This window comes from Erythrolamprus reginae, chromosome 3, assembly GCF_031021105.1.
Source record: "Erythrolamprus reginae isolate rEryReg1 chromosome 3, rEryReg1.hap1, whole genome shotgun sequence".
NCBI classification, from domain to species: domain Eukaryota; kingdom Metazoa; phylum Chordata; class Lepidosauria; order Squamata; family Dipsadidae; genus Erythrolamprus; species Erythrolamprus reginae.
In genome coordinates, this window is record NC_091952.1 from 54,792,318 (window position 1) to 54,936,496 (window position 144,179).

General features: G+C 40.4%; 2 protein-coding genes, 1 non-coding gene and 1 pseudogene across 3 annotated transcripts; all 4 read right to left on the reverse strand.

The window, feature by feature from the left end:
* Nucleotides 1-15,681: 15,681 nt before the first annotated feature.
* On the reverse strand, nt 15,682-89,236 carry TFEB (transcription factor EB). The gene is made up of 10 exons (XM_070745340.1): nt 88,884-89,236; nt 49,700-49,815; nt 27,240-27,483; nt 26,399-26,647; nt 25,845-25,922; nt 25,337-25,457; nt 25,089-25,145; nt 22,076-22,151; nt 19,018-19,165; nt 15,682-16,619 (listed from the first exon to the last, which is right to left on the reverse strand). The coding sequence occupies exons 3-10, from the start codon at nt 27,435-27,437 to the stop codon at nt 16,161-16,163; spliced, it is 1,386 nt and encodes a 461-aa protein (XP_070601441.1). The 5' UTR covers nt 27,438-27,483; nt 49,700-49,815; nt 88,884-89,236; the 3' UTR covers nt 15,682-16,160.
* A 15,592-nt stretch (nt 89,237-104,828) lies between these two features.
* LOC139165666 (pepsin B-like) lies at nt 104,829-116,795 on the reverse strand. Its single transcript, XM_070748883.1, has 10 exons — nt 116,740-116,795; nt 116,345-116,498; nt 115,277-115,394; nt 114,448-114,569; nt 112,763-112,953; nt 109,622-109,744; nt 106,175-106,316; nt 106,125-106,130; nt 105,447-105,545; nt 104,829-104,981 (listed from the first exon to the last, which is right to left on the reverse strand). Exons 1-10 carry the CDS (start codon nt 116,793-116,795, stop codon nt 104,829-104,831), a joined length of 1,164 nt encoding a protein of 387 aa, XP_070604984.1.
* Nucleotides 116,796-118,539: 1,744 nt separating this feature from the next.
* On the reverse strand, nt 118,540-118,654 carry LOC139166074 (U5 spliceosomal RNA). Its single transcript, XR_011558882.1, has one exon. It is a non-coding gene; the product is annotated as a U5 spliceosomal RNA (small nuclear RNA).
* Nucleotides 118,655-122,836: 4,182 nt separating this feature from the next.
* Nucleotides 122,837-137,605, reverse strand: LOC139165665 (gastricsin-like; annotated as a pseudogene).
* Between the last annotated feature and the right edge of the window lie 6,574 nt (nt 137,606-144,179).

Consider the following 144,179-nt stretch of genomic DNA (forward strand, 5'->3'; position numbering starts at 1 on the left):
ACCCAGTTCTTATCTAAAAAAGTTCGTAACTAAAGGCGTTTGTAAGTAGAGGTACCACTAAAGCTTAAAATATATAGCACAAGGAAACAGTTTTATTTTTCTTACCAAAAATTAGAATTCTATTTTACCATTATCTTTAGAGAAGGAACTAACTCCTTCTTAGAGTTAGCCTTTGACAGTTTGCATGTGATGAGCCTGCCATAAGAATTTGCTCATTTGTGTGAGTCTAGTGGGAAGAAATGGCTCGTTGAAACTCAAAATGATGCATTTAACATTTCTTGAGCTGGGTAAGTAGTGGAAATGTTTCAGATCATTTTTTTCTGCTTTTGTGGTTTGGGAGCTAAGATAGAGAGGTCACAATAAGTTTGCAGTTGTTCCATCTATGGACATTCTGATGGATTTCTAGGAGTAATTATTTCTATAGCACAAAAGTAATTGGCTGTCCAGGTGCCTTATTAACATCATGGGGCAGGCTACCAGAATTCTAACATGGCTGGCTTCTACTGTCATTTTACACACACACACACCATTGACACGGAGGTGCGTGTTGCAGATCAAGGGCTTTTCAAAAGCTGGCAGGGACTGTAATGTGTCTTATCTACATATAAAGACCAGAGTTTTGCAGAAAAAGACAGTCCCCATGAAAATATTGAACGAGTATTTGGGAGAGGGGAGGTTAGGAGATTCATTCCAGGATGACTTGGGCTAAGTCAGGGAGGAGGTCTGTCTTGTTACCAGGTTCTTTGTGTCATAACTTTTGAAACGAAAGTGTCCTGAAGCTGTAAATATGTTGCTTACATTCTTTCTGGAAGGAAGATAGGAAACAATCCTCATTTGTTTGTCTGTTTTGTTGGATTTATAGATCCCAAACCACAATATCATTACTGAGCTGGCCTGGATTCTTTTCTAGCCTCTGTGTGGAATTTTGGGGCCATAGGATTAAACCAGAAGAATTAAGACCTGTCACAAGATGAGAGCTTATTTCAGAAGTTGCTACTTTTTTACCACCTTTGTCTCCCATCTCCACAACCACTTCTTTGTTTGGCATCTTGCCTTGCCTTTTTGGGATTTCCAGATTTTCGTATTTATTACTTAATATTTATCTTTTCTTTCCATGCTTGCCTCTATCTCTGCTGTTAACAACTGCTTTACACAATTAGCTAAGTCAGCAGCTGTGATCTTTGTCCACTGCCAAGCAGTTCACTAAATTGCATCCTTATTTTCAACCAGGTTCAGAGATTATGAACATAATCAATGGCTACTGGTTTGGAAAGTTATATATTACAAGTATCCAAGGTATTATTTTTCTGGATGTAAAGTACCAGGGAACAGAACAAGAATGATACTAAAGTAATTAAAGTGATACCTCTACTTACGAACTTAACTCGTTCCATGACCAGGTTCCTAAGTAGAAACGTTTGTAAGAAGAAGCAATTTTTCCCATAGGAATCAATGTAAAAGCAAATAATGTGTGCGATTGGGGAAACCACAGGGAGGGTGGGGACCCTGTTTCCTCTTAGGAGATTCCTAGAGAGGCCCCATGTAGGCTTCTCACCGCCTTTTCCAGCTCTGTTTCCTCCTAGGAGATTTTTAGAGAGGTCCCATAAAGGCTTCTCACTGCCTTTTCCAGCCCTGTTTCCTCCCAGGAGATTCTAGAGAGGCCCCACAGAGGCTTCTCACATCCTTTTCCAGCCCTGTTTCCTCCCATGAGATTCCTAGAGAGGCCCCATGGAGGCTGCTCACAGCCTTTTCTGGTTACAGTTTCAGAAGCTTGGGTTTGTAAGTGGAAAATTGTTCTTGAGAAGAAGGCAAAAAAATCTTGAACTTCGGTTCTTATCTAGAAAAGTTCATAAGTAGAAGCGTTTGTAAGTAGAGGTACCATTGTACACCCTTGTGAACTTCTTTACAAGTGTTTGGAACACAATAAGAGGAATACTAATGTACTGTATGAGTATGAGGCACACTTTTGTACTCCTCAAAAGGGGGTGAAAACTTGGGTGTGTCTTATACACCGAATGTACAAGCCACTCCCACCCTTTGGCTTCTGCCTCCCAGCAATTTACATCCTTGCAGCAAACAGGAACGAGCCTATTAAACCAAGCAACTCATTATCACCCTCAGCTGACCCTCAGCTGATTTGCCATGTGCTAAACTGAAACTGAAACTAGCTTCAAGGAGGCAAATTGCTGGGAGAGACATGCAGCTTTTTATTTTCTGCTGAACTGGATGCAAGGAGGTAAGTAAATAACTATAAATGTCTGGGGTGCGGTTGACTGTAGACAGTTTAAGGTTAAACTTTTGGGGTTTTGGGGAAAAAACCACAGTCAGGTAGTGCATTCCATGCATTGATCACTGTGTTCCTGAAGTCGTATTTTCTGCAGTTGAGTTTCGAGCAGTTTACATTGAGTTTGAAACTATATTGTGCATGTATGCTGTTTCAGTTGAAGCTGAAGTATTCATTGACCAGTAGGACATTGTGATAGATGTCACACATTTATTGTCTTGCAGTTCCTGCTATTCTAATGTGACAGGCTGAACGCACCGTTGAACAAAAGCAATGAGCTACAGAAGCTTAACACTAGGAGCAGACAGAAAAATGTTTGAAATGTAGTTTCTTTTAGCATTCTTTGAGGAGGGAGATTTGCATAACAATAGAACCTTGTTGGGCACAGCGATGCATCCTAGTCTTTCATCAATTCCTGAGCAATAAATAGCTCAGCCATTTCTGGGCTAATTTGTTGACAAATAATTGGAAATTATGATTGGCTATCAGTTTTTGACCTGTACTGCAGACTTGAAGAATGAAGCAGGCCGATTTCATTTCAATTGGGGGATCACAAGACTTTATTCCATTTGTCTGGAATGCCCCAGAGTTTCTATTATATTCAAGAATTTTCTTTATTTGTTCTGCTCTCTAGTCTTTGATTGTAATAATCTTGATTTGATTTTGAATTCATCCTTAAACTAGTATACTGTGCTACTTAACATTGACATGATGCTTTCAAAAACTCCTCACAATCAATCATGTCAATAAGTGCTTACAAATTAGTATTTTCTGGTCTAAATTTTAGATTATACTCAACTGAAAAGCTCTAGACAAAAACATGGTAATCAACTTTTATAAGGCAATTGGCTGAGGTGGGGCAGCTTATAAAATAATTAGTCAATCAATCAATATAATATTGCAAAAGACCAAAGTCTGGCTTCAAACCTATATATTTTTTCCTGGAAACAATCTAATTAAATGCAATGTTTACTTTTGAGTAAACATAAAGTATATGGAACTATTCACCTAAATCACCCTTCAGCTATTTTTCTTAAGGTTGTATTTGGTTAATAGCTGTCTCTCCATTCCATTAACTTCTGCTGGATTTCGATTTATCTTTTAAAATGTTAAAAGCAGAGATATAGAAACTCTTGTTCTAAATAACCAACCTGTAATCAAACAGTTTCAATACTTGTTTGCACGTCTTTCTTTTTGAAAGTGCAAAGAATGGCAGGTACTAGTATGTCAATTTGATATGCTGTGCAGAAGATTCAGTACAGCAAAATTATACTGAAATGTGGATAAAGGAAAATTCTGAGCTTGAAGCCAGATGGCAATTAAAAACTCCTGGATGCCATGCCAACAGCACCATCTGGTGCTCTTAGTCCATAAGCACAATTTGCTTGAAGCATATAAACCCATGCTAATTTCAAGATTTCCCAAGAAAAATATTTAGTTATGGCATCAACAAAGACAGCAACTTCCCAAATTATTTCACATTGCGGATCTACTTGTCTCTCTTCCCATATTATCACAGGCTGGGATTCCCCACCACCAATCTCATTTGATGAAGTAACAGGAAAGGATTTTTAAATGTCTACTTGTTTATCCACACACTTGCTTATTAGCTATTTGTAAACAAATACTGTACATGCAGTATGGAGGATTAATGAAACTAAATCATGGGCATAAAGGAAAATTTGCTACTAATTAAGAGACCACAAACAAGTTCCAAAAACAGGCATTTGTTTTTTGTTTGGTTGGTTTGTGAAAAACAAACATACGCCAACTGGATTAGCACCATAAATAAATTGAGAATTTTGAAAAGGATTGTGTGTGTAAAGAGGCCCTCTCAAAGGCACTACCTTCTTAAGTGGTACCTGATGTAACTTTCAAAACGTGGCATTTGCCAAATTTTTGTTATGCAATAACCCTAGAAAGCATATTCACAAAGCACAGGTTCTGATTGTGGAATTCCCTTCCTATCCATTTATAATGGGTGCCACACCAAGTTTAAGCATTTTTAGTGTCTACGCAAATATGTCTGGGTTTTTTTTATTTTTGGCTCAGCTTATATTATTGTTTCATTTTATGTAGTTCTTTTATGATTATAACAATCCTGTTTTAGCATTCTACTTTATTGATTTTATTACTTTGTTTTATAGTTTTACAGCTTTATCTTTCAGCAAAACTAAACTAAAATGTTATCAATCAACAAAGTGGTAAAAGTGCTGATAAAGTTCTAGAGATTGGAAGAGGACTTAACGTTCATCTTGATGCTTGATGAACAACACTGTTAACAAAGCAATCCCACATAATTATGGAATATATTTCTATAGTTCTATATTGGCTGTTGATTTGTAATTCCTTTTCTATTGATTTCAAACACAGAATTTGATATTTTCATTAAGCTATTTGCAATGACCATCAGCTTACTTTTCTAATGATCACTACCAGTTCCGATTCCATTAAGGTAGTGAAGGCAAATCTATGGCACACGTGCCACAGGTGACACATGGAGCCATATCTGTAGGCATAAAAGCTGTTGCCCTTGCTCAGCTCCAGCGTGCATGTGCTGTTGTCCTTGCTCAGCTCCAGCGTGCATGTGCTTGTCAGCCTGCTGATTTTCAGCTGGCCCCGCCCATCTGCCTCTCCCCTCTCAGGAGTCATCATGTGGCCTGTTTTGGATGCCAGGTAAGTACAGGGCTTGCATGGGGACTCTGGGAGGGCATTTTCAGCCTCCAGGGGGCCTCCAGGGGCCTCCAGGGGGCAGGGAAGGCCACTTTTGTCCTCCCCCCAGGCTGTATGAAAGCCCATGGAGATTAGGGAGGGGAAAAAACAGCCCTATGAGGCCCAAGTTGAGAAATGGACCATTTCTGGCCTCCAGAGAGCTTCCGGGGGGCAGGGGAGACCATTTTCACCCTCCCCAGGCTCCAGGAAAACCTTTGGAGATCGGGGAGGGCAAATAACAGGCCATTTCTGGCTTCCGGAGGCATCAGAGAGCTCTGCTGGGCCCAAAATGGGGCACAGGGGTCATGCGCACATACACGGGGCAGCACGGGGGTTCATGTGCAAATGTGCATGGGGGCAGAGTGCAAGGAAGCATTGAATTATGGGTGTGGGCATGCACACATGCACTTTCAGCACTCAAGGGAAAAAAGGTTCGCCATCACTGCATTAAGGTATATATACGCCTAGAATTTTGTGTCTGCACGCACAAGTAACCATTTGTTCACTCAATTTAAAGAAGAACCATCAGGAGTGTCTAATCACAGAGTTAAATAAGATTTTTAGTTCAGAAATACAAGTGTGACAGAGGGAAGCTGGACACATCTGTCCCTATTCATGTACTGCACAGTCAGATACCCTTCCCTCTTCTTTTCCCTCCTCTTCCTTATTTGTCAATTGTTGGCTTCCTACTAATCCATCGATTATAAGCCAAACATCGGGAGGGAAACAAGCATTTTGCTCAATATTGTAGGCTAGACCGAAAGAAGAATATCTGGAGGTTCCTTTTTCTCCCTGAATGCTCGTTGCAGTTTATTGGTTTCCAGCTGCTATTAACAGTGAGCTGAGTCAGTCTGGTCAGTTGGTCATCCCAGCACAGGTACCATTTGGTAGATGACTCAAGGTAGATTTACCAAGGTTTCTTTTCCCATTTGTTAGATTTGAAGTGAGGATTTTTATTTATTTCTGTAGTATCCACCCTGTGAGATTGGGCTAAGAGAGTAATTAGGTCAAAGTCATCTACTTTCCATGATTATGGTGGCAGGATCCGGATGGGTATTAGCAGGCTGACTCAACACCGACAAGACGGAGTGCCTGTGGGTTCTGCCTCCCAAGGACACTTCCATCTGTCCGTTCATTACTCGGGGGGGGGGGGGGGGGCAGAACTTTTGACCCCCTCAGGGAAGGTCTGCAACTTGGGTGTCCTCCTCGATCCACAGCTGACTTTGGACCATCATCTTTCGGGTGTGGCAAGGGGGGTGTTTGCTCAGGTTTGCCTGGTACACCAGTTGCAACCCTATTTGGACAGGGAGTCTCTATTCACAGTCACTCATGCACTTATCACCTCAAGATTCGACTACTGCAATTCTCTCTACATGGGGCTACCTTTGAAGACTGTTCGGAAACTTCAAATTGTGCAAACTGTGCAAAATGCATGCACGGAGTGTTGGAGAAACATGGGCATGTCTAGGAAGGCCCATGCCTTCCTAGACATGCCCATGTTTCTCCAACACTCCGTGCATGCAACAAACCGCACTGAAACACGGGTGCACCTGCGGCTCCAACCGCAATTTTGCTACCTGCACAGGTGCAGTAGCATAATTGCACTGGACTCCGCTAGCACTCAGAGCAACAGAGATGAGCACATGTCACCGTTCCACCTTACAAGCCCACCTCTGTATGTATGGCTGAGGTCTGAATGTGTACGATTGATTTTTTAAATATTGGGGATTTTAGGTTAGTTATCTAGTTTAATTAATTGGATTTGCCATTGTATTTTATTGTTTTTTTATTATAGGTTGTAAACCACCGGAGTCTTCAGAGAGGGGCGGCATATGAATCAATCAAACAGACAGACAGACAGACAGACAGACAGACAGACAGACAGACAGACAGACAAACAAACAGATTTGAATTTGAATCAGGGTTCCCCTAAGCCAGGAGTGTCAAACTGGATTTCTTTGAGGGACGGATCAGCATTGCAGTTGTCCTCCATAGGCCAGCTGGAGGTGGGGTGGGGAGATGGGACAGATTGCCTCCTACAGCATTCTGCCAGCCAAAACGGGGTATGGGGGGTTGACCGGTAGAGGCACTGTGAGCCATTTTGCTATTTCCAGGCCAATCACTCAGGCTAGATCTAAGCACCCTGTAGGCCAGATCCGGCCTGTGAGCCTTGAGTTTGACACTCCTACCTTAAACAAAGTTCAATTTAACCACTATAACAGTTACAGGTTTAAAGGATGTTTCCCCCTTGCTTTAGTTTTTTAAATGATTCTCACTTCACCACTTAATGTAAGACAACCATCTTAATTACTGTCTCCTTGACTTTGACTTTGAGGAGACAAGGAGATGCGCATACATTTATCCTAAATCTTTGAACCACAATCTAATCTACCCTTCCCCTTAGGGTTTATATAATATTGAAATATTTTGCACTTGAAAAATATTGACAGTTGATCAGGATATTTGTACAGCCTTTTTCATTAGGCAAAATATGTTCCTTTTTTTCCAATTAGGCAAAGAATGCAGTTTGATAAATATAAAAAAAAAAATCAGAAGTACAATAGTTTAAAGCAAAAGATGCTTGCTGTAATTGGAACATTCTTTACTCAGTTTTCAAATAATAGAGTGGTTCACATATCTTTTCTCTGATCAAAATGAGCTCATTGTTCAAGTATTGCTGTTTCCTAAAATAGCAGCATTTAGTGATAACAACATAGTTCTTTTCAGGGTTTATTACAAATAATACCATTTTTATCTTCCACGTTATTTTTGTGACAAGTAAATAAATCTTTGGAAATATATGTTTACAAAAGGTACCATTTTCCTCACACCACATGGGGTATTATCTTTCAGTTGTAAGAAGCAAATTTATAACAGAAGTGGCATTAATGCATTAATGAACTCCTCCAGCTCCAAAACAGGCAAATAATATATCAACTGATATTAAATAAATAAATTTAATGATTGTTTCCCCTCTGTTCCAGTCCATTACTTTAAACATTTATTTATAAAACAGTAGTAACATTTCAGAATCAGAGCACAGTGCATTTTTCTTTTCATTTTTCTTAAAGTAATTTTTTTAACAACAACAAAAAGTATGATTCATTCTCATATAAGGATTCCCCTCTCCCAGTTCTCAAAGTGAAAAAAAATTCTCTCCACTCCAGTTAGGATCTACACACAATATGCATGTCGTCCATTAATATTAAACCCTTGAGATTTCTAACATAACAACAGTATATATTCAAAGTACAGTATATGCTTCCTATGGTGCATGCTAGCCTAGTGCTAAGAGAAGAGAACATACAAATCTTTGACCTGGGTTTTAATGTTTTGTTTCACAAATTATATCATTCTTATGAGTTGTACAAGGAGGAGTTACAAACAGTTTTTAATCCTGAGGAAAAGAAGTGTTTTAAGGCTTTCTCAGCAACGAATCTTGACAATTAGTGATACATACTGCACAAGACATGTCTACATAAGTACATAATGTATCTGAAAGAAGCACCTCATCACATCTATGTACTACACAAATGCTTGAGTCTGTTTGTACGTCACTTGCAATTGCGCAAAATTAGGAGATATAGGGCAACAATTACTGAACCAATTTAACTTGCAGAATGCCAGGACTCATGACTACTGTTGGAATGAAATTTGTGGCTTATTCAGTGCCACTATACTAACCACATTTAGCAGAAATGTATAAGTTGTATGGCACTAGGGAAAATAAGAGGGCTGGATCCCCACCCTCTTTCCCACCCACCCCTCTAGTCCCCTGCACCCAGTTAGCTAGTAGCAAGGGCCAACAGGGAAATGGCAATTGGCTGCTTTGGAAACCAGGCTAAACTTTGATATTTCTTAATAGGAGTTTGCAGCAAGGGAAGGAGGAGGGAGTAGCAAGGCAGGGCTGACTGGGAGGCACTGGCGATCAAGCCTCTTCCTCCTTGGAGGGAGGGGACCAGTATTGGGTTGCTACCCATACGGATAAGGATGCCGCACCGGTAGCAAAAGCTGCACTGCATCCCAGTATGTTTTTGCTTCTGGGCATGTACAGGAAGCAAAATTTTGTGAAGGGATGTGCACATGTGTGAGATTTCAGCGATTTTTTGCTTCTGCAAAATGATTTTGTTTCCTGCACAGAAGCAAAAAATTACTGGGACATGTACGTGAGAAGCTGTCACCTTGGGAGGGTGAAAAATGGGCCTGCCAGGGCCACTGGAAGTCAGGAAATGGGCCGTTTCCAGCCTCAGGAGGGCAGGGGAGGATATTTTCATCCTCTTCAAGCACCAAGAAAGCCGCTGGGGCCTGGGGAGGGAGAAAAACGGACCTACCAGGCCCAACCTAAGTTGGGAAAATGGGAGCGGGCACAGTGGGCATGGCAACAGGGGGTTCACGTGTGCATGTGCAGGGTGGCAGGGGCATTATGGGTGTGGGCACACGTGCATGCGCAATAGAACTTGCGCTGGTACCCGAGGAAAAAAGTTTCACCAACTCTGTCCTAAACTGTACATAAGCGCTAAACAAATCCATCCAATTTGCCATACTTATTTTTATAAAAATGGCGCTATTTGTCCATTTCCTCCCTAGCTCAAGGTTACACAAACCCAGCCTCACAGAGGATCTACAGTGAATTTATAGAATGGCCATAATTCTTCCATGGGCACTTCATATAAAAGTATAGCAGAATTTCCATGATATATACTTTTAAATACCTGATTCTGTTAGCACACAATGGAAAATAGGAGATTCTGGTACTAAAATCTTAGAATGCTATCTAGTTATCCTTTTTAAATGATTCCGTGAATGATAAAATACATATATAAATATAACACGGTGGTACCTCTACCTACAAACACCTTTAGTTATGAACTTTTCTAGATAAGAACCGGGTGTTCAAGATTTTTTTGCCTCTTCTCAAGAACCATTTTCCACTTCCGAGTCTCCGAAACTATAACAGGAAAAGGCAGGAGGAATCCTCCATGGGGACTCCCTAGGAATCTCTCCAGGGAGGAAATAGGGCTGGAAAAGGCAGGGAGAAGCCTCTGTGGGGCCTGCCTAGGAATCTCCTGGGAGGAAACAGGGCTGGAAAAGGCAGGGAGAAGCCTCCATGGGGCCTCTCTAGGAATCTCCTGGGAGGAAACAGGGCCTCCACCACCCTCCCTGTGGTTTCCCCAATCACACGCATTATTCGCTTTTACATTGATTCCTATGGGAAGAATTGCTTCTTCTTACAAACTTTTCTACTTAAGAACCTGGTCACAGAATGAATTAAGTTCGTAAGTAGAGGTACCACTGTACTCTTATCACTGGAAGTTTTCAAGAAGAGACTGAGTCTCCTGCTTGAAGAGTAGGCTGAGCTCAGTGGTGGGCTACTTGCCCGGACAGAGGGAATGCAGTGGAGTAGTGAAAATGGAGCTCCACCCCAGAGAACCCAATTTGCATTGAAAGATGTTGAAAGAAAATGCAGGGCATCCTACATAAGCCACGCCCACAGTGTGGTAGTAAGAATTTTGGTTGCCCTTCACTGGCTGGGTTAGAAAATATCAACGGTTCCTTCCAACTCTGTTATTCCGATTCTGATATTTCCTTATACAGTAATGAACTTCTAATCGTGCCACCACTGATATCATGGCGCAAAACAATATAAAATTAAATTGGATTTGGTGCCACATGACTGAGTAAGTGTATATGACTAAAATCATTACTCCTTCCTAAAGTCTTCCTTATTAGAAAGGGGAAGTAGTAGTCCTCTGGAATCCTTGGTGCTATACAGTAAGAAACAGTCCTACTGTGTAGTTATTGAAATGTTTTCTAGAAGACGGAGTGGTTGCAAATAGACATGGAATAGATAAGGAAGAAAAATATACTAAAATGGGAAATAACAATGAGGTATAGAGAGGAAGAGGATTTGATATGATGGCAAGAGATGGCTATAATACATATGCAGGCTTCTCCAAACTGCTTGCTGTAGTCATACTGGATGAGAATTGAGGGATTTGTTAACTTAGCATAACCTGAAGACATCACGTTGAGGAAGATTGAGTGACTGACATAATATACCAAAGAAAAATTCTTCCACAGAGTAAAGTTGCACATTATCGAAAATCTGTTGATCAAAGTACCAGAAGTATTAAGTTTATCCCATTCATTGCTTTCTCAGTTACCAAATATTCCAAAACATCACATGAAGGCATATTTCATATATGGCCACATAGAAACATGGGCTTCCTTAAGTATTCTGGGTTAAAACTAAAGTACACTAGGGAAAAAAAACAGAGGAAATGACAATCTTGCATAGCTTTATAGAAAATGCTTTGGCATAAAAGGCTTAAATATTCTCACAACACAGATATTTTAATGCAAAATTATCACTGATGTTATCCAAAGGCACAGAACTGAAAATATTCCAGTCATATGGGTAATCAACCCTCTCTTAAATTATGTTATTGGCAAAATTTAGTTGGTATTCCTCAGTTAAAATGATAGGCTCTCTTCTCTAATCTCTCCAACCTGCATGTAATATGGTAAAAACATAGAAAACTGGTGTCAAAGAAAGACCTAGTGCTCCATTGAGTCTGCCTTTTTTATTATTATTTTTGTCAAATAATGGACATGTGTTTATCCCAACCATATTTACCGGTATACTCCCCTAGTCATAACTGACACACTATCTCTATTGGGAGTTGGTTCCAAGCTTCCACTACTCTTTCTGTGATTAATTTCTAACATTACATTTGCACTTCCATCCTGTCAATTTGTGACTGCTACATGAAACCTGTTTCCAACCACCAAGAATTAATACATTAGATTTTTTCTGCTGCACTTATGCTGCACTTATGTACTCGTCTAAATATCTAGCTCTCCATCCGTCCCTAAAAGACTAGAGATATAAATTTAGATGAGAATGCACATGTTGGAAATAAGAGTGGGGAGTATACAAATTCCAACGTATAAAATAATAATAAACTGAATACAGTGATACCTCGTCTTACAAACCCCTCAACATACAAACTTTTTGAGATACAAACCCGGGATTTAAGATTTTTTTGCCTCATCTTCCAAACTATTTTCACCTTACAAACCCAAGCCGCCGCCACTGGGATGCCCTGCCTCCAGACTTCTGTTGCCAGCGAAGCACCCGTTTTTGCGCTGCTGGGATTTCCCTGAGGCTCCCCTCCATGGGAAACACCACCTCCGGACTTCCGTGTTTTTGCGATGCTGCAGGGGAATCCCAGCAGCACAAAAACGGGTGCGTTGCTGGCAACGGAAGTCCAGAGGTGGGGTTTCCCAGCGAGGGGAGCCTCAGGGAAATCCCAGCATAACAAAAACACAGAAGCCCAGAGGTGGGGTTTCGAGAACTTCAGTGTTTTTGTGATGCTGCAATTTCACTGAGGCTCCCCTTGCTGGAAACCCCACAAAAACATGGAAGTCTGGAGGTGGGGTTTCCCATGGAGGGGAGCCTCAAGGGAATCCCAGCAGCACAAAAACGGGCGCTTCGGCTGGCAAAAGGGGTGAGTTTTGGGCTGGCACGCATTAATCGCTTTCCTATTGATTCCTATGGGAAACATTGTTTTGTCTTACAAACTTTTCACCTTACAAACCTCGTCCCAGAACCAATTAAGTTCGTAAGATGAGGTATCACTGTATTTAGAAAAAAATGCCAAATCCAGTATAAATATCTGGCTGTGTGACCAACCATAATAATAATAATATAAAAAAATCTTCCCCTCCGCCCCAAACCCCCCTTGGTTTTCCTATCACATTGATCTTTCTTGAATCAAAGTATACCTCTATTAAATGCAGATCAACATATCCTTCCTATTAAGAAACAAAAGATTGCAACAATTGCAATAATGACTAAAAAAATGTCAGTGAGAAAGTTTTAACTGTGCAAAAAGTATACTAAAAAGCTACAAATACCATATTCTCAGACAGTTGTTCTCAACCTGGGGGTCAGAACCCCTTTGGGGGTTGAACGATCATTTCACAGGGGTCGCCTAAGACCATGGTGAAAATTCCCCATGTTGTTCGGAACTAAAGCTTCTATTCTGGCCTCTTGGATCATATTTTTACAATCCGACCAATCAGATGTTTACAGTGGGGGTGTCCCTCTGACCTTCCTGCAAATCAGCTTAAAGCTCTGTTGGAAGAAATGATGCTAGGCTTATGGTTGGGGGTCATCACCGAGTCTTCGGAGAGGGGCGGCATACAAATCTAATAAATTCAATTATTCAGAGTATAAGACACCTTCCCCCACCTAAAAGAGGCTGAAAATTTGGGTGTGTCTTATACTCTGAATGTAGCTTTTTCAAAGCTTTTTTTTTCAGCCCTAACAAGGTGCTAACAATCTTCCTGGCTTGCAAGATTTTTCATTCCTACTCCCTCCAAATAAGGTTCTTTTCCCCCAGTCCTAAGTGTTTGCAGGCTTGTTTTCATTGCTACTCCCTCTGAAAAAGTTTTTTTCAGTCCTAACCAGGAGATAAAATAATGTGCTAAAACTGACCAGGTTAAGGACACTAGCCAGATGAATACCTGATAGGTAGTTTTTCCCCCCTATCTTCCTCCCCCAAAATTAAGGTATGTCTTATACTCTGGTGGAATTTATACTCTGAAAAATATGGTAAATCTTGCAAGTCTGGAGGTATTTCCTCTCCCTCACTTTATCTTCAGGTGAACTAATGAGGGTCGTCTAAAATACTTTCTCAGGTTATTTTCTTGGCCCAAACTCAAGCTGCTCTTATCTTTGTAGCAGTTCTTCCTTCCTCCTTTCCTTCAACACTACTCCCTATCGCCTCTACAGATAGCTCACTAATTATTCCAACGATGCTAGCTTAAGGGTATATAGTGCCCCAAGATCGCATTGATGGGTGGTATCTCCTGCTTTAGGTTTGCATTTTCAGGGTAACTGGGAAGGGGGGATAATATTGGTATTGCCAAAGCTTTGGCATCCTTGGCCAGGGTCTTCTTGGCCTTTGGCTAAAGCCATTCCTGTTCCCATAGAACATGTCCATATGTCCATATATCTGGAGCTTCTTGTCCACCTGAGGGTGAGGCAACTTGAAAATGACTTTCGCTACTCTATTTTAATAAGGATGTTCTCCATTCTATTCTGCTTCTGAATACTATGTGAAAATTACTGTATATAAGATACATGATATACAAGATATCTCAGAAGTGCAACCGAAATGGTTCTCCACTTGTATTTCTATAGCCTGCCTAGGAAGGAATTCTGTTTCCAGTGAGTTTTGGTCTTGGGAGACCTGGCTTCTAACATCCTGTTTGAGAAAGGTATTTTGTTATAGGGATTGGTATAGCAGCTCCTATACCAATCCCTATAACAAAATACCTTTCTCAAACTTTGTTTCAACAGCATTGGCCCAACCGTTGCGCAACCACTCGATGGCAGCCAAGCAATACAAAAATTCATTATTATTGCCATCTAGTGGTTGATAGTTGAACCATCCATCCATAATTTCAAGAAATGCAGAAATGTTCATTCAGTCAAGAGTGTGATAAAAAAAGAAAAAAGGAGGGTGGCGAATCAGCACATGGAGCAATCAGGATAGTGTGCATGCCAAGTGGAGGAGATTTCTCATTTGATGAAAATGCACAGAGCCATCAATCACAGTCTTTAGAACAAACTGATGTTTTTTCAGCACTGCAACACAGAACTGTTCTGCATGCAGTATAAGAGTATGCTGTGGGGACAGCAAGAATTAAGGCAACAAGATTTACTGCTGGTTCTACTACAAATGAAAGGGCAAAGCAGCTGTGTGGATGTGGCCTAGGTCTACCTGCTTTGATTTATTGACTGGATCTCCAGGCCCACTATCTGTTACAAGATCAATTTATTTGGAAATAGTGATAATGAAACCTCGACTCCTGTGCAGGTATCCTTTGTGTTTTACTACTGAGCTATGACTGCTCTATTTTAAACCCTTCAATGATCATATAAAAGTGGACTTTAGACTTAAAGTATACATTCATCTATGTTTCTCCACAGCCCTAACTTCAGAAACAAAGTAATAGGACTTTAAATCATACAAAGTGGAAGTTTAAGAGGAACCGAATAGACTAACAAGCTTAATATAAATCAAATAATATCATTTGATACTTCTCAAATGCAAAAACACTACCAACTATCAGACCACCCACTTCTTCCACTGAAAAGCAAAAACCAACAAAAGGAGAAGTAAAATCTAATTCAAATTAGCAAAACAATTTGCCCAGTCTCCTGGATGACTGGTGGCAGTAAAAGCTGTTTGAATGCCTCCAGATGCTCATACATTTCTATTCCTGTATGGCCATTAAGCTGTCAAGGATTGATAACCAAAAAAGATTCAGAAAAAGCAAAGGAGAGGCCGAAGCCAAAATTTAGGTTAAAAACTATCAAGGTCTAACGAAGTGCAAGTCATTAATTAAAGCTGTTGTATCCCAGCCTTAATTGAAACTGAAAGCATTAAAAAGGTTCTGTGAATGTTATTACAGTCTCTTCCTTTCCCAAAGGATTAAAAATCACCATCCATCATTACTCAGAGTTAACTAGTGACATCCCCCACCCCATTAAAGAGCATACTGAGTGTTCCTGTTCAATACAAAAAATATCTCCAGTATGAAAGCACACCTGAAGAAGACACTCCCAATGGCCTGTTGACAATAGATAAAAAGGTGGGAGCAATCACAGCGGATCTTAACTTATTTATTGCACATTCAAATGCCAAATTTCAATTAAAGCTCTTGTCAAAAAGGGCACACAGCTAGCTACCCGGATGTCCAGGGTGGTTCATAATCATATTGTTGTGAAATTATTCTAACTGGCTTTGTGGGGCTGGAGTATGAAGAGCACAGGGCACAGGAGAGTTCTGCAGGAATCAGACTGACCATATTTATTGTGCAGTCATGGAAGATGAGGACCGATTGTTCACTTTTGGCAAATCAAGGCAGAGGAGAAAGTGAGAGATTAACGTTTCAAGAACTACGGACAAACCTTTGTGTTAAAGGGTTCTCCCATTCCCACCAGAACACAAACCATCTCTGATTCGGGATCCATTTCTTACAAGCCACATAAGTCTTTGAGGAATTCTAAAACAGAGAAGTCAAATGAAGAATTTTCACTTTGCAAATAAACAATATTGAATTCCTAATCTGCCAGGAGGGCTTCTGTTCACAGCATGTCAGTGTCTTCCATGCTGAAGCTGCTTCTCCGACTGCTAGCCTTCGAAGCTTCTGGGGACACCGTGGAAAACAGGGGGTCAGGAGCCACAGGGAGCATAGTATCCTCCATTAGCATCAAGTCTAACTCCTTCTTGGACAAGGAGGGGAAAGAGACATTTTGGCTCGGGTCCAGCGGGTCGTGGAAACCTCTACAACTGTCGTCAAAGCTCAGGCTATGGGTAAAGTCCAGTTGATGATAAGGAGACTGAGGAGGAGGAGGAGGAGGAGCAAAGTGAGGCAAGTGCTGAGCATCCTGTTCTGCTTGGAGTTGTGGTTGCTGCAAGAGCTCCGCTGTCCCCTCCTCTCCAGAAGATTCTTGCTTCACCGTCTGCTGAGCAACGTCAGCCATGTTCGTGCCAGAAGGTGAAGTGGTTGGTAACCCATGGACTCGAGCTTGCATCTCCAGTTCCTTGAAGACAAAGCACCAAAACAAAGAATTCTTAGAAAAGAAAAAGCATAGGACAGTGATGGCGAACCTTTTTTCCCTTGGGTGCTGAAAGAGCGGGCACGCACACTATCGTGGATGTGTGAGTGCCCCTACCCTTAATTCAATGCCTAGGGTGGCCAGAAACAGCTCCCTGCTGCCCGGAGGCCCTCTAGAGGCCAGAAACACCCTGTTTCCCAACTTCTAGTGGGCCCAATAGGCTTGTTTCTCCCTCCCCAAGTTCCAAAGGCCTCCCTGGATATGGGGGAAGGTAAAAACGCCCTCCCCCATCCCTCTGGAGGCTCTGTGGAAGGCAAAAATACCCTCTCAGAGCCTCTGTACAAGCCAAAAATCATCTGGCCAGCACACACTTGCATGTTGGAGCTGAGCCTAGGCAATGGTTCGCGTGCCAGCAGATATGGCTCTGCGTGCCACCTGTGGCACCCATGCCATAGGGTCACCATCACTGGCATAGGATACATAATCACAGCCAGCACCACACCTCTGCTCTGTTCTACTGTGAATACACAAGTATGCACTAAATAATAACACTATGATTCATGCTTGGGCCCCTTTCGTACTGAATAAATATAATATGATAAATACACAACAGTCTTTACCTCCATATGGCAAATGCAAAAATTTACAATATATACAGCTGCATTATTTTTTCCAATTTTTTTTATTTTTCCTATGTAACAAACAATTGAAAATATTTTATGTAAATGGTACAAGACTCAGTTTGTCAGCAGGAAAACTCTCCAAAACCATAACGGAACAAGATCAAATTCAGTAGAGAGACAGAGAAGCTGAAAGAAGACTAATTTCAAAACATCAAGATCTAGGGGGAGGGGGAGGGAATCCAGAGGAAAAACCTCAGTGCTTCCCTATGGAAGAAACAGTTGGGCACTAATCAAGAATGTTGCCAACTTTTCATTTTTAAGTCTCCCTCTCTATCACATGCTGTTAAAGGAGCTGGAGAGAAAACTTAGAAGCCATGCTCTGTATCTCTTCCCTACTGGTTTCATTTTGCATCTGGATTTATAGATGCTCTAAGTCAGTGATGGCAAACCTATGGCACAGGTGCCACAGGTGGCACACAGAGCCATGTCTGCTGGCTTGCAAGCCTTCGCCAATTTCAGCTCCGATGTGCATGTATGTGCCAGCCAGCTGATTTTTAGCTCAGAGGCTCTGCGAGGGTGTTTTTGGCCTCCAGAGAACCATCGGGGGGATGGGGGAGGTGTTTTTACCCTCCCCCGGCTCCAAAGCCTGGGGAGGGCGAAACATGAGCCTACTGGGCCCACCAGAAGTTGGGAAACAGGCCATACCTGGCCTCCAGATGGCCTCCGGGGGGCGGGGGAAGCTATTTTCACCCTACATAGGCATTGAATTATGGGTGCGGGCATTCGCGCATGTGCAATAGCATGCACACACACTCTTTTGGCACCCGAGAGAAAAAAGCTTTTCTATCACTCCTATAAGTAATCATTTTAAATGTGTTCCAGCCCCAAGTGGAGTAAAGCATGGATAGGTAACTTTCTAAATTCAGAAGTCATAACTACCTTGCCAACAGGTGAAAGCACCAGAAGAGGAATAGCTGATATACTTATGAGCCATTTTTTTGGTGCTTTCCCTAATTTTTAATAGAAACTCTGAGTCCATTTCCAGTCTTCCACCTAAAATCCACCCCATTTGATGATCAAACAGGCACAGTTTAACAGTGCAATTTCAAACTATTTGGAGTGGGTATGTTGAAAGTAACTCTAATGAGGACCTGGATTGTGGGGGCAATATGCCGGCTCTGTTAAAAAGTGGTATTGCTAACATGTAGTAAGCCGCCCTGAGTCTAAGGAGAAGGGCGGCATAAAAATTGAATAAATAAATAAATAAATAAATATTTCCACTTTTATTTTTGAAAACAAAACTAAAGCAGTCATAACGTTTTAGCAGCAAAATCAGAACTGAAAATAAGACACTTGGAACCACATGTAGCCTAGAAGCTGCCCACCCCTGAAGTTCAGGATAGAAAAAGAAAATGAAAATGATGCATTTCCATAAACAATTTTTCAGCAAAAATATTTTGGATGCCACATCAGAGTGAGAGTAATGCTGGATTGAAAAAGAACACATGGCATGACTTTCACACAATCACCGAATTCCAACAGTGAGCACACAGAAAAGGACTATTAAGGTAAGAATTGGACTTGAAGCCCATGTTTTGAATCTCTTCTATGTTTTTCTCTAGCATGGCAACATGAAGCTAATAGTAGAATTAAGCTAATCTATTTTCATTGAGCTAATTAAAGAAAGCAGTTTCTACTAAAGCAGTTTATAGCACATAAAAATACCGCAGCCAGTAAAAAGTACAAGACATGGGGTTTACCTGTATACGAAGCCAAAGCTGCTTGTTAGCCATTTCCAGACGCCGAGAATGATTCTCAAGATCTCGTGATCTCTGCAAATCTTTCTGCATCCTTCTGATATAATCAACAGAGGCTTTCAGGATTGTCCCTTTGTTCCAGCGCACATCACTGGAATAAAGCATAAGAATAAAGCATAGGGAAAAAACACTGTTGCCATTCCAAAAGATTATTTCCAGAGTTAGAAAAACTCTTGCTCGTAATCTGTTTAATTTTTTGTTTCAGATTTTCAAACGAATGAATAAAGCAGCCAGTAATTCAAAACACCATATAAAATTTATTACACATTCTATGGCCAAATGACTTCTCTAGATCAGATGTGCCATCTGGACTTTGCTGGTGGCACAAAGTTTGCTGGACTTTGCTGGTGGCACAAAGTTTGCTGGACTTTTAACCTGCTTTATCAGCTTGGATGGATGAAACAATCTTTCAGAAAACAAAGCAAGAATCATAACAAAAATGTATCCAATTGTAATCCAGTTGGTATATGGAACTCCTAGGAACCAATAAACAATCTCACAGTACTAACATTCCTAGAAGAAATTAAGTTGTGCCAATAACCAACCAAATTGTAGGTTTATGCGAATCACAAAACATTTTTTTCTCCATCAGAACACTAAAGGGATAAAGCATCTATATCTCACATGATATGCACAAAGCAACTAGACAGCACTCATAGAAGCCAAAATTAATACATATATATTTTTAAAATTGCCTGTTGTAGCTGGATGTTTTGTAAAATATGGCAATCTTGCAAGATGTTAGCATTTTTTAAATTCATCCATTCACTCACAATCAGTGGTGTGTATCACCTGCAAGTTTTGCCATAGCATTCTTGTCTATTTCTACTTGGCTTTCTTTTTCTAAAGTGCCAGATAATTTTTAAATGTCTTTCCCAACGTTACCAATTAGTAACTCTTTTCTGGCTATCAGGTCCTTGCCCATGAACACTCTTTCCTCACCTAGCCTCTCCAGATATACTGGGATTACAACTCCAGCAGAGGTGGGTTCCTCCTGGTTCAGTCGGTTTGCCTGTACTAGTAGTGACCTGCTGGTGATGTCACAATGACATCATGGAACTGGTTCGGTCGATGCCAGTCCGTGAGCACCGCCATCTTTTTTTTTAATTGTTTTTTTGTTATTAGATTTCTATGGCGCCTTTTCTGCAGACTCAAGGCAGCTCACAACAAGGATAGGTGCAACAATAGAATGTATAAGAAATCTAAACTTAAAAATATGATCTAAACCCCCAGTCCATTAAAAACAATGATCCAAAGTCATCCCATATATATTCTAATCATCCACCGGAGCTAGATGGAACACTCAATGGCCCCAAACCTGCTGGCAAAGGTGAGTTTTTAAAGCCTTGCAGAAAGCCAGGAGGGTGGGGGCAGTACGAATCCCTGGAGGGAGTTGATTCCAAAGGGTTGGAGACAACACAGAGAAGGCTCTTCCCCTAGGTCCCACCAGACGGTATTGTCTGGCTGATGGGACCTGGAGAAGGCCAACTCTGTGGGACCTAAATGGCTTCTGGGATACATGAGGCAGAGATACATTTTTTAAAAAAATTAATTATTTTTTTCTTCTGAACAGAAAAACAGAGCAGAGTTTCAGGCACTGTGCATGCATGACTATCTTGTTTTTGGCTTTGGGGAGGAGTTGGATTTTTCAGCACTGTGCAAGCGTGTGCACACTTTGTTCACATGTGGGGCAGAAGGAAGTGAACTGGCATCGAGGTAAGTTAGAACCCACTCTTGAACTCCAGGATTCCCATCCAATGTGCATTTTCACAATCACAGTTCCTCATTCTGGCTACAAACACTAGGGGTTGGCAAATGGCAGCCACAACCCATTCAGACCAAAGCAGGGTCATGGCACACAAATTGCAAAGTTAGATGGTTTATTTCACTGCAGCAATCAGTGCTTTCATTTTATACATATTTAAAATCTAAAAATTGCCATTGCAACTGCCTACTAAAGCTTGAAGGTCTGTTTTCAAAAGTCAGCCCTGACAGAAAAATGAATCCCATTCAGAAGAGCACATAAATGTCAAAGATTAAAAGGCTAATCTAAATTTTGAGTGTATTATTACACTGAAGAAATTAAACAAAAGTTGTTTCATACAGCTGCTACTACATGTGGAGGACTAATGTTCCTTTTATCTAAAATTCATATGAGGTGTCATCTTGGTCACATGCTATCTTTAACCAAACCCTCTTGTTGAAATCTGAATGTAGCCTGTTGTGTTAGTTTGTTTATAAGCTTTCCATAGCAAAGAGCTCTGGTGTGTGAAATATGAAGGAGCAGCTTTCAACCCTCACTCAGCCAATGGCTATTTAAGGGAGCACAACACTGGAGCTCCTTTCTGATGCTATTCTTATACAGCCTTGCTCCCTTGGTGCTATTTTGGCATTTTACAGCATTGTTACTCAGAACTCGTTTTATCTATACTCAGTGCAAATGCAGGCTGTACCTCACAAGAAAAAAAAATCAAATCAAATCACAGGGTGTGCAGCATGAGGGAAAAACAGATTAGCCATATCTATTGTTTCTTTCAAAATGGCTTTTCTTTTGCGTTTAGTTTCTCTCCAACTGCAGCTATTCGGGACAGAGCCTACTAGAGTAAAATAGCTTTAGAAACAGGGTGCTGCAGGTATTTTTTTTTCTGGAAGAAAGAGTAGATGAAGGGTAGAAGGTCAACATTCCTACTTATATTATGCCCAAGAGATATTGACAGGGACAATAAAAAAAATTAAGATGGTGGCCAACACAACTGGATTAAAGCATGCAACACGCATTTTAAAAGGCAGGGATTTGATTTGGGAAATTTTTCATTTGAAATTTAAAAGTGTTTGGTGTGTGTTTTTAAAAGGCAGAAATGAAATATAGTTTTCAACACAGCAGGCATGGGAAAATAATTTCCCATACAACTTTTACTCTGGTTGCCTGTATTTCTCAATTTAGACTCTTGTCTCTCTTTAAGAGGCAATGGGAAAATATGAACCATTGACTAGAACTTACAGATCACTAGCTTTTGGAATCAGCATCCCTAATTCCTTAATACGATCATTAATGTTGAATCTTCGTCTTCTTTCAACTTAGAACAGAAAGAGAGAGAAAAAAATCCTGTATGAGATAATAAACATTATAAAAAAATTCAACTTTGTTAATCAAAAAACAAGTATAAAGAAGGTAAAGTAAATAATGAGATGTTGCTTATTTTAAGGAAGATATAAAATATTTGATCAATGACCAATGACAGAAGTATAATAACTCTGGTTTGAAGGGCCAGGACTATACTGATGAATATCCTTAGAAAATGCTTTGTTCCTTCTTTTGCATTACCCCAATTAAATTCCTCCTTTTGCATTAACCCAATACAGGAACAACAGTCAATCCATCTGGATGCTTACAGAACAAAGCAGTTCCAATACAACCTATCATTTCTGCCTTTGTTGAACAGATCTTATCTGACTATTATACTCCAATTCCTATAGATTACCCCATTGAGCTTCCTATGAGAATGCAAGGCAACACAGAAATTGCAATGGGTTCAAACCATGATGGCTAGGCTTATATCAAATACTTCCTGATGGAACCATGAAACACATATTTTGGATAAATAGCACTAATTTCCATCAAACTTCCTATTAAAATCACATTGTTTGTTATAGATACTGTACATTTCTTTAATTCATCTTTTTTCTTTTAATCTCTTGTAAAATCACCTATATTTTCTTTTGTTTCTTTTTTCCCAATTCATACTTGAATTGTATAAGTCTGTAATAATGGCTCTTCTTGTACCCCAAATTGTTCTTAAATCTGTGCCTTTGTTTATGTTTTTCTTAAAAAAAACCCTCTGTTATTTTCTTTTTGCAATCTTTTGCTGTCCAGTCCTTCTGTAACAATATTTCTGTTCTATTTCTATACCCTCTTTTCTATTATTTCTTAGATATATTTTACAATGAGTATCTCCTCTATAACCTTCATCATATATTTTACTATGTGTATATAGATATACAGTGTTCCCTCGATTTTCACGGGTTCGAACTTCGCAAAAAGTCTATACCACGGTTTTTCAAAAATATTAATTAAAAAATACTTTGCGGGTTTTTTCCCTATACCACGGTTTTTCTCGCCGCCGAGTCTGCGGAGAGGGGCGGCATACAAATCTAAATAAACATAAACAAACATAAACATAAACAATGACGTCATACATCATCGCCAAACTTTCATCTGCCTTTAATAAATATTTTTAAAAATAAACTTGAATAAATAAACATGGTGAGTAATAATCTAAATAGTTGCTAAGGGAATGGGAAATTGCAATTCATGGGTTTAAAGTGTTAAGGGAAGGTTTGTGATACTGTTCATAGCCAAAAATAGTGTATTTACTTCCGCATCTCTACTTCGCGGAAATTCAACTTTCGCGGGAGGTCTCGGAACGCATCCCCCGCGAAAATCGAGGGAACACTGTATACCCACTAAAACCCTCATTGTGTATTGGACAAAATAAATAAATAATAAATAAATAAATATTTCTTTTAATCTCCATCTAAAAGTTGTATATTTCCTTTTGAGAATAGTATTCATTGTGTTGTGATTAGAAAAAGTCTTTAATAAAATCCTTTAGAGGTCCTGGTGGCCAGATTTTTCAAAATCCATATCATATCTATTCTTGAAAACAAGAATAGTGGTACCTTGTTGAACAATAAGTGTAATTGCTTTTTTTTTCTCTCCATATGTCAGCCAAATAAAATTTCCATCAAACTGAAAGTCTTTGGTAATTTTGAGTATTTGTCTTTGTTTGTAATGTGGATTTCTTATAAGCGAACTATGGCTATTTTAACTTTTTTCAAGTAATTAAATTTTAACTTGGGGAATTTGCCCCATTTATATTCCATGTTAAACATCTATATTCCATAATTAATCAAATGCACACTTCCTTTCTGTTGTCCACCTCTATTTTCAGTCTCTTTCCTGGGTTTTAAGATACATTGATACATTGAGGGGGTTTTAAATAAGCCATTGTGTTTAATGATTTCATTCATTTTCCTTTGTATTTCAGTTATCAGATTAGATTGAACTTCTAAGTAGGTACCAGAATACATACATACCGTACATATACATATACATATACATATACTTATACATATACATATGCATATACATATGCATATATGCATATGCATATATACATATACATATATACATATACTCCAGTACCTACTCAGAAGTTCAGTCTAATCTGATAACTGAAATACAAAGGAAAATGCATGAAATCATTGAACACAATGGCTTATTAAAAAAAACCTCAATGTATCAATGTATCTTAAAACCCAGGAAAGAGACTGAAAATAGAGGTGGACAACAGAAAGGAAGTGTGCATTTGATTAATTATGGAATATAGATGTTTAACATGGAATGTAAATGGGGCAAATTCCCCAAGTTAAAATTTAATTACTTGAAAAAAGTTAAAATAGCCAGGTCACTTCTACTCACATACCCATAAAAGAAAGGAAGGGTTCATCATTTAATCCATGGGCAGCTATATACTACAGGGTTGGGTTTTTTTTACTATTTTCAACAATTTATAATCATATTGTCCTCAAACAAGAGGATGGTTTTTAAATTTTAATTTAATACAATTATATGTGACTGCATTTTTCCTGGCCAAGGCAGCACTGTTACATGAATTTACATATACATATTCTCCCCTGAAAAAAAATAAAACCAAAAAGGACATTTTAAGGGGTGGGTGAGGAAATCTATGAATCAATCAGATAGTGAAGCAAATCAAATGATAAAATTAGTTGTACGAAAACATGGTTTTGCAGAGGGTAGTAAATCAGCTCCACGGGGATTCAATGATCTCTTTACATTCTCTGCACCAGAATAATAAATGGAGCGTACTCCTGCTTGTGAATAAAAATACTGTTTCTAAATCATTGACCACAAATTAGATCTACAAAAGGGCTAATGAGATAGAGCAGAATGCATTTCAACCACATGGTTGTAACCAGCCTCTGCTTACTTAGATTATGATTATCCTTCTTCTGGCGTTCCTTAGCCAAGGCACGGCTCTCGGCATCTAAAGATAACACAACAAGCTGTTATGAAAAGCAGTGGGCCAACCAGAACAAGTTTCATTTTATAAACACATGCATGCCTGTGTATAAATAGATTCACTGCTGACCTACAGTCTAAGGTAAAGCAAGCACTAAAAATTGCCCTAACCATTTGGGCATACATACACACTGGCCACTCAACCTGCCATGTTACCTGTAAGCTCTATCTTTTGTGTGAGATCAGCAGGGCAGGAGCTGCTGGTAATGCCCACCACGGAAGGAGTCATCTGGAGGTCACTGTTATAGACGTTCATATGGCTGCTGGACAGAGGCAACTGGATACCAAAGGAAGAGAGACAAATGCACAATTAGTTTAACACAGAAAAAAGAAGATAAGAAAGTATTGGCCAATAGAGGACAGGAATAACCTGTGGCTTTTAGCACTTCCCCACTCTTCCCAACCATGTATCTCCCATTCATTACATGCAAATGGTTTACATATTTACACCGTATGTGTGTCATCTAACAATGTTACGAAAATAGGTTTTACTATTTTAAAATGTTTCCATTCATAAATATTATTATTGGTCTCCTGCAAAACAGTGACTCAAAATTAATTACTTGGAAAGAAAGGAAGGATAGATGCAGCTACTTTATTTCAGTTGTTTTATTCTCATGACGCCTAGAAACAATAAGCTATTTTTTTTTAAAGACATACTCACAGTATTGGGCATATGAATTTCCGGATTAAGACACCCCACTGTTGTCAGCTGCATGATATCTTCAATGACATCATCTATCTAAAACAAGGACAAAAAAGCCATCAAATACAGATTTATTTAATGCATTTTGAGGGGGGTTTCAAAAATGTTTATAAATTAACAGACATGGAAAATGTAAGATTAATTGACTGATTGAATGATTGATTTTAATAGCTGACACTTGGTTTCAACTGACTCAGGGCTGCTCACCCATGAGAACAGAGTAGATAATTTGTTGTTGTCTGAGCAACTTTATCTGATTAAGGCTTCAGCTGATTCACTCAAACTCCAAGTTCTCTCTGATAGTTTTCTGTAACAGAAGTGTGACGCAAAACACCACCTTTCATTGTGTACCCCCTCCCACATTTACATAATCAGAGAATCATTTGCTTGAATTACAACTGGACTTTTCCACTTCAGATTACAGGATGAGTGTAAAGAAGTTGAGTGTTTCCTAACCAGAGATTTAACCCAGCCTCTTCAACAATTCCTGTGTCCCCAAAGAACTTACAAACCTCTCTCTCTGGATTGGAGCTGATATTAAGCATTGCCATTGGACTGTTTGGAGTGCTGTTGCCTGCAGAAGAGGGCAAGGCATGACACGTTCTCACCCCAGGGGAGACTGAAGGAGGCGGCTTGGGAGAAGGAGCACCAAGTAGCGGTGCAAACTTGTTCCCGTAAGTTTCAGACAGATAGTCTTGGACCTTCTTGTCTCGTGACCTTTGGATATGGTATGTGGTAGGATTCTCTAAGAAGGACTGAACCTAAAAAGTATTGGAGAAAATAGAAGAGCTATCACATAAAGATAAACATAATTTTCAAATATATACATCTTCAGAAATAGGCTGTGTCCATAAAATGTAATATGTAATATCAAAGCCCTGACACTGATGGCAGTGTCAGTTTTTCATTTCTTCAAAAGTTTGATTTCTGGAGTGGAGGTTCCAGAGCAGGTACTATGGCACAAAAGGTTACTCTCTCATAGGAGACCCAGAACACGCCTCTGCTGTTGGAGCTAATAGACACCATTGGGAAGAGGTGGCCCCATAAACAGCCATGAAGAGCTTTTAAGGTAACCATCATCAATTGAATTGTACCTGGAAGCATTTAAACATGCATACATGCTTAATTCAAATGAAAGGATTTGCTTATTTTTCAATGTAATTTTCCAGTTGATATGTCAGATATATTGGTAAGCTGTTAAGACTCACTCAATAGTGAGATGGGAGGCATTTAATAAATTAATAAGCAGGCAAGCAAGGCAGCCATTCATTTCTTGCAACGTAACAGTTTTAACAGATATTCTATTTGCCTTCCTTATTCTCTATTACCAAAGTTTTATTCACGCGACTGTACCTTTAAGACTTCTCCAGGCACAGGTGGTGGTGATTGGAAATGAACTGGTGTGTTGATGGCTGGGGTTGGAGCCATTGGCATTTGTTGTTGCTGCTGCATGTAATGCATCACTGTCTGCTGCTGCATACGCTCCCGTTGTTCCTCCTGTTGTACTTGCTCTCGCATAAGCTGCATCCGTAAACCAATGCGAGATGCCATGATTGGTATTTGGTAGCGTCAAAGTTTGCTAGGGATACCGAAAGTCCTAAGAAGAAAATAGAAGAGTTGAGGCTCATGGATTTAACATTAAATGCTAGCTTTCACTTGCACAAGGGATTAAAACTGGTGAAACACCAGCAAATCTCTCAACATTAAGAACCTTCTATAATTCAGTGTAGTACAATAAGTGCCTTACAACTTGCTGTTTTGCATATCCCACTGTAGCAACATTGCCAAAAAAGCATTAAGAGTTGTTAATCTAATCTTACATAGCTTCTTCTCCAAAAACACTGAACTTCTAACCAGATCTTACAAAACAATTCTAGAATACACCTTTCCTGTATGGAACTCGCATTGCATATCAGACATAAATTACGCCAGACTTGAAATACTGCGATTAGACAATTTACAACTATGTCATCTCCGATCCTATCTAACAGGAGTTCATAAAATCATGTACCAAAATGTCTTTCCTGTTAGTGACTACTTCACCTTCAACTGCAACAAAAAACAAGCACATAATAGATTCAAACTTAACATAAACCGCTCCAAACTAGATTGCAGAAAATACAACTTCAGCAATAGAGTGATCAATGCCTGGAATGCATTACCTGACTCTGTGGTTTCTTCCCCAACCCCCAAAACCTTTAACCTTAGATTGTCTACAGTTGATTTCTCCCCTTTTCTAAGAGGTTTGTAAGGGGCATGCATAAGCACACCATAGAGCCTACCCTCCCTGTCCTACTGCACTATTTTCTTCTTTTACCATTACTTTCTACTTATGTTATGCTTACACAAACTACAATCCTATACTTGTTCGACAAATAAATAGATAGATAGATAGATAGATAGATAGATAGATAGATAGATAGATAAAATAAATAATAAAATAAGTAAGTAAGTGAGTGAGTGAGTGAGTGAGTGAGTGAGTGAGTGAGTGAGTGAGTGAGTGAATGAATGAATGAATGAATGAATGAATGAATGAATGAATAAATGAATGGGTTTTTTTTAAACAGCAAGTTCAGACTTCCCAGCTCTGGATATGTTACATCTCGAATTCCCAGAACTCTCAATTAGCAAGCTGAAGAACGCTATTGTTTTTGAAATTGATACAAACTACCCACAGCAAATTATAATTTGTTTTCACCAATATTTCCCAAATGTTAAAAAAAAATAAAAAAAATTGTGTTCCTTTTCTCACTTTCCTGAGCCTTTGTTGCATCGGTTTTCAAATTAAGGAGAAAAAGACAAAACAGAAATATGTACAAAAATATGTACATATGCTTGATCATATGGTTTTTGCATTTGTTTGCAAGCTTGTTCTGTGTCATAATCATTAATTCATTATTCATTATTCATTAATGTTAATGGGATGTTTTGTGCATAAATAGCATGCATTTCTGTATGCACATTTCAAGTTACAAGCAGCATCATAAAAATCTAAAAAGTGCAAAGTCTACGGAGAGGGGCGGCATACAAATCTAATAGATAATAATAATAAAATCCTGGGGTAAAAATTTCTACACAAACAGCTTTGAAAGGGCACATTTATGTAAATAATGTACGGTATATAAATTTCTCTTCCAAAAACTGGTCCTATTTTATGATAGCATAACTTTCTTTAAAAAATTGCTTTTTAAATTACTCACACTTTTCATTTACTATTAAATTTGTTCCTTTTGTAAGAAATTATATTTATTTGTATATATTTATTTTGTCAAAGAATTCAGGACATGCATAGCAATTCCTGCATGCTGTTTCAGAGCCTTGGTGGCGCAGTGGTTAGAATGCAGTACCACAAGGTACTTCTGCTGATCACCAGCTGCCAGCAGTTTGGCAGATCGAATCTCAGTAGGCTCAAGGTGAACTCAACCTTCCATCTTCCAAGGTCTGTAAAATGAGGACCCAGATTGTTGGGGGCAATATGCTTACTCTCTATAAACCACTTAGAGAGGGCTGTAAAGCACTGTGAAGTGGTATATAAATCTAAATGCTAATGTTATTCCTCCTTCCATCCCCCCCCCCCATCCCACAACATTATCTTGTGAGGTTGGCTGGGCTCAAAGAGAGTAAGTGACCCAGCCACTCAAGGACTTTCTATGACTGAGAGTGAATTTGAATCTTCAGTTCTCTGGGGCTAATCCAAAATCCCAAAACTATAACCCTGCTTAATCACTAACTTTGATTTTAAAAGGGAGGGGGGAGAATTTCAGAGTAAAGTCAAGTAACAATCTTACTTCCCTCTATAGTAATATCTGTCATTTAGGGAATTTTTTTAAAAAAAACCTATTCCTTTCTTGTTTCTGTATCATTTCTGGGCAAAGGTTCTGGCATGTGACTTAAGTAGAATTCAAGAAGCCCATGATAAAAGAATAAGATGATATATTTGGAAAGTCTTTTTTAAAAGTTCACAAAGAGAGATGACACAGAACAAGTTGCCCATTGTCTCCTTCCTAATAATTTGCTTCATACTGCAGTCAATGTTTTGCCTATCGCTGGATACTTCCGAGTTAAATTTAACATTTAAAAAGTCTAGATTACTAGGCTCATGTGAGAAATGAGTGATAGAGGATGAGACTCAGTGGCTTAGCAAGTTCACAGAAGAGATGGGTGTTTGAGATAGAAACCGTTCTTTCTCAGGCTTTTTCTACGCATATAATGTCTATACATATAATTCAAACATTCATTTCTAACATTTTGGGTAAGCAGTTGGATTTCTTGACATTCAGGATGCATCCCATGAGTTTTCTATTTAGATTAAATCATACACCTTCCACCTAGCTTTCCTGCACCAATGCTGACTAATGTAATACAGTGATACCTCATCTTACAAACTTAATTGGTTCCAGGAGTAGGTTTGTAAGGTGAAAAGTTTGTAAAACGAAACAATGTTTCCCATAGGAATCAATGGAAAATTTGTATGCCACCCCGAGTCTGCGGAGAGGGGCGGCATACAAATCTAAATAAATAAATAAGTAAAAGTGATTAATGCGTGCAAGCCCAAAACTCACCCCTTTTGCCAGCCGAAGCGCCCATTTTTGCACTGCTGGGATTCTCCTGAGGCTCCCCTCCATGGGAAACCCCACCTCCGGACTTCCAGGTTTTTGTGATGCTGCAGGGGAATCCCAGCAGCGCAAAAACGGGTGCTTCGCTGGCAACGGAAGTCCGGAGGTGGGGTTTCCCAGTGAGGGGAGCCTCAGCGAAATTGCAGCATCGCAAAAACATGGAAATCCTCAAAACCCCACCTCCAGGCTTCCATGTTTTTGTGATGCTGCGATTTCGCTGAGGCTCCCGTCGCTGGGAAACCCCACCTCTGGACCTCCGTTGTCAGCGAAGCGCCCGTTTTTGCACTGCTGGGATTCCCCTGCAGCACCACAAAAACACGTAAGTCCGGAGGTGGTGTTTCCCAGCGACGGGAGCCTCAGGGGAATCCCAGCAGCACAAAAACGGGCACTTCGCTGGCAACAGAAGTCCAGAGGAGGGGCATCCCAGTGGCGCCGGCTTGGGTTTGTAAGGTGAAAATAGTTTGGAAGAAGAGACAAAAAAATCTTAAACCCCGGGTTTGTATCTTGAAAAGTTTGTATGACGAGGGGTTTGTAAGATGAGGTATCACTGTAGTTTATAAGTCCCCCTTACTCACAAACTCCACAGCCTTTTGTTGTACTGACCTGAGAAAATGTTTGGAGAATGTCAAGTCGGGGAAGTCTGATTTAAGATTTAGGGGTGGCAATCATATTTTGTAGTAAGAAAATTCCTACAATGAATAAGCTCATTCCTCATGGATTTTTCAGATCTGTTCAACACTTCTAAGAATGAATGCAGCTGCTTACTTGGCTTCCTAAATATGCATCCAAGATTTTACACCCTGCTGGTGAAGCTGATGTCCTTAAAGTGCCTCAGCTCTTTCACGAGCTGCCTTCTTCAGTCATGGAGTGTGAAGAGTTTACAAACCCTATCGCAGGGCAGATTAAGCTGTCATATTTCTTGCTGTCATAACACAGGCAATACATAGCAACTACCATGCAAAAGAATAAAGGGTTTATTAACAGACCGAACACCCTTGTTCAGAAATTGCAAGAAAAAGAAAACGTGCTTTACTGCATAATAAAACTCTCTAGAAAACTATCTCACATCACTTATATAATACCTTTCGGTATTTTCCATTAACTTCTTTCTACAACCCAATGTCTCTCAAAATAAATAAGACATGTAAAAGACTGGAATAAACACTGCCTTAACTGGAGCATCTCAAGATTCTAAACCAGTGCCCAACCTTTTCTGTTGACAAATTTCAAAGGGTATCAAACAACCAATGTATAATTTATTATACTCTTATAGTATAATCACTCTTTGAATTCTACACTGTATACAGTATTAATCATTATCCTTTAAAATGGTGCCATATAGATAATTGGAAAAGATGGAGAAAAGGGGCTATAATCAAAGCAAGAGTTATAATCAAAGCAAGGGTACCACCCCTTGAGGAAAGGCTTACAAAAAGAATTTTCATCTTAAAAACAATTAAGATGAGAGATGTGATAGAATGCATAATGTTTTGTGCGGTGTAGAAAAAAAAAGCTTTTATATATTCATTTGATTTAGAATGATTTTTATCTGCTATTAACAATTAAGTCTTTATTATGAATTTAAGTTATTATTACTACTAATATAAGAAATAGAGCTAAATTGTAAAAGCATGTATGATACTGATATGAAAATCTGCAAACAACTTAGAAATGTATAAGTGATAACACGTAAGGAAAGAGAGAGCAAGGTTATCTCTCTTATTTTTAAAGTTGTGTGTATATTTCTGTTTGTTACTTACTTACTTACTTACTTACTTACTTATTTATTTGACTTCTATGCCGCCCAATCCCAAAGGACTCAAGACTTATATTTGTATATAAAATTACTTTTTTCTAATTAAAAAAAGCTTTTTGTTCCTTCTCACTCATGATAACTTAATCCAGGAATCACTCCAATTGGTAAGAGATTCAGAATACTTTTATTAGTATGTATTTCTTTATTTTTATTTCAATTGATTTGGAATCCATCTAATGCCTTAACAACTCTGGGTAGCTTACAATTAAAAAGGAGGGGAGCGGAAATAGAAGAAACAACAACCAACTAGGAAGTTAGCTCAATACCACAAAGAAGATGGGGTCAACTTATTTTTTAAAGCACCGGAAGATAAGAAGAGACACAATGGATGGAAACTAATCAAGGAGAGAAGCAACCTGGGATTAAGGAGAAACCTCCTGATATTGAGAACAATTAGCAAGTGGAACATCTTGCCTTCAGAAGTTGTGTGTGCTTCATCACTGGAGGCCTTTAAGAAGACACTGGGCAGCCACTTATCTCAAACTCTTGAGCAGGGGGTTGGATTAGAAGACCTCTAAGGTCTCTTCCAGGTCTATTCTAATTGAGCTAAATGACTCTTCCCATGTTATTTATTATAAAAACTACACTCGACACCAATATTACAGGTCAACCATTTACTAGGTTTTCCCCCTTTAGGAAACTCCTTTATATCACAAGATCTTGATCAGACTGCTTAAAGACAAGGAGAACTGCAAAACCAAGATAAGTTTTAAATAGCTCTTCTGGCTCTGCTTGGCTTCACCCTATGTAATATTCACCAACTTCTGCTTTCACTCTGACTCACAGGATGGACAGGGAGGTGGGGGGGGAGAGAAGATAGGATAGGAGGTCTGAAAACCACTGTGGTGCAGTGTGGTGCAGCCATGGAGGTATGACCCAAGTCTCCTCTTAACCAAGGACGTCACAGGGTGACTTTGGGTCAGTCACCCCAATCTATCATACAGGGCTGCTATTGTGTGAACAAAATGAAGAGTCTTGGATTTCTTTTGCAAGACAGGCAAGAAATAAACAAAATAAATGAATGAATGAACTAGTAGAAAAACAAAAAAACAGAAGAAGTCTGTGCATGATTACTCAGAAATGTTTTCAGTATTATCAAATCTATGGTGCAGAAATAAACAAAAGAAGGAATTTTAAGACTCATCCAAAATGTAGATGGATAGATTTAAAAAGCTAGAAATTGTCATTGAAATTGGCCTTTAAGAAGTTGTACACATTGTTTCGCATAATGTTAACTAACATTCTGAATCGGAATATTGTATGCCGCTCCGAGTCTCCGGAGAGGGACGGCATACAAATCTAATAAATAAATTTCTCTTTGTTCGATTGTGAAGTCCTGTGAGATTCTGACATCAGTGGGAAAGAATACACTGGGAATGTAATGGGAAATTTTGGCAGCTTTTTACAAGTATTTTCTTGACTCTTAAAATAAAAAACATGGATTTTTAAAACAAAAATTGAGAAAACCAGAGCAAGTGAATTATGCTTTCAGGCACTGCAACTTTTTGCATTCTAACCCTGGGAAGTTTATGTAGCATATATAAACTATTCCTCAAAGCAATTACAAGTAATCCTTGTTTAACAACTGCCTCATTTAATAATTTTTATCAGACATAACAGAGATAAAAAAGTAATTTTGCTCCTCCGATTTACAACCTTCACTGTTGGGTAAAGCTAAAGAAAGCTGAAGTAAAATCATAAAAACTGTTGCAATTTTACTTAGTGACCATTTTGCTTTAAACCAAGTTGCCAATCCCAATAGTGGTTGCTAAACAAGGACAACCCTCCTCAGCTGTAGCATAATCCCAGGAAAGGATGAGTTGTTGACAGAAGCTGCATGCACACGGCCTCTCTCTCCAGAGTATATTTTTCCTTTGGAATCCAAAGTGTTGCACATCCCTCAAGCAATTCTTATCCAAACACATAAATCAAGAGAATCTCTACATCAGAATTCTAGCTAAATTTTAGAATAGAATTCCTATTAGTTGGTGAACTAAGCTGACCTATTACCAGCTCAGCTTCACAATATTTGAAACTACTACAAAATTAGCTTTCATTTTTGAAACATGATGCTCTTTCTCCATTGGAGGAAACTATTTCCCCCACCCTTTGTCCTGGCTCTTAAGCTTCAGGTCCTATAGAGCATTCCTATAAAATGCTGCTCGACAACTTTGCAGCTCCAACCCAGTAGCAGACATTTTATCAGGAGGGATGACACTGACAAGACTGTTATCAGTTCCCCTTTCTCTTCTGCATAGGGTGCAGGCTACTGGTTCTTTCTTTCCTTTTGTTTAGAATGTGACCGTGGGGATTTTTGTGGATGCCAGACAAAAAAAATGTTCTTGTTTTTAGCATTTCTAACTAATAAATGTGAAAATAATCACAATTACTTTCAGATTGCTTCTGACTTTTTGGGAGGGAAAATGGTGGCAGTGTGAAAGTCTCAAAATTGGTACTTTGGGTCTTAATCTATTACTTCCTGACTTTAAAAAAAAACTCTGTTTAGAGCTTCACTTTTGACATGTGCCTTGAAAAAGTAAACTGAATTATCAGAGAGGGAGGTGGGGAACACAAAATAAAGGGTAACCCAAAATATATCAATGCAGGAGGTGGGCTAAAGATTGCCAGAAAAATGTAGTGGTAAAAATTCACATTCTTTGAAGCAGGAATATTTGCAAAGAGAGGTTTAAAATTAAGCATGATGGCCACTACCATGTACCATGTACCTTCTTATTTTTACATACAAATGAATGAAATGTATCTGGGAACTAAACCTTCTAACTTCTAACATGCATTTAAGAATGTACTAAGAACAGTAAAGTACAATTTGAAATTCATCAAATAGTCCTGTTAGCACTATTGCAGAGCAGAACACATTGTTAAAAGAGGATGGAAAGATATTCATTCAAGAAATAGAACATGAAATTTATTGGCAAAATACAAAATTCTTCAATATCATCAACAATTACTGTCCCTTTCCCACTAGAGTTGTAAATATGATAAATATTGTATCATTCATGAGGTAAGATGGATCATGAGGTTCAGGACTAGCAAGGCTTGTTTCTCTAACTTCAGGTTCTTGCAGGCAAATTCTTCTCATTTTTTTGGCTCGTGCTCCAACTATTAGTTGGTGATTTTTACCTTTTACTTAGCTCTAACAGGCGTCCCTGTTTTTATCTGTTGTTCAATAGCAGAATATAGTTGCTTCATCTTCTAGTACTGATCTCTACACAATGGGCGGAACAGGCATTTTTCTTGGTAAAGTGTTTCTTTAAAATTAGTAACTATTTCTGAATGTGTATTTATACATATAAATTTGCATGTGCAAGTTGCATGAAAATATTTCCTTGCTTAGCAAATGCAATTCCTCTTTTTTGACACTGTATAAAAAGATCCCCCTCAAGAACATCACTTTGAGCACAATATCAAAGTTGGCAATTGTAATCTTGAATGGAAGATCTATGTTGTTTAAAGAAATGCCCCATCTGTTACATGTGAATTCAGACAAAATGGTCAGTACACAGCCCTGTCCCTCCTCAAATACCCTCCAGATATGTTGTGACAGCAACTGTCATATTTTCCAAACATTACAGTATGGGTGAAAACTGTCACAACTGCCAGGCTTGTTGGGAAGACTTTGATTATCTCCTTCCTCTTCTTCCCCCACCCTCAAAAAATAAACAGAGTAGAGTTAAACCTGAATAGCACTTGATGGGAAATTACCCAGGAAATTCCAAGGTTTAAGACTAGACTGGGAAGAGAAAAAGAAATCTCAGAAGTAGGCAATGGCGTGTAATCTCCAGAATTGTATTCAACTAAATATTTATTTTATGAGTGAAGGCAGGTGGCTGGAAATTATAAGAGACACTTTCCTTACTTTTTTGCAGGTTGGAGGAGGGTAACGTAGAACTGTTTTAAGAGTGGAAGCTGAAGTTTATATTTTCACTACTTTTCCAGATTTCCTGATTTACAGTAAAAAAATCTACCCCAAAAATGATGGCAAATGCTAGAAATGACTGATTTAAAAAAAAACCTTCCTTTTTCATACTGATTGCAAAGTTATCACTTGACCTAATATTCATCATGTATGCATTAACTGTTATTCTTAGCCAGTGATGTAGATTGAAATTAAAGAAATTATTCTAAATATTGAGTTGTCTTAGTCTTTTATATGTAACAAGAAATGAGTTAACTAGAGACTTTATGTTGAGTTCCAAATAGTACAAGAAAACCCATCTGCTCTTATTCTATAGTAAATTCCATTGGATTCAGAGGATCTTATTCCTTAAGAGCATTGGTGGTGCAGTGGAGAGAATAGGCGTTGATTGCTTACCTGAACGCCTCTTCTCGTACGGTGAGCGGGTACAGCAGTCACATGGGTTGCTCATGTCCAATCCGGTGGAACTGAGCCTAGTGTTAAAAAAGCTTGCTGGATCCGCCCCTTCCCCAGAATTCGCGAATCCATAGACTAGGCTCAGCTGTGAAGCTCTGTAGTGTTCAACTCTCATTGTTAGAGGAAGAAAGGTTATAGGAAGGTAAAGAAGACACATACAAGGGCGGGAAGTGACTGCTGTACCCGCTCACCGTACGAGAAGAGGCGTTCAGGTAAGCAATCAACGCCTATTCTCCGTACTGAAGGAGCGGGTCCAGCAGTCACATGGGACATACCCAAGAGATAGGTCCCTAGGGTGGGAGTACATTGCTATCGTGAGAGATAACGGATTGGAGTACTCTTCTGCCGAAGGCAGCGTCCGCTGATGCGTACGAATCGATTTTGTAGTGCCTTATGAAGTAATTTGGCGAGGCCCAAGTGGCTGCATTGCAGACTTCTTCCAACGGAGCCTGAGTCGCCCAAGCGGCAGATGTGGCAGCACTTCTGGTGGAATGCGCTGTAATATTCCTTGGAATGGAGAGGGAAGCTGTCTCGTAGGCCTTAGAGATGGTCCCTCTGATCCAACGACCTATTACTGTAGAAGACACTCTGGATCCCAAGGATCTGGGATGGTAGGCTATGAAGAGTGCTTCAGACCTCCGGATGGATCTTGTGCGTTGGATATAAACCTTTAGCGCTCTAGTGAGATCCAGAGTGTGCCATCTAGTTGCCAGGGGATGCTCTCGTTGGAGGCAGAAGGAAGGTAATATGATATCCTGAGATCTGTGAAACATGGAACTAACCTTTGGTAGAAAGGTGGGGTCCAGTCGCAGAACCACTTTGTCCTGGTGAAACTGGTAAAGGTCCTGTCTGATAGAAAGGGCTGCCAACTCAGATATGCGTCGGGCGGATGTAATCGCCACCAGGAATGCTACCTTAAAGGATAGGTACCTGAGGGACGCAGAATTCGGGGGTTCGTAAGGTGCCTGAGTAGGAGAGTGGAGAACCCGTGGCAAGACCCAGGTAGGATATCTGTGGATTTTAGAAGGCCTGAGGTTGGCCACTCCTCTTAGAAATTCTTGGATTTCTGGAAAGGAGCGGAGGAGCTGCCTGCGAGGCCCCGCCAAGACGGAAGAAATGGCGGCCAGGTGTCGGCGGATGGTGCTGGTAGCGAGGCCCTGGTGGAAAACCTTTCATGAGGAAGGTGATTATCCTGTGGATGGGAAGACACAGGGGAGAAAAGCCCTCCTGCGAGCACCACTGATGGAATTTGGACCAAGTATGGTCGTAGATCCGGTTGGTAGACCCTCTTCTAGACTTCAGGAAGATTTCCACTGAGTCCGGGTCATACCCTCGCAGGTCTAAGTCCCTCCGGATAATGGCCAGGCGGTGAGGTGGAACCACTCTGGGTCCGGATGGAAGGAGGCCCCCTGTCGCAACATATCCTCCGAAACGGGGAGTCGCCAGGGGTCCTGGACGGACAGTTGTTGGAGGTCCGTGAACCAGGGCCTGCGAGGCCAGTGAGGGGCAATCAGAATTACTCGGGCCTTCTCCAGGAGGATTTTGTTGATCACGTCTGGCAGAATTGGAATTGGAGGGAAGGCATACAATAGACCTGGAGGCCAAGGGCTCCTGAGAGCATTGATTGCCTCTGCTCCCGGAGACGGGAACCTGGAGATGAAGCGAGGGAGCTGGGCATTGGCTTTGGTCGCAAATAGATCCAACACTGGATGGCCGAACCTGAGGCAGATTTGGTGGAACAGTGACTGATGGAGGTTCCACTCGCCTGGATCTAAGGTCGCTCGCGAGAGCCAGTCCGCTTGGACATTGAGGCTCCCCGAGATGAGGTCGGCTAGAAGCGACTGGAGATTTTTCTCTGCCCAAAGGCCTAACTTCAGGGCCTCCCTCATGAGGGCCTTGGATCCTGTGCCTCCCTGTCTGCAAATATGGCTTTTGGTGGCTATATTGTCGGTGAGAATCAGCACATGTTGGTTGGAGATGTGAGACTGGAATTGTTTTAGAGCTAGAGACACGGCTCTTAAATCTAGCCAATTGAAGGGCCTGGAAGCCTCCTCCAGTGACCATGTGCCCTGAGCTAAAAAACCCTGGGCGTGGGCTCCCCAGCCCGAGAGGCTGGCCTCTGTGGTGACTACAAACTGGTCGGGACACCGGAAGGGAGATCCCTTGTCTAGGGCTGGAGAAGTCCACCACTTGAGGGATCTGCGAACCGTCGGTGGGATGGTGATGCGACGGTTCGAGTTGCTGTGGCCCGATCTCTGGAATGGTAATAAAAACCACTGTAGTTCCCTGGCGTGAAGACGGGTCCAGGGGGCAATACCAATACATGACACCATTTTACCCAAAAGGGAAGATAGGGTGGCAATGGAGGCAGATTGCTGGGGCAGGAAGCGAGCAATGAGATCCAAAATGCTGCGTTTTCTCTCAGTGGAGAGGAAAACCTGGGATATCTCAGAATTAATGATAGTTCCCAGATGCAGAATGGAAGTGGATGGATCAAGGTGGCTCTTTTTAAGATTTATGGTAAAAGAGAGGTCTGCAGCCACACCAGTTCTGGAATTCCCATGAATTAAAATGTCATCTAAATAACATAAAATATGAATGGGAGAGGCCCGGATATGAGCTGCCAAGGATCCCAAGAGTTTAGAGAAGACTCTGGGAGCTGAGGAGAGCCCAAATGGCATAGCCCTATACTGAAAATGCCTGCCTTGAAGGCAAAGCGCAGAAATTTCCTATGGACCTTGGCAATGGGAATATGGAGGAAGGCCTCCGTGAGATCCAGAGACACCATAAAGTCTCCCTGATGTAGAGCTGCTAAAATGGAAGATAAGGAATGCATTTTGAATTTCCTATATTTTATGAACCGGTTCAATTTCTTTAGATCTAAGATGGCTCTCCAGCCTCCAGAGGTCTTAGGGACCATGAAGAGGATGGAAAGGAGCCTAAACCTCTCTGGAGAGAGGGGACCGGTTGAAATGCTCTAATAGTCAACAAATGAGAAATAGCCTCCTCCATTCGGATACGAGATGGAGTGGAACTGGGAGAGGAACAAGAAATAAAACGGTTAGGGGGAGGTGAAATGAACTCTAACCTTAGGCCCCTTTCCACAGTGTCAATGACCCAGGGGTCCTTACAAGAACGGTGCCAGGCGGAAGAGAACCAGGCTAGGCGACCGCCTATGGGAAAGGAGGAAAACTTACCATCTGGCTCTTTTGGAAGACCTGGTAGAAGAGGATCCTCTCTGATAACGGGAACCTCTGCCCCTGGTGGTTCTAGATTGGGATCGAAACCGAGGGGAATACTGACCTGGACTCCTTTGAGATGCGAAGCCCTGATCCTGTTGACGTCCTGTGCGCCGAAAGGGCTGCGGTTTAGGGGCCTTCTTGGTGGTAGGTCCCAAGACCTTCTTCTTGTCTGTGGTCTCCGTAAGGAGAGGGTCCAGAAGGTCTCCGAAGAGTAGGTTACGTTTCAGCGGACCCATGGCTAACTGCCACTTCTGTCTTACTCCCGCCTGCCAAGGGCGGAGCCATAGAAGTCTTCTGGCCGTTGTGGAGGCTGCTACTGACCTGGCTGCAAATCTGGAAGATTGGAGGGTAGCATCTGCTACATATTGGGGAGCTGCGAAGATTTTGTTGAAATCCTGTTGGCCCCGTAAGTCATCTGGAGTCAGGTGTAGTTGGAGCTGACGAAGCCACAAGAGCATAGCTCTGGAAAAGAAGGATGCCGCTGCAGCACTCTTAATGGCCCATGAGTCTGCAAGGAGACTCCTTTTGAGCATTTGCTCAAGTCGTTTGTCCTCTGGCCGGAGGACCTCCTCTGCTTCGCCCGGCATGGCAGCAGTCGAGTGGAGTGTCTTCACTGGTTCATCTGGCTTGGGACATGTTAGGAGTTCCTCATAGGAAGAGGGGAGCTTGTAGAGCTTCTTGTCCTTGGGAGTGGGAGTAAGCCAGCGGTTGGGTGGTCCCACTGTTTAAGCAAGGCATCCTTAAACAACTTGGGCATAGGAATTGCCTCATTGTCTTCCTGTTCTTCCATGAAATAAGGAAGATTTTCCTCCGGAGGGTCTGATTTAAGAAGTAGCCTGTTTTACTTGCCCGGCTAGCCCCGTGGATACTCTAGCTTTAAGCAGGAGAGATTTGAAAAGCTGCGAAGGAAAGATAGCAGCTGGGGCTGGAATCTTAATCTGAGATTCCTCATCTTCCGACAGACGCTGAAATGGGTCATCATCCTCTTCTGCATCCACATCCTCATCCTCTTCCTGAGAGGAGTCAGAGACCTCCATGGCTGGGGCTCTGTAGGAAGGAGAAGAACTCACGGGACGGGAGGAGCGTGGAGGGGGATGAGACAGAGAAGGCACATTGAAAGATGAGAGTTTAGCGTCAATGGTGTTAGACAGAATAGTCAAGATAGACTGAAAACTCCGGTGGCAAGGAAGAAATATCAGCCGGAAAAGCAGGAGGATCCCTGAGGGCCTGAGCAGGTTCTGGCTGGGAGGAATCCTCGGTAATATCTGGCTCCTCTGGACCTAAACCCCATAGGTTAGGTTGGGGTGGATTTAGGTTTGGCTCATCCAGGGATAGCACAGGAACCCCAGAAAGAGGCAAGTTAGAGGCCTCCGGGGGGGTTGGATAGATATGCACTTGGGCCTGCACTTACAAACGTTTTGCTGATTTGTCATGGATTTTTTGTAGGGCTAGGTCCCTTCTCTTCTCGGCCCTGGTGACCTTGGTCGAGGGGCGGGCCCCTGGAGAAGAGGAGGAAGAGGCCTGGGGGATACTAGTAATCTCATCGCCTGTAGGCCTGGCCTCTCTGGGACCTTTAGTTGTGCCTCTCTTGGGAAAAGTAGCCATAGTCTGACAATTAACAGAAGACAAGGCTGAGCCAAAAACTGAATACTAAGGAGAAGAATTTCAAGGACTTCCCAAGAGGAATGGATCCTGCTTCGAGGCCTCGAAGCTGCTGAAACTTGAGGACAATCTGGGCAAACCCAGAGTTCGTGCCCCCAAACCCAGCGGGGCCAGCCTCCCTAAACTTTATAATTAAGTAAACCAAGGCACTCTGGTTGGAGGCTTAGCCGGTGGAGAATTTAGCCTGGGACCCCCAAGGCCCGCTCCGGGATCCACGCGGTGGACTGAGGCCTACACGGCTGGCAGGGGGCCAACACGAGAGGCCTAGATTTAAAAAGGGCGCGAAGGCCTTCGCGCCGAAAAAAATCGCTCCGTAAGATTTCTTAAAGGGGAAGCGATCGACTAAGTCCAGGAGACTAGAAGGCGTCTCACTCCGCAGGAGGTATTTCTTAAGCCCTTAAATATTTTTATATACAATAAATTCAATAGGTAAATACTTGCACCAGGACCTCCAGGCCTAAGGATTAGAAGAATCCACAAGCGGCCGCAGGAATCGTAACCGGCAAAACCGCCGGGGGAAAACGAAACCACAACTTCTCCCAAGGAAAAAAGCCTAGCCGCTTTTTTTCTTTTTTCCTTTTAAACGGCTGGCGCAATTAGTGCAAGTAAATAATTAAAGACAATAAATCTTACTACTTTTTGAAGGAAAAGATCGAAGGGAAGGTGTTAGAATGTTGAACGAGCTATCACAATACAACCGCAGGATATGCGAACTGAGCGAATTCTGGGGAAGGGGCGGATCCAGCAAGCTTTTTTAACACTAGGCTCAGTTCCACCGGATTGGACATGAGCAACCCATGTGACTGCTGGACCCGCTCCTTCAGTACGGAGAATGCAGTTTTGCAGGTTAACTCATTGTTCACTGTCAGCAGTTCGATCCTGACCAGCTCAAGGCTGACAGCCTTCCATCCTAAATTGAGGAACCAGATTGTTGGGGACAATATGCTGACTCTGTAAACTGCCTAGAGAGGGCTGTAAAGCACGGTGAAGCAGTATATAAATCTAAGTATTATTGCTATTGCTAAATAAGTATGCTTAGGATATCTAGTCTTTTTGTCTCCTTTCTTGATACCGCTCATGCAAGGAAGTGAAGTATCTCTGATGGAGGCTCTCTTTAACCAAGGACCTTCCATGCCCAGAATTTCAAAGTCCTTTTAAATAAATATATGCACTACAGACAATCAGAAGTTTAGTTTAGTTTAGTTTATTAGATTTGTATGCCGCCCCTCTCCGAAGACTTGGGGCGGCTCACAACAGTCGTTTGGCGGGACCCATGGGAAGAGCCTTCTCTGTGGCGGCCCCAACCCTCTGGAACCAGCTCCCTCCGGAACTGCCCCCACCCTCCTTGCCTTTCGTAAACGTCTTAAGACCCACCTCTGCCGTCAGGCATGGGGGAACTGAGACATCTCCCCCGGGCCTATACAGTTTATACATGGTATGTTTGTGTGTATGTTTGCTTTTAATAATGGGGTTTTAGTGTTTTTTAAATTATTAGATTTGTTTTTACATTGTCTTTGTTATTGCTGTGAGCCGCCCCGAGTCTACGGAGAGGGGCGGCATACAAATCTAAATAATAATAATAATAATAATAATAATAATAATAATAATAAGAAGAAGAAGAAGAAGAAGAAGAAGAAGAAATAGTGTAACAATGGGACAAATCTAATAATAAAAAATATATAAAAACCATACAGCACATACATACCAAACATGAAATATAAAAAGCCTGATGGCAAATGCTAGAAATGACTGATTTCCTACAGGAAAGCATCTCTGAGTCTCTTGCTTATATTAATTTTACCTTCTACTGATACATTCATTTCTAGCAGCATTTACTTTTGTCTATACTTTGTAAAAGTAAAGACAATTTCAGTGCTTCCAGGCAACATTTATTTAGCAACATTACAGACATGATTTGCCACTGCCTTCTTCTGGTTTTTTTCCAACTTGCCAAGGTAACCCTTAGCCCTGGAACTCACAAGCTGTACCCATCCAAGTGCTAAACAGATCCCACTTGACTTCCTAGGTCAGTGATGGCGAACCTTTTTTGGCTTGGGTGCCCAAAAGGGCACACAGGCATGCAATAGTGTGCGCATGCGTGCCCAAATGCATAATGTAATGCCCTCCCCCTGCACGCATGCGCACATACCTCACTGAAGTCTCTGGACTCTGGTAGGCCCGTTGGGCTGTTTTTCACCATCCCCGGGGTTCAGGAGGCTTTCCTGAAGCCTGTGGAGAGCGAAAATGGTAAAAAAAGAAGGCTGAAACTCGTATGCATGCTGGAGCTGACATAGGACAACACCTCGCATGTCTTCAGATATGGCTCAGCGTGCCATCACTGTCCTAAATCATACAATTAGGGTAAATGCTTTTTACCTGATGAAGCCACCATTATTTATGTCAAGTTTACACACTCACTTTCGAAAGCATCTTGTTCTGTTCTTCACTGAATGGGAAACAACCCCTTCCATTCACAAGTAATTATTGTGGAAGCATTCATCCTTTTCCTTTAAACTGTAAATGTAAATTTTATTTTAGGTGAACCAAGAAATGAACTCATTAAGAAAAAATATGTCCACAAGGCTAGTGTGTGCTGCCATGGGCTGTACAGAAAATATAGCTGTACATAACTAGCTAATCATGAGTTCAGGCTAGGAATCTTAATAGTACTGTATAATGCTCTTCCTCGGATCATAGCTATGCCAATATACGGATGAGATTGCATTATCCTGTTTTTTGTCATTCAGAATTCTAAACAGCTAACAGAGTAGCTGCTATAAATAGCTACCTAAAAATTACATCAACCTATGTTCAGAAATATTGCTATGCCTATATACCACAGTTATCTACAAAGTCTTTGCTTTGGACTTTCCCTTCACTAGTTGGGAAGGAAAAATGAACCAGCTCTGTTCCATATGCCTCATTGAGTGGATTCCATAATATTACCACCGGTGAAGTGCCTGTTGAAACCTTTTAAAATGAAAGCTGAACATTAGATTTAAAGTGATCTTGACCAAACTGAAAACCATAAAAATATAGCAATAACACTTAGACTTATATACTGCTTTACAGAGCTTTACAGTCCTCTCTAAGCTGTTTACAGAGTCAGCATAATGCCCCTAGGAATTTGGTCCTCATTTTATCCACCTCGGAAGGATGGAAGGCTGAGTCAACCTTGAGCCTGATGAGATTCGAACTGCCAAATTGCAGTCAGCCGGCAGTCAGCAGAAGTAGCCTGCAGTACTGCACTCTAACCAGTGTGCCACCGTAGCTCATATAATAATGATTTATCTGGTAATAGAATGATTAATTATTTCCTCAATTTATCTTTAAAGAACCAAGAGACTTATTTACAGGGCATAGGAAAGACATTGCAGAGTGCTCATATCATGTTGCAAAGATACTGGCTTTTGGCTCTCCATGTGTTCTTCCTGTAGTTGGGATTCCAAACCAAAATCTCATGTTGGACACAGTGTGCAAGATAGCAGTAAGAGAGGAGATAGTAGTTTATAAAGTGTCCATAGTCACCATTTAGAGCACTGTTTTTCAAGCATACAACTATAGAATGGAAGGGAATAGAATGGAATGGAATAGAATAGCCATTGTCTTACCTCAATGGTCTTCTCTGTGCTGCATAGAAAGTCTAAACAATGGGTTAAATCTCAGTCAGGTGATATGGGACTGAGCTTATTGACATAATTGAAACATGCCCTCTGTGCACCGTTGGAGAAGTCCAAAAGTTATAATAAGAATAATAATGATAACAATAATAATAATAATAATAATAATTTTATTATTATTATTATTATTATTATTGGTATTAGTATTAGTATTATTAGTATTATTAGTATTAGTATTATTTATTAGATTTGTAAGCCGCCCCTCTCCAAGGACTCGGAGTGGGTCAACCTGGACTCAAGAAGATCAAGGAGGACCTGTGAGAAAATTCAATCCAGCCCTAGACTGTAACAGCCCAGGCAGGTTTGGACTCTCTATGCAGCACACAGAGAAGACCGTTCAGGTAAGACAATGGCAGTTCTCCTGTGCACTACTGCAAGAATCCAAGCAATGGGATATACCCAAGTCATAGGCGGGAGAAGGCTGGTCCAGGGATGACACATAGAACAAACCCTCTGGAGCACTCGCCTCCCAAAGGCCGCCTCAGCAGATGTGTAAGAGTCCATTCTGTAGTTCTTGATAAATAACAATGGAGATATCCATATGGCCACCCTGCAGATGTCCTCAATGGAGGCCTGTGTGGCCCAGGCCACCGACATGGCCATGCTGCAGGTGGAGTGCACAGTGTCTCTGGCCGGAACCGGTCTTACCTGAGATTCATAAGCTTGAGCAATGCAGGCCTTGATCCACCAACTGATCATCTGGGATGATACTTTGAGATCCATGGAAGTAAGTTGGAAAGCCATGAAGAATGCTTCCAACTTCTGGAAAGAAGATGTGCATTTGATGTAGATCTTGAGGACCCGTCTGACAAGAGAATACCATCGATGTTCTAGAGCAGTGTTTCCCAACCTTGGCAACTTGAAGATATTTGGACTTCAACTCCCAGAATTCCCCAGGCAGCATTCGCTGGCTGGGGGATTCTGGGAGTTGAAGTCCAAATCTCTTCAAGTTGCCAAGGTTGGGAAACACTGTTCTAGAGGATGGCGTGAATTAGAGCAAAGGTCCGGGAGAACAATTTCTTGTGCACAGTGAAGGACTACCCAGTCCAGGTGGAAAAGACATAGGTCCTCTCTTAGTGAGAGTGCCGCTATTTCGGAAACCCGTCTGGACGAGATGATGGCCACCAGGAAGGCCATCGTGATGGATTGAAGGGAAGCTGTCCATAGGGGTTCGAATGGTGAAGAGGTAAGTGAGTTTAAGACAAGTGACAAGTCCCATGAAGGGTACCTGTGAACTGCTCAAATTTGTGTCATATCATGTTGCAAAGATACTGGCTTTTGGCTCTCCATGTGTTCTTCCTGTAGTTGGGATTCCAAACCAAAATCTGTGAAAAATATGCCAGTTTCTCAAAGGCAGCACCAAATTGGTGTTGCCTTTGAGAAACCGGTGTATTTTTCACAGCACTCTTTTTGATTCATGCAGCATACAGGTCCTCAATGGAAGGATTGGCAGTAGTTGTTGTTGGGTTTTTTTGTAATTATTTTAGGACATGAGCATTTCAACTCCTAGAATTCTCTAGCCAGCATGCTCACATCTTAAAGTTGCCAAGTCTGAAAAAACGTTGATTTATGCCTTTCAAGATAGCAATAATTTGAATTAAATATCAAGCAAATGATGATCAGTGCAATCTATGAACTCTACATACCTTATATCTCAAAGCAGCTAACAAAATAAAGATTTTTTAAAACCTTATAAATAAAAACTATATGTTAACGTATCTTTTAAAAAGGGATATAGATTCATAGTCATAATATAGACTACTTATGAAGTGTTACAGGTAGTCATCAACTTATGACCATAATTGAGCCCAAAATGTATGTTGCTAAGTGAGAAATGTGTTACGTTTTGCCTCATTTTATGACTTTTCCTGTCACATTTATTAATTGAATCATTGCAGCTGTTGAGTAACATAGTTGTTAAGTGAATCTGGTTTCCCCATTGATTTTGCTTGTCAGAAGGTCACAAAAGAGGATTTATTTATTTATTTGTTTATTTTGTCCAATACACAATGAGAGTTTTAGTGGGTATATATCTATATACACATAGTAAAATACATGATGAAGGCTATAGAGGAGATACTCATAGTAAAATATATCTAAGAAATAATAGAAAAGATATAGTAATAGAACATATCAATAAAAGAATAGAAGAAGAGATATAGGAATAGAAGAAAGGCATAGGAGATATAGGAGAGCAATGGGACAGGGGACAGAAAGCACTCTAGTGCACTTGTACTCGCCCCTTACTGACCTCTTAGGAATCTGGAGAGGTCAACTGTAGATAATCTAAGGGTAAAGTGTTAGGGGTTTGGGGATGACACTATGGAGTCCGGTAATGAGTTCCACGCTTCGACAACTCGGTTAGTGAAGTCATATTTTTTACAGTCAAGTTTGGAGCGATTAATATTAAGTTTAAATCTGTTGTGTGCTCTTGTGTTGTTGTGGTTGAAGCTGAAGTAGTCACCGACAGGCAGGACGTTGCAGCATATGATCTTGTGGGCAAGATCTTGTTTAAGGCGTCTTAGTTCTAAACTTTCTAGGCCCAGGATTGAAAGTCTAGTCTCGTAAGGTATTCTATTTCGAGTGGAGGAGTGAAGGGCTCTTCTGGTGAAGCATCTTTGGACATTTTCAAGGGTGTTAATGTCTGAGATGCGATATGGGTTCCAAACAGATGGGCTGTATTCGACGATGGGTCTGGCAAAAGTTTTGTAAGCTCTGGTAAGTAGTGTGAGATTGCCAGAGCAGAAGCCATGTAGGATTAGGTTTACAACTCTTGAAGCCTTCTTGGCTATATTGTTGCAGTGGGATGACATGACTCTGCAACACTGCAACTATCATAAATGTAAATCAGTTTGTCAAGAATCTGAATGCAAATCGCATGACCATAGAAATGCTGCAACGGTCACAAGTGTGAAAAATGATCATGTCACTTTTTTCAGCGCTGTTGCAACTTCAAAAAGTTACTAAATGAATGTAAGGAGAAGCCTATCTATAACTGAATTCATTGTTTCTCCTTTCCTTCTGATTTTTTTCTCCCATTCAGTTTTATTTCTTTTTATTATGTTCTGTTTCACCAGGTCCATTTAAGTCATTCTGAAAGTCTTTCTGGATGAAAAAAGACAAACTGCTTTTGATAAATGACTAAATATGCATTTAAAAGCAATGAAATATTATTGAGAACTTCATAACCTTCTTCGAGGGCTGTAAACACACTAACCTAGATACCAGTGCAGAAGGAAATTCCACAATTTGGTGCCATACTACAAATATCTTCTCCGCTTACTTGCCTAAGGCTAGGAATGGAACAGATATCTGACTAAGATATTATTTAATAAGCAGGTTTGTTTGAAAAAAAGACAGTCATTCAATGTCCAGATCTGTCTACCTATCCATAGCCTTAAAAGGCAAATCTCATGCTTTTAAATTAACCACAGAAATGAATCAATAACCAGCGTGACTCTTTTATAACTAGCATGCTCACAACAGTCATTTACAGATTACTAACTTTTATAGCAGCCGTGATTCCTGAAAATTTTTCAGGAGGCCGTATCTCTTATAGTACATTACAATTTATCAATGTTTTGCAGCTGTGAAATTTGTCATTTATGTCCTTTCAAAGTAAATCACAAGCAGAAATTTATAAAGGAACAAAAATGGCCTTGGAAAAGTTTTATTTAGGAAAAACACTACTTTTTTCCCATTTTAAAAAAATTTTCTCCACTTTCTCATATACAAATCAACACTTCTTTTAACACTCTGACAATGTTAGTAGAGGACTAATGAAAGCTTATTTACTTTTAGTAGTAAATTTAAAACGTTCCGGAGATCGCAATGGCTGTTGCCTCTTCATTTACAAATCAACATGTATGTACCTTCCTATATTACAAACAGCATACATAATTGCACATTTTTATCCATTGTTCGGAGATCCATATCTTATTCTGCCCTTTTCTTAACCAATACCAGTCTGTCCAGGAAAGAGATTACATTAATGTGTGTGTGTGTGTGTGTGTGTGTGTGCTGTGATATTAAATTTCACAAAATTTTGATGTTTTCACCTGACATCTGAGGTCAGATTATTAAATAATGCCAGAGTTTGGCAATCCCTTTGAGATTTCTGCCACTTTTATGCTTAGATAAAAATGGGACCAAATAAATTAGGTTAAGAATCTGTCAATACACGGCAACTTACCAATTCTTGCCACAAAGTAACATATAATGGTAACATGGAAATTATAGTAACACATAAATAGCAAGTTTTATCATTCTTTATCAAGTCCTTGAAAATTATTATTCTCTTTCATAGGACTATCAAGTTTGGGTTCCCCCAATCTGGACAACCACTAGTTCCAACAATCAAAGGTTTCACTGTAGACAAAGACACTAGAATTAGTAGTTACTCACCAATTTCAGTTGGAAGGGGCACCTGTAACAGGGCCTCTTCTGACGTTCTCAAGGATTGGGGAGGTACATATGGGATGATGTTATCTTTCCTTTGAATCTCTCTTCAATATGGCTTCCTACATTTATATAGGGAGAAAATTGAAATCACTCATCTGACCAAACCGAAGCATGTTTTTAAAGACAGAAGTCTTGTATGGAAACCTACACATTATATTGTTATGTATTAATATATTATAGGGAAATTATAGTATAAAACCCATATACCGGGAGATTCATTGTTCTTATTACAAAAGCATGATCATCATGTAAGGTCAGGAGCATTTGACCCAAGCATTTTTTTAAAAGTTAAAATCAATGAATACTACAATACAGTATTGAATATTAAGAAGCAATAAACTTTACAAGAAGGCAATGAAAATGAATTTATGGGAAAGATAGGACATGTTAGATGAGATGGGAAAGGATTTTTGTGGTTAAAGAAATCCACTGAGAAAATTCTATCCATGCTACATATTAAAAGTCTATGTCAGAATAACAATGGTAATTCCAGGATAAATGAATCTGTAATATCTGACTTGGAAGTAAGTTTTTCGGAGCCATTGGATGTTTGTTCACCTGTTTTTATTTTCTGGAGGTTTTATTTACATACATTTCAAAACTTCAGTTCCTGAGTTTAACAAAACAAAAAGTAAAAATTCCTTCAAGATGAACTTAATTCTTACTGACAGCATAGAAACATCCATGCAATACTGTATATCACTTTCGTTTTTGTTTTTGTTTCTACTTCTTATCTAATACAAATAGCTCAAATGTATTGATTTGTTTTATACACCATTTCAAAACAATCCAGTTCAAACAAAGAGAAGCAGATCTTCAAAGTAAAATTGAAGAAAATAAGGAATTTACCCATATACTGTATAGAACATTTATGTCTAAAAAGGAAAGAATGTACTACTAACTTATTTTCATAACTAGCTGGACTATTATTATTATTATTATTATTATTACTATTATTATTATTATTATTAATTAGATTTGTATGCTGCCCTTCTCCGATGACTTGGAGCGGCTCACAAGATACAATATAAAACAATGCGTACAAACAAATCTAATTAAAAACTACAAGCTAAAACCCCAATATATTAAAATCAGTCAACCAATTCAATCAGTCAACCAATTCAATGGATGTGATCTTAAGACAAAGTTCATTTAAGCAGTCTTTCAAATAGCCAGTATTTTAAATTGAACCTGAACCCAAATGGTAATTATCTATTCAGTTGGGATGTATCATGAATCATCAATATGGCTTCAACAAGGAGTTGACTAATTTCCTTCTCAAATATATAGAATGCCAGGGCCATTTTAAAATAAATTCTATCATCACACATATACACACAGAGAGAGACAGACAGACAGACAGAGAGACAGACAGACAGAGAGACAGAGAGACAGACAGACAGACAGACAGACAGACAGACAGAGAAAGAGAGAGAGAGAGAGAGAGAGAACAATATTGACTTTGTTTCCTAAATTCAACCCACAGAGGCCTCTACAAAATGTCATGGCAAATGATATCAGAAGTCAGTATAAGAAAGTTGAATTTGCCAATATAGTCATCCCCAAGGTGGCATCCACAAACCAGGTCTAAAACAGGATAGAACAGAGTAAAATCCAACAACAATGCTAGAATTGAGTATGTTGGTACTGCCTCAAGCACCTTGCTTTCATTTGGCAGCCATTATCATATCTCGAGTAGTATTTTTTTTTAAAGGCTTAACTCTTGCATTTTTAATTCCCTTTTTGTTAGTTTAACAAAAAAAAGCCCTTTTTATTTTTTCCAACTTTTGCTTCATTTGTCATGGCCAGGAAATCAGTAAAGTTTCCATTATAAGCTCTGTTTTGGCACTCTATATATGTTGGATAGTGTGAAATTTTTGGTCCCACAATCACAATTCGGTAATATTATTTTGCTCCACTGATGGTAGTTAGCACATCTTCCATGGCCAGTGTGAATTTGGTTCAGTGTTCTCCATTTCGCACAGGGCTGTTTTTTTCAAGTTGCAAAGGAAACTTTGACATTGTATGGGGCAGTGATAGTTTTCAAAAAAAGAAATTACTACCGGTTCTGTAGGCATGGCTTGATGGATGTGGTGTGCTTGGTGGGCATGGCAAGGGAAGGGTACTGCAAAATCTCCATTTCCTTGCAGGGGAAGGTTACTGCAAAATCCCCATTTTCCAACATATGCTTGGATAATTTATTTTTTTATGACCCTGTATTTCCTTCCTTCAGGTTATGATCGGCTGATTAATGGAGTTGAGAGTTTATTGGCTGGATGCCTTTCCTAATGCCTTCACCATATACTTCACAGCAGATATGTTCTCTTTGCACCGTGATAGAGATTAAGAGTTCTAGGTGAGAATTTCAAATTAGAGTTTACTTGTTGAAGAAATAAATAAGCAAAACCTCCTTGACTTTAACTCTGTCACATCTTCTTCTTATGTGTCTGATTAATAAGATAAATGAGTGTTGAATACACATGATAGCTGAGTTTGAGATTAGTTTGAGATTAGTTTGTGCTTTTGCTTCTTATTGATGAACTTGAGAAGATAGCCGTGTGACTTGCTCTCAAGACTCATTAAATTCTTAAGGAACAGTTTTCTTCATTTTAGAAAGTAGCAGACAGGAATAAGCTACTGTTACTGCAAGTGGGTTGCATTTGACTATATCAGAGGTCTTCAAACTTGGCAACTTTAAAACTTGTGGATTTCAACTCCCAGAATTCTCCAGCTATCTATGCTGGCTGGAGAATTCTGGGAGTTGACGTCCACAAATCTTAAAGTTGCCAAGTTTGGGAACTATTTGACTAAATGAATATCTTTTCCAAAAACCTCATATCAAACTTAGAGGTTAATTTAATTTGGTCAATGCTGACATTCAAATTTGCAGTCTTCTGTAACTTGTATGGGTCAGGAACTTCAAACCAATTAAAGTCTTCGATTTTGCTATCACAAATTTGAATTAGTCAATAATCTGTACATCACTAATTCATACTCCTGTGATTGTATGAAGTAATAATATATAGAGAACAATATTTTCAATGAAACAAAAACTTTGTCTTGTTTTTCAATTGTTGAGAAATTATTTAATGTGGAATATTATCTGACTGGTGTTAAAAGCATGAACTCTGTTTAAGGCAATGTTGTCTGGTAGCTACTTTCTTTTTGTCCTGAATTAGAGAATTAGAATTCGAAAACTCATAATTATTCACAATATTCCTACTGCAAAGCTTTAGGCTCTTTTGCTGTGCTTAGAAGCAAAAATGTAAGTAATCCATTGCTAAACAAACCTCTTTGCTATTGTTTCCTAGATAAATGATTCAAAGTTGAGTGGTAACCTGATGAGTTTAACTATTAGGAATTCATATTTGAAGTTAATAGAATTTTAAAAGGATCATCAAAGCTAGAAATTGTGCTTCCCCCCCTCTTGGCTTCTAAAAATGAATGATTTAATATCATAACAAGCCATGTTGCCTTCTTGAGTAGTGAAAGCTCTGTAACTTAACCCATCCCTAGGCATTTTGAATGTGCTATATATAGTTGCAGTCTTCTTAGAAGTTTATTTTTGTCTCTCTTCATAAATATATTTTTATTGTCATTACTCACTTCTTTTCCCCCTCCTCACATCAAATGTTTGGAGAATGGAAAGTTCAAAATTGATTTAATTTGAAACTGGTTAAGTTAATTCTTTTTGCTGTATTGAAAAGAGTAATATGCACATTTGTTGTTCTGTATAAGTAAGCTGCATATATTATGTGATATTGAGCAAAGATGCTTCTTGAAGTCAATAATAATTAATTCTTTAACAAGCACAATAGTTCATACCAACAAATTAGCCTTACAATAAAGCATATTGCTAAACTGCAACTTTATCATGCAGTCAACTTAAAGCAATAGCAGATAACACTTATTGCAAGAGTTAACTTATTATCTTAACTCTTATTGTAAGAATAAAGAGTAGTAGATCCTTGGAACAAACTTCCAGCAGATGTGGTAGATAAATCCACAGTAACTGAATTTAAACATGCCTGGGATAAACATATATCCATCCTAAGATAAAATGCAGACTAGATGGACCATGAGGTCTTTTTCTGCCGTCAGACTTCTATGTTTCTATGTTTCTAATAAGAATAAAAATAAGAATGTTCTGCAAATGGTGGTGTCACCTCCATCTTTGTGATATACCATTATTTTTCTTGCATAAGAATACAGGCAAAGGGAAACATTAAAGATTGTATACAACAGAGAACCAAGCCAAGTAGAAGATTTATTTTCAGATTTGTTTCTGCACACTCTAACAAAGTCAGCTTGCAGCAGTTTACAACGTTGTAAAATGATGCCCCGCGGAGCTTATTTCAGAATTTTCAGGGAAGAGAAACATATTAATAATGGGGGTTTAAACTATTCAGACAGATGAGCAGCATGGTGGCCTACAGCTGAAAATGCTCTCTTCCCACTCAGAAAGTTGGGTGTTCAGTCCTAGGCAGTGACAGATGTATTTCCTCATTTTAGGAGCTTTTTAAAAATAATTGTTTAGCAACCATAGAGACAGGAAGTTGCAACACAGCATGGCTACTTAGCTCATTATCTTGCTGTGACTTAAATTTACCAACGAGCTATAAAACCACCATCTAGGAATTATGTTAGAAGTCACCAGCAAGTCTCCATATCTCCTCTTCCAAAACATCTAGCTATTCAGTTAAAAGATACCATTTTCTACTTGTCAAATTGTCACTGCATTCGATACTTCTGTAGGAAATAAAGAAATAAAGCCAAAATGCTACCTTCATTGTCAAATGTTGCCTTTACAGAAGTAGAAATAAACATTTATATTTCCCTAATGAAGATAGCAACCTTGCAGTTGCTCTTTTTTCAGCAAGTCAGTGCAAAAAAAATACCCAAACAATTTTTATCTCCGCAGTTCCCCACATACTTTCATAGCTGCAGTTGCATTGCATTCAGCATATTGAAATCAGATTTTCAAGTTTGCCTCTATGGAATGTGAGAAACTTTCCATTTTAGAGTGCAAACAGATTCTCACAATTCTATTAAAATCCTTTCTCCTACTCACGTTTTGCCAAAGAAACATAACTCAGGTATTCAATTATATCTATTTAATATTTTCTGTTTTAACAATTAGAGCAACCTCACTAAATGCAACCTCATTTTACTCCTGAGAAACAATGTCCTACCCATTAGCATTGTTATACATCCCCACAGGTGAGCAAAGTTCCTCTAACCACGTAAAGTACAAGGATTTAAATCTAATATAAAGCAAGTTTGTGAATGCTCCAACACTGAAAGGTTTTAAGATGATGTTGGATAACCATTTGTCTGAAGTGATGTTAGACTAGTCACTAGAAGACTTCCAAGGTCCCTTCCAATTCTGTTGTTGTTGTTGTTGTTGTTGTTGTTGTAGATGCTTGGAACAAACTTCCAACAGATGTGGTTGGTAAATCCACAGTAACTGAATTTAAACATGCCTGGGATAAACATATCTCCATCCTAAGATAAAATACAGGAAATAGTATAAGGGCAGACTAGATGGAACATGAGGTCTTTTTCTGCCGTCAATCTTCTATGTGTTGTTGTGTTGTTGTTGTTGTTGTTGTTATTATTATTATTACAAAATCCTAGAAAGGTTTGGCAACATATTAGTATCAATCTGAGACAACTATTGAAAAGATGTAGATTGAGTTAACGAATACTGAATTACGAGATTTTTTTTTAGTTCATTTGTGCAAAATAAGTTATTCTTTGAGACTAAACTAAAAAACATTGATTTAATTAGAGGGCTGAGTTTAAATAAGAGCATAATTTAATTTCTTTAAGTCCTTGCTTAAATTGGCACCATTTTAAAATACATGTACATACAAGTCAGAGTCCACTTATTTCCCAATGACAGCTCAAATGCCTACAATAAGTGGACAGTTACTTAGAAATAATCCTGAAACTTCCTCAACAACAGAAGAAATTGTCACTCTGGGAATGTTTGGCTTTTGAGAATGAATTAAGACCTTTATTCCTTCCCATTTTTTCTTCATAGAATTCCACCTCCCTTGTTCACATCCCCTCCTCCAAACATGAATATCTTCTGATGTTGAAAAACAGGCTTCTTATATTTTTAGAATCTCTACTGAATATTACTAAAGTCTACCTTCACCTGGATGGAATTATTTTCATTTCAGATTTTCAAAATAAATCTGGACACCTGGAAAAGGAACCTCAGTTTAATATAGATAGAATTCCTCTTAGCCCAATAACGGTACAAATTTTATATATAAATTTCATATAAAGGCAAATTAGCAAAAGTAGTCAAGCACTTGGTACCACTGATGTCCTCAACCTATGTCTGGAATTGAGCCTGGAATTATGCTCATATGTCATGGCAGTTGTTAAGCAGTTTGCCATGTGACTGTGCCCTACTTTACTCCCTTTTTTGTGACAATCATTAACCAAATGTGGTGGTTAACTGAAGGCCAGAGTAGTTATACAAACCAATTTTCTTCAATGGATAAAATCATCTCTGCTACACAAACCCATTTTCACTATTTACTTCTACTTACTACTATTTATGCTGTGTCTGCTTAGCAACAGCCAGCCGGTTAGAGCCGTGCGATAGGCGTCCCTATGCAAGGTGCTGATAGGGCGCGTATCCCCAGTTACATTGTAAGCGGGAAAGTTACGGGTTACGGATTGGTTCCTGCCTCAGCCTGTTTGTGCTATATAAGACTGTATGTGATATTATTGCTCTAAGCCTGTACCTGCCTGCCTGGCACGAGTTCTGCATTAAACATTATGGTTAACTAAGGCCTCACTTGTTATAATTTACTTCACTGTTTATTCAATCATCCATTTTCACTATTTTCCGTCCCTTATCCTATTGCTCTCCTATATTTCCTATACCTTTCTTCTATTCCTATATCTCTTCTATTCTTTCATTGATATGTTCTATTCCTATACCTTCTTTTCTATTATTTCTTAGATATATTTTACTATGAGTATCTCCTCTATAACCTTCATCATATATTTTTCTGTGTGTATACCCACTAAAACCATCATTGTGTATTGGATGAAATCAATCAATAAATAAAAAAATAAAAAATAAATAAAAATAAATAATTCCAGTCATAGGTTTGACAAAATGCCCCCCACGAATCAGAGTCACAGGCCCATGGAGTCCTACAAATAACCTTAAATGTGAACTGGTTGCCAAGAGCCTGAAATGAAATTACCTGAATGAAGGAGGGAGCCATTGTTGGAGCTCTGGAACTAGATGATAAATAACTGGGAAGGTTTGTCCTAACTTTGAACGGTCACTAAGCAAATACAATCTGAATTCTGATTCTTACTATCTGAAGCTCCACTGAGTTCAATGAGTCATACTGCCAGGTAAATATGTATGCAATCTAAATATGAATGGCTTGGTGTTAAATGGTATTTCTACGTAAGTACTTATGTTGGAATTTGACCATTTCCTGACATATTTCCGTGTGATCTTTAGTAGCTGACGAGCATTTGGGACCTTGACTGAAAAGGTCATCTCCATTTACAAACAGGCCCCTGAAAATTCAACAACTGAATTCTACTTCAAAAGGTTGCATATATTTTTTTTTTATCTAGAGGAGAAAGCAGAGTTAAGTTTAACAAGCTCAGTGGTAATGTTTGCCAATCGCATGACTTTGAATGATATAAAAGTGATCTCTCCTATAAATGAACAAGTAGATAAATCTCTTACATTGAACACAATAAATAAATCTGTACAGCAATACCTTGTCCTGCCTACATTTTCAGCACCCTCCTATTACAGTGATGGCGAACCTATGGCACAGGTGCCACAGGTGGCACGTGGACCCATATCTGTTGGCACCCAAGCTGTTGCCCTAGTTCAGTGCCAATGTGCATGTGTGTGCCGGCCAGCTGATTTTTGCCTCACAGAGGCTCTGGGAGGGCATTTTTTGCTTCCAGAGAGCCTCCAGGGGGCTGGAGGAGAACGTTTTTTACCCTTCCCCAGTTCCAGGGAAGCCTTTGGAGCCTGGGGAGAGCAAAGCACTATCCTACTAGGCCCACCAGAAGTTGGAAAACAGGCCATTTCCAGCCTCCAGAGGGCCTCCAGAGAACCTCCAGGGGGCTGGGGAAACTGTTTTCGCCTTCCCCGTACATTGAATTATGGATATGGGCATTCGTGCATGCGTGATAGCACTCACCCACATTCTTTCGGCACTTGAGGGAAAAAAGGTTCGCCATCAGTGTCCTATTAAATTCCGACAGTGTTAAAGCAAAAGAATACTAGATGGTTAGGACATGATAGCATGACATGATGGTTAGGACATGATAGCATCCTGCAAACTGTATATTGTTATATTAATTTAGTCAAACAAACACAGATCTCTCTTTCTCTGTCTTCCTAGACCTAGGAAGACGTTGGTTATTATCATATGTGATAATCATGACTTTTATTTTGCAGGATTCTTCTTATATACAGAATGAATATGTCTTTTTTATATCCCTTGTTGAAAGGTATTATTATTATTATTATTATTATTATTATTATTATTATTATTATTTATTTATTAATTAATTAAATTTATATGCCGCCCCTCTCTGAAGACTCGGGTGGGCTCACAACAACATAAACAGAGTACAAATCCAATTTTTAAAAATACAATTTAAAACCCTTATTATAAAATAATCACACAATCCAATCAAACCATATACCAACCTTGACAATTGGGGGTGGTGTTAATTTCCCCATGCTTGGCGGCAAAGATGAGTTTTTAATAACTTATGAAAGGCGAGGAGGGTGGGGACAGTCCTAATCTCTGGGGGGAGTTAGTTTCAGAGGGCCAAGGCTCTTCCCCTGGGTCCCGCCAGACGACATTGTTTAGTAAACGGGACCCAGAGAAGGCCAACTCTGTGGGACCTAATCGGCCGCTGGAATTCGTGCAGCAGAAGGCAGTCTCGGGGGTATGTGCTTAACCCTAATGCCAACTTCAGCCAAAGAATGCTCATGATTGCAAATAATCACTTGGTTTGGAAAATGGGTGAGCAGTGTGGTCGGGCAGTAGGAAAGGCAAGTAGGATGCTTGGCTGCATAGCTAGAGGTATAACAAGCAGGAAGAGGGAGATTGTGATCCCCTTATATAGAGCGCTGGTGAGACCACATTTGGAGTACTGTGTTCAGTTCTGGAGACCTCACCTACAAAAAGATATTGACAAAATTGAACGGGTCCAAAGACGGGCTACAAGAATGGTGGAAGGTCTGAAGTATAAAACGTATCAGGAAAGACTTAATGAACTCAATCTGTATAGTCTGGAAGACAGAAGGAAAAGGGGGGACATGATCGAAACATTTAAATATGTTAAAGGGTTAAATAGGGTTCAGGAGGGAAGTGTTTTTAACAGGAAAGTGAACACAAGAACAAGGGGACACAATCTGAAGTTAGTTGGGGGAAAGATCAAAGGCAACATGAGAAAGTATTATTTTACTGAAAGAGTAGTAGATCCTTGGAACAAACTTCCAGCAGACGTGGTTGGTAAATCCACAGTAACCGAATTTAAACATGCCTGGGATAAACATATATCCATTGTAAGATAAAATACAGGAAATAGTAAAAGGGCAGACTAGATGGACCATGGGGTCTTTTTCTGCCGTCAGTCTTCTATGTTTCTATGTTTCTATATAATTCACTCAGATGGGGGTTGTCGCTACAGGTGCTACCGGTACACTGTATGCGCAGCTTCGGATCTCTGGCCTGCCTATGCATGGGTCCCAGTGAGATTTTGCTTCTGAGCATGTGCAGGAAGTAAAATCTTGTGAGGGGATGCACACATGTGTGAGATTTCAGTGATTTTTTTTTTTGCTTCTGCACGTGCTTCCTGGAGTGGGGAGGGAATGGAGATGTTGTGGTATTATTTATTTATTTTATATTATATATTTTTATTTTATTATTATTTTATTTTATTTTATTTTATTTTATTTTATTTTATTTTATTTTGTTTTGTTTTGTTTTGTTTTGTTTTGTTTTGTTTTATTTTATTTTATTTTATTTCATTTCATTTCAGATTAGATTAGATTAGATTTATTGGATTTATATGCCGCCCCCTCCGCAAACTCGGGGCGGCTCACAACATAATAAAAAACAGTACATAATAAAAATCCAATGCCCACCAATTTTATTTTATTTTATTTTATTTTATTTTATTTTATTTTATTTTATTTTATTTTATTTTATTTTATTTTTGATTTGATTTGATTTGATTGATTTGATTTGATTTGATTTGATTTGATTTGATTTGATTTGATTTGATTTGATTTGATTTGATTTGATTTGATTTGATTTGATTTGATTTGATTTGATTTGATTTGATTTGATTTGATTTGATTTGATTTGATTTGATTTGATTTGATTTGATTTGATTTGATTTGATTTGATTTGATTTGATTTGATTTTATTTTATTTTATTTTATTTATTTTATTTTATTTTATTTTATTTTATTTTATTTTATTTTATTTTATTTTATTTTATTTTATTTTATTTTATTTTATTTTATTTTATTTTATTTTATTTTATTTTATTTTATTTTATTTTATTTTATTTTATTTTATTTTATTTTATTTTATTTTATTTTATTTTATTTTATTTTATTTTATTTTATTTTATTTTATTTTATTTTATTTTATTTTATTTTATTTTATTTTATTTTATTTTATTTTATTTTATTTTATTTTATTTTATTTTATTTTATTTTATTTTATTTTATTTTATTTTATTTTATTTTATTTTATTTTATTTTATTTTATTTTATTTTATTTTATTTTATTTTATTTTATTTTATTTTATTTTATTTTATTTTATTTTATTTTATTTTATTTTATTTTATTTTATTTTATTTTATTTTATTTTATTTTATTTTATTTTATTTTATTTTATTTTATTTTATTTTATTTTATTTTATTTTATTTTATTTTATTTTATTTTATTTTATTTTATTTTATTTTATTTTATTTTATTTTATTTTATTTTATTTTATTTTATTTTATTTTATTTTATTTTATTTTATTTTATTTTATTTTATTTTATTTTATTTTATTTTATTTTATTTTATTTTATTTTATTTTATTTTATTTTATTTTATTTTATTTTATTTTATTTTATTTTATTTTATTTTATTTTATTTTATTTTATTTTATTTTATTTTATTTTATTTTATTTTATTTTATTTTATTTTATTTTATTTTATTTTATTTTATTTTATTTTATTTTATTTTATTTTATTTTATTTTATTTTATTTTATTTTATTTTATTTTATTTTATTTTATTTTATTTTATTTTATTTTATTTTATTTTATTTTATTTTATTTTATTTTATTTTATTTTATTTTATTTTATTTTATTTTATTTTATTTTATTTTATTTTATTTTATTTTATTTTATTTTATTTTATTTTATTTTATTTTATTTTATTTTATTTTATTTTATTTTATTTTATTTTATTTTATTTTATTTTATTTTATTTTATTTTATTTTATTTTATTTTATTTTATTTTATTTTATTTTATTTTATTTTATTTTATTTTATTTTATTTTATTTTATTTTATTGGATCTGTATGCCGTTCTTGTCCAAGGACTCGGGGCGGCTCACAGCATATACCAAAAGCATAACAATGCAGTTTATCCAATTAATACAAATATTCTTTAAAATTCTAGCTTTAAAATATTCATTTGCATTCATTCAATAATCACACTAAGGACATTCATTGGTCAGGGGGGAGATCTAATGTCCCCAGGCCTGGTGGCAATGTTGTGTTTTTAAAGTCTTTCGGAAGGCAAAGAGGGTGGGGGCAGTATGGATCTCCAGGGGGAGCTGATTCCAGAGGGCCGGGGCCCCCTCAGAGAAGGCTCTACACCTAGGCCCTGCCAGCCGACATTGTTTGGTCAATGGGACCCTAAGGAGACCAACTATGTGGGACCTCACCGGACGCTGGGATTGGTGCGGCAGAAGGTGGTCTCGAAGATAATCTGGTCCTATTATTCCCCTGAAGTGGGAAGGAAATGGAAATTTTACAGTATCCTTCTCCTGCCATGCCCATCAAGCCATGTCCATCAAGCCATGCCCATCAAGCCACCCCACCCCACCAAGTTACACCCACAGAGCAGGTAGTAAAAAAAAAATGGATTTCACCACTGAGATATATGTACAAAGAAACACACAATTCCATTTAGCCACATGATTAATCACCCACAACCATGTTCATAAGAAGTAAGTATAGGCTACAATGGAGGCTCATCTTTTTTCCAAGAACTTTATTATTTTTGTTTTAAATAGTGTTTTAAGTCATATATAAGGACAATGGGGTGTGTCTTTAAAGCTTGAAATAATTCTCCTGCTGCTTGAAATTATGTACTAAACAAATACAGACCACAATCATCTTTGTGGGGGAAAAACATTGCTATATGGCTGGTGTATATGATTCACAAATATACTGAATCACCAATAGCAAATATTTTGGCATGCCAAGTATGTAGGAGATGAGATAAGACTGTCTTGGCACTAGCCAGAAGCCTCCTGCTCATAACTAAAAATGCAAGAAATTTGTAAAATAGTCAGGTTAGTTTTACAAAAACTGGTGCCAAAGAGTAGTACATTTAAAATTAGTGCCAAAGAGAAGTACATTTTACTAGTTATCAGATACATCTCACATTTTCTCCTTTGAGTATGAGATTCAGAGGGCACTCAAGGCATGCCACTCACTGTACATATTCCAAGGACCAGCTGAAGGGACTATTTTTAGCTCTTCCCTTATTGGAAGCTTTAAATAACTGTGGAAAATACATAAGGTTTCAGTTACTAAACTCAGAGAGCTCAGTCCTAATCAAGAAGGCATCCCCTGAAATGCCAAATTTTTTTTTTATAAAATTTATTTATTTTTTCAAATACAACAAAAAAGACATAAACAAAACATACAAACAACCAGTATTCCCTCTAATTTTTTTTTGGGGTGGGCGGAAAAGTACAGTGTCTGAGCGGCAGTCCCTTAGGGAGTGGGCGGCACAGAAATAATAAATAAATAAATAAACAAACAAACAAACAAACAAACAAACAAACAAAAACCCACCCTGTTTTGCCTCAGAGAATTTCAAAATAAAATACTGTACTGTGTGTCTATAACAGTGAGCTCATAATAGGGCAACTCTATCAATATCAAAAGGCCACTTAAATAGTTGAGCTAGTTTCAAACTAGATTTTGACTTTCTTTCTCTCTTCCTTACTCCCATTCTTTTTCTTTCTCTTTTCCTTCCTCTCTTTTTTTCTATCTGTTTCTCTCTCTTCCTCTCTTCCTCTCTCTCTCCTTCCCTCTCACTCTTTCCCTCTCGGCTTCTGGGCAGGTTTGGAAAACTCTGAGTTGATGATGATTTTTAAGTGAGCGATTGCTCACTGCTCAGCTTAGAGAGAACTATGCATACAACATTTGGGAAACGAAAGCTTCCCCACTTTTTTTTTGAATGTTCGATCAAAGAATTTTCCTTCTTTCACATATTATTAATTATTTTATTTGACATGTTGCTTTGCTTGAATTTTAATTATTTCTTCACTGTTCTTTCCTTTAATCAGTCGTAAAATTTCCCCCAACTTTTAACAGATTGGAACTGGCTTCCACAGGCAGACCAAATCCAAATTTCCCAAATGGAATCAATTGCTTACTCATTCAAAGAAAGAATTGTTCATGTTGTAAATGCAGGAAAACTATCAGTAGTGGTATGCCACCATTATAAGCTCACATTGATAAGGACTGTGTTTGCATATACAGTGGTACCTCTACTTAAGAACTTAACTCGTTCCGTGACTTTCTTAAGTAGAAAAGTTTGTAAGTAGAAGCAATTTTTTCCATAGAAATCAATGTTAAAGCAAATAATGTGTGCAAATTCATTAGGAAAGAAATAAAAGCTCGGAACTTGGGTGGGAGGGGGAGGAGGAAGAAGAGGAGGAGGATAGTCACTGCCGAAGGGAGAAGGTGAGGTGAGAGTTATAAAAAAAAATCCAAAACTTTAAGGCTTCAAAAAAAGAGGGACTCTGAGCACACGCCTCCCATACACCTGGCACGAGGCAGCCTCCCATACACTGTGCCAGAGAGAGAAACCCAGGGGGAATGGCAGGAAACTGACCAGGCCTTCGTGCCGCTCTCAAATTTCCTGGGAAATTTTTCCGGGCTCAGGTTCTTAAGTAGAAAATGGTTCTTAAGAAGAGGCAAAAAAATCTTGAAACCTGGTTCTTATCTAGAAAAGTTCTTAAGTAGAGACATTCGTAAGTAGAGGTACCACTGTACCTTGTATTATGCAGAAATCTGCAGTACTTCTTAATTATGCAATGTATCAGATTGCAACAAATATGTCAACTCTCTCCGAAGGTGAGAGACCTATTGCATTAGAACCCCCCCCAAAAAAAGTCCACAGCAACAATTATGCTCAGAAAGAAAGTATCCGCAACACTCCAGCTTTTGCATAATCCTACTTAGGGGAACAAACAGAAAACAATATCCCATAAGCACTTGCTGAGAGGCAAGGCACCAAGTTGATTTCTGGTGACGTTTAGGCTATTCTCAGATGCTGACAGATCTTGCTGAAGCCTGCATCACAAGAAAAGAATTCCAAGACTCAGGATTTAGTCGCAGCAGGCTGGTTTCTCTGATGTGCTTAGCCAGGCTAAATAGGTAGGGTTGGGGGAGCAGCTCTAAGTAGTCTCTTTTCCCAGTGCCACCATATCATTGGGACAAGCATACATTTGTGGAAAAGAAACTCTGTTAGGTATGGAATCTTTGTCCTCAGTTTTCTTTATTAAAATGTTACTGTAGTTTCATAATGGAAGAAGCTACGGTATTTTATAAGATCACTAATACCTGGAAGAATATATCTGAGCATCAACTATAATCTTCTAACTAAAATTAGCCTCAAGGGAAAAAAATCTTGCCGTAATGGTATGGAATTGAGACTGTGGACTCCAACAACTCAGTATACACTGGAATTTTCTTTTAAAAGAAGAATTAACCAAGCTTGTAGGCAGAGGTGGGCTGCTAAGGTGGAACAGTAACATGTGCTCACCTCCATGGCTCTGAGTACTAGCAGAGTCCAGTGCAATTATGCTACTGCACTTGGGCAGGTAGTGAAATTGCATGCGGACATGCAGGTACGCCTGTAGCTAGCACTCAGAGCCACGGGGGCGAGCACATGTTAGCAGCCCACCTCTGCTTGTAGGTGCTAGCTAATTGCATTTTCTCATGAGGAACATATAAGAGACTATATCAATCCATCCATACAACAAATCCTTTATTAAACCAAAACCAATACAATTTGTTTGCTACTTCATTTTTAACAATTCAGAAGTTTTCCTTTTAACAAACAGAGATTTATTTATTAATGATTTAAAATATTTATTGCACATCATTGCAGGGCTAGTTGTAATTCTTCACAAACATTCTTCCTTTGTTAGAGATAGAGATCTGCCTAATTAAGAATGAGACAGTTAAAATAGCAGCTTTAGACCATGGTGAATCTCTCTTAGCTGAATTTAGTTCACTTTCTCTTAGTCTACAATCATTACTGTGCAGGTAAATTAGGGGACAACCATCTAGAAACCTGGAGCTGTAAATGCAATCAATAAACAAATTAACAAATAGGACAAGAAGATGAATTAAAATACAGTAGTCCCTCACCTATCGCTGGTGTTACGTTCCAGACCTGGCCACGATAGGTGAAATCCGCGATGAGGAATTTATTGACTGATAGTACTATTTAAGTATTTATATTGTAATTGTTTGGTAAGTTTTCATTGTTTTAAGTGTTTATAAACCCTTCCCACACAGTATTTATTTTAGATACAGTATTTAAATACAGTATTTACAATTTTAGATTTATTTATTTTTTTGAAAAACCTGCCGATCGAGTTCGGCGGGCTGTTTAAATCTGCCGATCGACTTCCTCTGAAACCCGCGATGAAGAGAAGCCGCAGTAGGTGAAGCGCGGTATAGCGAGGGACTACTGTATACTATTAGCAAGACAGTAGTTTTAACAGATCCCGAGGAGAGGGTGATTGAGCTTTGTTTTACTGTTTGACTATACTGTACAGTATTTCATTTGCAATGCTAAGTTTAAAATGTTAAAAATGTATTTTGCAAATCTTCCGAGTAAAATAAATTAAAATGATAGCAATGAAAATGGTGTCACTATAGGTGAAGCAGTGTGTGTTTTTGAAACAGTACAGCTTTCAAAGCACTGGTTACTGTGAGTTAAAACAAATGTTATAATTTGATCTCCATTGTCCCTATAAAATAGCAAAACAGACAACAATGAAATCTTAGTAGAACAGCTACTGAGCTGTGGGATCAGATTAAGTGAGTGATTTTAAACTTTCTACTTTTCACTTGCCTGCAGCATCAGGGACAAGGGGGATGATTTAAAACCAACACTGGACTAGCCTGTTGAGCTTCATTGTTACCCAATATGAAAGGAGAATATGCAGGGCATTCTCATTCTCCTGTCATTGGACTTTGCAGAAGACAGTGGCAGTGGTATACTAATTCTTGTTCATTGGCATTTTTTAACTGTACCTGATTCCCACCCACCCCCATGAGATCATTCCAAAAGTAACTGAGTTAATCTAAGGAGCAACTGAGGTTATTGGAATCTTTATAAAGCCGAAAAATACCCAATATAATACTTCCATGCAGTTTCAGCCAGGTTGAAATATACAATGATAACTAGACACGATGAGTGATAGAAAATGACTCCTTGGCTCAAAGAGGAGAAGAAACCTATTAATAGCCTCTGCAGCAGCTTTGCAGTTTTACAAACCAGAGGATAGCTGCAAATAATAGCAAGAGTTGTACAGCACTGCCCATAAGCAACTCGACTGTGAGAATGTTTTGGCCCAAGCATTCCAGCGATGTAGGCTGTTGTGTTGTTAACAAGTAATTGGGTCAGAGGCCAAATGTTTTTCCTTCCATGCCTCAAATACCACAGTTTGAAGAAGCTAAGATATTTAGTACAGTGAAAACATTACCACTCTGGGTAGGTGGCGGAGATCCTGAATGATAACCCCAAATAAAGTGGACGGCTCATTTGAGAGACTACCAACATGCTTTTCCACAGAAAACAATTGATGCATTGGTTAATCCTATGAAGTTCTTCACATTCCTGATTACTACCTACATAGCATGTGTTTATTAGATTTTCATTCATTCAGTGTTCTGACTGGTGATTTTTTATTTTAACAAACTTTTAAAAGTTTAAGAGCTTTTCAACAACAATCAACAATGCATAATACAAGTTGCATGAATGTTTTTAACTGAAATACTAGTGAATAACAGGGAAAAATTTGGTAACAATACGAGGGAGGGACAAAGGAATTGAAAGAAAACCATTCTGAACCGGACCATTTCGAAGATGCAGTAACGCAGTACGCAAATGTCAAAATGGTACCAAGCCTATCTCTGTTATAGGACAAGCCTACTATCTCCTCAGTAGACCTTTACAGAGTGATCCACATGACTTAAGTGTCACAGTCAATGAGCAGATGGTCTGTAACAATAGGCCAATGGAACAAATAACACCAAACTATTCAAGCAAGAAGTTTACCATAAAATGTTTGTCCATTACCTGCACAGCCTTCTAAGTTAATTTTAATGATATCATCACACATCTTGAGTAACAAAAATGGGAAATTGGGGAAATCTTTATCAATTGCTGTGATATTTTAAGGTTCAGACACTTATAGTTGAATAGATGCATAGAGAAGTACAGCAGGGATCTTCTTAAAAAGGTGCATACTGATTATAAACCCAAACTATGTCCCTCTATCCTTTTTACAGTCCAAAAATCATCTTTGACTATACTACCTGATTTTATTCTCCTACCTTTTAAGGTGGAAAATAGATGGAAATTAAAAGTAAATCTAAAATAGATGTAACAGAGTTTAAAATTCCGGTTCCAAAATCAAAACACACAAAAAAATCTACAAATTCCTGAGTTCACTCACTTGTGACATAGCTGCAGTCACTTTATATCACCATCTCAGCCTCTCCAGACTTTGGTTTCCTGACAGCACCAACATACTATTACAACTGTACATGCCGAGGAATGTTGGCAAGTGTATCATGGCACAAAAAGATTTTACAAAATATTCTTGAAATTAAAAAAACCAATGTTGATTCCAGTTAATGTTTTTGATCTCTCAAACTTGTCAGAATTTGCTTATTTATATTTATATCATGTTCCAATCTGAAAACTCCAAGATGTTTTTTTAAAAGTCTACATATTATAGTGATACATATTATATTATACATATTACATTACTACATAAACCGTAGCAACAGAGTTAAAAATAGCTATAGATATAGCTAGAATTGTTACCTCCAGCAACAACACCTTTAACAGCATCAAACAACATCTGCCTATCCCAGTTCTTTGGATAGGACTTGATAGCTGGATAAACATGCTATATTCTATCTAGACACTGGCTATGTGTGATCAACAACAACAACAACAAAAATAAAATAATTATGGAGTTGACCAAAACCAACAGGACAATATAGGCAGTTCTTGATAATTGACTACCTTATTTAGCAACTATTTCCATTTATGGTGATGAAAAAGTAACTTTACAAGCAATCCACACATTTATTACCTTCTGTAAAGCAAAGGAAAGCTGAAGTAAGATCTTAAACCAGGGGTCCCCAACCTTGGCAACTTTAAGACTTGTGGACTTCAACTCCCAGAATTCTCCAGCCACCTATGCTGGCTGGAGAATTCTGGGACTTGAAGTCCACAAGTCTTAAAGTTGCCAAGTTTGAATGCCTCTGACATAAACACTTAGCAGCCACTTGGTTTAACAACCCAGTTACCAGTCTGAATTGGGACTGCTAAATGAGGAATATCTGTACAATCAAAAGAAGTATAAAAGGTAGCAATGATATATTAGATTAAGCCATCCCCTAATCATTTTTGTTGCTCTTCTCTACACTCTTGCTAGAGTCTCAACATCTTTCTTACATCGTGGTGACCAAAACTGGATGCAGATTTTAAGCATGTGTTTATTCAGAAGTTCAACTAAAGTGACACTTTGTGCCAGCTATTGAATAATCCTGCATTTGGATTTTTGTATGGATGTCCAAAGCAATTTTCCTGTCTTTCTCAAATTATGGCAAAATATTTTCTTTTTATAGATGAAGTGCCCAAAACTGACTTACGTAAACTACTCTGCTTTATCAACAATCACTTGTGGACTCCAATAACATAGTAGTGTTATCAGGTTGAGCACTGCATATAACTTAATATCTCTTTACTTTCTAATAAATGTGCTGTACCAATTAATTACATCACTTCCACACTGAAGACTTAATTTTAGTACTACCTCATTCATTCATTCATTCATCCATGCTTTCTCTGGGGCAAATTTGTCAAAGACTGCTTTCAGCATGTATAAATTACAATGAAACTAGCAATCAAATCATATTAGGAACCAGTCAATATAAATCATAAGGATACAAGCAACAAAGATACAGTCATACATTCATTAATGGGAGGATTTGGGTGATGAGAATGATGAGAAGATTAATAGTAGTGCAGATTTAGAAAATAGTTTAGCAGTGTGATGGTGTTCAGGGAAAAACTGTTCTTCTATCTAGTGTTTAGGTGTGTAGTGCTCTATAGCATCGTTTTGAGGGTAGGAGTTGAAATAGTTTATGTCCAGGATATTTTCACAGCCCTCTTTTTTACTTTTGGGATGGTGTGTAAATGTTGCTTAACTCTATAGACCTATCGATGGCTGATTTATCTGAATGCCAAGTTTCCAGAAATTCTCTACCTTTTTGGATTTACCTTGATCTAGAATGCTTACAGTTTTCTATTTTAAACTATGATGGATTCTGTCCATGTGATGTGAGATTAGTGAATTTCATCATGTTTTCTGACTGTTAGTTGATGCTCATGGATGTACTCTCTGGAGTTCTGCCTCTTACATAGTGGCCCTTCCAATCCTTACAGTCTACATGGGCAATTGGTACTCCTCTTTTTGAGGGTTCAGTATTCATTTGAAGGCAGCTTCAAATATCAATCCAACTCCTTTATTACAATTCTCTTTTAAATTTACAAATACTACAAAAATGCACAGTTGAATTTTGTTACATATACAAAGCTGCAAGAGAAAATAATATTCCAGCTTGTATATGCCATGAAATATATGTTCACTCATCATATAGTTTAGAAAATAAGGAGTTATAAGCAGCATCAGAATTTAGAAATCACAATTCCAGGTTTCAACCACGTTCCAAGGTCAGGGAAATGATCTGAAAGCATAATAATCTTTTATCACATAATTATCATAATCAGAAATGAATTGAAATGATCCTACTAAGTAAAATGCCCTTCTCCTATTTTGCAGCCATACACCATTTCTGGGACTGGAAAATTGAGGGGACCCAAGCAGGAGTGGGTTCTAACTTATCTCGCTGCTGGTTTGCTTCCTCAAGTTGGCGACTGCATGCACAGTGCCAGAAACTTGGCTTCTGCAGATGCTCAGAAGAAAAATAAAATATTTTTTTTAATTAAAAAGAAAGCCAAAAATAAGATGGCAACTACATGCACAGTGCTAGAAACCTGGTTTCTGCACATGATCAGAAGAAAAATGAAATAAAAACTAAACAGAAAGAAAGAAAGAAAGAAAGAAAGAAAGAAAGAAAGAAAGAAAGAAAGAAAAGATGGCGACTGCATGCACACTGCTGGAAACTCGGCTTCTGCACACGCTCAGAAGAAAAAAATATTTTAAAAAATCAAAAACAGGTGGTGGTGCCCATGGAGCGGCACCGACCAATCCAATTCGGTGATGTCATTGTGACATCAACAGCAGGTCGCTAGCTGTTGGCCGAACCATCGGGAGGAACCCACCCCTGTTCTATACCAATACTAAATTCACATTTAAAAAACTTCCTTGGGAGAAATTAGACTCTCTGAAAATTATAGACTGTCTCTTTGTTTCTCTTGGCTTATTTGGCAAGTATGCCACACACAGTTCTAGGCAGAATATTTATAAATATGCAGTTCTCTGCTGGGAAGGCTAATATTATATAATTGTTTGAATGGCTGTATTAATCTCTCTTGTGTACGGGGGCTGCAGCTGTCCTTCATTCCCAATAATAAACAAGTGAAAAGAACAGACTGTGATTTAACTTCCGAATAAGACCTCGACTGTTGCTCAAATCAAATTCACAAGCACTTCTCCTTTGCTCTTCATGATCTCTTCTCATGACTATACATTCACAATCCAAAACTGCCAGTAGGTTTATTAAAAAAAAAAGAATTCTACTGGCCACTACTTTGATACATTTACATCTTCTATAAAATTTCATAAGATTTACAGATAAATTACTATCATGTTTCAGAGCAACTAAAGTTCATTCTCAGCTTACATTACAATTCTTTATCAAGGAAAAGAAAGAGGGTCTTACATAGGTCAAACACTAAAATAACATTTTACTTTACTTTAACCCAGCAAATCAAGGAAAGCTTTATTTCACATGACATTCAGCTCTATAAAATCTATGACATAATAAATGTATAAGTGTATGTCAGAGGGCGAATAAAGAGAGGAACTGATCCAGACATCTCTGGAGCACTAGAGGTTAGTCAAAGTGACATTTATTACTATTGACAAAGGATTACAATAAAGAATCACTGTAGTCTGTGCATATGTGAGTACAGAAGTGAAGTTCTGAGTGAAGATTGTTTTCATTGCAAAAGATTATAACTAAGCTATAGTCAATTTTAAATGTATCTGGATTAAAATCATTGTAAGATTGTAACCTTATTGGCTGGCTTCATACAACAAAGCAGATTAAAAACCAACCAAATTATGAATCAAAGCAATATGTGAATCCTGCCTTGTATTAATGCCACGGCATAAGCTTTTCCCAACCTTGCGCCACTCTGAAGTACTGGACTATCATTCCCATAATCCTCTAGGACAGGGATGTCAAACTCCTGGCCCATGAGCCAAATGAATCATGTGCTGCCCACGCCCAGTTTAGGAAAAGGGGGGGGGAAATCCCGATATGTCATGTGACAACAGCGTGATGACACCTCTGCTCTAGCAAGCCAAAAGTCAATGTGACTGAAAATTATAGGCTTGAAGTTCAGCATATAAAAAAGTCGGAGAGGGGCGGCATACAATTGAATTGAATTGAATTGAATTACACAGGAATGCAAGCACTGGAGGCAGTAATGGGCTGCTGCTCCCACGGGTGGGGAGACACAGTAGGGGTGGTAAGTTTATGCACCATTTATGCACCAAAACTTAATAGTTTTTTATTGTCCTTCCTTCTCTAGTACCTTAGCATTACTTTTAAAATAGAAAATAATTAAATAGTATGTTTTTACCCATAAATGCTTTTAATAATTTTAATCATTATCTAGAATTGAACTTTTATAGCCATTAAAGAAAATTGAGCTACCTGCCTAATCTGTAATCATACTGAACCTTGTGAGTTCAGTACAAAACTTAAAATGTTATTGTGCTCCTCAACAAATAATGCTATCATTTGTCCTTTTTGTGGCTAGTCAAATAATGTGACTTAATCAACTGAAAAAGAGTCAAGTGAAAACTTATCTTGGTTGGTAAGCCACTCCCACCCAGTCACATTGAATGTCAAGCCACTCCCGGCCACATGATTATCAAGCCACTCCCATCTGGTCACATGGCCGGCAAGCCACTTCTACCGGGTCACATGACCATCAAGCTACACAAACAAAATAAGCCACACCCACAGTGTGGCAGTAAAAATTTTGGCAGCCCGTCACTGACTGGAGGGATCTATTTTATTCATTGATCTGGTTTGCCACCGCACAAAGTCATAATTTCCTAACAATGCTTTACTGAGTATGATATAAAAAGCATCTCAAAGCCACAATGTAGTGGCTTTACAAGCAACATTTGCTCTTCTTTGTCTACACATTCATTTTCCTAAGTGCAACTGCCTTTTTTTTTATTAATTTCCGTGTTTATTAGTGATACCATAATATTAAATCAGCAATCTCCATTTTCACTGGAAAAACAGCACAGCTGCAAAAGGGATGGGCTTTTTTCAGCCACCACAGTATGACAAATTATCCTGGGTCAAACATTTTCCTGAACCAGACAGTTAAGCAACATTGTAGTAGAGGAAGATTTATTGGGATTTTTAATTGATTTAGGAAGCTGAGCAATTCTCTCACTCAATGACTTAATCACTATATTTTTATTTTCAATTACACTATGAAAAAAAAGTACATAAACTGTATGTCTAAAAGCAAGTTTTGTGAATCATGTATAGTAAAAATGTACCTAATATGCATGCACTAGGAACATTTTTACTGTATGGTAATTCACAAAACTCACTTTTAGACAGAAAGTTATTTATTGGGCATTTTCAAAAATTTCTGTGGGCTTCAACTTTGCTAACTTCTGCTACCATCATCTGGTTCTTTCCTATTCATAACCTAGGCTCATTTCATAGCTTCCTTGCTTTAAGATGGCTCTGATTTTTTTTAAAAATGGAAAGAAATGTTTTGTGCTGCATGAAGGAGTCATCTCAGGGAGGCCAATGGCCTGTAGTTGTCCTCTCGTTCTGCTCCATGAGCACTTTTGGCTGGGCTACCAAAGAGCCATACCCTTTGACAATTATTGTTTTCTTTTTCATTTGTTCAGAAACATCCTCATGGAATACCTTCCACAAACCCATAACTTCTGCACAGTCCACCAACCTCCATCACACCAGCCCCAGCCTCCTTTGTATCCCACATCTTCTTTCTCCCATTTGTATATCTGCCTGCATCCCATAGCCAAGCCCCCAGGCCAAACTGCAACTCTGTGAGTGGAATGAAGATCAGGGAAGTTTCTTCTGTCTCTCAAACCAGTGTTGAATTCATTGCTTTTCCTCTATTATACATTGCACATTCTCTTACCCTGGGAACTTGCTGGAGAACACTATCACACTTCACAATCACAACAGCTGCAGTCAGCCATCAGCCTGGAGGGATCTGTATTTAGTGTCTATGTGGTGATTTCATATATGCAAGCATACATCAGAAGAACTTAGACCAAATCCCAAACATTGCAGAAATGGAGATGTCCAAGAGCAGTGTAGGATACTTCAAAGTTCATAATTTCTGGAAATCTATGTCTTTTCCTAGGGCTTATATTCACAATGAAAGGTTGTGACGAATATGGGAACATTTAAGAATGCATCAACATTTAAATTAATGTAATTAATCCTAAATTTCTGGGTTTGGAATTATCAGAAAGGGGTTGTCACAACAGAAAGGACTGTAAGTCAATGAATTTTAAGGATTTATTTAATATACACTGTTTTACCCAAATTTTGTGCAGGGAAAAATCAAAAGAACAACTTCCCTAAATTCTCTAATGGTAGGATGAACTGTTCAACAATTCATTGGCCAATCAAAGAGGGTTTTTTCATATGTGTGCTTATTTAACTTGATGTAATTTTTTATTTATTCTGGCACTATTGTAAATGTCAGCAACAGAAAACCCACCGGCATATTGTGAAGAATATAAAATGGAAACCAACTCCTTCGATTTTGCCATTTTTGTGGATCACAGAAGGAAGTGATGAAAAGGATGGAATGTTAGCAATAAATCTTTTTATTTGTATTTTATATCACACAGTACAAGCTTAGGCACAAAGCGGAAGCATTTTCTCATTGCATGTATGCTTTTACATTCAACTCAAATGATTGAAGGGGAAACAGATGGACTGAAAGGGGAAATCCCCTGTGTATCAGGCCAGCAGATAGTGAGATAGAGAAGAATAGACAATCAACACCCTTCTTTGATGCTTCTCTGCTGTCACATTTACAGAATGTCTTCTTTGAAAACAGCTCTTATTTCACTACTAAATGACTGGAATCCCTTTAGTATAAGTGTAATGTACTCTTAGAATTCTAAATCAATTAGCAGCTTGGCTATTATCATTTTGCTATGTTTCTGGACGTTCTTCAACTATAGACTTATAGAAATCCTAGAACTTTGTAGGATACCTCAAACATTGTGATTTCTGGAAATCTATTCCTTTTCTAGAAAGTCAGGATGCAACTTAGCATGGATAACTGGCTTAGGGGCAGCCACATCCAGATATAACTGAGCAAATGAACTACTTGCCATTCTTATTGTCTAGGACAGAGGTCCCCAACCTTTTTTGCACCAGGGACCGGCTTTAAGCTAGACCAGTTTTCCATGGCCCGGTGGGGGGGGGGGAGCTAGCTGTCAGCGGCGCCGTAAAAGGGGCGATCAAGAGAGGAATGGGTGAATGAATGGACGGAGGGTGGGAAGGAAGGAAGGAAAGAGGGAAGGGACAGGAACAGAAGAAGGGTGCAAAGGAAGCAAGGAAAGGTGTGAAAGGGGAGAGTAAGAGAGGAAGGAGTGAAAGAAGGGAATGAGGGAGGAAAGAAGGGAGGAAGGAAAAGGAAAGCAAGAAATGGAGGGAGGAAAGGAAGGAAGGAAAGAAAGAAAGAAAGAAAGAAGGGGGGAAGGGACAGGAACAGAGGAAGGAAGCAAGGAAACTTATGAAAGGGGAGAGTAAGGGAAGAAGATAGGAAGGAGAAAGAAAAGAAGAAATAGAGGAAGGGAAGGTAAAAGAGAGAAAGAAAAAGAGCAAGAAAGAAAGCAAGAAAGAGAAAGAAAGAAAGAAAGGCAACTTCAAAGAAAGGCTCACTGAGCATCTCTCACTCTCTCTCTTTCTATCCCTCTTTCTTTCTTTCTCTTCCTTTCTCTCTCTCCTCTTCCTTTATCTCCTCTCTCTCTCCCTCTCTCTTTCTCTCCCCCCTCTCTCCCCTTTCCCTCTCTCTTTCTCTCTCTCCCTCTCTTGCTATCTCTCCCCCCTTTCCCTCTCTCTTTCTCTCTCTCCCTCTCTTGCTATCTCTCCCCCCTCTCCCTCTCTCTTTCTCCCTCTCCCTCTCTTTCTCTCTCTCCCCCTCTTTCTCTCTCTTCTTCTCACTTTCTCTCTCTTGTTTTCTTTCTGTCTCTTTTGCTTTCTCTCTCTCTCACTCTTTCTTGTTTTCTTTCTCACGCTCTTTCTCTCTCTTGTTCTCTCTCTTGCTATCTCTTTCTCCCCCCCTTTCTCTCACTCTCTCTTTCTCACTTTCTCTCTATCTTGCTGTCTGTTGCTATCACTCACTCTCGTTCTCCGTTCTTCTCAGCGGTGACGCGCGCACGCCCTGCCCGCCTCACCTTTGCGAGAGCACTTTCGCCCCGGGCTCTCAGCAAGGGGATTTGCAGGAGAGGTGGGGCCGGCGAAGGTGATATTCAATGTCGGGGGCGCACAGGCGGTTGCACGCGCTCCCTATCTCCCTGCTAGCCCACTCGGAATATTCAAAATAAGAAAAGCCTTCGCCGGCAAAGGTTTTTCTTATTTTGAATACTCCGAGTGGGCTAGCAGGGAGATAGGGAGCGCGTGCAACCGCCCGTGCGCCCCCGACATTGAAGACCTCCACTGAGAAAAGCCTTTGCCGGCATTTCCTCTCGGCGTCAAGGAGGCGCAGCGGCGGGCGGAGAGAGGGAAGGGGGGCAGCGGCGTCCCTCCTGGCCTTGGCGGGCCGCCCGACCCTCCCCACCTCCTGCAAACGCGGCGGGCGGCGGGGGGAGAGCGAGGAGCCGGTTCCGGCGGGCGCGGGGCTTGGCTGGCTGGCGGGGGGAGCGCCGCTGGTGGTGCGGAAAGGCCGAGGGGGCCCTGGCGCCGCGGACCGGCTGAAAACCCCCAACGGCCCGGTGCCGGTCCGCGGACCGGCGGTTGGGGACCTCTGGTCTAGGAAACCACAGACAGGTACAAGCCAAAGATTGCTCCCATAGTTCCTCTCTCAATGCAATTCTAAAACAGTCACACCAGAACTTTGCTTCCTAACCAATAGTAGCTTTATTTGTTTCAATTTAACATCAGTTTCTTCATCTTAATCATTGTTCAAGGGAAATGCCTACAGTTTTGGAGTTAAATAGCAAAAAGCAAAAGTCATCCACAAGAGCTAGATAACTTCTCAAAACTGTTCCATATAGCTACAGAAAACAACTAGGGAGGAGGCTACTATAACCTCTATTTTGTTTCCCAGGACTTAGGGAATGTTTCAGCCCTTCTTGCTTATGTAAAGTTATCTATTTTCCTCAAGGGAGTAATCAGGGAATCATTCACCTAACTCTCCATCGTAGGAGACAAGATGCTACCTTCTGAGAAACCATAGGTTAATGGCTTAGATATTAAACATTACATAAAATTAGCCAGTTTGGTCCAGTGGTTAACATACCAGTCTAGAATGCAGGAGATCATGAGTTCAAGTCCTGTCTTAGCCTTGAAAGCAAAGCTGGGTGACTTTAGGCCAGTCATTCTCTCTTAATCCAATCCAACTCTTGGGGTTGTTTTGTGGAGAAAATAGGAGGAAAAAGATGGATATGATTGTTGCCTTGAGTTATTTATAAAAATAATGAAGATGGAATACAAATTAATTAAAGTAGTGCACTAATAAGTAAGTAAGTATGAAAACAGTCTGATAGGAAGGACAACCACCCCTGAAAAACAATGCCTCCTATCCTCAGTCAGAAAGGCAGTCAGAAAGATACTGTGATTGATAATATTGAAAGGTATTGAGAGGTCAAAAAGAACTAGCATGGTTTTTGGGGAATTCCACTCCCAGCTTTAGTCAACCTTTAACACAGCCAAAGACTCAAGCTTATACAATTCAAATCAAATCAAGGGAAAATTAAGTAGGTTTGCTACGAGTAAAACTGCCAATTACAATTATAAAATGTACAGAATTAGAATCTTCATATATCATGAAATTGATTTGAAAGCAGATATTCTCAGCATACGTTATTGAAACTTGTAGCCAACTAGCCTAATATCTAACTGCAACCCTCTAATTCTATGTCTAGGCACTTTCAAAAATGGAAGAATAGAAGTGTTCTGCCGGAGTGTCCCAACCGCCCGTAATTACAGGGTAATTAGTCCCAAAAGACACACACCACACGATAGAAGGAAAACCAAAAGTCTTTATCAGCTCCCTGCTCTGTCTGCTCTCTGTCTGTTCGCTGTTAGCTGTGTGCTCTTACTGTTCGTGGAAGTATGCTTTGAAGAAGCTGTAATACTGTAAAAGTTGGTTCCTGTGAGTTATTGAAATAAGATAGCAAGGTACTAGTAAGATACTAGTTTATTGTATGTATAGTATGGACAGTAGTAGTAGTAGTAGCAGTAGTAGCAGCAGTAGTAGTAGTAGTAGTAGTAGTAGTAGTAGTAGTAGTATAAAGAAGTAAATATATTTTTCCACTGCTGCTGATTTTTCATTGAAGACTTCAACTCCATTTCTACCGGTCTGTGGTTGGCTGGCTGGTTGGGTTGGTGGACTGGCTGGACTGGTTTGCTGCTTGGGCACAAACAGGCTAGCTTCCGCAAATGCAAGCTCTGATACAAAGACCATTTGCAAGTTATTTTTTTCAGTGCAGTCATAACTTTATGCCATCACTAAATGAATCCACTTCCTTTACTGCATTTTGTTCAGATTAGAAACGAAGCATGCTATGGCCCAGAAAGATTTATCTGTTTTCATCATCTTATATACATACCGTTAGAACATTAGGCTAAGAGTGTTTAGATACACAAGGAATTTGTCTTCAGTGCAGAAACTCTCTGTCAAGGTTCCAGATAACATCTGAACTAAATCAGAATCCAAACCAAAGCATTCCTCAAAATTCCAATTTATTTCCTGAGCCATGCTGGCAGGGAAACCTGGACCTGAATTTCTCACCCAGTCAAAAGTTCACATCCCTTGTCCCCCACCCTTGTCACATTGTCCATTCAGATTGTGCCAGCATGGCCAGTCTTTTTTTCACTTCCACCCCAGTGGGTGGGAATGCCCCTGAACCACTTGAAAGAATGTTTTGTAGCTGTATCTTGTTCCCTCATAACATTCACCCCTCCCAAGTTCCTACAAACATCAGGACTTCTATAGATAGTGTGGCAAGACGTTCATTTATCACCAACCTCTGCAGTGGCTTGACACTCTCAGTGTGCATGCAAAGCAGCAGGATGATGATGATGATGATGATGATGATAAGGGGATTAAGAAGGATAAGGAGGACAAATAATAATGATATACCATAGTACTTGAATAAATACACCTAGACAATATTGCAAGAATTAGGTGTTTAGCAGAATGAGGTCCAGGAGGGGTGGAGGGGTGGGAGGGTAGACCTTTCCTGTGTCAAGTTGTTTTGGCTCACAAAGCCCTATAGCACTGTCCCGAGGGGAGGAATTGAAAAAGTTTATGCCCAGGATGTGAGCGGTCTACATATATCTTATCAGTCCTCTTTCAATAGTGCAATATACAGCTCATAGATAATTTCATAGACACCCCTGTAGGATCTAAGAAAGTATATCCCTTTGCTAATTAAAACACCCTAAAATAACTTGCTCTAAGAGAAAGGATATTTCAATTTCTCAATGAGGGGGAAAGAATTCCCTTGTTACCCTTAATTCTGCAAACAAGACTTTTGATAGTTTATCAATAAACAGGTGGAAAATCTACTGAGAAAACGGAATCATAAGAAATCACTGCTATAATATCCTGGATTTTTACCCACCTACATACACTCAGAGGAGATATATTTTGAGCCATTCAAAGTCATTTTCAAAAGGCGCAGTGTCAAATTGCATAAAATAAATAAATACACACCTAATATCAGTGGAACCTCACTACCATGTCCATTAACAGTTCAAGGCTTTGCCTGAGAAAAAGCTTGTCTATCCAATTTAAAAGAGAGCTTAAAGTCAATTACTCTAAAGCATGATGTCCATGTCTCGGTCAGCCATTCACCCAGTAGGCTTTGTGCCAAATGCACTATACAGCTGCTAGGCAACTCTGGAAAACTCAGCTAATGCCATTAAAGCAACAAACAAAAATCATTAGGCTTCACAAAAGCCTGCTCAGCACTACAGAGTTCTAAAGTTTGTACAATCTGGGTGGCAAGGGGAAGATTGCCATCCTAGTCTTTGACCAGATATTGTATTTGAAGGGGATTCTGTAGAAAAAAATGCTGCCACAATATCAACATTACAGATTGCAACAATCCTGGACCGCCTTTTCCTGCCAAACAATATTGTGCATCCTTAAATTGATTTGCTCCACTTGTGAACACAGGGATGTGATTTGTACACCTGATTTATGGCTTAGTGAGTTGTATAAATTTAGACAATGGAAGCTTGTTAAATATATTTTCACATGGCATATAGACTAGTTGGTTTGAAGTATACTGTACATCTTTTGATTGAATAATGTCACAAAGTTCAAAAGTGAGATCAAAACCACATAGAGTCAGATGTCTGAAGGAAATTGCTAGTTGTCAAATACTAAAATAATAATTATCCACACATGGTAGTTTTGTTGATAGCAGAGAAATTATGACAAGTGAAAGAACTTATTAGAAAAGATTTTTCCCCTTGAAATCATCCCACGTTTCCCACTTTAGTACTAATTTATATTACAACTAATTGTTATAAATTGAATTTTTTTAAAAAGAAAGTTTTAGTGAATGTAGCCAGGAATATTGTTCACACATAAATTAGTCATTATTCTTGCTTCCGAGAAGGAAATCAAAACATTTGAGTATCTTCCTTATTTCCAAAGAACAGCAACATTTATTTAACAAATCTATACTGCAGAATGATACCAGTCTGGTTTTTAAGTATCACATAACACATTAAGTTATAACTATGGACACATGGAAAGAAAGAGGAAAAAGAAATTACATTTGCACCCTCCTACAGCTTCCTGCAGATAAGAATTCCTGGATTTGGGCCATCCATCCAGTGTCACTCGGAAAGTATCTCAATATCCATATATTGAAAGTGGAAGGCAAATATTTGCACGTAGCAGGGAGACACATCAGGGTTTTTTTAAAGCAACATTTACAGTGAAACAATGGAAACAGTCTCACAAAATGGAAAGAATATTCTGCAAGGATTGCTGTGTTTTATAGAACTGTAGATTTATGGAATGAAAGATACAAGTGAGGCTGCAACAAAATACCCCAATATGGATACTTGATACTTTGTGAAATTCTTTCCTTCAGTCTACAATCCTGATATTACCACATCAATTACACTATTCTTTTCAACTACACTTAAACTACACTTCACAATTTATTATTTATTGTTTTGACGCTTTACTGTCTTCTAATGTTTGTAAGCACTCAATCAACTCTAGCAGGGATGGGTGGCATACAAGACAAACAAACCTGCTTATTTTCAACTCCATTTCACACCAATTTTGTCATTACTGAATACTATAATGTTTACAGATGTTCCAGTGAATCATTTTGGTGATTGTATTATGCACTGTTTATAATCAGTTGTGAAATCTTCTTACACAAGCTGTCATCTATTCTTTTTTTCTGCCTCTTTACACAATCTGTATTGTGAGCCATTTGATGATTTTTTAATCCTGCCCTTGATTGCATTAGTTTGAATATCTTGCTCCTGAGCAGCTAAAAATTGAGCCTTCAGTTTCTTTTTTTAATGTTCCAGTTGTATGCCAAATTTTATTTTTATATCTACTTCTCCCTCAATCTTTTGTAGAAATTGACTGTGTAATGTTTTCCTTACCACAAGGAATTTATTATCACTACTATTATTCCTTCTGGATTATCTACTAGTCTGACAAAAATATTCTACTCTGTTCTTTTCTCCTCCTTTGTTTTTGTAGTCAATATTGACAATGAGAGACCAAGCCCAAATCCCCCGATTTCTAAGGTACCAGAATATTTAATGTTCTTAACCCTCCTTTTAACATCTACATGAGATCACTGGGTGAGATCATTTGTCAGCTGGGGTCAAGTATCATCAGTACTGTGATGACAGCTAGCTGTACATTTCAATCCCAAATTGACCAAATGATGCTTTCAAAGTCTTGCCCCAATGCCTAGAGACAGGCATATGGGTGGGAGGGGGGAACAGACTCAGGCTCAACCTTAGCAAGACTGTCGCTGTGTTGGGGCACTTGGATCTGGAACCCTTGATCTTTAGGTTTGGATGAGATTGAAGTTCTCCACTTGGAAAAGATGTATAATGTAGGAGTCCTCCTGAACTTTCAGTTCCAGCTCAAAAAATAATGGAAATTGTAGTCAAGAGGGGCTTCTGCTCTTTTTGCAGAAATTCATCTTGTGTCTCATTTGAGACCATTCCTGGAATCAGTCATGGTCACTCATAATTTGGTCACCTTGTGCATGGACTTTACAATGTAGTCTACATGGTACTACATAGAAACTGCAACTGGTTCAGAATGCCACAGTACAGGCAATAAGCAATATTCTATTTTATATCTGTTTTGTTATGATACCTCCCCACTGGAACAATATCCCCCCAAAGGTCTGAATGGTCCCCATCCTGTGTCCATTAGATATGCCCTTAAGAACTGGCTCTTTTCCTAGAATTTGGACTAGGGTGTGGGGAAGGGGGTTCAAGGATATGATAGTGTAAAAGAATATGGGAGCTTCCCCTCTGGGCTGATCATTTTTTTTGCTGATTGGGTTGTTTTCTTTCCTGTTTTTATTCTTACACACTACACTAAATTGTTTGGAGTCCAGAATCCTCATAAATGTATTTTAAAATGACACAAAGTCTAAAAAATACATAAAATCAGCCAAACATTTTCTTCCAAAATATTCAATTCTCTTTCCCATTTTCTACTCTCCTAGCAGTCAGTCAGTATTCCTTGTCCGTGGGAAAAGTTCACTTCTTATTGGGCAGGCTTGCCCCTCAACAGCATTTATTGCTTTTTTTTTTTTTTGTTACTTCTTGAGGGCATCTGTTTCTGAAAATATGACAATGTTTTTATCTAGTCAGGGGTGCTATTTCGGTTATATAAAAAGCAAGGTTCACCACCAAATTCTGAAAATAGAATGTAATATTAAATTTACACCTCTCCAATAATTTCTTTTGAAACTATTTTAGTCCATGGCAGAGAATGTTCACCAAGATATTAAAAAACTGAGGCACCAAAGAAAGAGGGATTCACAAGATATAATAGGATAAGGCACAGAATGAGTCAAAGTTCTAGCATGTGATGACAACTTTGTGCTGTATTTGAATAATCGTTGTGTAAAATTATATTGCTGGTGTGGTGAATACTTCTGGGATGGATAATATACCCTTGAGCTTATTGCAGTAGAGCTTTAACACAACTAATAGCAAGTTTTATTTTGGGAGATCAAATTAACTCTGCCAATTACCTATCATTTAGTGAGTCAACATTTAAAGTCATCTCCTCTTCTCCCCCTTGTACTAATTTGACACTTCTTCTTTGATACCAAGATAGCATGAATAGTTGCTTTGTTCACACAATATGTGGCTAATGAATCATGTAACTTTTATGTATACATGTAAATAAATATACATTAAGTCACTCAATAAGAAAGAATACCAAGGTTGTTCAATATGTATTTTTGAAAGATCTTTATATATTTAATATCAAGCTCTGAAATAGCACCAAATAAGGAATAAGGAATATATTCATACATCCATTCAAAATTCCACTAGCTGTCCCATTTCAGTTCTGTAAGAAATACTATTTCTATTGGTGACAAAGAGAAAGATACCTTAATTCTAAATGTTTTTTCAATATTGATTTGATTTGATTTGATTTATATGCCGCTCCTCTTCGAGGACTCGGGGCGGCTTACAACATATAAAAGCAACATAGACATCCTGTTGTGGTTGGCTTTGGCCCAACTCCTGCCCCAAGGAATGTGGAGGTGGATGTGGGGGAAACATCCACGTGCCACAGGCCTGTTTTGCTCCCGATAGAATCTTCCGACGAAGTCTCCTTTGACAAAGGAAGCGTGAGTGGCAGGGAAGAGGGGAGTTTGGCAGACCGCCCAGGAGATCAATCATCCTTATCATCCCTGGATTCTGAACAAGAACTTATGACAGACCCATGCATGCGTAGAGTGATGCATAGGAGAGAATAACTGAAGGATTATTACAGGAGATAAGTGAGGCCACCTGTGGTTGGGTGGGGCTGCTGTAATTAGTGCTACAGATAAAAAGAGCAGCGTGCTGATTTAACCTCGTGGAAGTTTATCTGATTCGTTTGGTCAAGATCGTGGTTTTGCTGTTTCCCTGTTCAAGACTGGGTGTGGCCTTTCTGGACTTTGGAATTGGACTCAATTTCCCAGTTACTGGGTGAGAAATTGGATTGCATTTAATCTGTGCCTTTAGTGTACCAGAAAATCCCTTTGACATTTAAAAAGGGAGTTTTTTCTGCTTTTCTGTTGATAAAGATTTTTTGTTTTCCTTCTATCGTGTGGTGTGTGTCTTTTTGGACTAATTACCCTGCAGAACACATCGTAATCCAATTAATTTAAAAACTAATTAATCTAAAACCCCGTGACATTAAAAATCAATCATTCCCATTCACACAACAAATGTACATTACATTTCATTGGCCAGGGGGCTGGAATCTAATGGCCCCATGCCTGGTCTATGCCTGGTGACATAGATGAGTCTTAAGACTCTTGAGGAAGGCGAGGAGGGTGGGGGGCAGTGCAAATCTCTGGAGGGAGCTCATTCCAGAGGGTTGGGGCCCCCCACAGAGAAGGCTCTTCCCCTAGGCCCCACCAAATGGCATTGTCTAGTTGATGAGACCTGGAGAAGGCCAACTCTATGGGATGTAATATGTCGCTGTGACTCATGTGCATTAAATTAAATCACACTCTGTCCTTAACAGCAGATTGTTGAACAACTCAACGTTTTGTTGGTCATACCACAACTTATATATACTGCTCAGAAAACTAAAGGGGACACTTACACAACACAATATATCATCATATTGCCCCCAACAATCTGGGTCCTCATTTTACCCACCTGGGAAGGATATTAAGCAAGATACCATGCACCATAATCTGGTAAGCCTGATCTGTTTCCTAAGTGAAAAAAAAAAACCCTGAATTTCTGTTACATTTAATTCTGCTATTTTCTAGCTAATTGAGATTTATTTCTCACTGTTTAGCTGTTGCCTCTTTCTCTCAATGTTGTGCCATATGCAAAACCGACAGCTCTCTCCAGTTTCATGAGAAAGCAATAATTATGATGAGCTATATCTACCTACCTGTTCCTACTTCACTTCTAATGCAAGCTACATCTGGGGATCTAAGTAGCACTTAAATGCAAAGCCGAAGAGTGTGTTCACTCTAGCATTATTTCATGCTATATGCTTCCAAAGGTCACAAAGAAAAGGTCACAGTTTTTAACCACTTAATCTAGACACTATGAGTAAGAGGAAAAATAAGTCATCTTTTAGTTTTAAACCATTCAGCTTTTTCTAGCATGTGGAAAAATAACAGGGACATCAGATGAATTTCTCTTTGGTGCAACAATTGAGCAGTGTTAGATTCATGCCAAGCTACAATTTGTTTAAACAGAGTTTATTAAATAAACACAATGTTAAATCATGGTTAAAGTATTAATAATTTATGTAGCAATATAGCTTGGCTGCTTTTAGCTTAATGCATTGAACAAAAAAAATTAAAATACAAGAGCCATGGCAGTTCCACCTTATAAATCTAAGATTAGATTTATACATCACACTAAGCTTCACTAAGGAATGGGATTTTCCAAAGTCTGTTCAATTTAGCAAGTTTTTCAACATACAAAATGATGGCAGCCACTATGATAGATTCAGTAAACCATAGTTAAACCATGACTTAATTAAACAAATGGCCCAAATAATTGAATATGCATATTCCTTCCAATTATTTTCTAACACTACTAAATGTAAAATTAACTTTTCAAAATTAGTTTTATAACTACTTTTTTAAAAACTACCTTGAAAAAAAACTTCATACTTGGCAAAACATTTATCACTTGTAATATATAAACAGAGAATCCAACACTAGAAAATTTCACAGAATACAATGACCTTGTCTCCAATAGATGGAAAATATATCTAGGAAGAATAGGAACTGGAGACATACACTTCCAGTTGCAAAAATCTATGCCATCAGACTGAAACTGATATGTTTTCTCGATGTAATTCTACAAGAAAATTCCCAAGAAGCTTTATCTTCTGAAGATGCCCCAACAGGGGTCAGACCAAAACAATCAAATCCCAGTTTTGCAGAGATTTTACACCCAAACTAGTCAATGATGGCCATAAGGATTACTCAACTGTCTCACTTGTAAGTCACATTTCTTAAAACAGTATAGAAACCAGACCCACTATATTTCCTGTTGCATGTATTGAGCCAGATATAACTTGAGATTAGCCTATACTAGCCATACAATCCTAACTACCATATTCCTCAGCAGGTGATTTTATGGCCACTGAGAGGTTGTATATATGGTATATATCTTTGTACCAAGCCCTAGGAATCCTCAGGACTCCATGTTTTGTTTTAATACTTCTTCAAGGGACAGGTTACTTGCATCTGTTTATCCAGTACTGTGTGACCTGCATATATAGCATCTGTAAATAGAAAAGGTAAGCAATAGATTCAAGAAAAATCAGGCAGAGATCCATCTTTCCAACCCCCATAGGGGTGGTGGAAGTAGCCATGCATTAAGTTAAACAAATATGGTAGAGGAAATTAAAAGCACAATCAACAGTAAGATGTGTCCACAGAGCTACCATCTGTTGGGGGGGGGGGTTTCCTCCCCCCCTTATGTTCATTAAGAAAAAATGTGCAAACCTCAAAGCAACAGGCATTAACAAAATATTCCAAGTACAGTGCTTCTCAGAAATCTAAGGATTACACAGAGTATTAAACCATTGAAGCAATAAATTACAACTTGTATTAGCACCATATAAACACATGCACTTTCTCTAAATTTACTGCCACTAGAAAGATCATGAAAACGCTTTTAATAAATATATAATATCGAAACTGCACAAAAACCAGTAGATGGCAATAACATTTTAAGATGCTGCATACTTTTTTTTTGCTACCAATGATGATGATTCTATCTTTTTTTGCAGCTTAGCTATGCTATTCCTGGATCTATCTATCTATCTATCTATCTATCTATCTATCTATCTATCTATCTATCTATCTATCTAGTATGTATGCATTGATAGTATACAAAGATATAACAATGTTTATATACATTGTTATACATATATACATATCTAACCTTTGATCTGCCAAGTTATTTTTGATACAAGGAAGTTCTGATAGTTTGCCACCCACTCTTATTTTTCCCCTCCCTTGTACACAATTGTAAACTCCCTTGTAAAACAAAACCTCCAAGCAGCTACATTTCCAGTACAAACCACCATTGCTTTAAGTACTAAAGTAGTACTTCAAGTACTAAAGAGGGGCCTTAAAAAAGAAACCGGCACCTTCCTTCCTGTTAAGTCCTCGACTTAAAACCCCACCAGAAACGCAAAGTCTTTGACTTATGGCCGGCCAGGAAAGCTGATACTGAAGCCTAATTGGCTAAACCAGGGGTAGGCAAAGTTGGCTCTTCTATGACATGCGGACTTCAACTCCCAGAATTCTTGAGCTAGCATGACTGGCTCAGGAATTCTGGGAGTTGAAGTCCACAAGTCATAGCAGAGCCAACTTTGCCTACCACTGGGCTAAACACAAGAGACCTTTCCAGCGGGAAGTTGAAGCATTGTGATTGGTTGGCTGCCTGGCAGCCAGGCTATAAAAGGAGCTTTCAGAAGTCTGCTCCCTGTTCTATTTAATAAGCTGAGCTAGAGTGGTGCTGAAAACGCCAGAATAAAAGTTCCCCGTTTAAAAAGTCAAGCCTCTGCTAAGTCCCGTCAGCGCAAAGACTCACCTACCTAACACTTCCTACACTAGCTTGTATTCTGTTTAATCATCGGCAGGTTTGAGGCGCAGGGCACATGGTAGAGCTTCCCCAGCACGTGGCATTACACCTCAAGCAGCGCTTAACTTGACCGAAGAGCGCCTGAGGGAGGATGACGCGGCCGGCAGGTGTGTTTTTTTTCACACCTCAAACGCCGCAGCACGTGGGAACTCCCCGAGACTTTGGCCGAACCATAACAAACGCCAATTAAAGCTAACGAGGAGCCTTCCGGCGCTCCTCCTCAGAAACGTCCGTTTTCAACCAATAAATTCGCCCTCTTCTGGGTTCGTTTTCGGAAAGAAAGCGGCGAACGGGACGGGAAACGAGGCGAGTATTTCCTACTTAATTCTCGCCGGCCGAGAGCTACGGAGACCCAAGAGCAAAAAAAACCACCACAACACCGGACCGGGAGAAATCCCCCCCACTTTCTGAAGCAACAGTTATGTAAAAGCTTCCCTGGATTCCCGCAAGCTTCCCGGCGGCGCTGCGGAGAAAGGCGAGGCGGGCCGGCCCCACCTCCAAAGCCCGCTTCCTCCTTTTCGCCAATGTGAGCCGCCACGAGCCCCCCCCCCCTCCCGCCTCGGTAGCTCTCGGCTTCTCCTCCTCAATTGCTCTGGCGGCTTTGCCACCGGCTCGGAAGTGCAACTATCGCCGCCTGAGGGGGGAGGGAGGAAGAATGGGGAGGGGAGGGGGCAAGTTCAAAGCATTTTCTTCCCCCGGGTTTCCTTCCCACCCACCCACCCAGCCGCGTCTCCCTGTCGTCGCGCGTGACCCCCAAGCGCTCGGTGGTAGGACTTCCAAGCTCTCGGGCCACCGGGCCCTGCCTTGAAGTTGCTTGGGGGGGGGGGGGGCGGTGTCGCTCGCCAGGGGAGGGGAACACGAAACGGGAGAGGGGGGACGCCCTGCGCCGCTTAATCCGCCGCTTTCACCCCACACATACAGACACTCAGGGTTATGACCCCCACCCAACCCCGCTAACGCGGCATCTTCTTTCCCCTTTGCCCTCTTGCACCTGCTGGCTTACGAATGACCCGACCCGTCATTCGGGTCATACCGGGCGCTGGACCCACCGGGGGCGGGAGGGGGGACGAGAGAGATAAATAGAGAAGCGGCGGCGAGGATTACTGTTATTTTTGCCGGCCCCGGTTGAACGCCGGCATTGCGAAAAGTGTTACGCCTTTTACTGCCCGGCCCGCCTGCAATGTTTTCCCACCCTTCCCTTGGACTCACCCTGCCGTGAAGGTCAGGAAACCGCTGTAATCTCTTTTAAAGGGAGGAAAAGTAAAGCCCGCCGCTACCGGCCGAGCCGCTTCGCCGACTCAACTTGAAAAGTTTTGGTGGGTTTTTTTGGTCTGGTCTGCCGGTCTCCGGCCTCCTCTCGGGCGCTCTTCTTTTGACAGCAAGTAGTCCACCTGTTACAGCAGGAGTTTCCTCCTCCGACTTTCGCCGCCGTCCCGGGACCCCCCTAAAATAGTCAGCTTTCGATCCCCCTCATTTGCTGTCACCTTCTCGTTTCTCAACTTCCTAGGCATACCCAAAAGAGGGCAGCACTCAACCATCTCGGACTCCGCCCCCTCTCGCGTGGATCGCTGGGAAGTGTAGTTCGGAGAGTTCCCGCCTTAAATTTTCACTCAAGAAAAATTGAGTGCCTTTAGAGTTCTTTTTTAAAATAATTGTTATCGTTCGCCTATTCCGTTTAATAAGCATCTTCCAGGGTTTCTGTTATGGGTTCTTTTCTGCATCTAATGTAACACTTTTAACAATAGTCTCTTGTTCGGGTTTACAAGCAATGACATTAAATTGTTAGGACACTAGGCTAACATGTTCTTGTGCTTTCAGCTTCTTAAAATACAGAATGTAATTATTTCGTAGGAATAGCTCGCATTCTTAAAATGAGAGGGAAGATGCGGTGATTGTTTAAACAACACAATTCTTTGGTCTAGAGCAGGGGTCAGCAACCTTTTGGACCTCGGGAACACCAAGATCATAATTTTAAATCCTCTGGAGGATTTTAATCCTGCGGACATTAATTCATAATTTTAAGTCCAGCAAACCACTAATATGATTTTTTTAAAAAAAAAATACATTTGTAAAATAATGATCAGAGAACTTCCATTTTATTACTATGAAATGCACCTCTTTAATATAACAAAATTATGAATGTTTTATTTCATTATAACAAAATCATCAATGCTTATTTAATCATAACAAAGTCTTTAAAGGTTGTTTTAATTGTAACAAAATTATTATAGTTAGTGTAATTATTGCAAAATTATTGCAGCTTATTTGATGGTGGCTTGCTGATGTTGGAGAAGTCAGTCCCATATTCCAGAGCTGTAGCTTAGTCCCCCTCCCTCTCTTCCCCCCTTTCTTTTCCACTTCTTCCTTTCCTTTCTTCTTCCTTTCCTTCTTTCCTTTTCTTCTTTTTCTTTTGTGATTTCATTTCCTTCTTTCCTCTCCTCTCCTATCCTCTTCTTCCATTCCTTTCCTCTTTTCCTTTCCTTTCCATTCCTCTTCTTCCTTTCCTTCTTTCCTTTTCTTCTCTTTCCTTTTTCCTCTCCTTTCCTCTTCTTCCTTTCTTTTCTTTCCTTTCTTTCTCTTTCCTTTCCTCTTTTTCTTTCTTTCCTCTCCTTCCTTTCCTTCTTTCCTTTTCTTCTCCTTCCCTTCCCTTCCTTCCTTTCCTGCACCCTGGTGGAGGAGCTGTTGCAGGATGACCAAAGGGCTATTTGCATGGCATCAGCATTCCACCATTCCATATTTACACCAGCCAGTGGCACAAGGCAGCCCTCTTCTCCTGTCACTTGGAGTCAGAAACCTAAATGGCATCGGGTCCAGGGAGCAGACAGAGTTTGCTGTCCATTGCAGGCGCTAGCTCACCCCCTGCAAATTCTTGTCTCTTGAGGATCGCTCGCTGAAGCAGTACAGAAAACTTTGGCCAGGTACCTCGAGGCACCTCGAGAGATGAGAACTTGTAGGGGAGCGAGTGAGCACCTGCAATAGACAGCAAGCTCCAGCTGCTTCCCAGATCCGCTGCCATTGTACTGCTCTCTGTTCCCAAGGGCCAGGAGACGAGGGCTGCCTTGCACGACCGGCTGGTGCAAATATACCGAGGTGAAATGCTGATGCCATGCAAATGCTGATTGTGCACTACAGCAGAGAGAAGCAGCCTGAGGGAATCTAGCAGGTGCTTTCTCTTAGGCCTCCTGGCGGGACCCAGGGGAAGAGCCTTCTCTGTGGGGGCCCCGACCCTCTGGAACCAGCTCCCCCCTGAGATTAGGATTGCCCCCACCCTCCCTGCCTGTGGTAAACTCCTTAAGACCCACCTCTGCCGTCAGGCATGGGGGAACTAAACATTTCCCCCTTGCCCATGTTGTTTTGCCATTGATTGATTGACTGTGTGTCTGTTTTTATATACATTGGGATTGTTTTATAAATTTATTAATTTTAAACTGTAATTAGATTGGTGGGCATTGGATTTGTTATTATGTACTGTTTTATTGTTGTTGTGAGCAGCCCCGAGTTTGCGGAGAGGGGCGGCATATAAATCCAATAAATCTAATCTAATCTCCTACCCAGATGTCTCACAGAATGAGAGATAATAATAATTTAATAATAATTTATTAGATTTGTATGCCTCCCCTCTCCAGAGACTCGGAGCGGCTCACAACAAAAACAACAATGTGACAAATCCAATATATTAAAAGACATCTTAATACCTATTATTAAAACCATGCAACACAATCATACCATAATAAACAATGTAAGCCCAGGGGTATCTTAATTTCCCCATGCCTGGCAACATAGGTGGGTCTTCAGTAGCTTACGAAAGGCAAGGAGGGTGGGGGCGGTTTTGATCTCTGGGGGGGAGTTGATTCCAGAGGGCCAGGGCCACCACAGAGAAGACTCTTCCCCCGGGGCCCGCCAGATTATATTGTTTAGTCGACGGGACCCGGAGAAGGCCAACTCTGTGGGACCCTATCAGTCGCTGCGACTCGTGCGGCAGAAGACGGCTCCAAAGGTATTCTGGTCCGATGCCATGTAGGGCTTTATAGGTGTAGGCCCAAAAGGTGACTGAACCTCCCACTCCGCCCCAGGCAGCCGTTCAGCTGAGCACGGCGAGTTCTGGATTTACCTTCCTGTTCCAGTTCGTGAGGCTCACACAAATATACTAAAGGTGGGGTGGGGGGTTGCACTTGGCCTTAAGAGTGTGGGCTAGCATATGGGTGGGGTGATGTTGAGTGGTAGAGCCTTGTGTTTCTACGCACTGACTGGATTAATTGCTCTCAGCCACATCCAGCCTAGGGACCAAGATTTCTCCACGGACCACCAAAATTTTCTCACAGACCACCAGGTTGGTGACCTGTGGTCTAGAGATGACAGATCACTGAGCCAGTGTGGGAAGGCACGGCTGTGAAGCAAGAAAAAGTGTCGTCGAGCTTAAAAGTATGGGAGATTTAGGCCTTGGCTTTTAGTTGAGGTCAACAGTCAATTGACTTTACTTAGGTTTTATATGTTGCATTTACATTATTTTTTACGACGGGCATGAATTTGAAAACTGGAAATGGATTTTTGGAGGGAGAGGAGAATAGATAGTGTAAGAAAGAGAATGCAAGCTACTGAAAGAAGTCTAAACCGCTAAGCCAGTGTTTATGATATGAAATCAGAAGAGTGTACCTATAAACCAGTGTTTCCCATATGAAATAAGTCCCTGCCACTTAAACGTGAGTGTAAAAAATCTCCTTTCAACAACTATTACTCTTAAAAGGAAACAATAGCAAGAAGCCCTAGGCCGAACAAATAAAATTATATCTTTTAGGGCTTCCTGATTACCAGCATCTCTATCTGATTATTCCTTCTCTCCTTTATATATCAGGCAGCAAAAAACAGGAGTGATGCTCAGGGAGGAAAGTGTTTTCACGTGGCAGCACCACCGCTGCTCTACTCCCCCATTTTCTTTAGCAAAGCCAATATCCCAAGTAAAATGGCATCACATAGAGCCTCGTTTGAACTGAATCTGGGTCTTCTGAGAGGTAAGAAAGCCCACTGCAACAACATCACTAAAAAGGCCTCAAGAGTTGTTAATCTAATCCTACCTAGCTTCTGCTCTGGAAATCTCACACTACTTACCAGAGCTTACAAAACTTTCGCCAGACCCATCCTCGAATACAGCTCATCTGTTTGGAACCCATATTGCATCTCAGACATTAACACCCTTGAAAATGTTCAAAGATACTTCACAAGAAGAGCCCTTCATTCCTCCACTCGAAACAGAATACCCTACGAAACTAGACTTACAATCCTGGGTCTTGAAAGCTTAGAACTACGACGCCTTAAACATGTTGCTCACAAAATCATATGTTGCAATGTCCTGCCTGTCAAAGACTACTTCAGCTTCAACCACAACAACACAAGAGCACACAACAGATTCAAGCTTAACGTTAACCGCTCCAAACTTGACTGTAAAAAATATGACTTTAGTAATCGGGTTGTTGAAGCGTGGAATTCATTACAGGACTCCATAGTATCATCCCCTAACCCCCAGCATTTTACCCTTAGACTATCCACGGTTGACCTCTCCAAATTCCTAAGTGGTCAGTAAGGGTCTGTGGAGAGGGGCGGCATACAAATCCAATAAATAAATAAATAAATAAATAAATAAATAAAGGGGTGTACATAAGCGCACTAGAGTGCCTTATGTATGCCCCTTGTCCTATAGTCTCTCCTATATCTCGTATTTCTTCTCTACTATATCCTCTATAACTTTCGTTGTGTATTATTGTGTATTGGACAAAATAAATAAATAAATAATAAATACTGTGGAGGTTCCGGGTTGTTTCTTCTGTGGGTCACCTTCTTTGACAGGTGAGTTGTTTACTGGCCTCCCTTCAAAAAAGCAGCTTCTGTCTTGAGCAGGGAGCGAGTCTCCTTCCCTCTCTCGGAGCTAACCCATATGTGGAAAGGGAGGAGCAGGAAGCACTCCTTCTCTTCCACCTGTTTCCCCCCTTGCACCCATTACAGCAACTTGCTCATTTGCAGGCCGCTTAGTGGAGAGGCACCTGGAGGAAGCAGGCTGGGAGGAGGAGGAGGAGGAGGAAGGGAGACAACCAAGAGCCCCCTAACTTTGCCCCTCCTTCCTCTGTTGTTCATCTGCAACCTGCTACAGGGTTTGCTCCGTGAGGTCAGATTTCCTTTTTAAAAATGCAGCACCAAGACTAGCTAGAAGGCTCCAGGCTGGCAAGAAGCAAGCGAGCTTTTTTATTTTTGGCAAGGACCCCCAGATCCGCTCAGGAGTCCCTTTTTCTGCTTGCTTGGGTGAGGAAGAACAGCACAATCCTGCATCTTCCACTTTGCTGAGCCCATGGGAGGCTGCAGCCTGGAGGGAAAAGTGAGATGCTGACTCATGAGTGTGGCAGGCCAGAATACGGCTCGCTATGAAGGAACGTTGGTGACTAGGAGAAGGGCCGGGCATGAAGGAGGCTTCCTCGGGGAGCAACTAACTTCCTTCTCCGAGCCTCAACAGGTAAACCGGGACCGCCTTCTGCCGCACGGATCCCAGCGACCAGTTAGGTCCCACAGAGTTGGCCTTCTCCGGGTCCCGTCAACTAAACAATGTCATTTGGCGGGACCCAGGGGAAGAGCCTTCTCTGTGGCGGCCCCGGCCCTCTGGAACCGACTCCCCCCAGAGATTAGAATAGCCCTCACCCTCCTTGCCTTTCGTAAGCTCCTCAAAACCCACCTCTGCCGTCAGGCATGGGGGAACTGAGATATTCTCTCCCCCTAGGCTTCTACAATTTATGCATGGTATATTTGTATGTATGATTGGTTTTATAACAAGGGTTTTTAGCTGTTTTAGTATTGGATTTTTACATGCTGTTTTTATCACTGTTGTTAGCCGCCCTGAGTCCACGGAGAGGGGCGGCATACAAATCCAATAAATAAAATAAATAAATAAATAAATAAACAAACAAACAAATTGCTGCCGCCTCTTCCTCTGTCGGCCTATAACGCCAAACTTTGGCAGCAGGAAGCATCCTGAGAGCCAGGGCAGGTGCTCCACATGCTCAGCGATTGAGCCAAGCCCTGCACACCCCTCCGTCTCCCGCCTGCCCACTTGCGTCACCTGGGGAGGAAGGGTAATGAGAAGAGCGGGGGCAGGCCCTGCCAAGTGCAGCACATGGAGACAGCAGGCAGCCCATTAATCCAGCCAGCCATGCAACTACAAGTGTGGTACAGAAGCCACGCGGGGAGAGGGCCAGGCCTGCACTTGGAAGGGGCCGAAGCTGTCACTGCCCATTGTCAAGCTGCCAGTCAGAATTCAGACAAATAAAACTAAGGGGCTTAGAAGTGTTGCCTTTGTCATGGTCAGATCATTTCCTACTGCGGCTTAACTTCCTGGCTCCAATCCTTCCCTGCAGGGAGGCGGAACCGATTAAGTTGTTCTGCCCCAGACGCCTGATGGATCCAGAAGGTTTTCAGGGGGCGCTTGGGGTTATTCCAGATACACTTGTTCACAGTTCGGCAGAGTCTCTTGCTGAGGCCTGGAACAAGGCTGCAATAGGGGCTCTTGACCGGATTGCGCCATTGCGACCTCTACACGGCACTAGACCCTGTAGAGCTCCATGGTACAATGAGGAGCTCCAGGAGTTGAAGCGCCAGAAGAGATGTCTAGAGAAGCGATGGGGGAAGAGTAAGTCTGAATCTGATCGAACACTTGTAAGAGCTCATATTAAGACTTACAAAGTGGCGCTCCAGGCGGCAAGATGCGCGTATCATGCTGCCTTGATTGCATCAGCGGAATCCTGCCCAGCCGCTCCGTTTAGGGTAACCCGCTCCCTTCTTAATCAGGGGGGAGTTGGGGAGCCCTTGCAGAGCAGTGCTGAGGATTTTAACACGTTTTTCGCTGATAAAATCGCTCAGATCCGGGCGGACCTCGTCTCCAATTGTAAAACAGAGTCGACTGACAATGAGTCAGTCGAGGTGACTGGGGCTAAACGTCTTTGTCCATCTGTCTGGGTGGAGTTTGACTTGGTGTCACCTGATGAAGTGGACAAGGCCATTGGAGCTGTGAGTTCCGCCACCTGTTTACTGGATCCGTGTCCCTCTTGGTTGGTTTCGGCCAGTCGGGAGGTGACACGGAGCTGGGTCCAGGAGATTGTCAATGCCTCCTTGGGGAGGGGGTCCTTTCCGGCCCTCTACAAGGAGGCACTTGTGCGCCCCCTCCTCAAGAAGCCTTCCCTGGACCCAGCCGTGCTTAATAACTATCGTCCAGTCTCCAACCTTCCCTTTATGGGGAAGGTTGTTGAGAAGGTGGTGGCTCTTCAACTCCAGCGGTCCTTGGAAGAAGCCGATTATCTAGGTCCTCAACAGTCTGGATTCAGGCCCGGCTACAGCACGGAAACTGCTTTGGTCGCGTTGATGGATGATCTCTGGCGGGCCTGGGACAGGGGCTTGTCCTCTTTCCTGCTGCTCCTTGACCTCTCAGGGGCTTTCAATAGCATCGACCATGGTATCCTTCTGCACCGGCTGTGGGGGTTGGGAGTGGGAGGCACTGTTCTCCAATGGTTCTCCTCCTACCTCTCCGGTCGGTCGCAGTCGGTGTTAGTGGGGGGTCAGAGGTCAACCTCAAGGTCTCTCCCTTGTGGTGTGCCTCAGGGGTCAGTCCTCTCCCCCCTGCTATTTAATATCTACATGAAACCGCTGGGCGAGATCATCCAAGGACATGGGATGAGGTATCATCAATACGCCGATGATACCCAGTTGTACATCTCCACCCCATGTCCAGTCAACGAAGCAGTGGAAGTGATGTGCCGGTGCCTGGAGGCTGTTGGGGCCTGGATGGATGTCAACAAACTCAAACTCAATCCAGACAAGACGGAGTGGCTGTGGGTCTTGCCTCCCAAGGACAATTCCATCTGTCCATCCATTACCCTGGGGGGGGGATTATTGAACCCCTCAGAGAGGGTCCACAACTTGGGCGTCTTCCTCGACCCACAACTCACATTAGAGAAACATCTTTCAGCTGTGGCGAGGGGGGCGTTTGCCCAGGTTCACCTGGTGCGCCAGTTGCGGCCCTATTTGGACCAGGAGTCATTGTTCACGGTCACTCATGCCCTCATCACCTCGAGGCTCGACTACTGTAACGCTCTCTACATGGGGCTGCCTTTGAAAAGTGTTCGGAAACTTCAGATCGTGCAGAATGCAGCTGCGAGAGCAATTATGGGCTTCTCTAAGTATGCCCATATCACTCCAACACTCCGCAGTCTGCATTGGTTGCCGATCGATTTCCGGTCACAATTCAAAGTGTTGGTTATAAGTGTTGGCCCCGGCCCTCTGGAATCAACTCCCCCCAGAGATTAGAACGGCCCCCACCCTCCTTGTCTTTTGCAAATTACTCAAGACCCACCTTTGTCGCCAGGCATGGGGGAGTTAGGATATTCCTTCCCCTAGGCCATTACAAGTTATGTATGGTATGTTTGTGTGTATGTTTGGTTTTTATAATAAGGGTTTTTAGTTGTTTTATTAAATTGGATTGTTACATGTTGTTTTTTATCATTGTTGTTAGCCGCCCCGAGTCTGCGGAGAGGGTCGGCATACAAATCCAATAAATAAAATAAATAAATAAAAAGTGAATTTATCAAAATCAGAACTTGAAGCATCGAAAGAAAAGAAAAGTCTGAGAAAAAAAATGGTGCATTACACACATATCAGAACCCCTTTTTCACCCCCCCCTGTTGGACATTCGCCCAATCTCCATTGTCCAGATGCATCAGGTGGCACAAGTTGCTCCTCCCGTACTCTTCAGGAATTTCCCATCTAACGGTCTCCTCCTGGCACCTGGGAAATCAAAACTTAACTCTCCTCCTGCACACTTCCCAATCCCCCCCCCATGATCTCTACCCCTCCCCATCTCTATGACAACCAAGCGAAAGAATGCAGCAGCATAGCGAAAGTTGACATTTGCCCCCCCCCTGGAACAGGGACGTTGCCTGGCTGCAGATGTCCAACTGCCCTCCCAAAGCAGACTTGCCACTGTTCACGTTTGTTTCATGGTGGGGAGAAAGGAAGAAAGCGGGCAGCAAAAGCAGCAGGAGAGAGAGGGAGGGAGAGCTGGCAGAGGGGCGACACCAGCAGCGAGAAGACTGATATGTGTGGGGAGGGAGGGAAGGTGTTAAATATGCATTGAAGCAATGTAAATAAGTTGAATGTGGATTGAGCATTCTGATTGGTTGAAACGATGACAGTTGAGTTTAGGCGGGAAAGTAAAAGTATATAAGGAGCGCTCTGACACTGTTTCAGTCAGTCACATTCTGAGCTGAAGTCACTTTCCAAAAAGAGCTTTCTCCTGCTGAGCCAAATAAAGGATTTAAAAGAACTGACTGCCTCAGTTTTCTTCAGAAGGAACTACACTGGATATCCTAGCTGCAGTTTACTTGTGACAATCTTCCACATAATCCCCTCCCTCCCTCAGTCCACCTGATGCTGGCATCCCCCTTCCACCAGCTCTCTCTCCCAGAGCCCTTCCCATGGGTTTCCCCCAGCTGGCCTGGCCTGTGAGGAAAGCATGTGGAAGATCTTAGCTGCAGTTTATTTGCGTCAATCTCTACGTGCTCCCCTACCACCCCACACACATCAATCCACCCACTGCTGGTATCACCCCTCTGCCAGCTGTGCCTCCACCATCCACCTGCAGGCCCCTGCCCTTCTGCCTTACCTTTGCCAGCAGCAATGAACAGAGGAAGTACAGTGTTCCCTCGATTTTCACGGGTTCACGCGAAAAGTCTATACCACGGTTTTTCAAAAATATTAATTAAAAAATACTTCATGGGGTTTTTCCCTATACCACAGTTTTTCCCACCCGATGACGTCATATGTCATTGCCAAACGTTTGTTTGCCTTTAATAAATATTTTTTTTAATAAACTTTAATAAATAAACAGGGTGAGTAATAATCTAAATGGTTGCTAAGGGAATGGGAAATGGCAATTTAGGGGTTTAAAGTGCTAAGGGACGGCTTGTGATACTGTTCATAGCCAAAAATAGTGTATTTACTTCCGCATCTCTACTTCGCGGAAATTCGACTTTCGCGGGCGGTCTCGGAACGCATCCCCTGCGAAAATCGAGGGAACACTGTACATGGCTAGATTCTGCAAGTTGTGGCTGGGCAGGACAAGTGAGCATTGGGCAGGCGGGGTGAACTGGAATCGGGTGGGTGGGGCATGTGCAGTGGAGAAAAATCCAAAAAAGGGGGGGAGGAAAAAAAACTGAAAACAAGACGGTGACACATGTGCAGTGCCAAAACTCAGTTTCTGCGCATATACGGAAGAAAAAAATGTAAAAATAAAAATAATAAAAATAATAGTAATTTAAAAAATATTTTAAAAAGATGGTGATGCTAACAGATTGGTGCCGACCAATCTAGTTTGGTGACATCATTTTGACATCACCAGCAGGTTGCTATTGGTTCAGGCGAATCAGTCTCAACCAGGAGGAACCCATCCCTGGTCATCCATCAGCATGCTGGTATATAATTCACCCATAAAGCCTCAGTAAAATAACAGAATAAACAAGCTGATGATGTCCTGAAAAGAAAGATCTCAATGAAGCAACCCATTAGAACAGTACTGTGGCTGTTCTAATGGGTTCCTTGTATTTTATGTGTTACAATAAAGTTTTGGACATAATTTTTTTTTAAAAAAAAGTTTAATGAAAAGGTGTGGTTATGATGTCTCAAATAAAATGTCTAAGGTATATAAAAGTACCCAGGTGCCAATTACTGAAGCATAGGAGAAATTTGTCATGCCTGCAAGCACTGTTTAACAACATACAGAAATATACAAGGGAGGTGACAGGCTCAAACTGGAAACCAGACTGGAACAACTTAAATAAGCTAATAAGGAAATCACAGAACTGAGAATATGTAATCTCAGTTAAAGAATGCAGGAAATGTTACCAAAATAATGTAATCAATTGCAAATATTCAAGAAGTAGGCCTCTATTAAAAAAAACCTTTCTACTTTTGTTTCTGTCCTATTAGACTATCTGGCACCTCTTTTGAACAAGCTGTGGGATATTTAGGATAGCAATAGCATTTAGTCACTTTGTGAGTGTGTGTGTGTGTTACAATGCAGTGAGACATGCATTACAATGCAGTGAGACAATGTACAGATCTGTAATCTTAACATTGGAGAAACAAAGCAATCACAAATGCATGGCACAACATAGGAGAACAAACCCATCAAGACAAAATCCAGCAGTCCACCTGCATTTGCAAGTCAAAAGGGCATTTTTTTAAAGAGAGCAAAGTCCACATTCTGGACAGAGGGGACCACTGGTTTGAAAGAGGGGTCAAAGAGACCATCTACATTAAAGTTAAACAGCCCACTCTCAAAAGAGGGCCCATAAACAATACTAGATGATAAAGAGTAAGCAGTACTACTCTAGTTTACAAAGGATATACAGAGGAACATGTGGAGGTAGAAATTATTCAGCTAATAACCCAGAGATATGAGTAGTACTACATATAACAAGACCAGATAGCTTGAGTTTATAAATTTTATTTACATTTATCAAATATCATAGTCAGTAACAATCCTAGTCATTCACAAATATATCAATCAATCTTCCCAATCCATCACTTGCACAATAGTCTAATCTGATCATGTTGCTTTGGACACTGTCTCACATTGAGGTGTCTTAGATCAGTAACAGGGTCTTGCCACAGCCAGCTCACCACAACCAATTCACCCTGGTCATCTCACCACAGCCAACTTGCTGCAGCCAATTCACCTTGGGACAACTATGCAAACTCACCACAGAACATGGGACAAGAGTTACACTAATGTTGAAGAAAATGTCTGATAGAATAATTAAAGAAAGGATGCCAAAGGAGAGGCAAAGTAAAATCTGAATGACTTTTAATAACTTTTGAAATTATTTTAAATAAGTAATAATAATAATTAATAATAATAATTTATTGGATTTGTATGCTGCCTCTCTACGTAGACTCGGGGCGGCTAACAACAATGATAAAAACAACATGTGACAATCCAATAATAAAACAACTAAAAACCCTTATTTATAAAACCAAACATATAAACAAACATACCATGCATAACTTGTAATGGCCTAGGGGGAAGGAATATCTCAACTCCCCCATGCCTGGCGGTATAAATGAGTCTTGAGTAGTTTACGAAAGACAGGGAGGGTGGGGGCAATTCTAATCTCCGGGGGGAGTTGGTTCCAGAGGGCCGGGGCAGCCACAGAGAAGGCTCTTCCCCTGGGGCCCGCCAAACGACATTGTTTAGTCGACAGGACCCGGAGAAGGCCAACTCTGTGGGACCTTATCGGTCGCTAGGATTCGTGCAGTAGCAGGCGGTTCCGGGGGTAATCTGGTCCAATGCCATGTAGGGCTTTAAAGGTCATGAATTGTGACTGGAAACTGATCAGCAGCCAATGCAAGCCACGGAGTGTTGAAGAAATATGGGCAAATCTTGGAAGCCCCACGATGGCTCTCGTGGCTGCGTTCTGCACGATCTGAAGTTTCCGAACACTTTTCAAAGGTAGCCCCATGTAGAGAGCATTGCAGTAATTGAACCTCGAGGTGATGGGGGCATGAGTGACTGTGAGAAGTGACTCCCTGTCTAAATAGGGCCGCAACTGGTACACCAGGCAAACCTGGGCAAACGCCCTCCTTCCAATGTCAGCTGTGGATCGAGGAGGATGCCCAAGTTGCGAACCCTCTTTGAGGGGAATTGGGGAATTGTCTCGCTATCCCACAGTGAGTTGGCCAAGGTGAGTTATCCTATTCCATCCAATTTTGCCCCAAGGTTCATTTGCACTATTCAGTTGATCCTGAGGGCACAGATAAAGCTCCAAGTGGCCTCAACAGCCTCAGAAAGAATGCTAAAGATCAGATGATTACAAGGAGTATAAATCCTTCCATCCTCTACCATTCAGTCAAAACTGAAGAAGCTTCTTGGATGAAAAGCGAAATATCTTCCACGAAAAACAAAGTCTAGTTGCCGTTTGAAAAAGCACCTTTGGGAGAAGGAGGAATAGATTCATATTTGAAATAAATTCAAATTTCTGATCCAATAAATGGGCCAAAGTCCATTAGGTGGCAGTATTGCACTTTTCCTCCTGGTAAAAATGCTTCTAGAAAAAACTTTTATTACCAAAATGCTTTATCTCAATTATGACATTTTGCTGTTAGCAGGTATCATTTTCCATTTTCATTTCTCCCATATTTTGAACCAGCTTTCCCCCCCCCTTGACATCAAAAATAACTGAGATAAGGATGAATGTCAGCCCCCATGCTGCTTGCTTGCTTCAGCTAACCTAGAAATGGGGGCAAAGAATAAGTCTAGGTATTTGGGAGGAGAGGGGAAGCAGTGCTGAAGATTAGTGTTGGGCAAATCCAATAAAGTTTGGGTTCGGCGAGTTCAGACGAACTTGGCGGTGGAGTTCGGGTAAGTTCGCCAAACCTGAACCCGAACCCCAACACTTCTGACCCCGCCCTCCCGTCTTCCGCCAAAGCAGCCCATGGTTGCCTTTCTCCTTTTATTTCCTACGGAAAATGAATGGGGTGCCTCTAGCTCGATCCAGCTCGCAGAAGAAGGTGAAGATTGAGAAGAAGGTGAAGAATGCCCCATTCATTCCCCGTGATCGGTTTGCTTTTGTCTTCTTTTACCGTAGCCACCACTGCTGAGGTTATCTGGGGCTGGCAGTGGCAGCTTTGTGGGCTAATCCCAAACCCAGGAGCTCCCCGCAGATTTCAGACATTTACACTTTTGTCCAGCTCGATCTGGACAAAAGCTCGATCTGAGTCAGAGCCCTCCCCGCCTCCCCCGCCCACCTACCACCTGCTTGAAGCTGCCAGACGGGATCCTGAATAGCTGGCCGGCAGAAACTGCCCCCCAAGACCTCTTGCCCGGTGGGAGGTGAAGCGCTGGGGGGGAGGTGTCAGGCTCCATCAAGTGAGCGATGGCCGGGAGCCTCCGAAATGAGAGAGAACTAGAGGCAGGGATTTTTGGCGGCTCCCAGCCATTGCCCATTTGATGGAGCCTGACACTTCCCCTCCCTCCTCCTCCTCCTCCTGCTGTCTCCCACCCCCCCTTCCCGCCTCCCGAACGTCCGACAGCTTCCCAGCGTTTGCCTTCCTCCACCGCCACCAGCGCCCGGCTACTTCTCCTCCTCTTCTCACAAGATGACAGTCGGGCAGTGGCGCTGAGGCTGGGGGAGTGGGGGGGATTCCCCTCTGCCTGCCGCCCCCCCAAAAAACTTTCAAGGAGGGTGGAAGCCCCAGCTCCCAGCCATCGCCTGTTTGATGGAGCCTGACACCTGCCCCCCCCCAGCCTCTGCGCCGCTGCCCAGCTGTCATCTTCTGAGAAGAGGAGGAGAAGTAGCCTTAACTTCCTTATTTATTTAGTCCAACCTTGGCAACTTTTAAGACTTGTGGACTTCAACTACCAGAATTCCTCAGCCAGCTTGGTTGAGTCAGAGCCCTCCCCACCTCCACCTCCCGCCCACCCCAGTGTTCGAGCGAACGCCAAACCTGAACACGGACTTTTAAAAAAGTTTGGGTTCGGGTTCGGTATGCTGAACACTTCAATGTTCGGCATGGACCCAAACTATGCAAGTTCAGTTCACCCAACACTACTGAGGATGTCTCCTTATGTCTCTGATTAGAGAGTTAGGGAGGAAAGTTCTCAAGGTCAACAGTTTTTGCAGACCAGATGCAAAGTTTCCACCTGAAGATGTGCCCACAGGACATCTGGAGAGTGCTGGGATTGGATGACCAGCCTGAGCCTTTGAGGGGAGGGTTTTGGGATTACTTCCGATATGTACTTTGTGTGCCTTTTGCCTCAGATCTTGCTTTGAATTTGATGCTCTTAGTTCTTATTTTGTAAAAGTACCATTCCATAGTGGGTGAAGCTAGCTTCTAAGAATGGGAAGACACTGTCCTTTAGTCAATCAGGACCGAGTCACAGTTATAAAAGATCTCTGTACCATAAAAAAAAAACCCTTTTTTAAATTCTGTCCTAGCCATAAAGGACTTGTGTTCTCCCATCCTTGAATTATCTTGACCTTTTTACTTGAGATTTCTACTGTATGGGCTAAGCAGTGACCAGGAGGGCCTGGGGGCTATCAGGTCAACTCCCCCTCATCCCACCATGGCTGGGATAAATCAGAGTGGGGGTGTGAGCCACAGATCAAAGAGCCAAATGGCCATTAGGCATGGGTCAGTTGGATGCGCTGGAGGAGATCCCATCCGGAGTAACTGCAGCCAGGCATCAGAGGGGAAAGGCAGCTTGGCAAGAAGACAACAAAGAGGACCTCCTGCTAGTTCAAGTCTATTAACTCAAGTCCATTAGGTGACAATATTGCAAAACATATTTCCTCCTGGTAAAAATGCTTCTAGAGAAAAAATTTGTTATCTCCCTTATTTTGAACCAGCTTTTCCCATCATTTTTTTCCCTTACCACAAAAAACATTTGAGAAAAGGATGAATTTCATTGTGGACTAAAAACAATACATTGTGGAGTGAAATCCAAAATATATACATTGCTAAAGAATGAATATTACAAACACCAGTTTGGCATGTTAGAATTTATTTCTTTGTAGCAATGGATCTTAAGTGAACAAACTGTAGGTAAAGGGTGTAAGAGTGGATGTCAGTTGAGGAACATACAATTTGATGTACAAATTTAGTTGAAACATTTTTTTTGGAATCCAAAAATCAGCTCCATTAATCCAGAAAGAAAATTAGAATTTGTTCGGGCCACAGTCTGCACCCTGTCATTCAAAATATACATCAGCTGCCAATGCGCAACACCTGCCAGCATGCAATTTGTAGAGCTTTTCGACCCAAAGTTTAAAATTCAATTCAATTTCAATTCAATTCAATTTATTAGATTTGTATGGCGCCCCTCTCCGAAGATATGTTGCATGCAGAAATAAAAATTTGTTCTCTCTGAAGCAATTCATTGATTTCACAAATGTGTATACCTGTGCAGTATACTATAACTATTTTGAACATAGCAGATTAAAAAGCAATAAATGCAGTGTTATCTTAATTTTATATGTCAAAAGGGTTTTGTGGCTCCTGGTGTTTTCTTTTCTGTAGGAAATGCATCCAAATGGTTCTTTGAGTGTTTAAGGCTGCCGATCCCCTGATTTAGGCTGATGGTGCCAAACCAACCATGTTGTTTCCCATGTCAAAAATGGAATAATACTCTTTAAGGAAGACGTCACCCAGGATCCATAGAGGCTGTCCAGTTGAGGAAGGCACATATGTTGGCTCAATTGCAAGTGAACATTGACCATTTTTCTGTAAAAGAAACAAATTGCTTCAGATTGTGCCCTTATTGCAGAAAAGAAGGGATATCAATCATATTTTAATGGAATCTGGATTTGGATTGTGATTAAATTACATGCCACCAAAACATTGTCTAACTCAAATTCTCCATGTTATTATGCAATTGCATAGGAGTATCATGTTCTATGGTTTGCTTGAAAGGACATGGTACAAAATCCATATTATATGTGCTTCAATATGTGGCTGATTCTTGAAAAGCAGCCATCTGTGTCATCCACATCTATAATTTTGACTGAATTATAGGAGGAGGTTTACAGATTTGATAGCGCCAAACTAAGGGACATATTTTTGTTATAAATAAAGCAACTTCAGCTTAATGCTATTTCCATGTGACATTATTATTGAGGTATGGAACATCAATTGATCTTAAAAGGAACTGATTTCCTATGCATAGAGAATTTAGAAAAGCATACTTACATTGGAGACATAAGCAGAAGGAGGAAGTGGGAACTGGGAACCATTAATGAAAAAGGTAATAGTAGGCATATTCTGGATATTCTTGCAGTCCACCTCATACTGTGAAAGAACAAATGTAAGGGAAAGTTAAATGGAGGCAATAAGGGAGGCTGGCCAGGTTACAGCAGCACTATCAACTTTTGTCTCTCTTCTTAAGCCTGTCAAACTTGCCTTAAAGCTGTGCCAAATGTCTTTGAATCAATAAAACGATATTCAGATTATTTATGGCCACTAGAGTGGCAGAAAAATAATAATTTTTGCATTCTTTTGAGTAGATTTATATTTTATACTTCTGAGATTACTGTACTTACAAACTTCTAGCAAAACTTTTTTTCTGCAGTTTAAAAATTGTGGTTTATATTGTTGTAGCTCAACCATTTGCTGTGAGCCGCCCGAGTCTGCGGAGAGGGGCGGCATACAAATCTAAATAATAAATAAATAAATAAATAAATAAATTTTCAAGTGTGCACAAAAAAGGTGCATTGTAAGGGACAGCATGCAACCTCCCCACTCCCTGTTATTTTGGAGTAAATACCCCAAAATGCATATAAATTTTCACATAGGTTAAAAACATAAGAACAGGAAAACGAGGAACTGCATGAAATCAAAATTAATAGATTTCTCTAATCGTAATGTAACATTTCCCTGAACAATCACAAAATTTGTTCAAGATTCTTTCCTCTACTTACTGAACCATCTTTAGCAGGATTGACAGCCTGAACGAAATCCGATAAATATTGTTGTGGGATAGCTAGCAAAAATGTCCCCGTGTCTACAATGCCCTGGCAGCCTTCACTGCACCAGCCAGTAGCCTCGTTGCCAATGGCAAATCTATCGAAACAATAAAAACACAGAATATTATTAAAACCATTGCAAAGAACTAAAGCAAACTACAATTAGAAAAATAAATAAAAGCCTATGGATTCTTAATCTACATGCAGCCTTTAATCAACCATTACTGGGTAGCACACAAAGGCCAGGGTGGATCAGGATTGTTAACATCTAACAAATGTAGAAGGCATCCATTTGATCAAGACTGTTACATATATCTAAGGATCAATAGCACTTAGACTTATATACTGCTTCACAGTGCTTTACAGCCCACTCTAAGTAGTTTACAGAGTCAGCATATCACTCCCAACAATCTGGATCCTCATTTTATCCACCTCAAAAGGATGGAAGGCTGAGTCAACCTTGAGCCTGGAGAGATTTGAACTGGTGAACTACAGTCAGCAGACAGCAGAAGCAGCTAGTTACTGCACCTTAACTACTACGCCACCAAGGCTCATTAAACTTAAATGCAAATAATGTACTTCATGGAGGATTACCCACAAATATTGGCACCATAGTGATGGCCATGCATATTGCATAAATATTGGTCAATATTTTACAATTAGTATGTCCACTGAAAGTTCTGCTGTATTTATAGAAGCAAGTAGGCATAAATATTTGCAAGTGGACTTCCAGGGTGACATTATAGTAGTGTGGCACAGAGAAACTGACCTCTACTACTCTCCCTGGTTTGTTGCATTTTTGGAAGCCGAAATTAGCATCACGAACCCTTGGGGAGGGGAGTGAAAGGGAGGGGAATATCATGTGGTGACAGGGAGAGGGGTGATCCCTCATGCAGAAGGTGGAAACCCCGAATTCCTATGGAAAAAAGACAAATTGTATGGAGAGATCTGGAGACATGGCAGCCTGAATAGATAGTGGTGGAAGCAAAGAGTGAGAAGCAGCAGGAATATTGACAGATTTGTGTAGCAAGCAGCACTGAGGAATTTATTTATTTTATTTATTTTATTGGACTAAGTATTGCCCACAAGATCATATACTGCAACGTCCTGCCTGTCGGCGACTACTTCAGCTTCAACCACAACAACACAAGAGCACACTACAGGTGTAAACTTAATATTAACCGCTCCAAACTTGACTGTAAAAAATACGACTTCAGTAACTGAGTTGTCGAAGCGTGGAACTCATTACCGGACTCCATAGTGTCATCCCCAAACCCCCAACACTTTACCCTTAGATTATCTACGGTTGACCTATCCAGATTCCTAAGAGGTCAGTAAGGGGCGAGTACAAGTGCACTAGAGTGCCTTCCGACCCCTGTCCTATTGCTCTCCTATATCTCCTATACCTTTCTTCTATTCCTATATCTCTTCTTCTATTCTTTCATTGATATGTTCTATTACTATATCTTCTTTTCTATTATTTCTTAGATATATTTTACTATGAGTATCTCCTCTATAACCTTCATCATATATTTTACTAGGTGTATATAGATATATACCCACTAAAACCCTCATTGTGTATTGGACAAAATAAATAAATAAAAATAAAATAAATAAAAACAGATTTATATGCCACCCCTCTCTGAGGACAATCTTCCCAAGCAGACAATATCTATGGAAAATAAGTATAAATAAAAGAGTCTCCAGAGAGAAATTGGCAGCAGCCTTAGTGGTGTGGAGCTTAAAACAAGTAAAGAAACAATGAACATGGATCAGTGGAGAGATACAACAATCAAAAGTGCAGGTTTAAAAAGATTGGTGTGTTAAAAAACCGGAGAGACAGCCTTTTAAAATCTAATTCGCAGAGACAATGGACAATGGAAGAAGATGAGAAGGGGACTGTATGTTTTAAAATGAGTTTACATCTTGAAAGTGGACAGGAGGACACAGAGGGCGTGAAGAGATGAAGGATTAACAACTATGATAAACTTAAAACTTAACCAAAACGGACATCTTCCGAACTAACTCGCAAAGAACTAACGCAAAGAACTAACTTCCAAACTAACTTGCAAAGAACCTTGTTCTGTGTTTAAATTGACTGCACATTGTGATCTTATTTTGGATTACTTTGGATTGTTTATATTGATCTTTTATACTCTTGGATTTCTTATATTTACTATTTGTTGTGGTTGGCTCTGGCCCAGCTCCTGCCCCAAGGAATGTGGAGGTGGATGCAGGGGAAACATCAACATGTCATAGGCCTGTTTTATTGCCGACAGAGTCAGCTAGTGCAGTTTCCTTGGACGAAGAAGAAGGTGGGGGTGACTTGGAAGAGGGGGGCTTGGCACACAGCCCAGGAAGCCAATCTCCATTATCTTCGATCGATTTGGATGAGGAAGTGTTAGACCCACGCAGGCGCAGAATTATGCATAGAAGAGACCAATTGAAGAAATATTACAGGAGATAGGAGAGGCCACCTGTGTTTGGGGGGGCTCCAGCAATTAGAGCTGCTGATATAAATAGCAGCGTGCTGGCTTGGCCATTGTGGAAGATTATCTGATCGTTGTTTCTTCAGGACCGTGCCTTGCTGTTTCTGGACTTTGTTGATTTTTCACAACTTTGAAACCAAAGCAGAGCAAAGTGTGTGTGTCTCACTTCGTGGAAGAAGGAGGGCTGTGACGTTTCTTCACAGCTGCTAGTTAAGTACTTAAGGACTGGTTAAGGGGATGGTACAGCCTACAAGGTTGTTTTGTGATGAGTGCTCTTTGCAATATTAAAAGGGTGCTTTGTTTCTTTTGAATTTTGTGATAAAGAACATTGTTTTTGAACTTTCAAGTGTGTGTGTGTCTGAAATTTTTACCCTTGAATTTTTGGGAGACTCATACCATAGAGCCCAGCAGAACACTATTTATAATATTTAAATTATTTATACTATATTAATATATATACATTAACATAGAATTATGCATGGGACTGAGATGCAAAAGGAAAGCAAAATTGCTTCCTTCTTTAAACATGATTCAGGAATTTATTATTAAAACGCAAGAATCAATTTTGAATAATCATGAAGAAGTGAAAGAAGAGTTAAATAAATTAGATAATAGAATGGAGACAATACAGGAAACAATTGATAAAAATCGGGATAGGTGTATGGTGAGAAGTAACATGCCCATCTGTTTTCCAAATTTGTATCCTAGGCAGAAGGCCTGTTTTACTTCCCACAAACATATTTAGAAGTAGCAGATAAGTATTGGATTAATCAGTTTTGCCAAAACTCTAATACACTTAACCAACGGGTGAGAAGAATATCCTTCCATCGTTTATAAAGGGTGAAGCAGCAGGCCATTCAAATAAAATCAGATACAAATCAGATACAAATCAGGAAGAAAAAAGGTCACTTACCCTTCTATACCGATCTGCCATTGATTCTGGTCAGTCACAGGGGCCCAGGTAATTTCCCCAGTGTACCTATTGGGGTCAATACCCCCCAATATCAGTTCTCCTCCGTTCAGAAAACTTGGTTGGCTGAGAGGAAGGAGAAAAAATGGGCAAAAGGAAGAATATTAGCTATAGTTTCTCATGTGCTTGTAATTTTTTTATATAGAGTAAACAATCCTAGGATCATTTTCATCATAAAATGTGGCCAGAAAGTTGAAAAAAACCAACTTGTTGGATAAAGTTACAAAATATGAATGAAGTAAACTGAGTACAGATTGTTTTGTGTTAATGCTGAATATCAATGGCAATGGGGGAAACCATCCCATTGACATGCAAACTCTTCCCTCAACTGCTCAATCCACTGAGAATCGTGTTTTTAAAGGCTTTGAAAATTCAACTTTTCACAATTCCAATTGTGAGATAAGAATATAATTAGAGGTACAAACGAGGGTACAAATCTTCTTACACTCATAAAGGGGTGGGCTCCAGGCGAGACGGCATGGAACGCCATTCCATCGGTGGAAATGGAGTTGCACATGGATCTCCATCGCCACCTGCCATGCATACGCCGTGCACATGCTGTGCACACGAGATTCAGCTTCTGCACATGTGCAGAAGCCGAATCTCGCCACCCCAGCCAGCAGTGACAGCACCCACCACTAGGTGGGTCCAAAGAGCGCAGTGCTCATCCAGCGGGTGTGGGGCGCCTCTGCCGCTGCTGCTGCTGGGCCGACCTGTGAGATGTGGGGCTGGGTCTTAGGAGATGGGTCGGTGGCCTATCTTTTTTTATATATATATATATATACAGTATATATATATATATATATATATATATATATATATATATATATATATATATATATATATTGGGGTTCCTTGCTTTTAGATTTTTTAAATGTACAATTGTTATTTTGGATTCTAATTATTACATTTGTCAATATATATTGTTTTTATCACTGTTGTGAGCCGCCCTGAGTCTGCGGAGAGGGGCGGCATACAAATCTAATAAATAATAATTTATTTATTTTATTATTTATTTATTATTTAGATTTGTATGCCGCCCCTCTCTGCAGACTCGGGGCAGCTCACAGCAAAACAAAACAATTCATAACAAATCTAAATTGTAGTTTAAAATATTTAAAAACCCCATTTACTAAACAAACATACATACAAACATACCATTCATAAATTGTATATGCCCGGGGGAGATGTCTCAGTTCCCCCATGCCTGACGACAAAGGTGGGTTTTAAGGAGCTTACGGAAGGCAAGGAGAGTAGGGGCAGTTCTAATCTCTGGGGGGAGTTGGTTCCAGAGGGCCGGGGCCGTCACAGAGAAGGCTCTTCCCCTGGAGCCCGCCAACCGACATTGTTTAGTTGATGGAACCCGGAGAAGGCCCACTCTGTGGGACCTAATCGGTCGCTGGGATTCGTGCGGCAGAAGGCGGTCTCGGAGATATTCTGGTCCAATGCCATGAAGGGCTTTAAAGGTCATAACCAACACTTTGAATTGTGACCGGAAATTGATCGGCAACCAATGCAGACTGCGGAGTGTTGGTGAAACATGGGCATACCTAGGTAAGCCCATGACTGCTCTTGCAGCTGCATTCTGCACGATCTGGAGTTTCCGAACACTTTTCAAAGGTAGCCCCATGTAGAGAGCATTACAGTAGTCGAACCTCAAGGTGATGAGGGCATAATAATAATAATCATCATCATCATCATCATCTCATCTGGGAGCCGCCAACCAGCAGGAAGACATCCTCCAGGGTGGGGCGTGTGGGCGGGCATGGCAGGCAGCTACATCAGCCACCTCTCAAGCCACCCCACCCCCTGAAGCACCCTGGAAGCGGCCCAGCCATGGCCCACAACACCTGCAGCTACTGCCTCTCTCTGGAACTCAGCTTCACATTCCTGCAGCCCTCCTGCTGCTTGTGCTTGGCCGAGGGTGGCCCGAGCCCCAGCAGCGCCTTGCCTGTCTCCTCCCCAGACAACTGCAGCTCCTTGACAGACGGGCCACTACATCGGCCACCTCTCCAAGCTGTTTGCCCAGGAGATGCACCAGCTACCCCACCAGCCACCTGGCAGCTTGGAGAGGTGGCTGATGTAGCGGCCCGCCTGTCAAGGAGCTGTAGGAGTCCAGAGAGGAGACCAGCGAGGCGCCGCTGGAGCTTGGGCCACTCTTGGCCAGGCAGAGGCAGGAGGAGGGCCACAGGAAAGTGGGGCTGAAGTCCAGAGAGGGGCAGCCACCCCGGATGCTGTGGCCCATGGCTGGGGTGCTTCTGGTTGTGCATGCCCCCCACCCAGACTGTTCCAGTAGGGCCACAAATGGCTGCCCTTTACTGCACTCATGGTGTGAATAAAGTAATCCTTAATATATGTGGTGGAATCAACAGCTGAAATGAGGGAGATCCCAATAGGAGGAGTTAAGAGACACACTATAGTGGTCTCTATGGGGGGAAGAATATATGAGATTAAACATTTAGGATTAAATCAGGCTTTCCCAAGGGAAAGTGGAGAATTTGATCAGATCTTTTTAGAACTGGGGAATCAACAATAAACAAACTTCTTGACTTAAACCCTGGAGCTGTTCTGGTTGCTAGCACTTAACAACATACGTTTTTAAACCAGCAATGATTTCTTTCGAAATTAAATTTAAAAATAATTTTAAACATCTTTCTTATCTGAATATTTCCCCTCTCTTTCAATATTGAAATATTGAACTTGATTATATTATTATTATTATTATTATTATTATTATTATTATTATTATTATTTATTAGATTTATATGCCACCCCTCTCCGAAGACTACTTGTGATGAAGGGATTGAGCCATGGACAACGAAGGGCTACCAAAATGTTTACTACCACACTGTGGGCATGGCTTATGCAGGACGTCCTGCTTTTTCTTTCAACATCTTTCTGTGAAAATTGGGTGCTCTTGGGGGAGTTCCATTTTCGCTACCCCACTGCATTCCCCCCCCATCCAGGCAGTAACCCCTGACCATGGAATACAAGTTAATTGCTCTATTCCAGGTAACTCATTCTGGAAGAACACCATAATTATGCTTACATGATATGACACAAATATAATGTGGTTAATCTTACCGTAAGAAGTAAAAGCTAAAAATGGGTTCAGAGATCTGGTTTTGATTCATCACCTGCTGCAAGAATGCCTCTGTATTTGGAGTAGGATTCATCAAACCCAAAATCCCATCAAAGTAGCTATAGTAGAAGGGCTTAGTGGGCTCCTCCACACTCAATCCAAACTGTTGATTTCGAACTACAATATCCTGGATCTGAGAGAGAAGATTGAAAAATGGATTTTGCTTGTAGTCCCTAGCATTTATTTTATTATTTATTTATTAATCAGATTTGTATACCGCCCCTCTCCGCAGACTCGGGGCGGCTAACAGCAATAATAACACAATGTAAACAAATCTAATATTTAAGTTAATTTAAAACCCCAATTTAGAAACCAATCATACATACTAGCATGCATAAATTTTATAAGCCTAGGGGGAGGGAAAGTGTCAATTCCCCCATGCCTGACGACAGAGGTGGGTTTTAAGGAGCTTATGAAAGGCAAGGAGGGTGGGGGCAACTCTGATATCTGGGGGGAGTTGGTGCCAAAGGGTTGGGGCCGCCACAGAGAAGGCTCTGAGCTTTGATTATATTGCCTTTCCCCACCCCTTATTCCCCTGCAGATGCTGATGAGAGATACTCCAATTATATGATAAAGATGTGGAAGAATCTCATTAAGGGTCATTGTCCCAAATGCATTCTATCGTCTTTAGCAAATATGCCAGTTATGACCACCAATGGTAGCGTAAGTGTAGCATAAGGTAGGCATGCATAAGACCGCCTTCTTCCGTATGAATCCCAGCGGCTGGTTAGGTCCCACAGAGTGGGCCTCCTCCGGGTCCCGTCAACAAAACAATGTAGTTTGGTGGGGCCCAGGGGAAAAACATTCTCTGTGGCAGCCCCGGCCCTCTGGAACCAACTCCCCCCGGAGATTAGAATTGCCTCCACCCTCCTTGCCTTTCGTAAGCTCCTTAAAACCCATCTCTGCCATCAGGCATGGGGGAACTGAGATATTCTTTCCCCCTAGGCCTTTACAATTCATGTATGGTATGTTTGTATGTATGGATGTTTGGTTTTACAATAAGGGTTTTTTAGTTGTTTTAGTATTGGATTTACATGCTGTTTTTTGTTACTGTTGTTAGCCACCCCGAGTCTACGGAGAGGGGCGGCATACAAATCCAATGAATAAATAAATAAATTATGTATTTTACTATGTGGATACCCACTAAAACCCTCATTGTGTATCAATCAATCAATAAAATAAACAAATATCTGATTACCATATTTCAACCTTACTAGATTTCAAGTTATTTTATTTTATTGACATTTTACATAAAAACGTAGAGCTGGTGAGAACTACAATACCAGAGTTTTTATATTAGCACCCTCTCCATGGAAACTTTCTTGCCTTTATTGCATCCATTTAAGAAATAGTGCCTGTTAATCTGATGCTGGACCTTCAATGTTAAATTAGTAAGTTATTTTAATCAGAATAGAGTTACTATAGCTTTTATTATGATTCCAATTTACTTCCATTATGTTAATTCTCTTTAGATTTATGGTCATTTTAATGCTTATTTTATGCATTGGTCCTCTAAAACAGTTAATAAATGCAAATGTAAATAAATAAGAGTTAATTCTAATGAATTAATCAGTGTAGCCTAGTAGTAAGGAATCAAAGACTAACAACTTAGTTAAAATCCACTCACCCGCACAGTATCATAGCCTAACATTATACTCAATTGACCAGATCCATATTGTAAGGGATAAGTTTTTTCATCATTGCTGTAATATGTAGATGACTGTTGCGGATCAAACATACGATGGTTTCCTACAACAAAACAAGAAAAAAAATTGAGTAGAAGTTTTGTTCTATGTTTATTGAAAGATGTTTTTCTCTATACACAATAGATCTGTACTTTGCTTCACTACCAGCCCACATTTATTCATTCTCTCATGTTGTAGGAAAAGTCCACATCATGGTTAAAAATAAAGGAAAATATATTTTCCTTTATTTTCCGAAGACGGGCTACAAGAATGGTGGAAGGTCTTAAGCATAAAACGTATCAGGAAAGACTTAATGAACTCAATCTGTATAGTCTGGAGGACAGAAGGGAAAGGGAAGACATGATTGAAACATTTAAATATGTCAAAGGGTTAAATAAGGTCCAGGAGGGAAGTCTTTTTAATAGGAAAGTGAACACAAGAACAAGGGGACACAATCTGAAGTTAGTTGGGGGAAAGATCAAAAGCAACATGAGAAAATATTATTTCACTGAAAGAGTAGTAGATCCTTAGAACAAACTTCCAGCAGACGTGGTTGGTAAATCCACAGTAACTGAATTTAAACATGCCTGGGATAAACATATATCCATCCTAAGATAAAATACAGAAAATAGTATAAGGGCAGACTAGATGGACCATGAGCTCTTTTTCTGCCGTCAGACTTCTATGTTTCTATATTTGGTTTTGACAAAAATAAATATTTTCTCTAACAGCAGACATTCAATAGGTTCAGCAAGGGAGTGGACTACTCACCACAAGCCCTTGTTGTGCAATATGTGGAGGGTACCCACAGAACATCAGAGCCAGTATCCAAAAGAACAAGAAACTCTTGTGGTGGCGTTCCAATTGTTATTACTCCAAAGTAAAAAGACTGTCAAATGAAAATAATTATGAGACAGGTTTCACAAAAACTTTGGAATACTGGTTAACTACTGTAAATAAGTAGAGGACTACATCTCCCCTATGACAGTACCTGCCTGTCCTTGAGATCAAACAGGAGAGAGATCCTCCAGGTGCCATCTAGCGGGACCTCAAAAGTAGCTCTGTGGCTACAAAATGAGGACAGAAGCACAGTGTACTGCTTTCTGCCATCTCACAATCTCCAAATTTTAAAATCTGAAGGATTACTGGTGTTTGTCTTTTTAGTGAGTATGAAATTAACAAATAAACCAAACCTTGGTTGTGTGTTCATTGACGAGTGTACACTATAATGTATTGTGCTTTAAATCAAGGCTTCTTCTTACTATCAAACACAGTGTTTGGATCCAATGTGACTTACTCAGAAGTAGATGGATTTATTATTCGAGTTGTAGACTATCTCACTTCTTTCAGAGTAAGTTATGCATAAACTGCTTGCCTGGTTGCTGTTTTTTGTTCAAAGTAAATCAATAAAGAGCACCAGTCATAGTAATGCTCACCAGTCATAGTAAAAAAAAACTATCCCAAATACATATTATATTAAATTGCTCTTTAACAAGACAAGTATATCTAGGTATTATTGTCAGAAAACAAGCAGAGAACTATTTTTTTCCTGAATAATAATCAGAAAAAATAATAATCAGGTAGCATCAACATTTGACTTAAATAAATAAATGGATTATGTTCTTTCCTGAGTTCAAGCATCAGCAGTCAATCTACAGTTGCTCATAGGAGAAAGGAAAGATGAAATAATTAAATGATATTTCATTATACTTAAATAATATCCTATTGATTGCTTCTGAAAAGAGGTATTAAAATGTGTCAATAATAAATTTAAATTCTAGAGTTACAAAGTTAGATGAAGCAGAAGAAAATAGAGATTTCTGTGGTTTAAATACTCACGTCCAAATAATTGGTCATTGGTTCATATGTAGCACTGAATTTATTGAACCGATATTTTAATCCAGGATCAATATGGTATTTTTCCAAAAAATCTTCCAATACTCCCTTCTCTCTCATATTTTCACGAATGGATTTTCCTTTCATTAGAATGATTCTACATACCAAAAAAGATAACCAGAATATCCTTCACTATCTCAGCTATCTGTGTATTTTTAATATTTTTGTTACTAAAAACAATAATATCCCATCAAACAAGTAATACACAAACAAGAGATTAAATGAAGAAACAGGAATACTAAAGCTTGCCATGGATTGATAAAAAGATAATTTTGTTATTATTTTTTGACTAAAACCGATTTGGTTTAGATTCTTAATGTATAGTTTGAGATACTCACCTATGCAAACCTTCTGACAGGTGGAAGCAGACTAATGCCAGGATCAACCACTTCATGATACTTTGCGTCCTGGGGAATTATCTCAGGGAATCCAAAAATTTTGAAAACAACTAGGCTGCTGTGGCTCCACTTTTATATCCAAAGCAACTGTTCTCTGATACTTAATCTCTTTGTTCTTGTACTCTTATCTTTCTCTTTAATCTTATTATACTGAGCCAATACTGTACAAACATACCTTTTCTTATGGATAATAGGAATGTTTGCCCTTGATATTAAATAAAAGACTAATAGAATTTCGCTTCGCAAAGCATTACCTACTAGCAAAGATAATACAGGATAATATATCAAAATGGAAAATTATAATCATTGTTTTAAGAACTAATGGAAACTAAATGAATAATCCCAGTTGCTCTAGTAAGGTTGGACAAGGTTACTTTTGATTGAATTACATCTTAAAATTCTCATTTTATGCTTGCTGGGTTTTTTTTTTTGAACCTTAGAAAACTGCATGGTGTTTATGTCTGGCATGAAAGTCGACATTCCAGAACATGTCTGTGTCGACTCATCTTTCCTTTCCCAGTTGTAAAAATGAAAGAATTCCAGATTCTTAACTAGAATAATGTGCCAGAGATATTTCCAATTCACATTTTCCTCTAGTCCTTCATATATTTCATAAAAACATTTTTCACATTTCATTTATCTGTGAGAAAATAAGCTGAACTACTATTCCAGATTTCCACATTTTTCTTTGGTAATCATAAATTAATATACAGTGATCCCTCGAGTTTCGCGTCCTCGAGCATCGCGAAAGGGCTATATCGCGAGTTTTCAACCCGGAAGTAAACTCCACCATCTGCGCATGCGTGCCTTTTTTCTATGGCCACGCATGTGTAGATGGTGGAGTTTCCCGCCGGGCAGATAAGCTGCTGGGCGGCTTCCCTGGGTCTTCCCCCTCTTGCCCCGGTAAGACCCCAGCGGCGGCGCGAGCAACGGCGTGGGCGGGCGGCACGCGCGGGGAAACCCCAGCTCCGCTTCCCAGCTGGGAAGCGGCCCCAGCAACAGCGTGGGCGGGTGGGCGGTGCACGCGCGCTTGGGGAAACCCCAGCTCCGCTTCCCAGCTGGGAAGCGGCCCCAGCAACACGCGCGTGCTTGGGGACATCCCAGCTCCGCTTCCCAGCTGGGAAGCGGCCCCAGCAACGGCGTGGGCGGGCGGGCAGCACGCGCGCGGGGAAACCCCAGGCGCGAGCAACGGGGTGGGCGGGCGAAGGGCGGGCGGCGGTGGAAGTAAAAACACCATCTGCGCATGCGCAGATGGTGTTTTTACTTCCGCACCGCTACTTCGCGAAAAATCGATCATCGCTTGGGGTCCTGGAACGGAACCCTCGCGATGATCGAGGGACCACTGTACTACACAATGACTTCCATTTGAGCCCCATGGCGAGTTGACATCCCACTGAATTACAAGAATGTATTTGCAAGGAAATTGTTTCTGGGTGCAGGATCCAGTCCCAGGAAATCTCTCCAAAGAACAGAGAGATTGTTGAGATGATTCACATTTCCAGATAATCAACTTTCTTGAGTACACTACAGAAATTGTCATTCTATGGATAGCTTACGAGTAGTTGGGGGTTAGGATTCTACTAAGCTCACCTCTGTAACACAGCCTTTATTGGACATGGAGCTCTGTTATTGTTGTTGTTTTGCTTAGATCAGCAAGATTGTTCTGTATTCATTGAATGAATCCCCTTCACTCTTGGAGGAAGATAATACAAATTTGATTTTTTTTTTAAATTTATTTTTAGTCCCACCGAAGCGAGGCCTCAAAAAATTAATCGTAACTCGTAAATGTTCCTCTCCATGGAAATCTTTAGTAAAAGGCGAAAGATTCATACGATCTGAAGAGAAACCAGAGTGTAGTACAAATTTGATTTTAAGAACCTTTGGAATAGATGAGCTTCCTCTGATAGGTGGAGATTAGTGTTGGGCGAAACGAACTTGCAAAGTTCGGGCTCGTGCCGAACTTTGCAGTGTTCGGCCTGCCGAACCTGAACCCGAACTTTTTTAAAAGTTCAGTAAAGTTCGGGTTCGGCGTTTGTTCGAACACCGTGAAATGCCGCCGCCTGGGAGGAGAGTGGGGAATCCCATTGTGGGATTTCCCACCTCCTTTTGCTTGCGGTGCTTGCGGGATTTGGGGGCAGGGCTTTGATGTCACAGAGACTACTTCCTGGCCGGCCGAGTGGGGAGGAAGGAATCTCCGTGACATCAAAGCCCCGCCCCCGGAATCCCATCGTGGGATTCCTCACCTGCTGCGGCATCCTTTTCTGTAAAATAACAGGAAGCAAAGGAAGGTGGGGAATTCCCCACCTCCTTGTTTATTTTTACAGAAAAGGACGCCGCAGCGGCTTGCTGCTGCTCGGGTTCGACGAATTCACCCAAACTTCACCGCAAAGTTCGGGCGTTGGGTTCCCCCAACACTAGTGGAGATACATCAGTATCAGAATCACCCACTTTATGAAATACAGGGTATTCATCAATACGATCCAGAAATTATGTGCAGAGTTATTAAAGTTGTGCCCCTAGTTTTATATTCCCAATATCTGCCCTCTAGTGATTTTTTTGTTTACTTTTGATTACCTATTACCTATATTATTATTCATACCAAAAATCTACATTTGTTTTTCTGTGTAGGATAGAAGGGCAATTTTTAATTATAGCCTCTATATGTTGTATTGTTGTAAGCCGCCTGAGTCCTTCGGGATTGGGCAGCATAGAAGTCAAATTAATTAAATAAAAAAATGAGTAAATGAATGAATGAATGAATAAATAAATAAATAAATAAATAAAATTTTAGTTAGATTTAAAAATTATGTGCCTTTGACTTTTTTATGAAAAAAAGAGAAAGTTTTGCTGAGAAAATAGAAAATCAGTTGCCAAAACACAGGTGCAATTTGGCTACCTCCACAGGTGCAGCAGCAAAATCCTGCTGGTCCCGCAAGAACTTACGAGCCGTGGCAGTGAGCCCAATTTATCATTCCGGCTCGTAGCCCACCGCTGCTTCCCACCACCACTAGAGACTTTTCAAGTATTCCAGTGAAAGGAAAAAACTCAAACTTCCCCAAATTAATAAGTGTGTCTTGGTAATAGAGGAACAGAATCAACTATTTGTAAATCAGACAATCTATCAAGGGAGGTACATTGTCTCCAACCTGAAAAGATCAAAGATGTGACAGAGAGTCTTACCAAAATAATAAACCCACAGATTATAATCCCTTTCTCATAATCCATCCTTCTCTAATCATGTAGAGTCATACATTGGTCATACATCTGTATATTCAGACACATCACTCACTATTTTTCTTCTATCAATCAACTTCATAAAGTGGAAGGGAACCTACATTTAATTTTTCTGAGGTTTCTGCAAAAGAGGAGCTATTGCTTCTCATTGTGTACATCTTGAGCATTTTAGAGATGATCCCACTTAAGTGAGTACTCATGAAAGGTGTTGATGTGGAATATTACTAGAAACAGCATTTAGACATCTATAACACTTCGTAGTGTTTTCCAGCCCTCACTAAGCGGTTTACCGAGTCAGAATATTGCCCCCAACAATTTGGATCCTCATTTTACCTATCATGGAATGATGAAAAGCTGAGCAACCTTGAGCCTGCTGAAATTTGAATTGTCAAATTGAAGGCAACTGGCAGGCAGCAGAAGTAGCCTGCAATACTGCACTATAACCACTGTGCCACCGTGGCTCATATTCTCCACACTGGAGACTTTTCAGTACTATAATCCATCTATCTATCTATCATTGCATTCTTTCATAGCAGCAATCAGTGCATGAGTGTGATGTATAAAAGGATGTGGGAAAGGTTGCATGCAAACCGCAATGTATTGCCATCTTCTTAAAAAGATAGATCGATAAAATAAGGTATAATTTTCCAGCAAAATTTATGACATGCTAATGCTTGTGTTGGTATATGCTCAGTATGTTCTCTTCAGATTTGATCCCTACAGACAGTACCTTATAGGCTTTCCTTCATTCTTATTGAATTTAAAGGAGTAATTAAGACCCATATTTAATTTTATTTCTATATTTTAAAAGGAACGCATTGATTATACCTATATCTCTTTGGTTCCAATGTATACAAGGCAGCTACACAAAGGATGTAATTATAAGATGGTGTAAGAAGAAAAATATTATATACCGTATATACTCGAGTATAAGCCGAGTTTTTCAGTCCAAAAAAATGGGCTGAAAAACACAACCTCGGCTTATACTCGGGTCATTGACAAAGTCACCACACGAGGGCGCCATTGCTTGAGCCAGAGCGAGGAGGCACCAGCTTTTGTCCCCTCTCGCACGCCGTAGTTCCTCTCCCTGGCTCAAGCAAAGGAGGCAGCCATTTGCTCCAACCGAGAGGGGAAAAAAGCAATGGGAAGCCGGTGAGGTCGTGTGTGTGTGTGTGTGTGTGTGCATGCCCCCTCTCCCCCCCACCGTGAAAAAAGCCAGCTACCTCTTGCTGAAACTCAGAGGCTTTTTTTTTTTACTCCCTGTGTGTATTTGTCAACAGGTTTGCATTGCCCTTAGTTGGATTAAAAAGGCCCCCTGCTGTCAGATTCTCCTCCCCCTCCTTTGAAAGGATTTAAACTGTTTAAAAAATGGTATTTTGTGGTAGTTGCTGTGCTTGCTTGGATAGGATCTAATAATGTGTTATGAGGCAGAGCTAGACAGGAATTCTTTTTCTATCTGTCTATCTTTCTATCTATCTATTTTTCTATCTATCTATCTATCTATCTATTTTTCTATCTGTCTGTCTGTCTGTCTATCTATCTTTCTATCTATATCTATCTGTCTATCTATCTATCTATCTATCTATCTATCTATCTATCTGTATCTATTTCTTTCTATCTATCTATCTATCTATCTATCTATTTTTCTATCTGTCTGTCTGTCTGTCTATCTTTCTATCTATATCTATCTGTCTGTCTATCTATCTATCTATCTATCTGTATCTATTTCTTTCTATCTATCTATCTATCTATCTATTTTTCTATCTTTCTATCTTTCTATCTATCTATTTTTCTATCTATCTATTTTTCTTTCTATCTACCTATCTATCTATCTGTATCTATTTCTATCTATCTATCTATCTATCTATTTTTCTATCTGTCTGTCTGTCTGTCTATCTATCTTTCTATCTATATCTATCTATATCTATCTATCTATCTATCTATCTATCTATTTGGTTTTCTATGCTGATAACCTCACAGCAGCTAATGCTGAAGCTCTTCTTTGGATACACTTATTTATTTGTTTGTTTGTTTGTTTATTTATTTAATTGGATTTGTATGCCATCCCTCTCCAAGGACTCAGGGTGGCTCACAGCATATATAAAAACAGAACAATAATGTAAATCCAATTAATGATGAGAAGGAATCCAGTTTTGAAGGATTTTAACTCTTAGGTTTTAGCTTTGTTGCTGATCGAGCTCCTTTTTTTACTTTTTAATTCATTGTTAATATTGTTAATTTGTTTACCCTCTTTTAAATTTACAGAGCTAGTTTACTGGTTTTCTTTAAAATAAATATTCTAAAACATGTCTCAATTAATGTAATTTTATTGTTTTCCATTTTTATAAGTTACCAGTAGCCACTGCATTTTCTAACCTCGGCTTATACTCGGGTCAATACGTTTTCCCAGTTTTTGTGGCAAAAATTGGTGCCTCGGCTTATACTCGGGTCGGCTTATACTCGAGTATATACGGTAGTCTTTATCTGGTTCCTGGATTAGGGATAGATTTAAAAAATAAATAAATTGAGGAAAACTGTTAGTCAAAGAAAACATTGAGATGCCAGCCATATTTCTTCCAACCATCTTAACAGAACTCAACAGATTTAACAGAGGTGGAAGGGACCTTTAAGGTCATCTCTCTTGTACTATGCTCTCATAGTTGCCAAGTAAAAAATCACACATAAAACTGTCCTTTGCATAATCATTCTTTATTTGCTTCCAGTTTCTTTGGGGAGGAAACCAACTTTGTTTTTTTTAACATTTTTGCAAATGAAAAGCCCTGCACAAGACTGTTGGATATGTTTATGCTGCTGTTGCAAATCCAACCCGGTTGTTGCCCAAGTCATACACGGAGTAGTAGGACTGGAGGAAGATATCACCAAAGATCCACAAAGGTTGCCCATTCGGGGATGGCCGGTAAGTAGGTATCATGGCAATCTTACAATAATTTTCAGAACCCTGTTGTGGAAAAGATATAAACTGCGTTAAAACTTTAAGGCTACGGCAAAAATATCAACAATAACCTGAGAAGTTAACTTGAAAAAGCAAAGTTTAACTTTCAGTATTCAAACTTTCTACACACACATACCTAATGTCCAAGATTTTTAACCACAAAATAACCAAAATTCTGCAACTGCATTTTATTTATTTATTTTCTTAAAAACACCATGCTTTTTGCCATATTGCACCTTCTGGTGCCCCATATCTTGTTCATATACCATAGTATCTTGCCAATTTTTTAAATTCCTTTCTTCAGCTTTTCCATGAAAGCATCTCAAAGTCATGCTTTCTACTTTTCCATGGGAGAGCGAGAAGAATCTAGTTGTGTCATGCCTTTCTATAGAGTATTTGTAAATGACTGATACAAGATCATTTCAGAAACCCAAGACCAACCTGAAAACAACTGACAAAAAAAATGACCTACCAGAATGATATAGGCAGATGGACTCAGGGGGAAATAAACTCCATTGATGAGAAATGTGATAGTCGGCATGTTCTGAATGTTATTGCAGTTAACCACAAACTATAGAATAGAAAAGCAGATATAGAGAAAATGTACAGAAACCTTAAATACAATATTCTAAGGGATAAACTAGACAGTAAATAAGCAAGTGGATTACACACCATCCTGCTCCCCTTCTTATTTTGATTTAATTCACACTGGCTTAATTCAATATCAAGATGAATTAGAAAGAAAAACTCTTCCCTATATTGGCAGATGGATGGGAGTTGAGCCTCCACTAGGATCTTGGTTTGATTTGGTTTGATAAAAGCTAAACTAAGAACTAGTAATTATGGTGCAGTAGGTCTTACCAAATAGCTGTACATTTTCTGGCAACCTCCCTCCTCCCATCACACCTCACAATTCCCATTACCTGGATAAATGAAATGAGTATTAAGGGAGTCAGTTTTTCTATCGTTATATTGGATTCATTTTGGAAATAGTTTCATACCCACAATAACCATATCCCAGTTCTCTTGCTGATATTTAGGATTGCCTCAATATTCTCTGTCCTTGCATATAGCAGCTTTCCCCTACCTAGCCAAGGTTGTCTCTCTGGGCTCCAATTTTTTGCATCAGGATGCAAAAGAACTGCCCAGGAACACCGAGTGAGGATATTCTGGTATCTACAATCCCCTGGCACCCCTGAAGGCACCAATTGGTCTCCCAGTTGCCGATCAGGAATCTAGATAAAGAAAGTCCAGAGATAATTGCTGTTAGAATCAGAGTTTCCTTGGTGTAGGAAGCCAGAGACTCTTCTGCTGACTGCCGGCTGACTGCAATTTGGCAGTTCAAATCTCACCAGGCTCAAGGTTGACTCAGCCTTCCATCCTTCCAAGGTGAGTAAAATGAGGAGCCAAACTGTTGGAGGCAATAGACTGACTCTGTAAACTGCTTAGAGAGGGCTGTAAATAGGAATGGGTTGCAGCCGGTATGGCTGGGATTGGGGTTCTGGTAGCAGAAATTGAGATGTGCGCACATCTCTGCACCCCCGATGTGTGCACACACATGCATGGGTGAGATTTGGCTTCTGAGCATGCACAGCAAGTGAAATCTCACGTGACGATTCTCATGCACGAGAGTTTTCACCAATTTTTGGCTTTTTTTGCTTCTGCGTATGCACGGAAGCAAGGAAAATGGGCGAAATCTCACATGTGTGAGTGTCCTCACATGACATTTCACTTGCTGCACATGTGTAGAAGCCCAATCTCACACCAATGGAGGTATACCCCCGCCGGATGCCTGTGCGCCCGCGACAGTCCTGAAGAGGGTACTTGTAGCGGCTGGTAAGTGGAACTCCTGCCTGGCTGTAAAGCATTGTAAAGTGGTGTATAAGTCGATATGCTATTGCTATTACATTCAATTGCATACCTCTCCATTTCATACTTTTGCCTTTTGTCGTATTAAAAACTACTATTAAAAGCAATTGCAACATTCTGGCGTCCCACTGGTGTCATTGGACGTAGAGATTTCAAAATCCCATCTCCAAGGGATTATTCCTAATGTAAGACTTAAGTTTCTGTTGGTTTTCCATCAGACTCTTTGGTAAATAATACTACTGAAAATAGCCTTACTCATCAATCTCAAATTCCCAATACCAGTCTTCGGTGACTGGACTCCAGTTAATCTGGCCAGTGTAGAGACTGGAATCAATTCCTCCGAATATAAGTGAACCACCATCCTGGGAGCTTGGTTGCCTAATAAGATCAATGGAGAAAGTCAGAAAGACAACGTGATTGAGATATATTGCTGGTTCATACCAATGTTTCCTGTTTAGCTGACTGAAGGAGGGCCTTTTAACTGACTGTGTGAAGGCCCTTTCATGGGGAAATAATACCCTCCTTGAAGGGCTGCCTAGTGTCAAGGGACAGTATTATGCAACTCCAGAAAGGGGCGTGCATGCGTGCACTTATGTGCCTAATGTCCCTGTCCTACTGTCTTATTATCCTTTCTATTACTACATTATACTTATGTTATGTTATGTTATATTAATATGTACTATAATACTATACTTGTTTTACAAATAGATAGGTAGGTAGGTAGGTAGGTAGGTAGGTAGATAGATAGATAGATAGATAGATAGATAGATAGATAGATAGATAGATAGATAGATAGATAGATACGGATGTTTGGGTAATCTGTTCTCACTACCTGGAGTGGAAAACAGTTTAAATCAGTTTTTTTTCAAACTTGCCCATTTTTGTTGGGTGGACTTCCCAGAATTCCTCAGCTAACATACTGGAAACTGAGGTCATCCCCCTTAAAGTTGCCAAGTGTGGAAAAAGATTGATTTAAACCAGTCATGAATGGTCCAGTGGTGGGTTTCTTTTTTTTTTTTTTGAAGTTTTTCAAAGTTTCTGGTTCCATGGGTGTGGCTAAGTGGGCATGACTTGATTGGCGTGGCAGGGAAAGAATACCATCAAATCTCAATTCCCACTCCACTCCCGGGGAAGATTACTGCAAAATCTCAATTTCCTCCCAATCAACTGGGACTCTGGAGGCAGAGAATAGATGGGGATGGGGCCAGTCAGAGGTGGTATTTACCAGTTCTCTGAGCTACACAATTCTCCAGATCTGGTCAGAACCTGCTGAAACCCACCTCTGGAATGCTCGCTCACTATGATAAACAAACAAACTATCCAACTGCTCTTATAGGTAGGAAATGTTTCAAAATACTAATCTGCGATCTGATACTGATATCTTAAATCAATTGCCCAGAATGACAGGTAATAAGGTCTTTTCATTTCTCTGTGTCCATCCTGAAAAGTGCTAACAAGTGCTATGAGATCATCCAGCAAAACAGGAGGTGCGCAGAGTAAACAACAACTATGATAAGGTAAAAAATAGAACCAGTATATACACCAGTAATTTCAAGAACCATTTTTAAACTCTAAAGAAATCCTAAAGCACCCTGAGAATAACGTACACAAAGTAGAACCTACTTTAACAGGAAAAAAAATTATCAAGCAACTGGGGGAGCATTTTTCTCATAATTTTAAAAGAAATGCATGAGCAACATTACACGGCTAAGTCTCAGTAATATTTTAGAGAGGCTCAGACTTTAATAATTACTACCAAAAGGGTCTGTGTTCAAATCTCTATCCTGCCATAAACTGATAGGATGTTTTTAGAACAATCACTCTTCCTCAGCCCTACCTAGTATTAGTACTTCATAGCAATGTAAGGTTGATATTTTCAAAAGCTTCCCTCTCTCTTTCTGCCTTTTAAATTAATGTGAAGAAGTGCTTTCTTGGATCTGAAATCTGTAATCCAAAGAGAATCTACTGTAAGTATTTCACAGAAACCTTCATTGGGTAGCTTTCTAAAACAAATGTGAAAAGGTCAAAAAAGCCCTGTGATCTTAAGTTGTCCTTCTCAAAATTCCAACCATAGAAATGTTCTCCATACTTCTTGTTGACGTAGGCTGTAAGTTGCATACAAAGTATTGACAACAATTAAGAAACAATATTTATAGTAAACTGAAACAGCCAAATTAAAACAAGAAAGTAGAAAAGACTTCATACTCACCGACTCAGGTAAAAGCTGAAAATAGGAGCATCAAGCAAATTCTCCTGGATCATTCCTTGCATTACAGTTGTGGCGCCACCAGAAGAAAGGGAGGGATAGGCCAAACCCAGGATGCCATCAAATTTTGCGTAGACAAAAGAACTGCCAGGCTCAATTTCACTTAGGGCAAATTCTTGATTGGTAATACTAATACCTTGAATCTACAAATGAACAGGGTGAATGAGAAGATAGGAAAGGTATACAATCTATTTTGTTGTAATCATTGAATAATTCATTGGGCAAAGTACTTAGAGAATGAGAAACCTGTCTAACATCAGTTGATCATGAGATATATTTAAAAGACTTTCAAAGTGTTACCATTTTTTATATAAATGGGTAGATTCAACAAGAGAACCCTAATTCAAGCTTTCTTATATTCTCTCAAGTGTTAAACATGTAAATTTGCAATCAACTGGAAGAACTAATGTCATGAGAAAAGTGTTTAAAAGGAGTAGGAGCACCAAAATAAATACTTGAATGTGGAAAAGAGAGAAGGCAGGTTATTTGAGAATGTCAGAGCAGGGGGATAACACTGGTTGAATTCCTATTCTGTACCATCACCAGCTCCTAGATTTTTCCCCTCTCACATCAGTGAAGGTGTAGTGCTGCCCAGGCCTCTATCCACTGATCCTTGGAAAGGATTGGAAGGTGATCTTGATGTTCCCTTTGTGCCACCCATATCAACCAGCTAGATGCTCTCCCTTCTTCATCCATCAAAGCCTTGGCAGCAATAAAAGGACATTAGCTAAACCCCATAATACTTCAGCAGAAGGTGAGACCAGTGGAAATGCCCCAATCTCTTTCTACATCTATGAGATTTCAATATTTGCAGGCTTGAATGTTTTCAAGATTCAATTCATTAATAACTACCATAATTATTTTGATTTCAGTCACTGACCAAACCAATACCGTCCATTGCATAATATCAATAATATTGGCTTGTGGTAGGAATATCAAGTCAAACAAATTATTTCCCCTTAGACAGAACTGCTACTTACTGTCACAGTGTCATAGCCAAAGACCCCACTCAGACTACCACTTCCATACTGTATACTGAAAGTTTGTCCATTGCTGGAATAAGTGGAAGACTGACTGGGATTGAATGATGGGTGGTTTCCTGGTGATAGAAATGAGAGTGGGGGAGAGAAGGTTTTACTTTCAAATCAATAACAACACCAGATTTAAATAAGAGCATAATAGGTGTGAAGGACAAAAAAGGCATTTCCACAAATTATCTTTTTTATTCTTAAATGAATGAGAAGAAGACTCACTGCAAGGCTGACTCTGGCAATAGACAGATGGTACCCAGAGATTGGATGACCCAGTGTCAAAGAGAACTATGAAGTTCTGGGGTGGAGTTCCAATACTGATTTCTCCGTAATAGGACATCTAGAAAAAGGAAAACATGGTCATTATTCAGGGCTTCCACATTAAATGCAATTTACAAAGACTTTTATAAAGCCTTTGATTCAGTGGAACACCGCAAAATATTTCTGAAATTAAAATCTTATGACATCTCTTGCCTCCTACACAGTGAAGGGCTACCAAAAATTTTACTACCACACTGTGGGTGTGGCTTATGTAGGACACCCTGCATTTTCTTTCAACGTCTTTCAATATAAATTGGGTACTCTGGGGTGGAGCTCCTTTTTCACTACCCCACTGCATCCCCCCCCCCATCCGGGCAGCAACCCACCCCTGCTCCTACATTATTAGATAACTGTGTTGCTGTCAAACAGACAACAGATATGACCTTTGTGATCATATTATTTATTTATTTATTTATTACTTAGATTTGTATGCCGCCCCTCTCCGAAGACTCGGGGCGGCTCACAACATGTAAAAAAACAAATCATAAGCAATCAGACAGATGTAAAATATTTAAATATTTAAAAGACCCCATATGCTAACAGTCACACACACAGACATACCATGCATAAATTAAACGTGCCCAGGGGGAGATGTTTCAGTTCCCCCATGCCTGACGGCAAAGGTGGGTTTTAAGGAGTTTACGGAAGGCAGGAAGAGTAGGGGCAGTTCTAATCTCCGGGGGGAGTTGGTTCCAGAGGGCCGGGGCCGCCACAGAGAAGGCTCTTCCCCTGGGGCCCGCCAACCGACATTGTTTAGTTGACGGGACCCGGAGAAGGCCCACTCTGTGGGACCTAATCGGTCGCTGGGATTCGTGCGGCAGGAGGCGGTCTCGGAGATATTCTGGTCCGATGCCATGAAGGGCTTTAAAGGTCATAACCAACACTTTGAATTGTGACCGGAAATTGATCGGCAACCAATGCAGACTGCGGAGTGATGGTGAAACATGGGCATACCTAGGTAGGCCCATGACTGCTCTCGCAGCTGCATTTTGCACGATCTGAAGTTTCCGAACACTTTTCAAAGGTAGCCCCATGTAGAGAGCATTACAGTAGTCGAACCTCGAGGTGATGAGGGCATGAGTGACTGTGAGCAGTGAGTCCCGGTCCAGATAGGGCCGCAACTGGTGCACCAGGCGAACCTGGGCAAACGCCCCCCTCGCCACAGCTGAAAGATGTTGTTCTAATGTGAGCTGTGGATCGAGGAGGACGCCCAAGTTGCGGACCCTCTCTGAGGGGGTCAATAATTCCCCCCCCAGGGTGATGGACGGACAGATGGGATTGTCCTTGGGAGGCAGAACCCACAGCCACTCCGTCTTATCCGGGTTGAGCTTGAGTCTGTTGACACCCATCCAGGCCCCAACAGCCTCCAGGCACCGGCACATCACTTCCACCGCTTCGTTGACTGGGCATGGGGTGGAGATGTAAAGCTGGGTATCATCCGCATATTGATGATACCTCACCCCATGTCCTTGGATGATCTCGCCCAGCGGTTTCATGTAGATGTTGAATAGCAGGGGGGAGAGGACCGACCCCTGAGGCACCCCACAAGGGAGAAACCTAGGAGTCGACCTCTGACCCCCCACTAACACCGACTGCGACCGGCCAGAGAGGTAGGAGGAGAACCACTGAAGGACAGTGCCTCCCACTCCCAACCCCTCCAGCCGGTGCAGAAGGATACCATGGTCGATGGTATCGAAAGCCGCTGAGAGGTCAAGGAGCACCAGGACAGAGGATAAACCCCTGTCCCGGGCCCGCCAGAGATCATCCATCAACGCGACCAAAGCGGTTTCCGTGCTGTAACCGGCCCTGAAACCCGACTGCTGGGGACCTAGATAATCGGCTTCTTCCAAGGACCGCTGGAGCTGGAGTGCCACCACCTTCTCGACAACCTTCCCCATAAAGGGAAGGTTGGAGACTGGACGATAGTTGTTAAGTACGGCTGGGTCCAGAGAGGGCTTCTTGAGGAGGGGGCGCACAAGCGCTTCTTTATAGAGTGATGGAAAAACTCCCCTCCCCAAGGAAGCGTTGGTAATCTCCTGGGCCCAGCTCCGTGTCACCTCCCTGCTGGCCGAAACCAACCAGGAGGGACACGGATCCAGTAAACAGGTGGCGGAACTCACAGCTCCGATGGCCTTGTCCACTTCATCAGGTGTCACCAGATCAAACTCTTCCCAGACAGGTGGACAAGTACGTGCCCCAGTCACCTCGACTGACTCGTTGTCAGTCGACTCTGTCACACAATTGGAGTCGAGATCGGCCCGGATCCGAGCGACTTTATCAGCGAAAAACGTGTTAAAATCCTCGGCACTACTCTGTAAGGGCTCCCCAACTCCCCCCTGGTTGAGAAGGGAGCGGGTCACCCTAAACAGAGCGGCCCGGGCGGGATTCCGCTGATGCAATCAAGGCGGCATGGTACGCGCATCTTGCCGCCTTGAGCGCCACTTTGTAAGTCTTAATAAAAGCTCTTACAAGTGTTCGATCGGATTCAGACCTACTCTTCCTCCATCGCTTCTCTAGACGTCTCTTTTGGCGTTTCAACTCCCGGAGCTCCTCGTTGAACCATGGGGCTCTACGGGGTCTAGCGCCATGGAGAGGTCGCAAAGGCGCAATCCGGTCAAGAGCCCCCGCTGCAGCCCTGTTCCAGGCCTCCGCGAGAGACTCCGCCGAACTGTGGACGAGTGCCTCAGAATAACCCCAAGCGCCGTCTGAAAGCCCTCTGGGTCCATCAGGCGCCTGGGGTGGAACATCTTCATTGGTTCCGCCTCCCTGCGGGGGAGGATTGGAGCCAGGAAGTCAAGCCGTAGTAGAAAATGGTCTGACCATGACAAAGGCAACACTTCTAAGCCCCTTAGTCTCAGACTATTACTCAATTGCTCGGAAAGGAATACCATGTCAGGTGCGTGCCCTCCCTCGTGAGTCGGACCCTGAACAACTTGAGTCAGGTCCACGGCTGTCATGGTGGTCATGAACTCCTGTGCCAACCCAGAGGTTTCGCCGAGTGACGGCAGATTGAAGTCCCCCAAGACAATAAGTCTGGGGAACTCTACCGCCAACCCGGCTACCTCCTCGAGTAGCACAGGCAGGGCTTTTGACACGCAGCTGGGAGGCAGGTACGTGAGAAATAAGCCCACCTGAACTCCTAAGTCCAACTTCATCAAGAGAGACTCGCAACCCGCTATTTCCGGAGCAATGAGTCTACGCAGGCAAAGGCTCTCCCTGGCTACAATAGCCACTCCTCCCCCCCTCCCCTGGGGTCGCGGTTGATGCCATATCTGAAACCCGGCTGGGCAAATTTCAGAGAGAGGAACACCTCCCTCCGGGCCCAGCCAGGTTTCAGTAATACATGCCAGGTCGGCCTCCTCATCCAGGATCAAATCCCGGATGAGGAGAGCTTTATTAACCACCGACCTGGCATTCAACAGCAGCAACCTGAGCCCAGGGCCAGAGTTACACTCATCACCAGTACCCAAGATTGGGCTCACAGAGCCAGAACAGGGGACCGTTATTAAGCAACGGTCCCTCGTTCCCCTGGAACGGCTAACTCTGTGGCCCCCGCCATATCTGCCTCTCCCCAGCAACACAGGGATATTCCGACCCCCTGCCACCCCAGAGATCGGTGCCCCTCCCTCTCCTGTCTCCCGGGCGTCAGGTGGGCCAGACATATCATTCACACTACTATCGGTACATTCATCCATACCATACCCCCCCCCGCCCCCGCCCATCCAATCGTACCAGTCATTCCATTCGTAACCACAAGTATGTTTATCCCAGTCATCCATTACTTAAAGCCCCAATTTCGTTAAAAATCAATTAAATTAATAATAATATAAAAAGACAGTTAACAGCAATTTAAACACTAAAAACATTAAAATATAAATATATAAAATATACGCTAAAATTATAAATTAGTATAAAATTGATATCGATGGTGGTATAAACAGATCTTTAAAAACTCTTCAATCATCAGAAGTTAGTCAGTCCAGGCATGATGGTCTTCTGGTCTTCAACGGTCTTAGGTCTTGATCTAATTTAAGAAAGTCTTGGTCTTAATTATAAGCAACTGTATTCTCTTCGCCAACAATGTCAAGCCTTTTAACACTGCAGACAATGCTGCTACCCTTCAAAAAGACCTTGACTATGTATCAGAATGGTCAAACAAGTGGCAACTTCAAATCTCAACCAACAAATGCTCTGTCTTACACATTGGCAAAAGGAATCAGAACACAAAATACAAGCTTGGAGGACATGACCTTGTAAGACGACCCTCGTTCTGACAAAGATATTGGAGTAATCATATCCAATGATCTAAGTACCAAAGCTCACTGTAACAACATTGCCAAAAAGGCACTAAGAGTAGTCAATCTAATCTTCTTCTCTGGAAATATTACATTACCCACCTAGAGTATTCAAAACATTTGCTAGACCAATTCTCGAATACAGCTCATATGCCTGGAATTCACACTGCATATCAGACATAAAAAAAATTGAGAAAGTCCAGAAATATTTCACAAGAAGAACCCTCCACTTCTCTGCTCACAACAGAACACCTTATTCCACCAGACTTGAAATCTTGGGCTTAGACAACTTAAAAGTACGTCGCCTTCAAACCAATTTAAATGTAGTTCATAACATTATCTGCCACAATGTCCTATCTGTCAATGACTACTTCAGCTTCAGCCACAATGATACATGAGCACACAATTGATCTAAATTTAATGTAAACTGCTCCAAACTTGATTGCGGAAAATACGATTTCAGCAACAGAGTGATCAATGCCTAGAATTCACTACCTGACTCTGTGGTTTCTTTCCCAAACCCCAAAAACATTAATCTTAGATTGTCTACTGCTGACCTCACCTCATTCCTAAGAGGTCTGTAAGGTGGTGCATATTATCACTAGTTTTTTTCTCATCATTCCTATCATCTATTTCCTCCCACATATGACTGTACGAATATAATATAAGCATGCTTACCATTCCTGTCCGATTGTCCTCATTTATATGTATTTACTTTGTTTAAGTTTATGTTTATACTTATACCTGCTATCTTATTCAAGTTTTATAAACCAACAAATAAATAAAAATAAATAATGTAAGGACTTAACACATCTGACAGAATATTCTGTACACACACAAAACATTATTCAATATATTTTAGGAATATTGATAGGCAAAAATATAGAAGAAATAAAAATATCAGAAACATGGTTTTAGAATTCCAACTGATTTGTAACAGTTTTTTAAAAGTAGGTACTGTATACAATTAATACAAGTTAATTAGGTTTTCATGCCTGCTTCATGGTTAATTGGGTATATGTAGCTGTATTTGATGTTAGCTATCCAGATTTCCAAATTATAAATTGCAATTGGAACCAGGCCTATGATTTCTCAACTAACGTAAACTTTTCCTGTATAGTTTTCATCTTGACATAATTGTGATAGTTTGCTTTGAACTAACCAGATACTCACATCCATGTAGTTAGCAAGGGGCTCATCACCAACAGCAAAGCTATTGTTATATTTGCTGGCTGGATCATAATAATTGTATAAGAGTGGTTCATTGAAACCTTTCTCCTTCATCACTTTGCGCATGGACTTGAATCTTTTTAAGGGAATTCTGTGTGAGGAAAGCAGTTAAGCAGATAATCAAACTGAGCAGCTGTAGACACTTCCCATATTGAGGTTTTTTCATAGAGATTTTGCAGGTGGTCTAAGAGTTTACCTGGACTGAACTCAGTACTATTTAATTAGTAGCCCTAACTTCTCTTTGATTCCATCAGGGGTTAAATCTTTTCTTCATTGAGCAGGAAAATAAACTGAAGAACTCCAATATCCCCCTTTCAACTCTACTGTTCTACAACAGGAATACAAATTTGAATAATAACCAGATGTTATCTAATGTTATCTATTATAGGAAGGAGCTGCATTGGTGCAATGGTTTGAATGAAGTATTGCTTCTGCTGCCTGCCGGCTGCCTGCAACTTTGCACATCAAATCTCACCAGGTTCAAGGTGGGTAAAATGAGTACCCAAATTGTAGAGGCAGTACGCTGACTCTGTAAACTGCTTAGAGAGGGTTGCAAAACACTACGAAGCAATTTATAAGTTTAAGAACTATTGCTATCCGGTACTGGAACCAGATGCTATACCTGCATAATTCCAGTTTACTACCACCACCACCACCCGATATCTGATTTACTATTTTTGCAGAGAGATGATGGAATTGGATGAATTATCTACCTAATGCAACACAAAAAGTATATTACATCATCCTGAAAATATCCAAGTCTACAGAGAGGGGTGGCATACAAATCTAATAAATAAATAAATAAATCTACATAGGAAACAGGGGTGTCTGAGAGTCTACTAGGAGTTGTAATGACTTATCCTAGTGCAGTGATGGCAAACCTATGGCACACGAGCCGTTGCCCTAGCTCAACTCCAACATGCACATGTGTGCCAGCCAGATCACTTTTGGCTCACACAAAGGCTCTGGGAGGGTGTTTTTGGTTTCTGGAGAGCCTCCGGGGGGCGGGATGAGGGAGGGTGTTTTTACCCTCCCCTGGCTCCAGGGAAGCCCCTGGAAACACGAGTCTACTGGGCCTAACAGAAGTTGGGAAACAGGCCATTTCTGGCCTCCAGTGGGTCTCTGGGGGGCGGAGAAAACTGTTTTTGCCTTCCCCAGACATTGAATTATAGATGTGGGCACTCGCTCATGTGCCATAGGCATCCAAGGAAAAAAAGGTTCGCCATCACTGTCCTAGTCTATACATCTTTAGCTGTAGTCCCAAATCCCTAAGAAAATGCTACTTAATCGTCTACTTTAACAACATAAAAAGAATTCAGTTGGTCTTCAGCATTTGGGGATGCAGTTCTTCAGAAAAAATGCTATGAAGAAATAAAAGAACTGTACAACAAGATAGCATAGCTAAAGGTATACAAGGTGTAAAAGCATACTTTGTTCTAGAAACTATGCCCAAAAGGCATTTGAGTCTTCGGAGAGGGGCAGCATACAAATCTAATAAATTATTATTAAATTATTATTAAAATTTCTGAATATTTTAGAAAAAGGACATCCATCTAATAGAGAAATCCAATCAGCTTAAGAGCATAGACAGAATAAATGCTGAATCAAAGCCCTGACTCATTTAGTCCAGCAGTGGCCAATCAACTGCTGAAGAAAGTCTCTGACTTTCTCAACAGATGGTCTTCAAAGGCAGGTACATCAGGTGTAAGATCTATGGTCCTCGTGACTTCCGCAAATCAATCCAAACATTTTTTTTGGAGCTAGCAGACATCAACCCTGCTGTGCTGTTCAGAAAAACTCCCTAATGTAATGTTCCCAGGTCTATTTGACCCGGACCACAAATTGATCATTTTAGGTACTTATATTTGGTCTTTTTGAAAGCTTTTTTCACTTGGAAACAAGTTTGAACATTTCTGCACACATTGAAATGAAAATTGAAATGAAAAAATTAAAGCTTACTGGTTTATTTTGCTGATAAAATGCGCCCCCCCCCCAAAGTTTTTGTGAATTTTTTTTCAATTTATAGATAGTTTTGCTTGCAAAATGCATTCTATTTTACTAAAGCTGGTGTGGGATTGGTATCATTTCTGAACATAATGATATGATCCTTATTGGTTTACTTTGCTCATAAATGGGCCCCCATGCTTATACTCAAATAGGTTTATACTCAAGTAGGCTTATACTCGAGTATAAGACAATATGGTCTTATATTCAAAAATAAACCAATAAGCATCATTTTTTTCAGTTCATTTCTATTTTTCTTATGATCAGGAATGTTCAATTTAGTATATCAAAAGTTTTTGGGGAAAATTCCTTAGAGATTTGTAGCCTAAAAAAAATAAACTGACACGAAATGCTGAAAAAATGGGGGAGGGGCCTTTTGTGACCAAAATAAACAAATAAGAATCATTTTTTTCTGTTCATTTCTATTTTTCTTATGATCAGGAATGTTCAATTTAGTATATCAAAACTTTTGGGGGGAAATTCCTTAGAGATTTGTAGCCTAAAAAAATATAAATTGACACAAATTTCAGAAAAAATGGGGGGGGGAGCATTTTGATCAAAATAAAAATATAAGCCTCAATTTGTCCAGTTCAATTTTCATATGATTATGTTCAGAAATGTTCAAACATGTTTTCCAGTGAAAAATGTTTTCAAAAAGACCAAATTCAAGTACCTAAAAAAAATCATTTTGGTCCGGGTCATATACACCCGAAACAGACTCAACATGAGTTTTTTCTTTGCCCAGAAAAAAATTAGCCCCCACCCCAAAAATATTTTTTTGATTATCAGCAATGTTAAATTGAGTAAATGAATGCATAAGATATTAAAAATATTTCGGATTTGGAACCTAAAAAAATATAAAGTGAAAATGTTTGCAAGCAGCCAAGGGGGGGGGGGGGGGCTTATTTCTGATTTTTAAAAACCAATAAGAATCATTTCTTTCAGTTCATTTGTATTTTTCTTATATTCAGAAGTGTTCAAACTACCCACACCAACTTTAGTAAAATTGAACACATTTTGCAAGCTAAACTATCTATAAATTGAAGAAAAATTCACAAAAATGGGGGGGTCTACCTTTTATAATCAAAATAAAGCAATATGCATTTTTTTTCCAGTTCAAGTTTCATATCATTGTGTGCAGAAATGTTCAGACTACTTTCCAAGTGAAAAAAGTTTTCAGATTGACCAAACATAAGCACTTCAAATGAAGAGTTTTTGGTCCGGGTCAGGGTGACCCGGGAACAGTACAAGTGTGACTTCTTTTTTTTCAGCAAGAAAGAAAACCCCCACCCCCCAAAAAAAATTATCATAGAGAGAACTCTTGAAATGATGAAAAGTCATGAAATTTCAAGTTTCAGATATGCAGGGAAAATGTTTTACAGGGTCTCAAACTTTGATTTCAGGTCTCACAGACCTGAACAGCACAGCAGGGTTTTAAGAAAGAAAACAATTAAGAGAGAGAGAGAAACTGAAACAGATTTTTTTATTAAGAGAGTAACCGAAGCTGAAAAGCAATTGAAGCTATTATATCATTATGCCATATTCACCTGACAAGAGCCTCACTGAGGTGAAGGCATACTAGAGCAAGAATTAGCCACATCATGGTCCTCTTTTCCCAAAAGCAGTTGCTAACTTGAATTTTTTAGCTCCTGCGGGGACTTGGGACCATAGTTCCCTCTAAGCTGAGCAGTGAGCAATCGCTCACTTAAAAATCATCATCAACTCAGAGTTTTCCAAACCTGCCCAGAAGCCGAGAGGGAAAGAGTGAGAGGGAAGGAGAGAGAGAGGAAGAGAGAGAAACAGATAGAAAAAAGAGAGGAAGGAAAAGAGAAAGAAAAAGAATGGGAGTAAGGAAGAGAGAAAGAAAATCAAAATCTAGTTTGAAACTAGCTCAACTATTTAAGTGGCATTTTGATATTGATAGAGTTGCCCTATTATGAGCTCACTGTTATAGACACACAGTACAGTATTTTATTATGAAATTCTCTGAGGCAAAACAGGGTGGGTTTTTTATTTGTTTGTTTGTTTGTTTGTTTGTTTATGATTTCTGTGCCGCCCAATCCCGAAGAGACTGCCGCTCAGACCCTATACTTTTTCGCCCACCCCCCCAAAAAATTAGAGGGAACACTGCTTGGGACACTAGGTAAAGATGGTGATGCCAGGTGTCTTTCTTTTATACCCTGAGTTGGGGCATTTTTTTCATGAACATATTGCTTTGTTACTGCATTCTTCTCAAAAACATGTAGAAATTTATCTCATCTAAACCTATTTAATCAGTAAAGTAAATGCTGTTTACATAATGTTCTAAAGGCAGAGATTGGTACTATTTCTTACCATCATGTCTTCAGTTTTCTAAATTAAAGTATTTACACTTGTACATGTGACAATAATTTTGATATGTGTTTTGAAAGATAGGCTGGATGAAACTGTTTGCTTATAAGTCTGAATTTAAATGGAAAAATACATGGTCACACTGAAATCAGATTTCTTGTTATCTATATTATTTCCATCCTTGGCCTGTCTACATCATATCAGCAGCCCAACAATTCCATGTTGCAATCTTCTAAATGGAGAGGGTACATTTATTTCAGAGAAGATCCATTCTGAAATACAACTGGCATAAGCACACAGAACCCATACCCTATTTTGGGGACACCCTGAATAATCTAAAACCCAGCATCACAATGGCAATTATCCATGGTACAGTCATTTTTACAAATAAAGGAAATAATGTAACTTTTATCATTTTAAAATTTTATTTCTTTATTTCTTTATTAATTTGAATTCTATACCTCCAATCCCGTAGTACTCAGGGCGGCTTAAAACAATATAAAACACAATTAATGACATTTTTATTATTTAAAAAAATCAAACTCCTTTCTTTTAAATGCAAAACCTAGAATAGAAACACTCAAAGAAATAGTGCAAGAATAGAAGATGCCAGGACAGTTCATGGCCCATCAAAAGAAATAACATATATCCGAAGAATCTTCACTTAACCAGTGGTGTGGAACAGGAGCTATTTTTTGGGCTGTCACCTCTATTCTAACTTCTGATTTCAGACCTAAGAAAGCTTGTTTGCTGCAACTTGAATTTCTTCTTAGGATTTGTCTTGTGGCAAAAGCAGGTTTATATCTACATTCTTATCGCACTCATCAATAGCCAGCTAGCAACTATATTTTGGTTGACCAGGTCCTTTTTTTGGTGGGGGAGGAGAGGGTCATGGTGCCATGGTGTCATGGGGCTCCCTAGCTCTCACGAGGGAAGCCCCGAATCTTCTGAACCGGGCCCGATCCTCCCTGCAGGAGAGGTGACGCAGGGGACGCTACCAGGGGCCTGGTTGGGGGCAAGCATGCCCCCCAGATGAACCAGTTCAAAATATGGGAGATAACAATAAAAGTTTTTTCTAGAAGCATTTTCACTAGGAGGAAACATGTTTTGCAATACTGTCACCTAATTGACTTTGGCCAATTATTGGATTGGATGTTTGAATTTATTTCAAATATGAGTCTATTCTTCCTTCTCCCAAAGGTGCTTTTTCAAAAGGCAACTGGACTTTGTTTTTCATGGAAGATATTTTGCTTTTCATCCAAGAAGCTCCTTCAATTTTGACGGAGAGGTAGAGGATGGAAGGATTTATAGTCCTTGTAATCATTTGATCGTTAGCACTCGTTCTGAGATTGTTGAGGCCACTTGAAGGTTTATCTGCACCCTCAGAATCGTGCAAATGAACCTTAGGGCAGAAAGGGACAGAATGGGATGACTTGCCATGACTAATTCTCCATGGCCAACTCACTGTGGGATAGCTTCCTGTGAGACACTTCCACAATTCCATTTACTTATTTAAAATAATTTATACATGCAACATAAACTGTCAAAATGCACAAATATATAGACCCATCTTGCTTTTTTAAAAAATCACCTCATTCTTCCCCCCCCCCCACGAAGATTTAATGTACATTTATTCTTAACATGTGGAACATATAAATTTTATACTGAATAAATGATATCTATTAAGCCAGAGGAAAAGGAGGAATTTACATCAAGTTTTTTCTATTTTTAAACTACAGTACAAATACAAATGTGTATTCTTTGTACGGGAAATCTTTGAAGTTCTGTTTTCTTCTCCCACCCCCCAATACATGTACTTTTTTGGTTAGCCTGTAACCATTTTCTTACATCTATCCATACATAACCAATTCCACATCTTGATTTATAAAGTAAGTTGTGAGCAGTTGCTCTCCCGAAAGAGAGCATGACTTTATACATACAGAAACTTGTACATTATCCTCATGGCTCTATGGCCAGAAGATTTTCCACATGATCGGAACAAAGGAGGTTTTGTGATAAGCCTGCTGTCTGGTACTGCAGCTCGGTGGGTCGCACCTTTGCTAATTCAGAACAGCCCCTTCCTCCATAATTTCCAGGGTTTTTGTACTTGGCTGGAGAAGATGTTTGCAGATCACCAGATGTTGGCAAAGCTTGAACGGCCACTATGCAATTAAAGAACTTACAGAAAGGCCAAAGACCCCTCCAAGAGTATATCAGTGAGTTTCGCTTGCTCAGCCAAGACTCGGCCTGGAATGAAATACCTCTCTTGGATGCATTCCAAGATGAATTATCAGAAAAATTGCAGAATGAGTTGACCAGAGTGGACATGCTGATGAAGATGGCACCTTTCATCCCCTGCTGAGGATTTCTGACTGCTGACGTGACCGCTCATATGATTATTCAGCATGTCTTTTGGTTACACTTTCAGCTAGATGGTGTCATGTCCAACCGAGTAGCTGAGTTCACTGCTCAATTCTAGAAAGGGCTCATGTTGGCTCTCGAGAACCAGGTCTGTTTAGCATCGACACATCAACCGGAGACTGATGCAGGCACAGAAAAAGAGTTCGGCATCCTTGAGCAGTACCTGGCGTGTTTTGTCCACCAACTGTAGGAAAATTGGGCAGAGTACCTTGCAGTGACCGAATTCACTTTTAATAACTCCCAACACACCTCCACCCAGATTTCTTCACTATCACCCCCAATTCTTTCTGCTCACTCCTTGATTCTCCAGTTCCAGTGGCAGAGGAGTTCTAGTCCAAGCTCCAGGCTGTTCGTCAGATGGTGAAACGATACCTGAATAAGGCCAAGGAAGATTATAAGTGATTCATGGACAGCTTTCACCGAGTTTCAGAGAGACCGCTCCGTAAGCTCAACCACCAGTATCCAGTCTGTTCCTGGTAGAAGCAGTCATCAATCTGGTGACTTATCATCTGACCTTGCCTCGCTCTCTTCATGTTCCTCCAGTGTTTCATCAATCCTTTCTTGTTCTGGACCATCCTGTCAGTCCACTCCATCCTCTTGATCAACCCCCGCCGGTGCCCAATATTCAAGATAAACTGTCCAAGTCTGAGGTCACCAGCATTTGGGATTCCTTTTGGGAAAAGGCTGGTTCCAGTACTTCATTGAGTGGGAGGGGGATGGACCAGACAATTGTACCTGGAAGGATGCAACCTATATTTCATGAGCAGTTCCCGTCACAACCACACCGCCACCTACGAAACCAGGGAAAGGGCCCTGCAGTGAGGGATAGTGTTGTGGCCTGTCCACCTCGTGCACAGCTGATCACAGATTCTGAGGATCGAGAGATGGGTGTGGATTGGTATCCTAGGCCAGTTACCTGGCATCCAAGTCTGATATGGAGGAGAGTGGAGGGGATGTGGGGTCAGAGGCTAAAAGCAACCAGGGTCTGTTACACCTCCAGAGGTTCCCATGAGTGACTCAGAAGAAGAGGAAGAGCCTCTTCTTGATGCCACAGTGAACAGAATTGTCAAGAGTGGCTGAGCTGCAGGAGGTCTCTGCATGAATAGATCTCTAGAACACTTCAGTATGCCTTGTGAATATTTAGTTTATTATGATGGAATACCAATCAAGAGAAGGGAGATTCTTATCTCCGGGATTCCTGCCAAGTCAAAGTGAGTCAGTGGAAATGAGAGCTGTAGATTAAAGGAGAAATAGCTATGAGCTTGATATCTGTTCTCGGACTACAACTACCTGGCACAGGAAAGACATTCCTTGCTTTGTTACTGCATTTTAAAAACTCTCTGCTTTGTAAAATATTAGCATTATATGCTTAGATCTTGCAAAATCTGTGTTTGTGGACCTATTTTTTGGAGGGCTCATCACTGGGACAGAACAGTGGCCAAGGATAGATATGGCCAGGATAAATTAGGGATTTAATAGCAGAAGTAAGAGAAATAGTGATACAAACAAATGTGGGTGGATCACAATCCGATGAAAATTAAATGGAAAGGGAAAACTAAGAAAATGAAAACAAGATGGACCCTTGACCAAAGATAAGTTAAAAAGCCAGTATACATAGAAATGATTGAACTTTGGCACAGCGTTTTCAAACATCGCGCTGTGGTCCCCACCCAACAGCTGATCTGCCCTTCCCAAGCTGGGAAACCCCATGGGCTCTGAGCCCCGCCCAGCTTCTTCGGCTCTGGGGACCCGGCCACCCCTGGCAATTTTTTTCCTGAGCAGGTTCTGACTCGTTGATTCCGAATGCAAAAAACCCAGGAAGCAACCCCCCCCCAGAAAATAGGACTGGGTGGGGCGCGGGCATGGGGTTGTTCCAAGTTGAATGTGAGGGGGGAAGTGATGAAGGGGGTTGTGCTTGCTGGCCTGGTTTGGATTTGATCCCAGGCTAGAGATGGTGCACGTGGGGAGGGGGCGCATCTCCCTCCTCCCTTCGGTGGCCCGGACTGACTGGCGTGAACTTGAGCTCCCCCTTTCACGCTGTGCATTGACAGCCTCCAAAGACATTAAGAAACATCCTGTAGTTAAATGGTTAACTCTGTTTGTTAATGTAGCTCCTCCCTCTCTATGATGTAACACTGCTTTGCTCACTTCCTCCCTCACGCAGGAAGAGAAGCTTTAGCCATACTTCTTTGTCTTACTAGCTAAGATGTAAGACGTGTATTCATGCCGCTCCGGCAAAAATACTTTTTTCTACTTTTACAATAAAAAGTTAACTTCATTTTTATAATGAATGCTTGTACTTTAATTTCCTCGACCTCCGGAAAGCCTCACTTTAGTTTTAACAGGCTGAGCTCTCTCAGTGAGATCCTCTTTCCGTCACCCCCATGGTACTCAGAGTGGTCCAGTGCCACCAACTCCTGCTTGAGTCCAGGATTCAGCCCAGCACGCCATCCAGCATCAGACGCAGCGCCAGGCTCTTCTGCAGGTGCACCACCTAGTTGTAACAGGCCTCTGAGCACCGTGCCACCTAGATGTAGCGCAGGGAGAGGGTGGCCAACCGGTTCCAGAAAGCGGCCAGGTTGTTCTCGGGCTCCTTGGACTCGGCAGCAGACTGCTCCTGGTCCAAAAGTTCCTTCAGGATCCGGTGCGTCTCCAGCCACAGCTTCCCGTAGGTAGATTTCTTCCCCCTGCTTTCAGGATTATATCCTTAGGTTGTAAAACAAGATATGTCCTTTTTCCTGGGATGAAATATAGAACTGAAAATAATGGATTTCAGTAGTATTCATCGATAATATCTTCATTCCATTCTAATTTTCCCCTTCTCTTATTTGTTTTTCTTCATGGCTTTTCAAATAGATATGATTATGTGAAACTGATTCCACTGCATTTTCCTTCATCTTACAAACACAATTTGCATAGTAACTTAAACATGGGCTGAAGAGGATAGCAAAGCCATGCATTTTAAAATTGTGCTTTACTTATACAGAGAGGGACCTTTCTGAACCTTTCTTGAATTTTAAAGGAAAGCCATAACATTTCATATTTCTGTTCTTCAGAGAAGTATTTTACTTTCACCTGAATAAATATTGTATTATGATGCAAAGATATGATTAAACAAAAAATCCTTCTCACTAATGCTATTAACTGCTGATAAACATGGAGGCTATCATCTGCTATGCACTTATGTGGATGCTGTGAATACAATAGGACTTTCATCTGGATAGGTGTATATAGAATTATAAAGTAAATCATTAACAGTACATATTCAGCAAGCCGGTGGGGTATACATCCAATTCCGGTTCCGGTTCCGGTGGGAGGAGGAGGGTGGAATATAGCTCCACCGGACTACGGCTAAACATCACAGGAAAAATATAGGAACCCCCCGTTGAGTCAGCAAACCTGCTTTGAAGTTCTGGGGAGGCGAA

What these genes read in the sequence shown, in the direction of transcription:
- TFEB (XM_070745340.1), bottom strand. Translation starts at nt 27,437, where the DNA reads ATGGCATCTCGCATTGGTTTACGGATGCAGCTTATGCGAGAGCAAGTA. An exon ending in TGCCTGGAGAAGTCTTAAAG is followed by an intron (nt 26,648 to 27,239) that starts GTACAGTCGCGT and finishes AATACTTTTTAG; the next exon opens with GTTCAGTCCTTCTTAGAGAA. An exon ending in ATTCCAAAAGCTAGTGATCT is followed by an intron (nt 19,166 to 22,075) that starts GTAAGTTCTAGT and finishes GCTTTATTCCAG; the next exon opens with TGATGTGCGCTGGAACAAAG.
- LOC139165666 (XM_070748883.1), bottom strand. Translation starts at nt 116,795, where the DNA reads ATGAAGTGGTTGATCCTGGCATTAGTCTGCTTCCACCTGTCAGAAGGT. An exon ending in TTGCACAACAAGGGCTTGTG is followed by an intron (nt 114,570 to 115,276) that starts GTGAGTAGTCCA and finishes GTTTTGTTGTAG; the next exon opens with GAAACCATCGTATGTTTGAT. An exon ending in TGGCAGATCGGTATAGAAGG is followed by an intron (nt 106,317 to 109,621) that starts GTAAGTGACCTT and finishes TTGTTTCGATAG; the next exon opens with ATTTGCCATTGGCAACGAGG.